Here is a 144,179-nt window from a genome sequence, read left to right as displayed (position 1 = left end):
TTTTAGAAGCTTCTGGAGACCTCCCCACAGGTTATATTTGTCCAAGACACAGCTAATGGGAAATGCAGTCACTCATCCCAACTGCCCTGCATGTTGAAAGCTCCTCAGATACACTGGGTAAACCTTCACTCAAATGTGGAGTCAGTGTATCTAGTACCTCTTCCTCCTTCTTCTGACAAGTTTGCCAGAAGGTAAAACGAGGTTTGTCCCATGATTTGCTACTTATGGGCCCGTGTTGGTACCCAAAGGGTACTTTTTCCATATTAAGTGTTCTATAAGACAATTTATTCTGGAATGTTCCCTGGAAACAATGCCAAGTTTGATTTTTCTACTGTTGGGAGTGATTTGAACACCCACTGCTTTTCTGTGCCCAATAAACTGCCCTTCTTGGGGTCAATGGCTGCTGTTGCTGTGCAGATGGCCATTAATACATGTATTTTCTCAATAAGGAGATTGAGGCTGATGAAGCCTCTGACTCAACTGGTTGCAACCATGTGCCACGGTCATCATATTTTTACAGCAGTCACAGATCCACCTGTTGTTATCTCTGAGACTTTTTTTTTTAACAAGAAAGCTAATATATTAGAATAAAAACAAATTTTCAAAATTGTGCCACTAGTAGTTATATCAATGTGTAGACTACCATTTCCTTCAGATTTTGGTTACCATAGAGATAGTTAAAACATACAAAATAGTCTCCTAAATATTGCTACTTTCCACAACACTCTCTAAATGTTTGCTGTTTGTGACTCTTTTGAAAGTTTTAGTCTACAGTTCTCCAGCTGAAGAAACTCAGATGCTTTCACATTGAGTACTTATTTGTTTATAAGCTTGACATTCATGGCAGCTAATACATTTCAACTTACGATGCCCTTTAATGCCTGCTGACAATACATTTAAAACTTCTCATCTAAGTTGGATGTCCCCAAAACCTTGACAACAAAACCAATAAAAGTAGCCTTGCATCCTGTGTACTAGTTCTTTGGAGAATAAAAGGAATGCAAAGTAAGTCAATGAGAAACCATGGGCAAAATATTTTAATGGGTCATCATCAAAGAGAATATAAATTCCTCTGTTCTTCAAATACATATTACTGGGTTTTTTTTTTCCCCCTCTCATTTCTTTATATCTGTAATCTTGCTGCAATCAGTAACTGGAGAACTGGTATGGCCATTTTTTGCAGGCTTTTACTATTCAGACAAATGTGACAGTCCTCAAAGAAATTTGAGAACAGAATTTACCCCAGATAGTTTTTTTAACCTTCAATACATCATCAAAGAGCTACATGTTAAAAAAAATTCCATTGACCATCCACTTGTTCATTTCCTCCACTCCTCCTCCTCCTCTCTTGCCTTCTTTTCAAACTTGAATGGGTACAGACACTAGGGGGTTGAGGGTATGTGCTGGGGGGGGGGGTGGCGTTGGTCCGGGGGAGGTCAATGGGAGGAAAAGTAGACCTATGTAATACTATATGTAATACTTTAAACAATAAAATAAAACTTAAAAAAAGGAAAGTCAGTTATCTATGTTAACCCAAACTTAAAAAGCTGAAATGAGAGGCAACAGTATTTATTTGGGATCAAAAATTGTAATTTGGGGAGAACGAATTCAGGCAGAAGCCCGAATAGTGTTTCTCCCCCCTTCTACATAATTGGGACTGAGAGTTTTTATGGAGAAAAAGGGAGGAAGATGAGCTGTATTTAAGAAAATCTTATTGGTGCTGGATGAAGTAAGGTTAAATTGTACTTTGTGGATTCACTTGAGATTTGGTCATCAGGCAAAAGGCTAGATTTGCACTTCATTGATTGGTTAGCAATGTGGTGACTGGCAAAGTTCAACATTCTTACACACAGCATATTCTTGTTCCTACTAAGGTTTTGAAATATTGGCTGTCTGGTCCAGTTCAAAAGACAAAAATAAAAACAAGGTGTTCAGGGCTGCTTCTCTGAAGTGGCTACCCCACCTCTATTATCACATGGTTCCACTCCTGCCATCTCTCACAGTTTACATCCGAATCACCTGGAGGACCTATTAAAAAACGGCTTCCTGGGTCTGACCCAGTGCGTCTGGGATGTGAGCTGATAATTTACATTTCTAACAAGTTCTCAGCTGATGCTGCTACTGGTCCAAGGACCACCCCTTGAGAACAGGGTTCTACTCCTTACTAAAACTTTGACCCATGGACCAGAAGCATCATCAGTGTTACCCGGGGCATGCTAGAAATTCAGAATCTCAGCAGCCTTCATCCCAGGACTATTTCATTAGAATGTGCATTTTAACTAGATGATTTAACAGGTGCATTCTCCCAATGATTCATATGCTTATTGGAGTTTTTAAAAATCAAGGTTCTAAAAAGTAGGATGGAGCAGGGTTGGATGATTTCCCTAAGGCTGGATAAAGTAGCACATTGCCAGGTGTAGAGAAATCCAAATGGTGAGAAGCCTTACATTATGTATAAATTTATATGTTTGTGGTCTGTGAAAATATCCTTTAAAAAGAGATAGTTGGTTGCAGATTGAGGAGCTTCAGACTCAGTGACTGCACAACTAGCAACCCAGGTGACAAGCAAAACAGAAGCAAGGCAGAGTTTCCAGGGTAGTAGCGGTCAAAGCAACACCCGCATACCGGAGCCTAGAAGTTGTCGAAAAGGAGAAGCCTTCAGGCAAATGTCCACCTACCGTCTCTGGCATTTTCGCCCTTGGGGGATAGAATGACTTTTGCATGGACTGTGTCCATGTTCCAAGTTCTTAACTTAAAGAATAATGGCAGGCCTGAAGGTGATGTTAATAAGTAATTCTGAAAAATCGGAACTCGGGCTAGGGTGCAGAAATGGCCAATAAAAGGTAAATACAGGCAGAAAATTTCTATCCCCTTAATTTTTCTTTGTCCAGTATCAAAATCTCATTTATAGAAGGAATTAAGAAAGGCTTACTTATCTATAAAGTAAATATATCTATGTTATCCCCTACTGATCATGATACTAAATGTTTTCAAAATTATGTTGTTTCATGTTTAATATTTAAAAATAAAATTCAGTATTAAAATGATAATGGAATGCAATCTGTGACAAGTCTTTGCAATGTTCCTTAGGGAATATGTTTTATCAGAACAAAGAAGTATGTACTAAAGATGGTGGGTAATTACTATGCAGTCAAATATTTTCTAATACAGGTCAGAAAATAGAGCATCTATAAAATGATATGGGCTAGTACTTTAACAATATATTGGTAATCTAGTTTATGTAGGAGGCTTTAAAAGGATAGTAGTGTAAACATTTCTTAAACATATCTATTTAAACTTTTATGCTACTGAAATGTCCTGTCCATTTTTATTTCAATCTTGCATAAGGAAATATATTTTGTTGTTATATTAAATTCTCCAGTTCACATTGCTAAATGTGACCTTTCTTATCTTTTATTAGAAATGTTTTATTTGATTTAGAAATTGTAATGCAGATTGAAAGAAGCTACAGCTTTTTATAGTTATATAGAGACATCTAAAGTTATTTTATAACCTAATAACTATAACAGATTTTATAGTGTTTTAAACTGCCTTTTATGGGTCTAATTCAGATAATAATTTACTAAATTTACTAAACATGTAAGCATTTCAATGTAGTATTTCTCATTAGGCTTTACTTATTTTTTTCTGGAAAAGAATAAAAAATAGCACAAAAATGCATTGACTAAAAGAGAAATCCAATTTTCAGAAATGAAGCACGTTTTGAACAATTTGAAAATGACTCATTCCTCTTTGTTCACTTGCTGCCATGAATGTGATGGTCTAAGGAGGGCAAACCTGCAGAAGAAAGAAGTGAACATCAACATTGACCTGGTTCTTTTATTTAACTTTTTCTGTCCTCTCCCAGCCAATATTTCTATGATTTCTTCAAAAGGATCACGCATTCGCCTAAAGATAAAATGAATACTGTTTTATCCAGCAATCATTGGCAGCTGAAATAACACACATAAAAGAATTGCATATGATTATTCTTTTTTTTTTTTTAAGTTAATGCTGGAATGACCACTGAGCCTGCCTGCAATTAGCAATTTTCTGCTACATTTAGCCAAATCCTGGGTATATGGTTACACAAATAGCTTTTCTTCTGAGAAGCTATGCTTCATTTGAACTACCTAAGAGTTCTGTCTGCTGATGAATGTTTCTCCGGCAGACCCCAGTGTGGATTTTATGACTAGGAGGGATGTATTTCTGGTTTCTAATAAAGTGCTTAACCTCTGTCTAGTCAATAGATACAATTATAGCCATACTTCACGTGTGGGAAAATTGGATTTTCCATGTAGATCTGCAAATAAAGAAAACACCATTTCCAAGGACGTCCTAACATTCTTCTCACCCAGGAAATCACACACATGTCAGCCCACACAGCTGCATAGAAACCAGCATTTTTCCTGCCTAGCTTCATGGTCTTCCTTCCTCCTCCTCATCCTCTCTGGATGTCCCACTCTTTGGCTTTTGGCTTCTGCTCTGTCAAACTTCAACGTTCCTTTGAACAGTTCAAGCACCCACCAAGGAAAGGGCATGTGAGCACACAGCAAGAAGGCGGCCGCCTACAAGTGAGAAAGTGAGTCTCACAGAACACAGCCAGCCGGGCACCTGGTCTCCGACTTCAGCCTCCAAAACTGAAGGAAAATAACCCCTGTTTATACCTCCCAGTTTGTGGTATTTTGTTATGGCAGCCTGAGTTGATTAAGTCACTGTCTAGTCAAAACTCTCTTATCAAATTTGAAGTTCAGCGAAGATGTCCAAACCCAAACATTTTCTTTTGAAGTTCAATGAAGATGTCTAATCCCAAACAATTTTTTTAACTTCATCTGAAGCTTGAAGGATCAGTTCCTCTCTATAACCTAACAGAGATATTAAATGTCAAATAAACAATCCATTTCTAGGCAAAGAAAAATCTTTTATAGGAATTTTGAAATTTATATTTCTTCCCATATTACAATATGTCTAATTAATCTTTGAAAGGAGGCACCTGGATTTTAATGAAATTTATTTGAGGACCACAGACAACCAACACAATTTATTAATCCCCGTGTATTTTGACAAGAAAGAAGGAAAGTGTTAAATACGTGGTGATTTCTGGGGCTTTCCATGACTGCAATGTGGGATTTTAGATAGTGTCTCCCATAATACCCTGCTCCTCTCTATTGTGGGTTAAAATATGCTTAATGGACATTGTGTTTTAACTGAGGTCTCAGGCATTGTTTGTTCTATTCCTGGGTGATGAATCTTCAAAAAATAGTATGGCCCAGCTGACTTGGCTCAGTGGTTGAGCATCAACCCAGGAACCAAGAGGGCACTTGTTCAATTCCAGGTCACGGCACATGCCTGGGTTTCAGGCTCAATCCCAGTTGGGGCCGTGCAGGAGGCAGCCAATTGATGATGTTCCTCTCCGATGTTTCCATCTCTCTATTCCTCTCTCTCTAGAAATCAAATAAAACATATTTTAAAAAATGGTATGGACAGGCAAGTGTCTGTGTTTAACAGCCCTGCTGTTTTGAGGCTCTAATACCATAGCATTTTTTGAGATTCTTCTCTAAGGAGAATAGCTGATCTGAGCTGAATGCTTAGGGGACAGATGAGAATTGCTAAGAGACTAAAAGCAAATCTAATTTCAGTTGGCAATGTCTTTTCCCACATCCCCTGTGTCCTCTCTCCCATTCTCAACCCAGCCATCACCTTCCTCAGAGGCGTTGTTTATTCAGTTCCTCTACAGAGCAGCATTATCTATCAGAGGATTGCTATAAGTGCCTCCCACAGAGAGGAAACTGTTCCCCCAGTGTCTGGAGGTTCCTTGTGGCAAATATTATCCCACTTTTTATCAGGGGGTTCTCTTGTAGCTCTCAAACCTTCTTAGTCACAGAGAGGGTTTTCCCTCCACAGACCAGCCCACCTCGCCTTCCACAACTCTTATAACCTCGTTGTTGTTTTAATTCCTGTCTCTCTCTTGGTATGTATCAAGTTCCCTGCCACCAATTTGCCAATTTTCTTGCTATTTGCAGACCCTGCGCCATCTTATTTACTAAAAACTACAGGACGACAAAATGGATAGGTCATTTTGCTTCATCGCCTCATGAATTCTAGGTTTAATAAGGAATAATAGCTGAGTTTGAGTATCCTACCTAATAAAAGGGCAATATGCAAATTAACCATCACTCCATCACAAAAGATGGCAGCGCCCATAGCCACAAGATGGCAGTGCCCAGTCCTCTCAGCCCTGCCGGAATCCCCCAGTCCCAGGGGGGTGGCCACTGAGAGCGGGCAGTGTGAGTGGCCTGGTGGAATGCTTCCTTCGTCGCCACGGCAAGGTCAAGTCCGGGCGGCCAGAGGGTGGAGGGGGTGGAGGATAGTGTGACAGGAGGGGCTGGTGGTGGAGGCACAGGGGTGAAAGCCGGCCGAGAAAAAGGAAGGAAGCACTTTATCAGAGTTCCTGAGAACAGGGAGGGAGGTTGTTTGCATTTTCCAGCTGCAGATGGGCCTCTGGGCTGCAGAGAGTCTCTGGGCAGCGGGCGCCGAGCAGCCAGGCCCCGCAGAGAGCTACTGGCACATGGATTCGTGCACAGGGCTACTCGTTCCTACAATAAAATCTGTGATGTTCCTTTAACACACAAGTATGATTTCTTCAGTAAACATGCTATCGACAACCATAAGCATGATTGAATTCTTCTTTAAACTGTCCCTCTCATTCCCCACAACTATGCTGTTTAGAGCCAGGCTTTAGAGCACTAAAGAGCATAGTAAAACTTTATCCCTGAGAAGTTTAGAAACACAAGCATCAGGCTCGTGGAAGGGTTTAATGGACAGAGAGATTGATTTTTCTATCCTCACTAAATGCCTCTCTTTGCAGCAATCTGGGAGTCTATGACTGTTTTGTGGCCCATCAGGAATAATTGTAGTTATAATTTTATTAGTAGCTGGAGGATATAGTTATATTTCCTCCCATTTTCATTTTCAGGCAACTTTGCTGTGGACTTGTCTGCATCTGAATTAGGACATGAGCTCAGAGCGCACCCTTGCCATTCTGCACCTAGGAGGGCATACCTGTCTGCTAGGCGTTATTTACAAAGCACGCTTCATATTGCCTCCATGCTTCTAGCCTCTTCCCTAACAGGCCTTTGTGTGCCATACCCTTCAATGCAAATATTTACATTTCTTCACTTTGTTATTGCCCTCACGGAGGGAACATCATCTGGAAAGACAGAAATGTTCTTACTTAAGATGAACACTGGCATAACTGTGCATTTTAAATTTGTGATTTGGTCAAATATGTCTTTATTGCTGTTAACTTCTGCTTGTTCTTTTTTTCTCACCTGTGAGTTTTCCTCCTTCATTCTGGGCCTCTCCCGGTGAGATTCCGAACATGTGAATGACGTATCTTAGACATCTCTCAAGCACTGGAATTTTTAAAAGACACCCAACCCTCATGTGGGAATGTGAGTAAATTTTAGGGGGGGAAAGTTATTTCCCGATAGAGCAGAAGCAAAGTATGTCTTTTCTGCAACATGTAAATATACCCCTGTGTTTACTATCAGGACAACCGGACTGTGAAGCTGTATTGAAACCAAACTAGCTGTATATTAGAAGAATGAGAAATGCTAGAGTTAGATGCCCCTAAAAGTAAGCCATGGCCTAAGTCTAACTTGTTACTAACATTAGTATTTTGGAAAAACATACTTGTTAAAAACAAGACAACAGGCCAAAAATAGAGTTGTTTATGCTAAACCCCACATCACCAAACTGGGACTCTATTACAGTTTTGGCTCTCCCAGAAAAGGAGCTCAGGAAACAGTCATAAAAAAGCCGACACTCTTGCTCCTGCCACCGCTTTAAGTGATACACTGTCTTTCATCTCTGACCTGGATGCCCATGTCATCTTCCACCAACTACGAAACTATTGCAAGCGAACTTACTAGCTTGCAGGTAAGGTGAAATTTCAGACCCTTCACAATGTTTGACAGTTCTGGCAGTGAGGGTGGGATGCTGACCAAGACATGCCTTCCTAGAAGAACGAGGACCTCATGGGCTGATTATCCCGACTGGATGGGAGTCTGTGGGGATTGGTAATGAACATGTAGACCAAATGGTCCTTACCATTGTCCACTCATGAAGAAACGTGGTCACAAGCTGATAGTACCAGGAAGCAGGTTGAAAAACAGCTGCCTCAGTGGTATGCCCTTGTTGTTAACTCTCCTGGAGGCAGAGGAACTGCATTGTAGCAACACGGGCTGAGATGCATCCACGGCAGGCAAACGTCTCCTGGCCCTTTCAGACAACAGCTACCGGGGTGGGGGGTGGCGGGGTGGGAGGGTGTACACAGTGAGTGTGAAGGGAGGGAAATCTGGGACTATTCTTTGGAGAAACTAAGCTAATTCTCAAGGTGTGGCTGGTTCCTTGGGATGGTGGGGGTGGGGCTTGTGAAGGAAGACTGTCCTCAGCTGCCCCTCTTGCAGCTTAATCCCCTGCAGCCCATGAAGACAGCGGTAGATACATTTGAAGACAATTGTATAAGGACTCAAGGTCTACTTTTTGGTTGTTTTTACTTTTAGTTTTCAGTGGAGCCTGCCTGTGGTAAGAAAGTGTTAGTCCTCTCAGCCAGATTCTCTGAGACAGTAAGATTCTTGGGAAAATCATAGATGAGACATTGACTAGCATTTTCAATCTTCCTGCCCTGGATTGGATGTACAATGTGGATAAAGGAGTCCCCACTGGAGGATGAGAAACTGACCTGAAGCAATTGAGGTACAATCTTGTGGTCAGCCCCACCACCAGGGGGAAGTTCCCTCGCCCTTACGCTGAAATGAGGCAAGGGGTTAAGAGAAGTTAGCGGAGCAGCAGGGCCACAGGTGTTCCCTGTTAAAGTGGATTCCTTTAAAGGGTTCCTGCTGCTGGATCCAAACTGGAGTCGGTCGGGGTGTGAGTCAGTGGGAGGGTGCAAACCTAGCGGTCCCTGCAGGAAGCAGTGTGACTGTGCCGTTGAGTCAAGGGGCCCCCCAGACAAGGAAGAGGGTCTTATCACCCGATACAGGGTGCTGGGTGGGTGAAGACATTCAAAATTCATTTTCCTGAAGCAGAACTGCTGCCACACTGCTCCAACGTGAAGGTAAGCGAAGACTTGTTTAATGGCGTAGAGTTCCTCCCTGTCTCTTTCTGTGTGTCTTTCTGTGTCTCTGTCTCTCTTCCTATGTGTCTCTGTCTTTGCGTTTCTCTTCATGTCTCTGTCTCTCTGTGTCTCTTTCTATGTATCTCTCTTTCTGTGTCTCTGTCTTTGTGTCTCTGTCTCTCTTCTGCCTCTCTCTGTGTCTCTCTCTTCCTGTTTCTCTCTCCGTGTCTCTGTGTATCTCTGTTTGTCTCTGTATCTTGCTCTGTGTCTGTCTCTTACTTTCTCTTTCTGTGTCTCTGTGTGTGTGTCTGTCTGTCTCTGTGTCTCGCTCTGTGTCTCTCTGTGTGTGTGTCTCACTTTCTCTTCTTTCTGTATCTGTGTGTGTCTGTCTGTCTCTCTTGTCTGTATCTCTCTCTGGGTCTCTCCCTTTCTTTCCTTCCACCCCTTATCCTCCACTCTTCCTCCTCAGCTACTTTAAGTAGAAAAAAATGGTTAGAGCTAGAATTAAGGTCTCCCTGTCCCCAAAAGGGGATCAAAGACTATGGGTATGCTTGGGAACTTTGAAAGGGGAGGAATTAAAACTCTTGCGGCTTTTTGGGTATAGGGCGCCACGGGCGATAACTTACACAAAACCCTGAAAGGAAAGGTGCCGAGATTCAGCTCATTGGGTTTGGAAAGAGTTCGCAGTGGGGAAGGGGAGCTAATGTGACCTTGTGTGCCTAGTCTAGTCCTGTTGATGACTCTACATCTAAGTGCTTATTGTAAAGTGAGGTGTGGCCATTTTCCTGCCTTGTCACATGGTGCCAGGGGCAATTCTCTTGGCTGGGAAGGGCCACATATTGAGAACGGCTAGCGGGACATGAAGATTGCTCCCCACCCCCACCACGCATCCCTGGCTGGTCTAACAGAAATAGTACAGCATCTCAGGAAGAGAAAGGAAAGTTGCAGGCTTGATTAAGGGTGGTGAGAGATGCAATAGCTCAACACAACAGCCTTGCAGAGTCAGCAGAGAAAGCTAACGGGAGCTGGAGGTTTGCAGCAGATTATTGCCGATTGAATTCAGTTGTTCCTGCCACAGTCTCAGCTGAGCTGTGGCCAACATCGCCAGAGGAGCTGAATCCGTTCCCCAGATTGATTGCCCTTGTGTGTCTTGCCCCCTCGGTGTCCCGGCCTGGTTCACCGATGCTTTGGCTGAGCTGAGACCCACTAGCATCACTGGCCTGCTGGGGCTGTCTTATCTCAGCTGCAGTTGGCAGAAAATAGTGTGGTTCACTCCAGTCAGTGGCCATAACTCAAGGCCATTCTTACAGTTCTGGCCCCAACAACTGGGGGAGAACTTGGTTATATTTTTACCGACTCTTAGGCTGTTCCCAATAGCACAGCTGTTTTTGGTATGCCACTTGGAAAACTATGTAGTGGGGAAATAATTCACGGCTGCTAACAAAATTGTCTGGGTCACTCATGCAGATACACAGTGGAGCCTGCTCCCTGAGACCAAACTGCAATTAAGCACCAGATTGTTACCGCTGTTCCGGATCCCTCATGGAGCCGGGCATCGTAACACATCTACCAATATAGACCGGGTACGGGGCAAAGGACTGCAGAGGCAATGGATACGACATGATTATGACTCCTCTAAAAGGGAATAGTTTGTGTCAAGGTGAGGGAAGTCGCATTGTTTGGAGTGTTGGTCCAATCTACTCCTGGCAGACTGATGGCATTGAACTTTTGATCCCCTCTCAGGATTGGTGGTGCTTCAGTACTGTTGACCCATTTTAGGGTTGCATTGTTGCTGTTCTGGTCTGTTCTTCTGATTCCGGGGCATTCTGTGGGGTAGACAAATGGCCATTGGTCTAGTGGTATGAGCCTAAAGAACAGGCTGGGCCCACTGACTTCAAGCAATCCCTCCAAAACAGGGATGGATCCCATTCTTCAAACTGAACTGAATACAGCTTTCACCAGCCAGCTGGGAAGCCATGTTGGGGACCCCGGCACCCTTTGCATAAAAACTTGGGGCACTCTAAGCCACACTCTCTTTCCAGAGGCACCAGGTCCTCCCTACTCTGTGTTTCTGTGTGAAGACAAACATTTCTCACATCCCTCCTGAAGACATGGTGACGGGTGTCCTAGAGGTAGACATGCCAGCTCTCACAGGACCTCAGCTCTCTCTGAAATTATGCTGTTGTGTGTTAATCAAGGAGCTTTCTGGAGGAATAACAAACACATTATTTACTTTCAAACCACGGGCAGTTGTGTATACATTGAGAATCCTCCAGTGAGAAAAGGTAGAATTTGTCCCAGACTTTAGCTGAAGTGATGAGTGATGCCAACTTGTCCCTGGAAGACCATCAGCTCAGTTTCAGCTCACCGGCCAAGGGTTTTGTAAACGAGACTTGCCCTCTACTTGAGCTTGCAAGCCAAAGCAGTCTGCAAATGTTTATCCATCCTGTTGTACTTGGATTAATGCTTTGGGCCTGGTTTTTTTTAAAAAAAAAAAAAAAAGGTCAATACAAAAAATTTAAGGAGAAAGCCATATGGTAAAGGTAATTCTTAATAAAATATTTCACTGAGAAATGGTGGATTTTTTTTTCCCTCTACAATAAAATCTCTATTCTTTCTATCCTCGGTTCCATTTCCCATCACCATTTGTGTGCCTTGAATATTGCAACTTCCTCTACGCCTGCCCCAATTCAACCTGGTCAGAGTGCTGTTTCTGTAAAAGTACATGCATGCGAACCACTCCCCTGCTGCAATCCTTCCAGCGGCTTCTGATGGCCTCCGGGCCAAGTCCTCAGAAGGCTCTCAGGCTCTTTCATGAGATGAACCCCACAGAGGGTCCTGTCACAGCTCTGGCCCCGCCACTTCTCACACATGACATCTTAGCCCTGTGGAACTAACCTCATGTCTTCAAATGTACCTTGATTGTCCTCAGGTGTGGGTTTCTGCCAGAAGTTCTCTCCTTGTGCATTTGCCTGGGAGATGCCTACCCTCTTTCAGGCGTCACAGGTGGTTCCCAACTGGTGGCCCTGTCCGTCTGGAGGTTGGTGTCCTTCCCATGTGCTCACACTGGCCCACAGTTTTCTTCCTCGTTGCCATCTGCTTTTTCCTCTCTCGTCCTGTGGAAGCTCATTAAGAGCAGGGGCTGGTTTTGTCTTGCTCTCTTTTGTAGCCCGCATGGATGTCATATTGCTAGACTGGTGGCAAAAGTTCCATGCGTCTTTGCTGAATACATACGTTTTTCCTCATTATAGTAGATGTGGAATTGATTGTGTTTTAATTGTGTATCTGCATATACGAGATAGAATTGATACCTACGCAGGTGATCTTCATTTTGGGTTTTGTTAGGATGATTTAAACTTGCAGAATGCTTTTAATTCCTAAAACTGCATGGCCTCATTATGGTAATGGCCTACATTAGGCATCTGTATGGGATCCTCTGTCAATACACTTGTGAGCCGTCTCGAGATTGCACGATACATCAACAGGGCCTGCGATTAAAAGGCAAACACGATGTTGACAGGGCGGCCTGGGTTGACACAACAGGATGCACTGCTTTTGGAAATGGTGGTTTTCTGTGAGCTCTTTGGGCGGGTACTTGAGGCTTGGCTGTCCTTGTCATGTGGTGACAGAGGGTATCAGACGCATCTGACAGTGAGCTGAACACCGCAGACTCCGCTGAGAGGCTCGCCCTGGCTGCCCCTGAGCCGGCGGCAGCAGGTGCCTCAGCGGCCCCCATCCTGGCAGGTGTGCGTGACGCAGGGAATGCAGGGAGGCGCCCGCCTTCCACCCCGGGAAAACGTGGGTGCTGCCCTCTGTTCCTCGGTCTGGGTGTGCCTGAGCGGCGGCGCCGGCTCTGTTTCCGTGCAATGGCAGGTGCTTCGTTAGACAAGCATGTGGGAAGCCGAGCCCGAGGGCAGGCATGCCTGGCAGCTCGGGGACGGAGGCGGAGTGGCTTGCCAACTCCATCTGCTTCATTTTCCTAATAATCGGCCACCTGCCAAGGAGACGCATCTTGCATCTCAGAATGGCTGAGAGTTAACAGAGGCACCGTGAGTTCTTTCAAGCGCCTGGCTCGGGCGAGGGGGAGCCTGGCCCCCAGCTCCCCTCTTGGCTCCGAGGCGGTGAGGATGCTGGTGTCTCTCAGCGACACCCCCGCTGCCAGGAGGCCTGCGTCCTGCGTGCCTCCCGCGTCACGGCCGGCGCTGAAATAAGAGGCTGGTGAACTCGTGGGCATCGGAGACAGACAAAGCCTTCACCCAACTGTGCTATTGACCAATGTTTCCACCAGGCAGGGCGCCTGGATAAAGACCTCATTTTCTTTACATTTTAGTCGTTAGATAAGCACCTGCCTCCCCCAAAGAAGAAACAAACACCCGTTTTCTAATGTGCAGTTATCCTGATTCCGTTTAGTTGGTGTCCAGTCTAGTTTATTTAGATTTGGTTTTGTTAGTTTCGACCGAGTTCTTTCAAACGAGAATTTTCTCCCAAATGCTAGTATCCGTGGCTGGTTTTCCAAGGTCCGTACAGCCGTGGTTTGTTGAAGCCCTGGTCTCCCCGTGAAGGTGAGACATGTAGAGGGAGAGGGGGTCAGGCTGACAGTACAGGGGAGGTTGAAAGTGTTCTCCTGAGAATTACATACCTGCCCTGAATCCTTTTTTTTTTAATAAAAGGAGCATCTGAGAAATAAAAATTTACCTGTTGTGACTAAATAACTCCATTCATCTCTCCAAATAACAAATGGTGACTTTCCTTAAATGCTGGGCCTTATGAGTCAAGTTCAACCGGGCGAGCATTCATTCTTGTGAGGACTCATTCTTTGAAGAATGAGAAGGATTTGTATGATCTGTGCTGTTACTATTAACCTTGGGAAGTAGATTCCATTTTCAACGATACCCTCACTGTAGGCTAAAGGAGAATGAGCAGTCTTGCAACAGACATCAGCTGGTCACATTGACTTTGGCTGTGTGTTAAGATCCGAACAGAAAACAGCTCTTAGGAGATGCAAGCATTGGTTTTAATCTGTTATTAGCCAGTGCATTGCTATTTTTATTATCCTATGACTAATGTATATGATGCTGATAGCTTGCTTACTTTACTTTCTTTTGAAGCCAGGTTGAAAAACAATCTCAGCATTTAATACTCTCTGTACTAAAACACTATTTAATTTTAGGGTAATACATGTTTCTGAAAAATTGATAGCCTAATTATGGCCACAAAAATTTATAAAGTGATAGAAAAATGAAATAAATGTATAATTATATATCAGAAATATCTGGAGAATGCCAAAGTTCTCAATTCTTGAAGTGTAGTATGGTGGGGTGAATGAATAAAAAGAAGACAAAAAAATAAGAATATAGCAAATAACAATATTGACTAAAAGCCATTAAGTTTCATGATTTCCCCTACCACCTTCTTCTCATCTTATATCATGTTGTTCTTCCCTACTCTCACCTCTAACTAGTTTTTAGTATGTTTTGTGTGTATTTGTGTGTGTGTCTTGATCAACAAAGGCTACTGAGGGATGGGGAGCAATAAGCAGAGGAAAGTTGACTCCCCGCTCTCAGTTCCTCTGCTTTGACTGGACTTTATGTGAAAAGGTAATACTTCTGCAAAGAGAAAGATAGCTAGCTAGGTAAATAACTAAAAATTATTTTCCTGGAAAAAATCTCAGCCAATAGAGAAGTAGATTCCGCTAAACATTAACAACCAGTGGGCGTACACCATCCCAGACCTTTGAAAAATACATTCATGTGTAATATTTCAGTTGTTACTCTAGATTTCTAGAATTTGGCAAAAACACATTGAAACAATAGATAATGGTCTAAAAAATGTTGTCTCCTACTCTCCTTCCCTAGCAAAGCTCCACCCTGTGTCCCAAGTGCTATTTCCGTAGGCAAATACGTCACTCGTTGTTGTTGGCTTAGTTTTTGATTGTCATCTTGTTTCTAAATGAGTTTTTAAAATTTTCTATTTCTTGATGGCCAACTTGAACTAATCGGCAGAGTAACCTCTCCCTCCTTCCAACTCTCTGCTCGTTAGTCTGCTAATAAGATCCCAATGACTTTCTGTTGAAATTAATTTTTAAAAATTCTCCGCTGTTGATGACATAATCTGTGGTTATAAAGCCTGTATCAGACTTATTTATTTTTGTGTGTAATGAAGTTTCAGTAGTTTCTTGAGAGGTGTGGAAAACACACGTGTTTAGTCCACCGTCTTGGTACTCACAGCTTTCTACCTCGACTGCCATTTATTTATTTTTTTTCTCTGAGTTGTCTCACCAGTGCCATCTCTTTTTAATCCTATGCCCCCTTTCATCTTCTTTTACACAGCTCTGGGCCTGATGATTTTTGTTTTTGTTCAGGTCTAAATGCCACAGCTCAGGACTGGAACAGAGGATTAAAAAAGAATTCTTATTTGTTTTTACTAATCTTTCCTAAATGTATTTATAGCTCACATTTATTTCAATGTTTAGTATTAGAAGCATTTTGGGTCTTTACTAGAAGTTTGCTGAAGTTTCTGTGACCAGAAGTATGTCATAGGAACTTAACTCTTGCTTATATCTATTAGCTGATGGTAAAAATCAGTGTCTTTTTTGCTTAATTTAGCAGTTTCCAAGAAGCTATGGATGACATTAAGTGAGGACTTAACTACACAGAATCACAATTCTATTAATAAATCAATGACTTTTTGATTGACATGGGGGATATCTGTGCAGACCTTTGGACACATTCCTTGAGTTTGTCAAGAGTCTTGCTAGTGTCATAGAACAACCTCAAGAGCACCCTAAGGACTTGATTTCCACTCTAACTTCCAGAAGACCCACCAGCATGTCACTGAAATAATGGATTCCTTGTCTAAGAATGAGCATCACAACTTCCATTCTTTAAACCCCTGACCTCTCTGTTTCACAATCTCTCTAGGGGAGGCTGAGATTCCAGGTTCAGAGGCGCTGATACTCATTGGTGTAGGAGAAGTCCGGGCCTGATGGAAACATATGGAAGCTACAGGTACTTCTTGTATTTCATTCAACTTTTCCAGAAAGTTTCCCATGCAACACCTGAGACAAACTCTTGGACCTATAGAGGTAATGAATTTCAAAGCAAAGGTGGTATTCCCTAAATGCTTGGATTCAGGTGTGTATAGGGATAGGCGATAAAAGAAGCCAGAGCATTCAACAAATTATTTTTTAAAAGCTAGAAAGCAAACTTTACTAAGGAAAATTAAGATTATATATATTATGTGGATAAGGAAAGACTGTAGGGAATTTAATAATTAGAAATAATGTTTTCTTTCTTGCCATTGAAACCAAGGATAAAAGAAATTGGCTTAGAGAATGAAACATTTTGTTTAAATGCTATAACATCCTTTTTGATGTATGGCTTTTGTTACAGCTCTTAAGCATATAGTGACTCTCCTCCGAATATCTTTAAAAATAGATGATAGTTATTTTTGGCCTTGTGTTTGGCATCTAAAGGTCAATTAAGAACACCTTATGTAAACGACTATTCCCAGTGTTCCAATGTCTTTTTACTTTTTTTATGTGATAACTACACTATATAACGGCTGGTTTTTCTTTGCAAATTTGGTGTAATTGTGTATGTGTGTGTGTATAACAGAAGCTATTCATAGGCTCTGTGATATTTCTTCTCTTTATTAAATTACTGTTCACTAAATAATATAAATCAGGGTTCTTTATGGACAGTGCATGTTCTAATGTCAGGGTTTGCTAGGATTGCTACCCAATTTTTCTCCATCCTTAGCCTCTATTCAAGGACCTGGATTCTCATGTTGGGTTTCCCGTGACCCCATGCATCACAGCACTTCTGGATAACCTCAAACTGTGTACTGTTTCTCTTTTGTGAGAAGTATTGTAAAAAAAGATAATGCTAAGGGTGAACTACTCCTGGTACTTTTCCAGGGTGTATTTGAAAATAAGTGAAACAATATTTCAGCTCCAGCCCTAACACTGAAGTATTTTATTAAAGCACTTTTGATGTTTCTCTTGAAATTATCATGTTTTCTTTGATTACAAAATCTGCCATTATTAACTGGTACACCTAGCAGAGATGATATTATAGTGAATTAAAGAGTGTTTGAGGTTTAATAACTTTCAAATAGAAGTTTGTTCAAATAGAATTAATGTAAACCCAGAAAGACAGAACAAATTTAAATGACTTTGTTCTGTACTCCTTATTCTATGTCTTATTCTATACTCCTTATTCTATGTCTAACAACTCAAGGCAGGATGATTTGCATAAAGTTTCTTCCTGTAACTTTCATTCCCAGATAATCGAGCTAGACTACTGGTGGGCAGTTTATAGTCCCCGTTCTATCAGGAAGGGTACATTTTGGGAAAAGTATATTTGGAAGTTTACACTTCCCTTATTTGGTATAAAATCTAGGTAAATGATGATTTTAGATGAATGGCATAAGGAACCTTTTATACTGTGCTCTGCCTGGTGACAAATGTGCAACAGGAAGAAAGAGGAAAGATGCTTGCATTTATGAAATCTTTGTCAGTAATTTTCTTCTTTGAGTCGGGCTTGAATTTAGTCCCTTGGCATAATGGATGCTGGTTAGTCAACAACATCTGATGTTGGAGCACAAAGATCTCTGCCTTGTCTTCTTGTCTACATTATTCCCAGGACCCTAAAAAGACGACATTGTTGGGGAAATGGTTTCTGCTACTAATAACACTTGATCACTTTAGGTTGTTGCCTTAATGCTAATTATAGTTTCCAGAGTAAAAGTAATACATCCGGTCCTTGGGGAGATCAGGTGGGAGAAGCAACTCCTAGTTCCATAGCTGGGAGCCAGGGTGGAGTTAGCTGGTTTCTCCACCTGGCAGTCTGGGCTCCGAGTCTCTGATGGGAGAGCACGTTGGCATTGGTAGGGGCCGTGGGAGGGAAAGGAAGATGTTCTCTAATGCTCTTTGTTTCAAAGATCTAGACGTAGATCATTGGATCTTTTCTAATCTGGTCCATCTGTACTACAGTTATGCTAATTCCTTCAAGAGACTGACAGAACTGGTTATTGATAGCCTTGATTTTTTAAAAATATTTTTTTATTGATTTCAGAGAGGAAGGGAGAGGAAGAGAGATAGAAACACCAATGATGAGAGAATCATTGATCAGTTGCCTCCTGCAAACCCCCCAATGGGGCCTGAGCCTGCAACCTGAGCATGTGCCCCAACCAGGAATAGAACCTGGGACGCTTCAATCTGCAGGCCGACGCTCTAACCACCGAGCAAGACCAGCTAGGGCATAGCTTTAATTTTTAAGAACTATGCATTTATACCTTTTGTGTGTGTTTCTGTGTATGTGATATTTTAAAAGGGTATTTCAAAGAGAAGCAGAGAGGATGAATCGGTAACAGCTAACGGGCACCCACAGTGCATTAATCTTTGAGCTTTTCTCTTTCCCTCTCTGTGCCTTAGACATCTACAAAATTTATAGTTACACTTGCCTTATCAACTATACAAAACTGTAAGGATGGAATGAGATAACTTACGTATCAACATTTAAAGTAGAGGTGCCATGTAAAAAGGAAATGAACTCTGGGACTGTTTTTCCTCTTTGTCCCCATTAATGACTAGCAGAACGCAAAACTGAATTATATTTTCAATTTATATTTAAGTAACGTATGTTAAGATGTGTATCTTCTACCCCTTAACCTTTGTGCCCTGACAGCAGCATATGATAAAATGAAATCTCCCTTTGTGGGTAATGAGGGCTGAGGTCCAGGACTTGTGGACTACAGGAGAGTCAAAGGCAACTTATGCCTTGTTTCTTCATCTTTGGAACAACTGGGTAACAACTCTTACCCCACAAAAAGCAGGTGAAAGTAATCATGCTAGTCTGCATTTTCTGGGGTGTTGGTACACTTTCTCCTAGTTGTTACACTTTTAGGGCTGGAGGTTGGAGATTTTAAGCAAGACAGGGCCAGAAAAAGTCTCTACTTTGGTGCCTTCTTTCTTCTAAGACTTGAGCTAGAAAAACTTTGTGAGACTTTAAGCAAATGTGGAAAATATTAGTATATTTTATGGACTTCATGACCGGCTGGTGGTACACACAGTGGCACCACATTATTGTAAAGGCAGGTATAGTGACACCCAGAAGTTAAATTGTATAATGAACATAAAAGAATAACTAAAACTAATAACTAAAATTTCAGCCTCATTTTTTCCCATGGTACTCTGCTCTTTTCACGTAGTAGTAGAAGGTTTAATCATATAGAGATTTACTCAGTTTTATTAGAAACTAGAGGCCCTGTGCACAAATTCGTGCACCAGCGGGGTTCCTTGGCCTGGCCTGTGGGATTGGGCCGAAACCGGCTCTCCAACATCCCCCAAGGGGTTTTATATTGTGAGAGGGCACAAGCCGGGCCAAGGGACCCCACTGGTGCACAATCGGGGCCAGGGAGAGACAAGAGAGGTTGGCCAGCTGGGGAGGGACTGTGGGAGGGCTCCAGGATGTGTCTGACCTGTCTCGCTCAGTCCTGATTGGCCGGACCCCAGCAGCAAGCTAACCTACTGGTCGGAGTGTCTGCCCCCTGGTGTTCGGTGCACATCAAAGTGAGTGTTTGAGTGGCCTTAGCATATCATTAGCATATTGCACTTTGATTGGTTGAGCAGATGACTGGATACTTAGCATATTAGGCTTTATATAGATACCACTATGATTATAATATTCAAAGAAGGCTGTAACATTTATTTTGCAATGGTAGAATGAAAAATGAATTATGAAGAAATATTTAAATGGTAATATAGCTTACTGACAAATTTAGACAATAGAGATGAGACAAAAATAGTACTAAAAATCTCTCAATGGTAAAAATTGATTTGATTGCCTAGTGCAGTGATACTACATTCTAATACTTCTTAAACACTAAATAATGATAATACAGAGAAAGTTAAAAAAGAAGTTAACTAGGTTGAAACAAATATAAATAACTATGCATGGGCAAATACGAAATCTAAATCATGTATTTTGAGATACAATTGGATTGAACTTTGAAAAGAGCATATTGATGAATCAAGTATTGCAAAGATACTTCAAAAAATAGTATTCCCTAATTTTCAAGCAGCATTAAGTACATTCACAATGTTGTGCAACAATCAATACTACCTAGTTCCAGAATATTTTTGTCTCTCCCAAAGGAATGGGAGGCCATGTGCTCACATTTTTAGGATATCCGTTTTTTCATAATGGACACTAAAAATATGCTAAAGATCAAAATGCCTTCTTCCCTGAGGGGTCGTAGAAAGAAAGTGTAGCTACATCATCAGAGGTAAAAATTTGGCACCATAAATTTTTTTAAAGGCGGGGAAAAAAGCTTTAAAATGAGAGTAAATCTTGCTTCACTATCAGCAAAAAAGCTGCTGACATCAAAGCCATCACAAGTGAAGATGTTCTTCAAGGCTACTGCCCTTTGCATGGTGATAAGCTGAAAGCGCTTCACTGTTCAGAAACCACTGTGCTTTGGAAAGGGAATTGGATGAGCACATCTTTTCTATATCTAAAAACTATACTCTAAAATTTAATAATTTGAAGACCATTAATTAACCTCAACTCTTATCATATTAATTTGTCTCCCTTTCTCTGCATTGGCTTATTTTCTTTTCTGTCTATTTTCTCTTGCTTTCCACACAAATTATTTCCTTTACTCTTACACAAAGGCATAATCTATAATAATAAAAGGGTAATATGCTAATTAGACCAGACATCATTCCAGATGTCCTTAGGCACAAAAACCGGGGCGGGCGGGAAGCCGATGCCAGCAGCCGGGGGAAGGAAGGCCTCCTCTTGCATGAATTTCATGCATCGGGCCTCTAGTACAACCATAAAAAGGCACATTCAGGATTCATGCCCCCCTTCTTCAAAAGAATTAAATGTTGCCTTTTCACCATTAAAGATATTTATGTGTACATTTGTATGTACATATCTGTAAATCTACATATTCATCATTATGTACCTAATTTAAACTCTAGTGGTTTAGATGAGAGGACCATGTTTTATTGAATAACATTGGTTATAGGGAGCCAAATATTTTTAAATAGCTATATACATAATTTCTTGGTGGTGGTAATAAATATAAAATGTATCATTTAAACCACTTTATTCAAAAATAATTCAGCAGCATTGAGAACATTCAGTGTTGTGCAAGAATTAATACTATCTAGTTTCAGAATATTTTCGTCACCCCAAAGAAAACCCTGAACCTATTTAGTCAGTTCTCCTCCTCCTGCCCTCAGGCTCTGACAACCACTAATCTGCTTTAAGATCAGTATGGATTGCCCTATTCTAGGCGTTTTATATAAATGAAATCATATAATATTAGGCTTTTTGTCTACCTCCTTTCACTTAGCACAATGTTTTCCAGGTTCAGACATGTTGTAGCATCTACCAGCAATTTATTCCTTGTTGATTCCATTCATCAGCTGGTGGTCATTTGGGTTATTCCACATGTTGGCGATTATACACAGCGCTGCTACGTACATTCAAGTATATGCTCTTCGTTTGACCGCCTGCCTTCAGTTCTTTGGGGCATACACCTAGGAGTGGAATTGCTGGGTCATATGGTAGTTTACATGTTTAATTCGTTGAGAAACAAACTGTTTCCAAAGCAGTTTATTTATTTGATATTCCCACCAGCAATAAGAGCTCCCTTTCCCCCCGTATTCTGGTCAATACTTACCTTCCTTTTTAAATTATGTCCATTCTGGGGGTATGAAGTGGTATCTGGTGATTTTTGATGAGCATTTTCCTAATAACTAGTGATATTGAGCATCTTGATGGCCATTTGTGTATCTTTGGCCTAATATCAACTCAAGTCCTGTGCCCACTGTATTAGTTTCCTAGTGATGCTATAACAAAGTACTACAAACTGGATGACATAAGACGGAAATTCATGGTCACATTTTGGAGGTTAGAAGTCCAAGACCAAGGTGTTGGCAGGGCCATGCTCCCTCTGAAATCTTCATGGGAATTCTTCCTGGTCTTTTCCTAGATTCCGGTGTTCTGCTGGCAACCTTTGGTGTTCCTTAGCTTGTAGACATATCATGCCAATCCTCTTTTCATATGGGCTCTTCCTGAGTCTGCTTCACACAGCTGCATTTATATAAGGACTCTGCTCATATTAGGTTTGGGCCCACCCTACTCCAGTATGACCTCATCTCACTAATTACATCTGCAACAACTCTATTTCAAATAAGCCGTTCTGAGGTACTGGTATTAGAACTTCAACATACCTCCTTTAGGGGAAGAAATACAATCAAGCCATTAACATCCAATTTTTTAAAATTGGGACTTTGCCTTTTTTGTTGTTGATTTGTATAACGTATTTTATATTCTGGATACAAAGTTTCCAGGCTACAAAGTTTCAATTGTAGAAGGAAAATAAATTCCAGATACCAGGGCCTCCGCTTGGGTTGCCAGGGGATGTGGCTGGCCTGCAAACCACCACAGGCCCCTCGCTCAGGCCACCCACACCCCAAGGGAACCCCTGCCTGATCCGGGATGCCCTTCAGGGCAAACCAGTTGGCCCCCACCCCTGTACCAGGCCTCTATCCTATCTAATAAAAGAGTAATATGCAGATTGATCATCACTGCAACACACAATATAGCTGCCCCCATGTGGTCAAAGATCCTGCCCCCATGTGGACACAAGATGGCCACCACAAGATGGCCAGCAGGAGAGGGCAGTTGGGAGGCACCTGGCCTGCAAGGGAGGGCAGTTGAGAGGGATCAAGCGTGCAAGGGAGGGCAGTTGGAGGTGATCAACCCTGCAGGAGAGGGCAGTTAGGGGTGACCAGGCCGGCAGAGGAGGGAAGTTGGGGGCAAACAGGCTGGCAGAAGAGTGGTTAGGGGGTGATCAGGCTGGCAGGCAGAAGTGGTTAGGGGCAATCAGGAAGGCAGGCAGGCAAGCAGTTGGGAGCCAGCAGTCCTGGATTGTGGATCGGGCCTAAACGGGCAGTCGGACATCCCTTGAGGGTTCCCATATTGGAGAGGGTACAGGCTGGGCTGAGGGACAACCCCCCTCCGTGCACGAATTTCGTGCACCGGGCCTCTAGTTTTCTCAATAATTTCTTCTGATTTTAGTTTTTAATTTTGATAAAGCCCAATTTACTTTATTTCATTGCTTGTGGTTTTGGTGTCATATCTAAGAAACCATTACCAAATCAAGATTATGAAGAATTATGCATGTTTCCTTCCATTAAATTACACATTTATCCTTATGTTAGTCTATTTGGTGCCTTGTAGTTGTCATTACTGATATTTCTATTACTGTAGCATTGTAGTAAGTTTTAAAATTGGGATGCTTGAGTCTTCCAAGTTCCTTTTTTTTTCAACGTTTTTATGTCAATGCTATATGGCTTAGTTTATTGTAGTTTTGTAATATAAATTAAAATTAGAGTGTATGCTTCCAGCTTTATTTTTCTTGTTCAAAATTGTTTTGAGTATTTCGGACATTATGTACTTCACACAAGTTTTAAGATTGTTTTTCCCATGTCTGTGATAAACGCCATTGGGATTTTAATAGGGTATGCATTATATTTGTAGATTGCTTTGGGTAATATGGTCTTTTTAATAACATAAATTCTTACAATTCATGAATAGTTTCTTTCAATTTTAGGTTCAACAGTGTTTTGAACCCTTTTTTTCTATTGGAGAATGATGGTAAAAACTCCTATTCCACCATTTTGTTGGCATCATTTCCTTTATTTCTTCACGTGGCTTTGAGTTCTTGTCTATTCTCCTTTCATTTCATCATGAATAACTTTTTTAGCATCTACTGTAGGTAAGTTTAGTAGCAACTGAGCCACACCGGCCAGGCTGGACTGTACCATTTCAATTAACCTAGCTTCAAGTTCACTGGTTCTTTCTTTTGCCTGTTCTACTCTTGAATTCCTTTAGTGAAGTTTTCATTTCTATGGTGTTGTCCAACATCAGAATTTGTATGACTCCGTTATTTATTAATATTCTTTATTTGGAGAGACATTGTCCATGTGATTCCTTTCATTCTTTGTCTATGGTTTCCTTTAGCTCTTTGAGTACATTAAGTACAGTTACAGTATTGATTTAGCAAGTCCATTGTCTGTGCTTCCTCAAGAACAGTTTCTGTTCATTTCTCTTTCCTGTGAATGGACAATGCTTTCTTGTTTGAATTCCTCTTTGTATGTTGCCCCCTTTTCTTGGCAAACTGGCCATTCTGAATATTGTGGCAGCTCTGGAAATTGGATTCTGCTCCCTCTCCAGAGTTAGCTTTTGTTGCTTGTTGTGGGTTAGGTTGCTGAGTGACTTTCCTAAACTGCTTGTAAAAACTATAGTCATATGTGATCTATAGTTTCCACATCGTTAGTTTAGTGGTCACCTCGTGGTTTGACAGAGCTGTCCTGACAAGCTTGGAAACAAAAAGAAAAAAGGAAAACAAAAGAAAATCTTCTCCTGGTCTTTGCAGATTGGCTCTGTGTGGGGCACCCCTTCAACACTTACCCATGGTGTTTACAACTCAGCTTTAGCCTTCACTTCTGCTTGGACTGGGGGTATAGATCAGCAAGGGGTAAAAGCTTAGGGTCTTCTCTGAGCCTGCATCCTCTCCTGGATATGGGCATGTCCTTCTAGATTCCTCTTAGACTATGTGGGCACTTTCTAAAGCCCTTATTGCCTGAAGCATTTCACTCCCCAGCTTTCCCTCCCCGACCAACCTTCGACCTTCGACCTTCGCTGCCTATTTGTCCCAACTGTTACCTTTTGCCCCAGGCAGCAGCATGTTCAATTACCTTAATGTTTTAGGCAAATACTCTCTCTGCACAGCTACTTTTCCATCCTCCTGAGTTAGGTGAAATAAAGGCAAGCCCCTTGCATCAGAACTAGAGAATCGCTGAAGAGGTCACAACAAATACCATTCCATGGGAAGAAGGTCCATTCTGTTCCCTGTAGAACTAGACACCCATGCTAGTAATACAGGCTGCCATTTTTCAAGACCACCGCTGACCAGGGAGGAAGGGGTGAAAAGAAAAAAGATAAAATGCCATTAAGCTATACTACTGGGTTTCAGTCATCTTTTTATTTCTGAAGTATTCACTACATTGCTGTATACACCTTGCACTATTTTCTGGACTTTCCACATTGATTCTGACATTTTTTTTTTTTTTTTGCTAATTCTGCCCCCCCCCACCCCGTGTTTTATATGGAGGGGGGTGGGTCCCCAGAGTTCCTCACTCTACCATTTTCATTGACACATATGCATAATTTTTTATTTTTATATTTTTGTTGATTTCAGAGAGGAAGGAAGAGGGAGAGATAGAAATATCAATGATGAGAATCAGAGTGGCTGCCACCTGCACACCCCCCACTGGGGATGGAGCCCACAACCCAGCCATGTGCCCTTGACCAGAATCGAACCTGGGACCCTTCAGTCCGCAGGCTGACGCCCTATCCACTGAGCAAAACCGGCTAGGGCCATATGCATAATTTTTAATGTAAGTAAATACATACACCAACATTTAGGTGAAAATGACATTTTCCTATTATAAAGTTGTGATATTTTATTAGCTGTAAATAAGGACTCTAGTTACATGATATAGACATTTGTATATATTTCAGGCATTTAAGATTAACAAAAGGAATATGCAAAATTCACATATGTTAGGTGCTCGTGAATTAAATAAGAGAATTTAGGGGCTAATATGCACATAATAGTATCATTTAAGTGTAACTAGCTACTATGCTGACTCTTTCCTACTACTAGAAAAATATATTATTAGCTATATTATTGGCCTGACCCAATATAGCTTCTTGCTGGAAGATGAAAAACATCTTGTTTTCATATTTAAACTTAATGAGCTCTGTGGACTCTGAGGAACATTAAACCTCAAAGAGTTCATTGAAATGTTTTGTCCCTAGATGCTCTAGCTAATGTGTTTGCCCCTATCAAGATGTTAAAACACAATGTTTAATGTCACTGACCTCAAGACAGTATGTCATGCCTTATTTAGAATAACCATTCCCTTCATGTTCTTAGGATGGTTCTCATAATAGCAAGAAAGGAAATACTTGTCAATCTCTGTAGTTACAAAATTTAATCTCCCCAAATCACCATGCTTGCTGACAAGGAATATTACTTTATTTGCAAAAGAAAATTACAGTAAACATACAACAGTATTGGGCTTACTCATGTGAATACCTAATGCAAGGAACAGTGTGCTGAGAAAAATGCAACATGTTGTTGATTATGTTATTATAAAATGAAACTCTTTTTGATGGAATTTTATATTAGGATTTTTCTCTAAAACGTAGTAGAAGAGAAATATTTTTAACCCTATCTGGCGATTGTTAAACATATATTTTTAAGGGAATCTTTAATACAGTGCATCTGGTTGAAAAGTGACTTTAGAGAATATAATATACCACACACAAATTAATTTTTCAGTTTAAATTGTTTGGCAAAGGTAATGATGTCATACATCATAGATGTGACTTTGCACATTACATTCTGAAAGCAAACTACATTTGAGCCAATATTTGGTTTTTGGAATTTTGCCCATAGAACTTAATAATGACTAGTCTCAAGACAGTTTATTTCCCTCTAGAATCACTCCCCTCAAGTAACTATTGCCTACAGAGAATCAATAGCTTTTTAAATGATAGAATTCTGAAAACCAACCAACCATCCAACAAACAAAAACCCACTGTTTATGGTGGCAGGTATTTAATGTTCAGAGGAGATTATATAATTTAGGCTAGAAAACGTTTGCTAATATGGGACAGGGAGGTTCTTTTCACCTGGATCACAGTATCTGAGAACTGACTTTGCTCATGATTAAACACTATTAAGCTTTATGGAGAGAACAAATATGTGTTAATATCATTTAGTCGATTGCACAGTAACTGGAAAAATTTAGAGCTTTAAAAGGACAAATACACGTAATTATACTTAATAAATAAGTGTTTATAACATTTAGCAAACTCCAACTATAATGTCTGTTCTACACAACTTTAGGATGTGAAAATGCTCAATGGACTGAGATTCACAAGTCAAGTGCTACCTAGTAATAGGCATTAAACCAGTGATTGTGTTCCCTTTTTGCTCTTCCATAAATGCTGTTCCAATACTAAATGTATCAATCTTTGAACAGGAACTAGGGGAATTAATATGGTTTTTAATAATAGATTTGGAGATAAGTTTAGCATAGTTCTGAATTACATAACTTTTCACTATTGAATATCATGTTTTGAAGAGAGGTTTCATACTGCTAGCACAGATATTGCCCAGGGATTGAACTTAATATGCTCCTGTATGCTTTTATATTTTCCATTCTTTATTGAATTTCATACGTACAAAATAAGTAAATTCTGTGGATGTACACCGGTTCCTATTTGAGAATATAGCTAACAAAGTTGTCGTGGTCTATTATTTGGATCTAAATAAAAATTAGGTAACAAAGCCTAATGAGGACAAATAAAGAGTTTATTGGGCTGTTTCCAATTCCTTCTTTGGGTAGCACCACAGAAGTAAAAATTCAGGTTTGAGGTTTAAAAGTCTAGCTATAAGCTCTGGTTTTTATTCTTTTTGGCTTTCAGCTTGTAATATTTCTATAAGTCAGACAAAATTTACATTTCCTGTCTAATTTACAGAATTGCTGTGAAGGAAAAAACACCGTAACATATGAGAAGGTGCTGTATAAACAATCAGAAACAGGATATGCAAACATAATGTTGGACTCCTATATTTGGTTTTCAAAACAGCTTCACCGAGTCACTCACTCATATCAGGATAATTCAGGGAATGAGGTTTTGATGGCAACACGGGGGAAATGGAGGGTTAGTTCTGTGATTCTAAGTCTGGATTCCTAGATGACACCTCTGAAGTTGGAGAGGAACGAATTCTTAGTTCAGGTGCCGCTTCTATTGCCGATGCCTTTGAGGCATGTTGATTTGGCCACGTTTGCTTTAGATTTATAAATGCAAAGAACCTACCTTTCCCAGGTTAGGCATCCAAGTTGTAGGTACTAGTCACCCAGCTCCCTGTCCTGCACACCTTCCTCTAGTTAGGACTAATTAGAACAAAACACTATGTAACCATACATATCCTTTAACTTGAAACGGAAATAAATGTAATTTTTCAGAACATGACATATTCTCATGCATATATCTTATCTCTGTACAGCCCTAGGAATTTATTGACACACACTTCTTAGTTTCCCCTTAGTAACGCTGTGGTTTTCCTTACTAATAAGTGAACATTTAAGCATGAATTGACACATTGTCTTTTATTTCAGTCCTGGAGCACACATTGAATATGATGATATGCTTGAAAAACACAACAGTGTTTCCTTTGTTCTTTCCAGTGCTAATATTAACTTTAACCACACATTTCTATAAATTAAATTCACTGGGAAATCTCACATTTATAAAATTACACAAGAATAAGCTACATTATCACAATCAACATGGAAATGTACTGAAGAATTCAAAGTAGAGTGTCAGGATCACTTTATCTTCATGGTAAACTTTCACTTTATGGAAATCCCACTTGGCTTCATTTAATTAAAAAGCTGAAAAAGAAAAATTATGGTGAGTGGAAGTAAGGAAAACAATAGCTGTTTATCCCATTCTAAATTAGTACATATAAATATAACAAAAAATGTCATAATTACATTAATTCACCTCATTTTGATAGTTATATGAGGATAATTGTGCTGAATTAGTTCCTGGAATGGGGTCAGGCTGGGACTAAATATAGGTGAGTGGTGGGTGAAGATGCTGATAAGAACTTAAACTTGTGTGGTGAAGTTTGGGTAAAACACGCTATTTCTGTGGGCCACTCTCATTGTTGGCTAGACCAGTGGTCGGCAAACTGTGGCTCGTGAGCCACATGCGGCTCTTTGGCCCCTTGAGTGTGGCTCTTCCACAAAATACCACGGCCTGGGCGAGTCTATTTTGAAGAAGTGGCATTAGAAGAAGTTTAAGTTTAAAAAATTTGGCTCTCAAAAGAAATTTCAATCGTTGTACTGTTGATATTTGGCTCTGTTGACTAATGAGTTTGCCGACCACTGCGCTAGAACAATGGTTAATCACTCAGACTGGCAATACAGGGGAAATAAAGGAATGGACTGAAATAAATATTTAAAGTGGGTAATTTCAATGCCCTAAATATTTTTATCATTCAATTTACAATTCACTTACATAATATAAACAATTGATGATTTTTATGAAATGTATAATTTCATTATATTGAACCAGAAAGAAAGTATAATAAAAGCATCATCAGATTCTGATGAAATGGTGCAAATAACTCCAAGTCCCAATGTTAGTAAAGAGAGGTTCTTAGATTCAAGCCCAGATTTGTGTGACTTCAGAATCAGAGCTCTTAACTAATATACAAAATTATATATTGAACTTGAACTGATCTTCTGATTCTAAATACTATTTTCCATGAGTCTTAAAAACAGGAAGCAAAGTGATAGAATTAAGAGGATGCTTCTTGTTACTTTCCTACTTGAGACTTGATGTGTCATAAATATTTTTACAGAAACATTTTGAAGAAAACTTCACCGTGAGTGAAAACGTCAGTGGAAAATATTGGGAAAGTAATTACCCATAAATGAACACTATCATGTATTGCTATTAGCATTTTGCTCTTCTTAGTAAATAGGACAAACCCTTAAGTTAATCTTTATTTAATACCCAAAATAAATTCAGTGCTACCACTGCAATAAATTTTTTTTAAACTATGGCTCAGATGGTAATTAGATCAAATTCTTAATATTGATGTTTCCCTGGTAGTTTCAAGAGACTCAGGAGTCCAATTAAATTCATCAAAAGGTTCAGGGAAAATCTGTTCTTCACTCAACTCAATCATGCAAACAAGTTACTTAATCTTCAGTGTAAAGAAAAATCCTGGTTAGAAAAAGGTAGATTAAATATAAATGAGTTTACAATATTTACATCAGAATTAATTATGATAATAGTTAGTTTCAAACATTTATTGAGTAATTAATACTATGTGCCACTGAGTAATTAATACTATGTAATGACAACGTGCCATTGATTTTACCTGCGTTCTCTCATGCAATCCTTACACTAAGCAAAATAAATATGTAACATTTTTCTGTTTACAAATGAGAAAACCAAGGTTTAAGTTAGGTAACTTGTCAAAGGACACAGCTAGTAACAAGCAGATCAGGGATTTAAGTCAGGAAGTTTAAAAACTAAAAGACAATCTGGGAGAACTGAGTGATGGTATGAAACATTGATACTGTAGGAAAAAAACCTTGAAGACTAAAAATGTGGGGAAGATTTATGGGCATAGGATAACATTTACAGTAGACTTTTATCCTCTTCAGCATATAGACTGGCAAAAAAATAGCAGTATGAAGTACTGAGAAAATGTGAAAGGTATAAATGTTTAAGGTTTTGTGAGGTTTAAGAGAAAATAAAAATGAAATAAAAAGATCACTCTATATAGAGAAGAAACTAAAGACTGTAGATTAAACAGAATCCAAAATTGTGAGGAAAGTGAAAAATTAGTTTACAAATAATGATGGTCGTGGTTCTATGAATCGGGTATTTCTTGGCACAGGAAATGCCAGGGCTTGGAGAAGCGGCTGCAGTGCCAGGATCTGCCTCCACTTCCCCAGCTTCTCTGCTAGGCTGTCCGATTCTGTTTCTTGGCAGCTCCTCAGGGTTTCATCTGAATCAGGTCAAATTGCATATCCACAACCACTCCTGGGCATGGCTTCCATCTCTGACTTCTCACAGGAGATGTCATTTGCATTTCCAGCCCCAGGTGGCCCGCTGAGGGCAGGCCTGTCCCTTGCTTAACTGGTGGGGACTTGACAAGGGAGTGGGACTGGTCACATAGTAAGGAAGTTCAATGCCACACTTAGGTAGACATAACATTAGCAAGCGTGGGCTGCGGGTCAGAAATGCTCACTCTGTATACCTAGGGGGAGGCCTGGAATATGTATTTGAAAACTTCCTGAGGATTTATGTCCTCTCCTGGTGAAGAAATAGAGGACGGGAGAGAATTCTATTAAATGACGACTACTCCTTGGGACAAAGTACTGACTTGAGGAAAAGTCTTCACAGCCTAACAAAATCAGTGCCGTCAAATGTAATACTGTGCAATGAAACTAGGAAAAACTTAATTTTCTCTATTTTCCCTACTCATTACTCTGCTACGTCAGAGAACAATGTAGATGGGGCATAAAGTAGGTAGCGGGAACACAAGGAAAGCTAGAATTTGCTCCTCACTTTCCCCATTTCCTGACTGTCAACTAAATAGGGTTTAAAGAATCTCCTAACACCACCCCTTTCTGTCCTTTACCTTTAATAAAAAGAGACGCCTTTGCTTTGGCATATTGTAAGTGCTGTAGATTGAAATGAGTTAATTTTTTTCAGTGTTTTTGGCATCCTAGATAAAAAACATAATTAAAGGGAATACAAATACTCATTTACAAACTAAGACTCAAATTATAAAGAACCATGATTCTCAATCTTAGGGTAGGGGAAAGAGAAAAATGTAGCTTTATCTTTCTTGGGCATACTTAACCTTAGATTTGATTATCCTGATCATTTCACATTTTCAAAACCAAAACTGGCTGGCTATCTAATGTCAGGAACAAAATAAAGAAACTGGAGACTTTACTTGCTCTTTTTATTACTCTAGTTGTCCTGGGAGCTAATGTGCTTGACAACATTTACACTGCAGACAGGATTTAAGGCAGATGATCCCACAGCTCAGACATGTTACATTTCTCCACTCCTTGAGTACATTTATCTTTACGTGTGTGGGAAGGAGAGAGCTAGAATCGAGCCTCTGCCGTGTGAGAAGGAAGGTGGGGTTGAAGAGGCTTACTCCTCCACTAAAGCACCACAGGCAGATCTCCCCGTTACGGGATTAGTTTTGTCCCCCAGATAAAGCCATGAACTGTTGCCGTCATACACATAAAACCATCTTAAGATAACTGCATAGTTCACATGAGGAAGAGATATAAGGTCTGATGAGATTTTACTTTCTATCGATGTATCACTAGTTGCACTAAGCAGTTTTAACACTGAAAAATGAAATATAGGCTCTTTACTCCCTAATTAAGAGAAGGATGGATTAAGCTATTAGAAGGACCCCACAGAGAAAGGAAAACATTTATTCTCCTAAGAGAAGCTGAAGAAGGAATATGCTCAAGAAATAAATTCGTGCCTAGTTCATGAAATGACCAAGTATTATCTTGCTCACCAATTGTATTAGGTTTTAGTAAAAGTCTAAAGTTTGGTTATAATGAGGTGATTTGAGAATGAATTTTCAACAACTGCCTACCTCCAGTCATGACAGTATGTTGCTGGAAATTGTATTAGATATTCATGATGATAACTCTAGTGACCAGAGATTATTTTAGCATTTAATTTTCCTTTCAAGTTGGCTTTTCTTATTTGAAAAAGCTAAAACTTTGCAGAATTCAAAAGATGATGCAAAGTTTAGTAAAAAAAAAAAAACCAGTAGATTATATGAGGAAAAAACTGAAAATGCAGTCAAAGCCATGATAGATTGATAATCTAAAAGAAAAAGAAATTTTGATGAATTCAACAAAGCTTAAGACCCATTTTGTTATGTGGATATGCACATATACATATATATGAACATCTCTCTAAAATAAATTATACTCTGCTTGGGAGCAGGGACCATGTCTTCTATCTCCTTTGTATAATCTATGCTGAACACATAGCAGGGGCTCACACTTGCTTAACTGAGTTTAAAATCTCTGGGAAAATGTTAGTTATGTACATCAATCCTTGAATATAAATTAACCATTGAAATTCTGTTTATTAAGAAGGAATACAGTCGCGTTAGTATAACATTACCTATAAGGATAGCCGTGGTACTTGGAACGAAATATCGAAAGCAGAAAGCTGAAGAAGAAGACCACCAGGCCCAATCCCACCAGGCAAATGACTAGAGAGACAGAAAATACCATCAGTGCCTAGACACACGCAACCCAAACGTCTACATTTTAAAACGCGTTCAACAATCACAGCGTACTTACATCAGTAGTGCATGGCACACACAGGTCCGACAAATCAGATAATCCCAAATACAATGGGTTCACTATTTCCCACATTCTTCCCAATGAGCAGGTTTGTTTTGGGTATGAAAACAACCAAAGTGACTGATCTAAGTCTTCTGATAGTTTTCCTCTCTTAACAGAATTCCTACAAGTACTAAAATGCCCCAGGTGATAAAAACAAACAAAATATGTGATAAACCACAAGTGAAATTATTCCCTGTATTACAAAGCATTAGCTCTATTAGAGACATCTGCATTATTGGAATGCTAAATATAATTTTATTCTCAGGGCCATGCAGTATTTATGAAAAATAACTTTAGATTATTGCATCAGTAAAAACCTGTTACTTACAAATAATTCATTATAATGTATAGAAAGCTAAGAATAAAAGTTTGGAGAGTAAAAGGGAGTACATATGGCATGGTATTCTCAAAATAATGGCCTAGAAATCTGTTAGTCAGTTTTCATTCAACTCTGTAGGGATATTATTCTCTCTGATTTGAGTACAAATTAAGTCATCAGCGCTTAATAGCATTCAATTGTAGTCTCTGAGACATTTCATTTCAGACAAGGCCATATAGGTGAACTTCCAAGGAAGAAAAAAAGGTGCTCAATATCACAAAATGAAAAATACTTTAAAAAATATTGTAGAATATCCAATATGCTAGACACCAGGCACTAGATGGAGCATGTAACAACATAGCTAACAACATAGCTTTCAGCAGTCTTACTAAACCCAGACTTAATTGCATGGTGCTTTACTTTATACCTTCCTACATTTAGTACTTTGATCAAACACTTCTTTTCCTTTTTCTTTATTTTAAAAAGCTTTTCAGAAGCTGAATAAAACTTTTCAATCCCTTTGCCACTCTTAGTAGCCTCATTTGGATATGCGCAGTGGGGAATGAGGCTCAAAGTATGTGAACACATAAAAATATTTACTTGATTTTCTGTAGTGGAACAAAATAATGCAACCAAATACTTGTATATGGATAAGGGAGAGGAATTAAATGGTTGGTGAGGAGTTAGTAATTACTAAATGAATCACTGCAGCCCATCCCAGATAACATACTTGTAAGAAGCAAATGCTATGACACAGAAGCATTCTGACCTGGTCAATAATAATGACAGTGGTTGTATTATATCAATCCTACCAGAATAAAGAAATAATTTAAAAATATAATCTCTCTCTCTCTCACACACACACACACACACACACACACAATTTGGCAGTGGGGGTTGGAGAATCCTATATAATAAGAGCCTAATATGCAAATTGTTCCCTAGACAGGGAGTCCGAGAGGGAGTTCGACCAGGGGGCGGGGCTGGCCAGCCAACCGCCCGTGGCCCCTCCCCCCAGCCGGCAGCGGTGGCAGGCAGCCATGGAGGGAGGCCCCGGCCGCGGGCTGCGGTAGCAGCTAGGGACCCTACCTGTGCAGGAATTTTGTGCACTGGGCCTCTAGTTATATATAGAAATATCGACCAAGAGAGAAGAAGTTGGAAGTAATGGTTTCATAGACATTGTGTGATTAAAATATTAATACACATTTATTACTACTACTTAAGCCCGATATGTATAGCATCACATAAGAATTTGCCTCATAAATGTTATTTATCAATCCTAAGAGCATCACATTGTTTATTCAAAAGATATATCATGAAGTGGTATATCTGAACAATGCTTAGCTAAACAAAGTAACATGTTTATTTCTTCTATATTTCTTCAAAATGGTGTATAGAGGACATAATGGAAAATGGTAAACTAAACTGTATATTTCACCCAATACATTTCAACACTTATGATACCTAAGTGTTCAGAAATCACTATGATGTACTAACAATCATTACCCTACCTACAATCCCATAAAGGAAATAAGTCTTTTATTTTAAACTAGAGGCTCGATGCACAAAATTCACGCATGGGTAGGGTCCCTAGGCCTGGCCAGCAATCAGGGCTGATCTGTGGGGTAACTGGCAGGGTGATCAGGGGGCCCCCACTGGCACCCACCTTGGCTGGCCTGGGGCCTGCGGGCTGGGGGCAGGTCCTGTGTTGAGCGTCTGCCCCCTGGTGGTCAGTGTGCGTCAGGTTGAATAGTTGTTCCACTGGTCATTCCATTGTTCAGTCGATTTGCATATTAGGCTTTCATTATATAGGATAAATTATTCGTCTTTAAACTTCTTAATGAATTGTTAGCCTTTCTCAGGTACCTGTGCTCCTCATACATAAATTCTGGGTTTTAAAAAGGGCTCAGAAATGCACACCTGATTCCCGTGGCATCCAGGACCCACCATCTGACAATACATCTCTCAGGCTCCCCCACCGCATCCCCACCTCTCCCTGCAGGGTGCATGGCAATCCAGGGCCTAGAGCCTCCATGGAGCTGGGCAGAGCACCCCTGATGAGGGTGGAGAGAATTTCTCCTTTCTCTGCAGTTCCACAGAAAGTCATCCAATCCCATTCGGAAGGAATATATTTTTAATTATTTGCACACATCTAAGAATAGAAGAGTAAAAAACACTGCAACCTTCCTCAACCAGAACATTTCTTTAGGAGTTTGTTTACAAAGGACTTTTATATTCCCCATTTGATTTAAATGAATCTTAAGTCTAAAACAAAATTACAAAAGAAACAGCAGAGAATTACTTCGTCTTTTTCCAACATCTCCTTTGGATGTTGCCGCTTCATTTAGAAGAACCATCCCCATGGTGATAGCAGCATCTACAGTAATTGTCAAGGAAGAAGGGGCAATGGATGCAAATAAAACAAATTAATTATTTTGGATCTAAACACAATGTTTTCTGTAGTGGAATACTTAAATTACAAATGCACACAGAGGTAAATACAACTTATTCTATTCAGATAAAATAAATAAAATTATCATTCTTTGTGTATTTAAATCTACCTTGATTTTTTTAAAAAAATACATTTTTATTAATTTCAGAGAAGAAGGGAGAGTTAGAAACATCAACGATGAAAGAGAATCATTGTTTGGCTGCCTCCTGCACACCCCCTACTAGGGATCGAGCCTGCAACCCGGGCATTTGCCCTTGACTGGAATCAAATTCGGGACCCTTCAGTCCGCAGGCTGACACTCTATCCACTGAGCCAAACCAGCTAGGGCTAACTTGATTTTTAAAATATATAACCTAAAACCTTGTGAGAATTTGCAAATAATTGAAATGCTCTTAAATTCCAGGACCCTCACAGCATGTATACTTTATGTGGACTCTCAAAACCAATAATGACATTTCACATTATACATAAAGATAGTATAGAAACACAATGACACATTGCATTAGCAGTCACAGAAAATTAAAATATATTCAGCATAAAACCAACCAATTTTGGTCAGAAGTCTAAAGTAACAAGAGAAAAAGCCGCTATCAGCCCTGTGCAATAGCATCACCTCCCAACCCTCCCCTGGCCTCCCCACCCAATACATGTATATACATCACATACTACCACTAAACTTTTGGGGGTCCATTATACCCAGTTTGAAAACCAATGAAATTCAGATAATTACTAAATTCCTTGGATTTCAATCATGCAGTGATAGCCTGAAAGAATCATGCAAGAGAAGGAATGTTTCATGCTACCAGTATGATAAATCTGTGGAGTTTAAGCGCTCATTATTCTTAAGGTGTTTTGGACAGTCTACTGATATAAATTTCCTTGAGTTCATAGTCACAGGGCATTGCTAGTAATGAGAGGAAATATTAAAAGCTTGTATCATTCAACTTGTTCCTATGTGGGTAATTTCTACTGCTTAGTGCTTTGGAGCAGACGGATATGACTATGTAAGTCCTTATTAAGGAGTCAAGTTAGGATTCTCCTTTTATCTTTCTCTGGAAACACCCTTTTTATTCATGTATAAATTTTAATCTATACATATGATTATACAGTTACTCTGACATATTTACAAATATATGAAATATAAATGTTTTAAAATGACCTTATGTAGGTATTATAAAGTAATCATTTCATGATTTCATCTGCTAAGAAGTTGCTGAAATCTATACTAATAAAAGGGTAATATGCTAATTAGACTGGACATCTTCCGGGCGACCTTCTGGACATCCTTCCAGACAAAGCTATGGTGGCGGGGCTGAGGCAGAGGCAGTTAGGGGCAATCAGGCTGGCAGGGGAGAACAGTTAGGGGGATCAGGCTGGCAGGGGAGAGCAGTTAGGTGGATCGGGCCAGCAGTTAGGGGGGTCAGGCCAGCAGGGGAGAGCAGTTAGGGGGACCAGGCAGTTAGGGGAGAGCAGTTAGGGGGATCAGCAGGCAGGGGAGAGCAGTTAGGGGAATCAGACAGGTAGGCAGGCAGAGGCTGTTAGGGGAGATCAGGCAGGCAGGGGAGCAGTTAGGGGTATCAGGCAGGCAGCGTGGTGAGCAGTTAGGAGCCAGCAGTCCAGGATTGCGAGAGGGATGTCCGACTGTGGGTTTAGGCCTGATCCCGCAGGCATCAGGCCTAAACCGGCAGTCGGACATCCCCTGAGGGGTCCTGGATTGGAGAGGTTGCAGGCCGGGCTGAAGGACACACTCCCCGCCCCGTGCACAAATTTTGTACACCAGGTCTCTAGTTTCATTAATACAATCATGGGGGAAATGGCATAATTTCTATTCCTGGGGAAAATATGATTTATAAAATTAAATGGATCGAAGACTTAACCATAGATCTGATACTATAAAACTGCTAGAAGAAAACATAGGGAAGAAGCAACTGTATGCAGGCAATTGGGATGAACACCACACAGGGATTCCTCTCATTAAGCCCCATAACAATGCTGTGAGGTGGGTACTGTTTTATTCTTGTTTGTAAATTGTGATGACGCAACTTACAGAAAAGTTAAATAACTAGAACAAGGTGTTAATAGTGCTGGAGCCAGAATTCAAGGCAGGCCACCTGAGCACAAAGCCCATTTGCTCTTTTCTTTTCTTCTTCCTTTTTTAATGGTTTGAATGTTTTTATGTTAACACAAATTTAGTTTAAAAAAACCCACATACACACACACAAAAACAAATATTACTCACAGATTCAGGAAGCTTAGCAAATCCAAAGTAAAATAAATTCAAAGAAGCCCCATCTAGGCACACCACAGTCAAATTATGGGAAACCAAAGATAAAGATTTAATATTGAAAGCAGTAGAGAAATAAAAGGCATTACATATAGAGAAATTGATATGTTTTGGCCAACTTCTCACCCAAATCAATGGAAACAACACTACAAAAGAAATTACATGTTTAAAGTGCTAAAAAAAAATTGTGAACCCAGAATTCAATTATCTAATGAAAATATTCTTCCAAATGAGGGTGAAATAAAACCATTTTAATATAAACAAAAACTGAGAGAATATCTCAGCTACAATGGTAAAGAAGGTTTTTATGTCTGAGGAAATTATACCAGATAGGAACACAGATCTATTGAAAAAATGAATAGCATTAGGGTAAATTTGAAATATATAATTTTTCTCTCATCGCATCATAGTGGCCAGTTGTTCAGTCAACTGGATGTAACGGTCACTTTGACTTTTATATCCATAATAATAAAAGCCTAATATGCTAATTAGACCGGATATCCTTCCAGACGACCTTCAAGACAAAGCTGGGGGTGCGAGGGAAGCCCGGGTCCCGGGTGCCAGAGGAAGGAAAGCCTACCCTTGCACAAATGTCGTGCATCGGGCCTCTAGTATAGATATAAAAGCCTAAGCGACCATTATGATGGGACAACCAGCCAGTAGCTACGATGTGCACTGACCACCAGGGGGCAGGTGCTCAATGCAGGAGCTGCCCCCTGGTGGTCAGTGCGCTCCCACAGCCAACCTCCAATGGTCCCCCCCCACACACACCCCATCCCCCACCCCCAGCCAGCCACAATTGCTGGCCAGGCCAAGGGACCCCACCCATGCATGAATTTGTGCACCAGGCCTCTAGTATAGATATAAAACACATTAACAATAGTACAAAGGGTGGTGAGTATACGAAACTTTAACTTTCAAGGTGTTTATTTTTTATATGACTGAGTATAATATTTACTGTAAACATGTGATAAGATTAGGGGAAATCTTTTAATTAGAAGTTATTGTTTACTCTACATTCCATGTAATATTGATGCACTAGGTTTCAACTGATAATCTTTCTAGTAGTTATATATTTTTTGTTTCTGTGTTCCTCCTTTATTATTTCCATTTGTTTAGCTATGAAACAATTTATTATTTATAATCCCAATAAATATCAACGGCAAGTGCACCAAAATCTAGACATTAAGAAAAATATTGATTAGTTCAAAATTGACATACCTCTTGAAAATTATTTGTATTTATGTGAAGTTGAACTGCTCAATACTCACTTGAGAATGTGATAATGATCCCTGGTGCTTTTGTTTTGTTTTATTTTACTTTATTTATTTTTAAATGATTTTAAATAATGTTACATGCAATAAACATTAACATTTCAAGAAAAACAATCTTCTTAAATATAATGTTATATGCAAAAAACTATCTCAAGCAAAATGATTTTAAATGTTACATGAAATAAATGCCAATTATTCAAGAAAAATGATCTTAAATAATATTACATGCAATAAACATTAGTATTTCAAGAATAAAAGGGTTTTAAGTATAATAATATTACCAAAAACTTACTAACATAGTATGATATCACAAAAGTTGTAGGAAATATTAAAAATCTTGGCAAATAACAGGATTACTTCTATTCTAAAATATTTTTCCTCTGGCTCTATTTTTGTTCATCAGTTTATGCTGTTCATTATATTCCACAAATGAGATCATGTGATATTTATCTTTTTCCAACTGGTTTATTTCACTTAGCATGATGGCTCTCCAGTTCCATCCTTGCTGTTGTGAATGTTGAGTTCTTTCTTTTTTCTATCGGTTGAGTATTGCATTGTGTAGATGTACCACCGTGTTTTGTTTTGTTTTTTAAAATATTTTTATTGATTTCAGAGAAGGGAGAGGGAGATAGAGATAGAAACAGCAATGATGGAGAGAATCATTGATCGGCTGCCTCCTGCACACCCCTCACTGGGGGTCAAGCCTGCAACCCAAGCATGTGCCCTTGACTGGAATCAAACCCGGGATCCTCCAGTCTGCAGGCCGATGCTCTATCCACTGAGCCAAACTAGCTAGGGCTGTACCACTGTTTTTTAATCCACTCATCTGCTGATGGGCACTTAGGCTGTTTCCAAATGTTAGCTATGTGTAAATTGTGTTGCTATGAACATAGGGGTGCATATATCTTTTCTGATTGGTGTTTCAGTTTTTTGGGGATATATTCCCAGAAGTGGGATTGCTGAGTCAAATGGGAGTTCCATTTTTAACTTTTTGAGGAAATTCCATACTGTTTATCTCAGAGATTAAGAATTATAAATTTGTCAAATATTAATTGAGCATAGTGGTTTGGGTCGATTTCTGGGTTCTCTATTCTATTCCAATGGTCTATATGTCTGTTCTTGTGCCAGTACCAGGCAGTTTTGAGAACAATGTCTTTGTAATATAGCTTGATATCTGGTATTGTGATCCCTCCAACTTTCTTTCTCAGTATTGCTGCAGCTATTCAGGGTCTATGAATTTTTGGAGAGTTTGTTCTAGGTCTGTGAAATATTCCGTTGGTATCTTAATGGGGGATTGCATTGAATCTATACATTGCTTTGGGTAGTATGGACATTTTAATGATGTTGATTCTACCAATCTATGAACACGTTATATTCTTTCATTTGTTTATGTCTTCCTCTATATCTTTTTTCAATATCCTGTAGTTTTCTGAGTATAGGTCTTTTACCTCCTTAGTTAAGTTTATTCCAAGGTATCTTAATTTTTTTGTTGCAATGGTAAATGGGATTATGCTTTTAGTTTCTCTTTCTGTGAGTTTGTTGTTGTGTATAAAAAGGCCATAGATTTCTGGGTGTTAATTTTGTATCCTGCTACATTGCCAAATTCATTTATTTAAGTCTAGTAGTTTTTTGATGCAGTCTTTGGGATTTTCTATGTACAATATCATGTCATCTGCGTAATGAAAGTTTTACTTCTTTTCCAATTTTATTTCTTCTTAACTATTATGCAATAGAAGCCCTCTCTCTATCTTTTCTTTTAAAATACTAAATATATTTGACATATAACGTATAAATTTAAGGCAAATATGTTAATTTGATACATTTGTATATTGTAATATAATTGCCATTTAGTGACAATTAGTACCTCTATCATGTTATATAATTATCTTTAAGGTTAGAATAATTAAGTTTGATACTCTTAGCAAGTATAATATTGTCTATATTCGATGTACTATGCATTAGATCCTTAATTAAAGTACCTGTTTGTAAGTTTGTGTCTTTAAACAATAGTTGTCTTAACCTCCATTGCCTCCACCCCCTGGTAACCAGCATTTTATTGTTTTAACACATTTAGTTTTCTTAGATGTCACATGTAAGTGGTATCATGAAGTACTTGTCTTTCTGTGTGTCTGACTTTTCCCATTGCACATACTGGTTACCTGCGGGTTTCTCATATATGGCCTTTATTTTGCTAAAGTTTGTTCTGAGTAAAGTTAGTCAGCTGAGGCTTTTTATCATGAAAGGATGCTGTTGTATTATTTTCTGCACCTACTGATAGGAGCATACAATTTTTTCTTTCATTTTAGTAATATTATATATTACACTTATTGATTTTCATATGTTGAGCCATGCTTGCATCCCAGGGACAAATCTTACTTGGTGGGTGGTGTACAATCCTTTGTATGTGTTCTTGAATTTGGTTTGCTAGTATTTTGTTGAGAACTTTTGCATCTATATACATCCGGGATATTGGTCTACTAGTATAATTTTCTTGTGGTGCCCTATATGGTTTTGGTAGCAGGGTAATGCTGGCCTCCTAGAATGAGTTTGGAAGTGTTCCTTACTCCTCAGCTTTGGAAGAATTTGAGAAAGATTGGTGTTAATTCTTCTTTAAAGGTTTGGTAGAATTCTCCAGTGAAGCTATCTGGTCCTGGAAATCTGTGTTGGGAGATTTTTAATTATAGATTCGGTATCTTGACTCATTATCGGTCTGTTCAGATTTTTCTATTTCTTCCTGATTTGGTCTTGGTAGGGTGTGTGTTTCTAGCAATGTATCCACTTCTAGGTTATGTGGCATATAATTGTTCATAGATTGTCTTATGATCCTCCTTATATCTGCAGTATCAGTTGATCTTCTGTGTTAGTCTAGCTAAAGGTTTGGCAATTTTGTTTATTTTCTTAAAGAACTTTAAGTTTCTTTGATCTTTTCAATTGTTTTCCTGGTTTATATTTCATTTATTCCTGCTCTGATCTCTATGAACCCCTTCAGAAAGGAAAGTTCATATCCATAAATACTATATAAAGAAATGCAAAATTTGGTAAACCTTTGTACATATAACCCTAAAATAGGAATTTTAAAGCGAAGAGATGCCTAGGTATAGGCTGTGCACACCCCCCAAGTAAAATATCTTATTAGAAAGCAGTACGGTCAGAAAATAAGTATGATCTCATCCTCAGAATGTTTCCTGCAAAAGTACTGAGAAATGAGCTGTGAACCTACTTTAAACTTGATGGTTAAAATTAAGATATAAGAATTAAACTAAAATGGCTTTAAACTCACCAACCCTCCCTCTTTTATTTGAAAATACTTTTTAAACTTAAGATCTTTGATTATTGAGAATCATTGGGCTTAAGTTCCATAGTATCAAAGGAAATAAAAGTTTTGCATTAAAAAAAAAGAGTCTACGTAATACTTATCATTTGAGAAAAATAATTCACATTTGTGACAAACATTGGTAGATGAAGGATTAATATTTAAACAGAGGAAAAAGCTAGATGCTCATCTGTCAGAGTTGATGTGTAGAACTCCCTTCATTGGGTGGAAGGTTGAATAATTAAGGAATGCCCCTAGAAATCTGGGAGATTCTATGTCTAACTCTTGGATAACAGATGCTTTTCTGCCATTAAAATTATGGCTGGAGCCAAATTGGCACATTAAAAGAGTATATGAGATGTCAGTATATAGTGGATAAACCGTAATGTTTCTGAGACTTGTTCTATTGTTCTGAGATTAATGCCTACACACACACACAGTCTAGTCCATGTATTATTCTGCACATTTGTATTAATATTGTAGCAATATATAAGGTACTTCAACCACTTGTAGACTGCACAGTTTCTCTGCTGAGCCTGCCAATCATTATCTTATTGCTTAAAAAGTCAAAACACTGACATCCCACATAAACTAGAAGGTGCTATTTGTGTAAATTATATATAATAACCAAAGGCACTGGGCATCCTGCTGAACTAATAACAAATGCATTTGTACTGCATTATAATTCATTCTCAATTGCACATGATGTTAGGTTCACTGTTGCTCCTAGGAAGAGAATCACCATTGCCAATTTAAAGATGAATGAGAACAGATGTTGAAAAATATATTAGCACATTACAGAAGACTTAAAGGGATCTAAATCTAAAATTATCTTCAACTTGCATCCATCATTAATTTTTTCCTATGTTTTTTGTCTTCAATATAACACATTAAAATAAAAGAAACATTTTTATCTATCACAGATTGAAAATAAATGCAGAATCAAAGACTCTTTCATGATAAATGGAAAACAAATGTTTTCTCAAATGAAAAGCAAATGTGATCTTTATAATTATATATATATATATAAATATATATATATATATATATATACATTGCTAGTATAGCCTTTGCCGTTCATATTAACACTTTTACTTCCAACTGATATTATCTATGCCATCTTCTTCAGATCTCAGACTTAAAGGACATGGGGAATCATGGGACAGGTCAGAGTTTGTCTAGTTGGTAGTAAAGCCAATACAACACCTCATGTGTCCTGTACCCAATGGCACACAGACTATAGCTTGGTGAATTCAGGTAAGGTTCAAGTTTCTTAGCAAGGCATGTGTACATTTTCATTACCCAGCCAAATCTCCTCTTCACAATCTGTGAATATTCTCTCTCATGTTATGTTTCTTTACCTGTTGTGCCTCTTACTAGAATATTCTCCCTCACTTATTCTCCGACAGGGAAACTTCTTTGGCTACTGCAGCAAAATGGACCCAACAGTCAGTTGAAGTACCTGGACATCCAGGTGCTCTCTGCTTTCTTGCTACACCTGAGCACTGAGTTTAGCACTGGCCACTGCAGGATAATTCTTTTTCTATCTGTATACTTTCTTGTAAATAGCAAATATCTTATTTGCATCAGGTACTGAAACATAACTAAATGAAAAATAAAGAAAAATAAATTTTTACTGGGAAAACATAAAGGATTATATAAATTCTTCTTGGTTCACATATCTGTATTAAAATGCCATAATATTTCTTATACTTTTTATATAGTTTTCTTTCATAGACTACTTAGGATTATTCTTTTTTCTTCCCTAAATAAGAAACAGAGAAAATAAAACACTACTAATAGGGAGAAAAACATTATTTGTAGTAAATATAAGTGTATAACCTATGACATCAAACAACTCCATCTGTTCTTCCTTAGGTTTTTTCCAACAAACTTTTGTATATAGCCATTGCATCTAATCATCTGGCTTACTAACTTAGGAGGAAAAAAACAAAAGGCAGAAATGGTCTCTACAGATTTTTTTTTCCCATAAGGGAAAAAATACACACATAAATTGCAAGAGAAAAATATATAGTGTTAAAAAATTAGCAGACTACCAAATAAAAGTAAAATCACAAATTATTACATAATGGCTTCTTTAACTTTTACTGATAATTTTAGTGAGTCTACCATTTTAAAAGAAATGTTCTTTTTCATAAATATCTATGAAATAAAGTAATAAATAATTACTGGTAACATAAAGAGAACAGGGACTTCGAAGTCTTTTAGGTATTCCTGTTAAACTCTATATGGAAGACTTCACACTGCTTATGAAATTTCTTTGCATCCTAAACTCAGCTTCATGTCAATGAGCCATGAAATGAAACCTTGGAGAATTCCTGCATATAATGGAGCTTTCATTTCTTTTGTGAAGTACTCCTGGTGTGTTTAATAGACTAGCTGCTTTGAATAAAGCATGCTGCTAAAATGCTACATCAAGGATTGAAACAGGGCAGAAAAAAATTATATATATAAATAAATCAGAGCTAAAAAGTGACCTGCAACAAATATTTTTTCTTACCATTGTACTTGAACACAAAGGTATTCTGCTTCATAAACATACAATTAAGAGACGAAGTAAGAGTAAATATGGCCTTGCCCACATTTTTAGATATGGAGATGTTCCTATAAACATGTTTGCACATATTTCATTTTCTCACTAAAAGCCTTTCTGATATGCAGAAAGGATTAATATCTTACCATATTAACGTTGGAACACAGAAAACTGTAGTTACTGATGAAAATCACAAAATTTGAGAATGTTTACTAAAATGTAGGTATTTTCAAGTCCAGTCTAAGAGGCAAAGTACAACACGCATAAAAATACTCATCTTAGTCATTTCTTAAATTTGAAGCCATAAAAGATAGGGGTAATTAAATAAATGCAAACAAGAAATGAACGACAGATATGCACAATTCCTTGTATGCGCCAAGGATGTGTGGTCACGTGTGGGAGGAATAAAAAGGTCGAGAACTGGTACGAGGAAGAAGAGGGTCAGGGCTGCTCAGTGAGCGTTAGGAAGACACTGGAACACAAAATGAAGTCATAGTCTCTCTCCTCCAGCTTCATTTCCAAAGTCAAAACACCACACGACTCACACAAACCTCAGTGTTACCCCAAAATACAGCTGTTTGCCTAAAAGGTAACTCCCCACTCAGAATTTTCAGTTTGTCTTAAATACTTGAACTTCCTTCCTCCGTATGCTGCTATCTTCTTCTTGACCCTTCTCCCTCCAAATCCCAAGCTGGGCAGAATTACCTGATTCAAAACAACGGGTCTGGTATGTTCCAAAAAGAGATTCTAACTGTCCTACATCTCCCTCTTCTGACTGATCATAATATTTAAGGGGACCAGTACTAAAATAATGTTTTTCATCTTGCTTTTTACAGTATTGGATGCTCCTCCCCCCACCATTAAGATCCTATGGGAAAAACCATACAAGTTTCACAAATAACTTCTAGCCAGAGATAACCAAGGCAGAGCAAAAGCTCTACTTTAACATCCATTACTCAGTAAAAAAGAGAAAATTAGCGTCTGTTAATGATTCAGAATAAAAGCCAAAATTATAATAGGAAACAATTAGCATAGAAATCAGAAAATTACACATAGCAAATTTAAAATATAATGTCTCTTACAAGTCTTGGTATTTATTATCGGGAGAGAATTAATTTGACAGCACATGGTTTTGTCTTTTTCAGTCATCAGTACTTTAAAGGATACTCAGTACCAGAATGATGTGGGACTCGGCCACGAACTGGGCCTGGCTGCTTCCATGAATGTAGCTCTAGAAAAACAAGACAAAGAAGCAAATGTTACAATCTGTGGAATTAGGGATTTTTTTGTATGTTGTAGTTTTATACCATGATGATAATGGAAAAATCTATTAACTAAGCTCCATTTGGAGTTTTTTTTTACTGAAATGATTATTTGTTAACTAGAAATAATAGATGGAAGTGTTGGTGGCTGATATTACTGTAAACTATAGGCAGCAACTTAATATCAATGTGAACTTATATCTTGTTCAAAGGTTTACCACAAACATACACACAATGTAATAGCGAAAGTTATAAATTAGAGCAAGTTAAGTTTACTAAGTTTACTGAGTCTATTAAAATAAGTCAATAATAATCTATCAAATATTAAGTCACTCTTTTCCACATTATCAAAATAAGGGAGCTTTATAAATGCATTCATTTCATTAGAACATTTTAATTGATTTTAAAAATATTAAAACTGTTTTAGCTCATTGAGAAATGTATAGTTTTCCATACTTAGTAAGAACTGTATTAGTTGATATCGGTAGATTACAGAAAATCTGACAAAAATCATTTAGAATATTTTGCTTCTAAAAAATCTGACTTCTGCATTATTTCAGCTGTTAATTTCTCATGAAAACTGGTTGCTTGGCAGTTATTTTAAATAAAAATACTTGTCTAGGTTTTCTGTTCATAAAAAATATTCGAGAGAAAAAAACCTCACGATATAAAATTAATATCCTCAATTTTACATCATATATGAAGAGTAATTGTATCATTCGAGAAGAATCACTTTAGTCCTCTCAAAATTTTCCTTTGTTTTTATTTTGACAATACTTGTGGATGAAAGCATTATGTTTTACTGGAGAGAGTATTTCTGGAAGTATGGAACAGAGTACAGAATTTCAGAGGGAGGGTGGGGAAAAGTGAGTGGGTGGGAGGTAATCAACCAGTGACCATGTATGCATACTAGTATATGCAACCCATGGACAGGCTGAAGGCCTGGGGCTAGGGAGGGGATCAATGGGGGAAAAAGGGAGACACATGTAATACTTTCAACAATAAAGAATTATTTAAAAAGAGAGAAAAAGAAAACAGTGAATAAAGCAGACTATTTTAGGCTAAAAAAAAAAAAAAAAGAGAAATTATTCCTTCTTGGCCTTAACCCTAAACACATCACCAAATGTCTCAGATATTCAATAGCCCCTCATTTATAGAATTAGGAACAAAATTAGATGATTCCTACTATCTCTTTGAAGTATATAAAGTCTTTTTTTTTTTTTTTAATTCTGTCTTGGTATTTTCATGTAAAGGCTGTTCTTTATACTCTGATCTAAACTACCTTTGCTTCCATCACAAATTTCTCAATAATTTCATAGTGCAACTGCCTCATCCAAAGGGATATTTAGATGTATAAGCACAGCTTCAAGCAAACTGGCTAAAAGACAGTCATTCCTTGGCCATCCACATTATAATTTCAGAGGAATCCTATCGTGTTTTCTTCTGACTCTATATAGGATGCCACTCTATATGGAGATAAGCACAGTTTTGAAAGTCATAAACTAGCTAATCATTTAAGACTTTTAACATTAGTAATGAATGACATTAATGTATCAAAACAAATACTGTAAGCTATGTTGGACAGCAATTTATTTCTGGTTGGAAGCTAAGACCCTCAAAACTAAGAAACAAATGTTTTATTCTAATAATTGTAACAGCAAGAATAATGGTAAGTAGTATTGTACCAAGTACTACTAATAGTAATATCTACCAGTTATCCAGCACTCATTTTATGTAAGACACTTAAAAGTTTTCATCTATATCTCATTTAATTCTACTAATCCTACAAGGTAGGCATTTTTATTACAGCCATGTTATATATAGATAAGGTAACTGAGGTTTAAGAGAAACTTGTCCAAGTTTTCACATCTAGTGTGTGTAAATGCTGGAATTAGATAGGTCTCTGATTTCAGATTCTGAGATTTTATTAATTATGCTACCTTGTTATTTACTGGATGCTTCATATATGTTATCCCATTTTATCTTCATAACCAGAGAGGCCCAGTGAACGAATTTGTGCACCAGTGGGGTCCCTCGGCCTGGCCTGCAGGATAGGGCCGAAACTGGCTCTCCGACATCCCCCAACGGGTCCCAGATTACAGGAGGGCACAGGCCAGGCCGAGGAACCGCACTGGTGCACAATTGGGGCCGGGGAGGAACGTGGGAGGTTGGCCATCTGGGGAGGGATTGCAGGAGGGCTCCAGGGCATGTCTGGTCTGTCTTGCTCAGTCCCAATATGCCGGACTCCAGCAGCAAGCTAACCTATCGGTTGGAGTGCCTGCCCCCTGGTGATCACATCATAGCGACTGGTCGACCAGTTGACTGTCTGCCCCCTGGTGGTCAGTGCACTTCATAGCGAGCAGCTGAGCAGCCTTAGCATATCATTAGCATATTACACTTTGATTGGTTGAACGGTCAACCAGACACTTAGCATACTAGGCTTTTATTATATAGGATAACCATATAAAATAAATATCAACATGTCATCTTCCAAATAAGGAAACTGGGATTTAGAAAAATTAACTTGCTTAAGATTGCATGACTAGTAATTGGTGGAATTTGGACTGAAACCTGTGTTTAATTCCAAAGTTCATACCTTTTCCACCATAAATTAATGACATCAAAAGACAAGAAGGCAATCAAGTGAAACATTTTATAAAAGCTTTATCTGGCAATCACATAATTAAACAAGGATCATTAAAGTAAATAAAGTCAACATTTGTATGACTGAAATATTTAAACATAACAATACTGGATATTATACCTAGATTTATATAATGACTAGAAGGTAGTTTGCCTATATTAGAATCACCAATTTATAGAAGAACTTGAGATATTTTCTAGGTGAGGGATTTCAAAACGTTTTTAAGTAATAGAATCTTCTCTGGTCGAAGTCATCAACAGACGTCCACTTCCAAATTCTATGGTCGTACCTCATTCCGACTGGACTTGATCTGATAAATCTGCTGCATGGGGTCCCTCTCCTTTTTTGTAATACTTCCTTCCCTTGACTCCTAGGATGCCACTTTAGATTCTCCTACTTTACTGGCTCCCCTCCCCCAGGCACTTCGGCTGTTCCCTTTCGTCATCCTCACTCTAACTTCTGGAGTAACTAAGAGCTGCAGAGACGTAAGCCATTTCTCTATATCCAGCCTTCCCAGGTGTTCTCCTTTAGCTCCATGACTTTACTGATTGTTTCTACAGTGATGATTCCTCCATTTCTATCCCCAGCCGGGTCCTTTAGACTTGCAGATGGTCTGATACATATTCAGCTCTGCTTGGTAATCTAATAGTCATTAATAGATTCTACTTTGAAGTGTAAAGCTAAAATGGTCAAAACAAACTTTTGATATGTCCACCCAACTTTCAATCCCAGAAATATCAACTTGCTTTTTCCAGTTATTTAGGCCAAAACTTTGAATTGTTCTTGTCTGTTCTCTCCTCTCTCCCTTTACATATTGCCAATCATTGAGGAAAAAATGTTAATTCTATGTTCAAATTCCATTCCAAATCCAGCCACCTGTTACTACTTCCAGGAAGCACTGGCAGAGGAGCCTGAGGGTTAGACCAGCCTCACCATCTGGCCCGAGCAGTCTTCTCTTCCTTACATCATTGCAGTAACCTCCTTTATTCTTTCTGCCTCTACCCTACAGGCTAATTGTTAGATGAATCCTGTTAGCACTAATCAGGTTCTATTATTACTATCATTACCCTATCAGAACCCTTCAATTCTTTCCCAAATGTGTGAGAAAAACATATCATTAAATATATATTTTTTTGCTTTGAGACACAATGCTAGAGAACCTACATATTTCTAGCTAATTTAAAAATACAGCTAGATTAAAAAATTCACACTTGGTCCTTAAAGACCTATTTCATGCTAACAAATCTACAACAATTGTGGCTTATTTCTTGTATACATGCGGCAGTACAGAGTAAAGGCTTGCACAGAATCCTGAGTCTACTACCTGCTAGCTGTGTAATCATGAACAAGTTTCTTAGTATCAATGATCTCATCCTTAATAGGAAGATATTCCAAAAAATATTATCATAAAAATCAAGACAAAGTCATGTTAAGTAATCAGCACAGTACCTGTTACATTTTGTTTTTTTTTTCTATAGTGAGTAATGAAAAATAACCAAGGATAAATCATTTTAAAGTCTATTCCAAACAAGCTATTTCTATTTTCTAAACATTAGATGAGGATGCTTAAATGCCATTCAGAAATTAATTTTAACTGGTGAATATAGTGTGTTAAACTGGTATTTTGTAAAGATGATACTCAGGAACCTTTACTAATATTTGACTGTTGTTCATCATCTTCAGTTATCAAAATCATATTAAGACCAGATACTTAAAAGACTTCAGGCTTAAATAAAGTAGAATTCATTTAATACATTTCTATTGGACAATTATTACATCTCAGCACTGATTTAGCAATGGAGATCCAGCATAACAAAAAACTCCAAAATACTATATTCTCACAAGTTTATACATCCAAACCGTGAGAACACATTTTATCTATCAAAGTGAAACAGAGATTATTGGGACATTCTAAAAGCCATGAGCAAATACAAGAATAAAAGGGCAATAAACATTCCAGAGGCCTTAAGTATTGACCTTAAGAAGTTACCTTTCCTTCAGGGCCGCCTACTGCAATGGCTTAATCTAATTAAGATTTAACTGAGGTCTACAATTTTAAGCTGCTCTTAAAAATTTGTATTTAACTGATGCATGCAGTTTGAAGTAATATGTAAAGCAATGAAATCCCTTTACAGCTTGAGCATGATGTTTACTTATATTCTTTCTCCCTCTGATTTTTACTAATTCAGATAAGGGGGATATTGGTAAAATGGTAATTTAATCCTAAATACATACATATTTAACTTGATCTTATAACCACAGTGCATTTGCAGATCAAATGGCTTGTCAAGAAGAAAATTTGCATGTCCTTTGATATTGGATGCATATCTATTTTTCCATGGAGATAAATGGCTTGACAAACCATTAATATAAATGTTCTTTACTTGTTCTGTCCATTGAACACTTCATAGAGCATACAGATAAAAATCAAATAAAAGAATGACTAATAAATACTACTTTATCAGTAAGTTCATTACCACAACTTACTTAAAAGCCAGTTTTATACAGAAGAAATATTAGATGACTTGAAGTTTGCAGAGTTAACATAAATAATATATATGAAAAATACTCTTAATTTCAAGTGACCTCCTTGAAAATGAATTAGTATATTTTGTTTACTACAATGGTCCTAACACCTTTTACATAACGGTATCAGAAAAGGAAATGGAAATTAACCAAAATGTAGTACATGTCAGAAGATAAAAAGAAACCTCATTCCTTTTATTCCTCAATTCTTGGAAGGTAAAATCATTATGTTCTGCTTTTTCAATATTAAGTGTGTGGGCAGTGAGTCATCAGTAAGGAGTCCTCTTATGCACTGGATGTTCTAAAATGTGAATGGCCAGCGCCGCCCACTGGGCTGCTGTCTGGGAAGGCGGTCGCTGTGATGAAGAGCACACTGAGCTTGAAAGGCAGGAGTCCTGGTTTCTAGCGCGGATGCTATGCATTCAATTTGAGAAACTAGTTGTTAATCTTGGTCCGTTCAATCATTGGAGCCTAAGTCTCCTAATGTGTGAAATAAGAACTTGAGATTGATTTTACCAAGAAAACAGAGTCATATAGCAGTTTATAAAATGGATTTTAATCAAAATGTCTGCCTATCCTGGATCTGCCACAAGTATGACCTGGAACAAGATTACTCTAAGCCTCAAACTGTTCAACCAAATAGCGGAATAAACAAAATGTGAAAAGTGATTTAGATAATACAGGTAAAAAACTTTGTATCAGGCTAAAAACCCAAAAACAGTCAGTCAGTCTGTTATCTATTATTAGTCACTTGACTCACAGACAAGCATAATGTCCTCTGGTTTATGACTATCGTTAATCAAGAATAGTAGATATGCCTGGGTTAAATTCTCCTGCCAGTGAATAATTGTTTTTAAACTTCTTATTCAAGTCTCTTACATACCAAGCTAATATTAACATTATCATCTATGGAGCAAAAGCAAGATATAAACAACCAATCCGTTTGATAAACCCTAATAAAGACTTTTAGTTAAATGGGCTTTCAAGTAAAATCAAATAGTACCAGAAGCAGAGTACAAAATGCTATTTAGTGATACATATATTAGTATATAAGCCAGGAAATAACACTTTTGAAGACAATGATATATAGGACTCAAATTAGTTATTTCTTCCTTTTTCACTGACAAAATATATATTGGCATCTATTTGCTTTGGTATAAGTTTCTTAAAAAGTGTGCTTAGCCAATCCTAGAGAGATGTAAGTGATCTTGATCATTTTAAAAGCTGTAAAGTATTTTAAAATTATTTCTGACACCAAGAAAATGGCAAACGGATAAAACAAGGATTAGATATTGTGGGTGTTACGTAAATGACAATTTGTCTAAGTCCAAAATCAAATCCACAAAAGTGGATTTTTAGGTCCTTTTTTCATTTTAAAATACATGATTATAAAATGAACCAAGAACTGGTCAATATACATTTTCTTTCTTTGTTCTTACATACATCATAAAAAATTACCTGTGTAAACTCTTTTAGAAACTTACTTTCATCACTAGCCAGTTGTCACATTTAAGTTAAAATTAATTCCTCCAATTCCTCAGGACCTTAGCCTCCAGATTTCTAAACAAAGAGCACTAGATTTAGAATACAGCTTTACAGCATTATATGAAAAGTAACCTGTCTATATACAGGTAGGCTTGTATATTCACCATTGTGGTGAATCTAAATGTTAATGAACATGGACACCTCAGTAGATAAAAAAGAGAAGCAGGAATGCAAAGTTAAATGTGCACAGTCAGTATCTTCCCATCACTTACACCCAGGGTATTACAAATTTTTGTGTGTGACAGAATCTACCATGTCATTCTAACTGAATAAGATGGTATTTCAAAATATGAAAGTGAGTAGGAAATGAATAATGCCACTCTAGTTCCGAGTCTGCTTTGTGCACTAAGGTACCCAGAACACTAAAATAAAATAATCTCTATTCTCTCCTTTTCAGTTTCTTTCTGGGAATATTACTGTCCAGGAAAGGATTTGTTTGAATTGTGTTTTTAATAAAGACCCAATTGATTGGTTCCATCTTAAGCAGGATTAAAGCATCATATAGTGGGAAGATCCTAGGATGCCTTTAAGTATTTCTATTAATTTTAACACTAAGTAAGATAGCATATCTCAACAGTTCAAACAAATCCTTTCCTGAGCATTATATCCCACATATGAGTGAGATCATGTGATATTTATCTTTCTCTGACTGGCTTATTTTCCTTAGCATAATACTCTCCAGGTCCTGCCATGTTGTCTCAAAGGGTAGTTCTTTTTTTGAGAGAGGACACAAAAATAGCATTATGATAGCTTTTTAAACAACATAAACTGATGAACAAAAATAGATCCAGAGACGTAGAAACATGGAACAGACCATCCAACCTCAGAGGGAAGGCAGGTGGGGTGGTGGTAAGAGATCAACCAAAGGGCTTGTATGCATGCATATTAGCATAACCAATGGACAGGGATACTGGGGCGGTGGGGGCTTGTCCTGGGGGTCCGGAGTGGCGGCGGGGGGAGGGGGCGGTCAATCGAGGAAAAAGGAGACGTATGTAATACTTTAAACAATAACAACAACAACAACAACAAAAAACTAGAATAAAAACATATCAGAGCCAACTGAAAGAGCTCCAAAGAATCAAAGTTGGATTAGATTTAAGCCAAAAACTAAAGTAGTATGGATTATAATTTCAAGTATGAAATATATATTAAAAAAAAACAAACAAAATAAAACAACAAAACAGTGTGGAGAAGGCAGGCAGGTAGGCTTCTGTTGAGCTGATGGCAAAAGGAGGTATCCTGGGTCACAATGCTCCTGAACAAAACAAGTGGAAATACCAAGGTATCTGTCACTCTGACATTCTAATAAAAGATTCCTCTCTTTCTGGTTAGTCATACATTTCCAGCCCTTTCCTTACGGGTCTTTTCATTCATCAGCCTGCATCAACTCCTCAGAGTCAGCACTAGTCCTTGCTAGGCTTCTACACCAGTGGCAGATGTGACAGAGATCAGACAATAGCTGGGCCAAGCCTTCTGGGTTTGCCTGAAAGAAGAGAGATAAATAGGTAATACCTACATCCACGTGGCAAAGATTGCCACTGTGTTTGATTTCCCCAGAGGCTATATGTACCTCATGCTTGAAATTCCTAAGTACTTCATTAAATATTTGGCTTGAACTAGAAAATGATTACAGTACAAATGAAACAGGTCTTCGTGAAAACACTGATAAATCGGATTGCTTGCCACTCAGGATATTTTGTCTGTCAGCTGTCAGCAATAAGACACTGAAATGTGGAGTGAGGTACCCTTACCTACCCCAGCCAGACTCTTCCATTTTACTTATCCCACTGGAGCGTTAAAAGGTTGACCACTCAACAATGGGGTGTTTGTTTTAAAAAAACACACAACAGATTCTTAGACTCCATCTATGCAGATTCTCATACAGTAGATCTGTGGCAGGACCAGAAATTTACCCTGTTCAGAGCCAAATTCTGTAAAAGCTCAGAAAGGCTACATACCTCAGAAAGGCTACTATCTTACTAGTAAGAAGTGTTTTTAACAATAAGAGAATTGTTCCATATTCAGAGAAAGCATCTTACTAGTAAAACTTTTTTTAAAAACAACAATGACTTCCTATTTCAGTTGTAGTAGCTTAGAGCTCCATGGCCACACGCCTATGAAGATTGCTGCCTCCAAATTGGGCTCAAACCGTAGAAGAAAGTACAAGATGCTTATCAGCAGGTACAAGAGACAGCATCACAGCATATGTTTACAATTCCATTTTCAACCATCCTGTCTAGTACTGAGCGGTGACGTTACAGAGGCAGATGCTGAGCTATTGGAAATGGGAGAACCACACGGCTGGGAGCTCCTGCCCAGGGACATGGAGCAGTGGGCCGTGTTTGGACAGCTTGGCTCCAGCCTAGGTAGGGTATGCTTGGTCTATTCAAGCCCTTCTTCGCAAAATGTTGTCAGTCCTGATAATAAAGGAGAGAAATCTCCTATGAGCTTTACCTGAATTACAGTGTTGGTAATCCATGTATTTTAAGAAGGGGGGTAGTAACAACAAAATAGACAATATCAAAAACCACCACAAAAACCTCCAATCAGTGCTAGGGAAATCTTAAGCAGAATATGCTGAAATAGTTCCATACAGTTGTCCCTACCTACGAGGCCAGTGAGAACAGAGTGCAGGCTGGAACACTTGTAGGGAACCATAAAACAACCCCAAGGCCCAGACACTAGTCATACAGTTATCATTTGAAGAAGCACAAAAGTGGTAATATGGCGAATGAGAGAGAGCTTCTCATACCGACCATATACCTTCAAAATTCTAAGAATAAAAATATGACAACATAATAAGACTAAGTTTCTTCCAAGTCTACAGCAAACATTTAAAAAGTTCCATGCTTCACCTTCTAGGTAATTTAGTAATTAATATTTTGTTGACAACAGATTTCTAGACTTATTATCAATTTGTTTTATTCAGTAACAAAAGAAAACTTGAAACATGTTGTATAATTGCTCTCAACAGAATTTTCTTTTGTAACTAAAGTAATAGTATCAAAATGAAAAGCTGTTTGTTATATTCTACAACATTTTAACATCCAACTGAATAGGTTTTAATGTGAGAGATACTGAATATGTAAATCTATAATGCTTTAAAAGCTTTGCTAGCTGTCATATAAAAAGGATAATATAATCACACTGAGGTTTTTTTTCCCTCTTTTAATCTCCAGAAAGAAAAAAAAAACATCAAGGAAGATTAATATTCTCATGTCATTATTATAAATGTAAATCCAAAATGGAAGAACAACGACAACAACAAAAAAATTAATGCAGCTTAAAAGTTACATCATTCTGTTACAAATAAAATCACTCATTTCATATCACCCAATTTTTGCATCTATCATTTGTCTAGAAATGTATTAAGAACATAATTTCTCTGTGCCCTAATCCAGCTTTGCCAATATTTGAATTATTTCCCCTGGAAAGCCATTTACCTCTGTAATTCATGTGCCTGGTACAGATAGCTTTTGTTATTTATAGGACTATTAGGTGATAAAAAGATGTTATCAGGCAAACTCCATGAAATGCATTGACACAAAAAATAAACAAGAACCACTCTGTTTCTTTCGAAGCTCAGTCTCGAACATTTTTTTTTCCTGTTTTTGCTGTATCTATAAAAATGGAAGTCCACATTGCCAATTCTCAGTAAACACTTTGGTAATTCTGTATATGTCAGCATATTCACATAGATGACAAATACCCTGTGTGGCCAGGCCATTATTTCTTCATAATAAACCTTTTAGCATATGCTAGATCATCTTCTGATCATTATTTGTACTTTGTACTTATTCAAATCACTGACTCATTGATTGCAAGTTGAGCACAATATTGCTGAGTCTGAGTCCCATTGCACCACACTGGACTGTCTGCTACGACAGTGTTTCCAGTCCACTTCTTCAGACAGCTTTAGTTTACATCCTTAACACTTCTCTCACATTGTGCTAAAAATGACACTTTCTCTAAAGTTCGCCTAATGCCACTGCTTTGCAAGCCCAGAATCATGCACTTCCCCCACATGTCCAGGACCAATGCATCCTGAAGAGCAGTGTGGAAAATCACTGCCTCTAAGTCTCTGACATCTGATCAGAGACTTCATCCTGACATCGGATGTGAAATGTAGTGCAATGGTACGATAAATGAAACCTGTCCCAGAAATAAAAATGACACTGATTAGGATTCAGATATTAGACCCATATAGCATAGCTGACAGTACCATGGCTTTGCAGGCCTTGAGAATGGGTTTAACTAATGATGGATGTTACTGGCTGAACCTGCTAATCTTCCAAATATGACATGAAGTTCTTGGGGTAATTTTCTATTTCTTTCAGCTTACTATTTCAAGGCTACAAATGAACAACATTCATCATTATATTTCATCAGTATACCACCCATGTGAATCCAGGTATATGAGAACTATTTTATATGTAATAGGCTGATACACAACTTCTGGTTCTACTATAACAGCTTTATAACCCAAACACAGCAGTCATCTTCAACAGAAGCATCGCACTCTAATGGTCGAGGACTCTGGCTCCAAGTCAGGCCTCTAGGGTTGAATTCTAGCTGTGTGGAAGTGGGCACATCACTTAACCAACCGATGGTTCAGTTTCCTCATCTGTGAGATCAGGCTGCTATAATAATACAAAGCTTTTAGAAAGGCATGCCATGAAGTAAGCCTTCAGTAAGTGTTAGCTTTATAGGTGTTCTTATATTTATTTATTCCACAAATATTTATTCAACATCTAATGTGAGAGGTTATCTTTATAATCCCTTGAAATAAAATAGTGAACAGAGCAAGTATCTCTGGTTTACGTGTGTGTGTGTGTGTGTGTGTGTGTGTGTGTGGAGGTGAGGGCAGGGAGCAGGGGGGAGAGAGACAAAAACAAGATAAATGATGAATATATGAATATATAATATATGTACATATACATAATGTAAAATAAATTGTACACTAAGGACATTAGATATACACACTGATTTTGTGGGGAGTACAGACAAGGCAGCGGGAATAAGGACCAACACAAAGTCCTTAAGGTAGAAATGTGTTCAACGAACAGTAAGGCCAATTAGTTGGTGAGGACTTATATTTCACTGAGTCACATGAGAAACCATAATAGGAAGGTTTTGAGCAGAAGAGTAGCATGATCTATGTTGAGACTAGATTATGGTGGAGCAAGGATAGAAGCAAAGAGGTTACTACAATAATCCAGACAGACGGTGTTGGTGAAGTATGTTAATGGCAGGTGGCAAGAAATTATTGAATCCTGGATATATTGTGAAGGAAGAACAGTATTTTTTGTTTCCTGTGTGTTTTATGCAAAAGGAGAGAAACTTTATAGGTAACAGAATGTGTAATAAAAATTTAGTTAAGGTCCAAATTCGCAGTAAATATATATTGCAGTATTTATACTACTACGAATCTAGAACATTTACTAGTACATGCAATTGGGGATACATGAGTTTAAATAGAATCTGCATAATCAGTTACATGTAGGTTTATTAAAGAAAAGAGGTCACCATAATGGTAGCATATACTTTAATTATAAAGAAAATATCTTACATCATTTGTTTGTGAAAGTTCTATTCTCTCTTTACATTTTCTCCTTTGGAAGATTCATACTCAACAGCTCTTCTGTAGCAAAGACCTATTCCCAACCAGGGGTATGTTTTCACATCTTACTGGGTAACTACTACTTGCATATTTCTACTGAAATATCCCACATGAGTGGCACTAACACTATAAAATCAAATTCTTTTAAATGTCAATATTCTCCGTAACAACTAACTTATCTTTGCCAGCTTCCATGCTTCTGTCAATAACACAACCATTCTTCTAATGACCTAAGTTTCCACTTGGATATCCCTGCCTATTCTAGCTAAATCTTCTAAAAGCTCTCATCAGTCTGCTGCTCACAAACCTTTGAAAATTTAAAATTGCCTCTAGGCCACTCAAATCCCTTGGCAATATCCGTCAAATGCCTTTGAATCAATCAGTCCAACAACCAATAAATAAATCCAACAAATATCTACTTGGTACTTAAGAATAGGAGATACTGCACTCCATACAATGAGAAAAACAAATAATTACAAAACATGGTGTTTCTGCTCAATAGGAAACAGCATATGTGCATGGAAAGCTATCTGATCACAAAGGCCAGGTACAAGGAGGCCACTATGGTGAATGCTCCAGATGTAGCAGACCAAGATTTGAGTCTGTGCTGGAGTCTGTGCCTCCTTTGTAAATGGGAATACTACTACTATCCTTTTTATTGCGAAGTGCTATAGAATTAAACATTATAATTAATAGGTACTAAATTGCATGATACTTAGTAAAGACTATAATGTTGGCTATGAATTTAGCTATGTGTTCGAGGGAAATATAAAAGATGAAATTATTGTAGGCTGAAATAGAAGGAAGAGACTCCAAAGATGGTTAACTGTAAACAGGATACTTCAATGTGGATTTTGTAGTGCCCTGCTGATGTACTTGAACCTTGATTGTTTTGGGCATGTCAGTGGGTGGAACTGACCATCAGGCTGACTGGCTGTGAGGGCTGGGTGTGTCTATAGTGGAAAAGCTGTTATGTGGGGGCTAACCCCACTGGAGTTACTTTAGCAGGGCTCTGGTGGCAGGTGAGTTCACCCTTTGGGTGTATTATTTGTGGAGTTGGTTGAGTGGTGCTCTGGTATGGTCTGAAGCCAGCCAACAAGTGTGTTGGTTCTGGAGACTTTTGGGAGGGGTTCCAGTGCAGGCTGTCAATTGTGCCCAGCTAGGGGCCACCTACTGGGAACTACAAAGTGATGGGCTGTTGGTTGCCACTTGTGCTGGCCTTGGAGGTGCTTGGGAGAGACTATGCTCCCACTTGATACCCTTAGTGCAAACATGTCAAACTCGCGGCCACAAGGCCTTATGCCTAAATAAGGTATGTGGCCCGCCGGCTGGGCTGCAAGTTTGACATGCTTGCTTTAGTGGGACCCACATTGTTAATAGAGGCCAACTGCTTCTTGAGCCATGTTTGTGATTGTTTATTTGAAGTTATGTCTCAGCTAACACTGGACACAGCTTAGGTCAGATGGCCACCTGATGGGAATTACAATGCAAACTGAGACTGGTTGCCTCTTGTGCTGGGCTTAGGGCCACTTAGCAAGATGCACAGGGCCCACTGAAGCCAACCCCTGACAGTCTGAGGTTTGTGGACCTATAAGGTATTATAGAAAAGTCCACAGCATGAGCTGAGGCAGGGGGGTCCTGGGAAACGCTCAGGCCAGGCCCGCTGGTTGGGTGGGGTGGATTCTCGGAATCACCAGGGTTGGGTGAACACTGTTAGCTAGGTTAATGGAGAGCTCAGATTTGATGCCCATCTGCACCTGAGGGCTGGGTGAGATAAGGGCTCAACAAAAAAGCAATGGTGCTTATGCCCGGAGAGAGCCATCCCCGACCCCTGCTCCTTCCAGCTTTCACCCCGAAGCCAGTAAATTTAGTTCCTTCCTGTATGTCCCTGGTGATATTCAAGCTGCTGTTCCCTCCCTGGAGCCCAGGGTGAGTGAGTGAGTATGTGAACGAGTCTGGCTTGGCCCCTCAAGAGAAATGCTTGGGAATCCAGTAGTTCTTGTCTCACTCGGATGCAATCTCCGCTGGTTTTCACAGCCTGCTGTTATGGGGACTCTTCTTCCCCACTAGTGCCTGGGGATGGGTAGCTGGGGATGTGGTTAGGGCTCCTGGCTCCATAGGTGGGACCCCCACTGCCCAGATATCTCTCCAGATTCTTAATTGCCACACGTGGGTGTGGGGCCAGCCTGTTCCCATCTCTGCCCCTCCTACCAGTCTTGTGACTTTTTTTTATATCCCTGGTTTATAAGACTTCTCTTCAGCTAGACTCCATGATGGTTGTTCCATAATTTGGTTGAAATTTTGATGTGGTTGTGGGAGGAGGCAAGCACAGCATTTACTTCACTATCTTGACTGGAAGTCTGCATAATTATTATTTGATTATCAAGTAATGAAATATTTATCTTTGTATTAGTATCTATCTTGTATTACAGACCACATTTTATTATAAGTTGGCTATACTATAAAAACACTGATAATAGTGTTATCTTTTCTCCACTCTTGCAAACATAATTTTAGGATAAAGGTTTCTTCTATTGACATTTCAAATGCTTTTTAAGTATTCACATTATGACTTTAACATCTGTTTGATAAGTGCAAAATCACAAGGAAAGTTTGAACTGAAGGGCACTTTCTTAATTAGCTTAAGAATTACTATTTTAATATCTAATTGAATGACTTTGTTAGATTATACATTATAGAAAATCTTTGTTCTATTTCCTGGGAAAGCCTTCAAACAGAATGTTGTTAAGAGAGATAGTATTTTCTTCTTTTTCGTTGCTTCCTATTAATAAAAATGAATACAAAGAGCCCTGGCCAGTGTGGCTGTTGGGTGAACATTGTCCCATGCACCAGGAGTTGCTGATTCCCAGTCAAGGGCACAGGCCCTGGTTGTGGGCTTGATCCTGGCAGGTGGTGGACAGGAGGCGGCCAATCAATGCTGTGCTCTTACATCAATGTTTCTCTCTCTAAAAAACCAATAAACTATTTTTAAATAAATACAAAGAACAGTTCTACTAGGCTAAAAATGAAAATAAGCACCAGATATCTTACCTAATAACAGAGAAACATGTAAGTTGACCATACCTCCACTACACCCACAGCCAATCAGAGTGAGTATGCAAATTAACCCAACAAATATGGCAGTTAATTTGCATACATACCTGGATCCCGGGAACCTCCTCGGCACCCAGGTCACTCCCAGCCGGCCATCAGGAGGGGTGGGGGGGCCCCTTCCATAGCCTAAAGCCTGGGGCGCAGGCTTTAGGCTTGGGAAGGGGCCCAGCCTGTGATTGGAGGTGCCGGGGGTCCCCCTTCCCAAGCCTAAAGCCTGAGGTGGAGGCTTTAGGCTTGGGCAGGAGCTGAGCCTGGGATCAGAGGGAAGGGGAAAAAAAATCAATGGAAACATATCCTCAGGTGAGGATAAAAAGAAAAATAAAGAAATGTCATATCCTATGAAAGACACATCTTGAAAATGCCTAAAGAAAGTTGTCATTTTTTCATGGTGAAGGGACTGGAGTTCATGTTGATGAAAATACCTTGGCGGCTGCGGTGACTGGCAGTGGCTGCAGCAGTGGGGTGATGGGGCTGCCACCTTCCCCTGATCAGCCCAGTCGCCTCCCGCAAAGGGAGGCCAGACTGGGGCTTAGGTCAGCTCCCACCAGGGTGCGGGCCTAAGCCATCAGTAGGACATCCCCTGAGGGCTTCCAGTATGTGAGAGGGGGCAGGCTGGGCTGAGGGACCCCTCTCCAGTGCACAAATTTCATGCACTGGGCCCCTAGTATATATCCTATCTAGTAAAGAGGGAATATGCTAATTGACCCTCACACCATCACAAATATGGCAGCGCCCACATCCAATAAGGAGGGAATATGCTAACTGACTGCCATGTCCTCAAAGATGGTGGAGCCCACAGCCAATAAGGAGGGAATATGCTAATTGACTTCCACGCCCTCAAAGATGGCAGCGCCCACAGCCACAAGATGGCGGCGCCCAGTACCCTCAGCCCCACCGGGGTGGCAGGCACTCGGCAAGGCCGGACCCGCCCCCAGGCAGGCCCGGCCTTGCTGCGCACCTGCCTCTAGAGTCCCCCAGTCCCCTCAGCCCCCCAGGGCCGGCCCGAGGCACAGGCAAGCCTCAGATGGCGGCTGCCCAGTCAACGCCCGAGGCGCAGGCAAGCCTCGGATGGTGGCTTCCCAACTGCCCAGGGCCGGTCCGAGGTGCAGTCAAGCCTCAGATGGCAGCTGCCCAGCCATCCATGGCCACCTGAGGCTCAGGTAACCAAGGCCGGCCGAGGCTTGTGCTGCTGGCATTGGCAGCAGCAGAGGTGTGATGGGGCATTGCCTTCCCCTGATCGCTGGGTCGCCTCCTGCCCCTAAGGGCTCCCAGACTGTGAGAGGGGGCAGGCCGGGCTGAGGGACCCCTCCTCCAGTGCATGAATTTTCATGCACCGGGCCTCTAGTATATATATAAAAAGATAGCATAAATATATACCTTAATAGCCATTCGTTATTCAAAGGAGCACTATGCTAGATTAGAGTATTGGGACAATAAAACGTTCAGTGCCTGTTTCTAGATTACAATCTAGTTCAATTAGGTACAAAACAAAACTGTTTCTCTTAGATTCTGTTGAAATCTAAGAAGAGATTCAACCAGGCACAATATGAGTATCTTAAAAAACTGTATTTAACTGGCATCTAAAAATCTGAATTTACAACATATAAGAAAACAAGTAGTAGAAAATGGATGCCTTGAATTTGATCTCTGTTGAGTCATAGCACAGAGATTCAAGCTTTATAAGCAGGAAAGGGAATATGGAGTTTTACCTGATTATAAATAAGGCTTGGAGCGTGAGGCAGTGGATGACGGCATAAAACTAATTCTGTGTCTAAAAATGTGCTAACTGAACAGCCCTACCTGCCATCCCCGCTGGAGGGAGCAGTCCTGAGGAGATGCAGGAGGCCCCTCTTCTTCTCATCCATAACATAGGGTCACGCTCAGGGACAGAATGCAGTCCGCTGAGAAAGTTCTATCAGAACAAGCTGTCAATGCTTAAGCAAGAGTCATTTTAAAAGTAGTTTGGTAGCTCTATACTATTATAAAAACTGGTTACATAAAGATTTTATTCAATGTGTATGTTAATTAACATATATGGCATTATTGTTAGGTAATCAAATCCTATTTAACAAACATGTTCATCCGGATTTCTAAAACTGGGGTATCAACAGGCAAGAATCTCAGCAGGTCTTCCCTGGCCCAGGGTCTAAATTAAACAGTAACAAGATGGCCTCTTTGTGGCCTCCTTTGCGTAGCTGTTTCAGCTTCTAGAAAGGACTTGTAGAGCCAAGTGTCCTGAACCTCTCCCTGCCTAAGCGCTAACTACCCAAGGACACGGGCTTATTTAAGAAAATAGGAAACCCAAAAGCTCTCTGTTATCTGAGTTTCTGCCGGCAATAGTTTTCTAATCTTTTTTTGGAAACCACTAACTCTTTGAGGAGGGATTACTTCAGAAATACCACTAGCTTTTCTGTGTTAACTTGAAGTATGGTTTTTACTTGCACAGACTCATGACAAATACTTTCTTCCCCCATTCACTTCCAGACAGTACAGCTATGAAGCAAAGAGCAGGTGTTCATTTCTAAGTTACAACACAATGACAATCCTTGGACAATACAGTTCCAAGAATTTTGCACATAATTCTGGTGGTTTTAACTCCCCTCTCTGGACCACAGTTGTCTGTCATTTTCAAGTGTGTCTAGTAATGCTGAAACCTAATGAACCTCAGGTTTAACAGTCTGATGCAGCTACTGGAAAAGCTAAGAGAAAGTTAGCTTTGTTTGTATTACTGTTGTTTATTTGAGCAATATAAATTACCTAGAAATAAAGGTCATACTTCTGCCCCTCCCTGTTCAGAACACATCTGGAGTGAGCATGCAAACTTGAGCACCTGCAGTTACGCAGGGGAAAACTGACTCAACTGCAGAGCAGGATCGAGAACAGTGACCAGGCTGGGGAGTTACAGATCTGCCTGTGACATCAGGTGAAGGAACTGGAAATTGGTTGCCTAGAAAAGAGTCCAGAATGATAACCCACCTCCAATGTTTGTGCAGCTGACCTGTGGATCTTAGAAGGCATCACTCTAGGAGACTGGGGGGTGGGGGTGGGGAGGCGGTATTACTAGCATTATGCATTTCAAAGGAACAGTTTTCAACTCAATACAAGAAACATCTTCCCAACAAATAAAGCTAAAACTAGCTGGCTCATGAGGAAAAACAATTATCATCTAAATTGTTTAATAAGAGGCTCAACAACTATTATTTACTGTAGATGTTGTAAAAGGGTTTCTAACTCAACTAGAGGATTCTGGCTTTGATAACTTCTAGAGTATCCTCCAACTGGAAGATCTATGAAAAGTCCCTAAAAAATAAATGCCAAAGTTCAAAAATGAGTCCCATCCAGGCCTGAAAACAGAATCTCTTTATTTTCACTCCACACACAGTATTGGTTCCTTATATAATGGTTCTTTCATTCTCATCCCATTGCTATTACCTCGGTTGCAGCCTTAATAACTTGAAATTCATCAACAACCTTTTAACTTATCTCTGAGAACTGAGACCATCTGTGTCAACATGACTTAATAGTTTCTTCAAAGAAATCTTCGCTTGGTAAAGATAAGATTGTAAAGCCAAAAAAATAAAAATAAAATAACCTCACTGCTTGCTTCCGGAAATTCTTACAGATCAATTTATCAGAGACAGTCCACACACCTGCAATAAACAGCTTAGTTTAAGATTCTTGCCTCACCATGTCCAGAAAACCTAGGCTATTCTGATATATATGTATATAATATGCCTGTATTGAAAAGCCCACCTTTAAACCATTTGAGTCCACATCCCAAGATCCTATAAATACCCACCTCCTTTTTTTTCCTACTTCTGAGAAACTGCAAAGCCTTTCCTCCTGTAGTAAATTCTAGGGCATTTAGCTTTGTTTGACTAACAGGTTGTCTGGTGACACTGGGGAGTTCAGAGTCTCCACGCACCAACATCTACACTGAACCACTCTCTATCCCCTCCACCCCCCAAACACCTACTTACCTACTGCAACATTAACTTCCTTCCTTTACAAATCATCTTCAATCTCAAAAACACTGTTAAGTAAAGGTATCCAGACACATACTATCATTCCTTTTCAAACAGGAAAATTAATCTATGGTGACAGAAATCAGAACAGTGGCTGCCTTGAGGGAGAGGAATGTAAATGGAAAAGGGCCTGAAGAAACCCCTGGGGGGATACAAATATTACACTGTTTGTACATTTTACTTCCATATTTTTTATTTAAATTTTTTATTGTTGACACTATTGCAGATGTCCACCCAGACCCCCCACCCCTTAGTTAGAGGTCAATTTAAGACTTCTGACTCTGAACAGATGTTAAGCACTGCCCAAACCCTGGATGTTACACATAAAACAAACATAAGAAGGTTCTGTAAGGTAGAGAGAAAGCACACAGGTTGGGCATCTTAGGAACCAAGGAACAATGAGTTCTCTGCATTTTTTTTGCACTTCTTATGTCCTAGACTGGATGATATTGGAGAAACCAGTATGTCACAAACATCAATGGGCACAGAGTTTTAAAAAAAAACTCAAACAAAAGCCTGCTCTTTCTGGCCAAAGGACCATTACAAGGAAAAACAAACAAACAAAAAACAAACAAACACTTTTAGGCAAACATTCTCTCAGGTCACTCTTTTTCATATATGACCCCACGATTTCCTACTGCTCATATGATTGAGAAAAAATTCCGAAAGGGCTTCAAGGCCCTTCATAATCCAGCACCAAGTTTTCTTCAGAGCCTCAATTCAACACCCATAAGCACGTTAACGGACCTTCTGTCCAATCTGTCCTCTCTATCTTGAATGTACTTTCCACTTGTCCTTTAAGTGGTGGACTATTAGTTTTCCTACAAACTCATGCTGAGAAAAACAGTATTTCATTCCTCCTTACTCTGTACTCACATACTTGGTTTTTATAATGATTACAGCTCTTGTTATGCTGATAAGAAGTGAACTGTATATTTACATCTCTAACTAAAGTATGAAATTTATGAATATAAGAATTAAGCCCAGAATATTGGTATAATGCCAGCGCAACATAGAGTGAAAGGTGCACAACAGTTATTCACTGAATTGGACAGAATTGATTTGAAATGTAAATACTGTTGGTGGTGTAGCATGAACTTCATTTTTTCTCAGTCAGTGCCTCTGATTTCGTGTGTCAGATTATTTGGATTTGGGTGGATTTGGATACCTGTAATATCATCGGTGAGGCTGACTGCTGTTTAGGACAAGGTATATGCAATCTCTACAACTAATAATAGCTTATATTCAAATATATGCAGTAAGTAGATTGCAATTTCAAAATATCCTTAATGTTGACCCAAATCCTGCTTATGAAGAATGAGCGAGCAAGATGTTTTATATGGGTTTTTGTTGTTTGTGTAACTTTATTTTTTAAAACACAGAATGTCTTTCCATTTATTTACATCTTTCACAATTTTTTTTAAATCAGTGTTTACAATTTTTAGTGTACAGATCTTTCACCTTCTTGGTGAAAGTAAAAATTTAGAGATCTGTGAATGGGAAAGTTAAAAAAATATAGCTATCCTAATATCATGTTTTACAAAGAACTGTGGGTGGGATTGCTAGCACAATGTGCTGACTGGAATCAAGTAAGTACAACATCCTCAAAGTTTTCAGAGAATTTTATTGTCATTAAGAATCACCACTCTGGACTGAAAAAAAAAAAAAACAAAAACTTCCATTGATCTAGGCTTACATCAATCCTTGAACTGTCAATCAGCTGCAGACAGAAAGTGGACTTAGGAAGCTGCTCAGGCCTGAAAGACAGCATATACTTCTATACCAATTTTTCAGGTGCGCTCACAAACAATCATGAGAAAATGAAGAATCTCCCAATGGGCCACAGAGAACTCTGGACAAGGGGGCTACTGTCAGGTATCAGAACCAGGCCTTTGCGAGTAATGCTCTCTAACACTAAGGGAGACTGCCTTCACAATTAGGGTTCTATGGGGTAACAGAATTGCTCTGGGCCAGACCAGCATTGGCTGTAGGCTGTATGTCTTTACTATCCCCTTGCTTCTATGACATTTGTTGTAAGGACAACCATTTGGTCAAAAATATTTTTAAAGTTCTATTACAACTCTAAGTGCTTTGTACTTAACATTAGATTTTTCCAGTGCCTTCATTATGACCTAATAGAAAGGCTGTTTTCTTTGTGACCTGCACTAACTCTAATAAACCACAAAGCATTTCAGTGGCTTGTCCCTCTTGTCCAAACTTATGGGAGGAAAAACGTCATGCCAATATCAAGATCTAAAATTCATTAGGAAATCCAACCATAATTAACAAAGCAGTAAGCTTTATTCTGCATTTAAGCTATTTTCTGGAGTAAGTACTTAATAAAGTGTTTCTCTGTGTATTTTTCTAGCTTTACTGAGATACTAGTGGCCCGGTGCACAATTCATGCACATTGGAAGGAGGCCGTACTCCCTCCTCTCTGGTTTCGGGGTGCATAACCTGAGAACCACCACTGCCAAGTCATCTCAGCTTAGCAGTAAACTAGTTCAGGACTGACAGTGCCCCAGCAACAACATAACCCATGTAACCCATGGCCCGACTGAAGGTGGAATCGCGCGGCCCCAGGAGGAATCAGGCTCCCTCCTCTCTGGTTCCAGGGTATGTCAATCGAGAACTTCCGCTGCCACTGCAACTCAGCAGCTCCTGTGTTCAGCGTCCGCCCCCTGGTGTTCAGTGCATGCCATATGTACCAGCCGGTCGAAATGTCGGATGGTCACTTAGCCTTTTATATATAGAGATATATATAGAGATGACTGACATATAATATTGTATAAGTGTAATACGTACAACCTGTTGATTTGATAAACATATATTGCAAATTGAGTAACACTATAGTCCAGTGTTAATTACCACCATCCAGTCACATAATTACCAGTTCTTTTTTTGCAGTAAATACATTTAAGATCTACTCTTTTAAACTTTCAAGCATATAATAACTTATAGATCTTTTATCTGGAAGTCATTACCCTTTGACCAACATCTTCCCATTTTTCCTACCCACAACTTCTGATAACCATCACTCTACTCTCCGTTTCTGTAAGTTTGTTCCTTTTTAATTCGACATATATGTTATAGCATGCTATCATACTGTATTTGTCTTTATCTGTCTGGCTTACTTAACTAACCATAATGCCCTCAAGTTTCATTTAAGTTTCCAAAATGGCAGGATTTCCTTCTTTCCATGGATTAGCAATACTGATATATATATCCATATATAAAACCACTTATTCATTGAGAGGCAGGTAGTTTGTTTCTATTTCTAGGCTATTGTGAATAATACTGCAATGAACATGGGTGGTGGGGAGATCCTGTTTTCATTTCCTTTGGACATAGACCCAGAATTAGGATATTTGCATCATATAGTTCTATCTTGAATCTTTTCAGGAACCTCCATATTGTTTTCCATAGTGGCTGTACTTCTCTACAGACTCAGCTACTTATTAAGGAGTCTTTCTCTCTCTCCCATTTCAAAGGACAACTCTGGTGGTAAAGTAGCTTTGTTGGGCATTTCTTTTTTTTCTGCACTTGAATATATCCTCCCTCTTTCTTGGCCTGCAAGGTCTTTGCTGACAAATTTGCTGATGGCTTTCCAGGGATTACCTTGTATGAGACTTTTTTTTTCTTGTTGCTTTTAAATTCCTCTGTCTTTCATTTTAGACATTTTATTATTACATGTCTTAAAAATGATCTTTCTTATTGAAATTCTGTGGTTACCTACTAGCTTCAGAAACTTGATATCCAAATCTCTCCCATATCTAGGAATTTTTCAGTACTTTCTTATATAAACTTTCTACCCCCTCTACTCCTCTTCTCCTTCTGGGACTCCAATGATCCATACATTATTTCTTTTGATGGTGTTCCATAGGTTTTGCAAGATTTCTTCCTTCCTTTTTATTCTATTTTTATGTTGTTCCTCTGATTGGGTAATTTCATTTAATCTGTTCGTAGCTCACTGATTTTTCTGTTTAGTCAAGTCTGCTGTGAAAGTTCTCTATTCGATTCTTTAGTTCAGCGTATCTTATTCTGCAGCTCTGAATTCTTTTCAACACAATAAATAGTTCTGTTGTGGGGCAATACCTGGTTCTCCACTCCCTTGGGGCCAGTTGCTGCAGGTTTCCCGAATTCCTTTGGTGGTGTCTGTTTCTGACTCTTTGTGATTGCTGCAGAGATGTGTAGTGTGTAAGCATTTTAAGAGCAGTCACGTCTTCCAGCTTTCATGGGCTGACTTTGCTAAGGAAAGCCTTTCACCTGCGGGCGGGTGCACATGGAGTCTGCTGTCACTGGAGTCTAGTGGTCCAGGCACCAGGTGTGGGATGTGTGGTACCACTAGGTGGGAGGGAGGGGAATGATGTGTCTTCAGTCAGGCTACAGGGTGTCCAGACTTGCACCGTGCACTGCAGAGCCCCAAACTGGCTGCCAGAATTGCTCCTGGGCCCCTCTGAGGGTGGGACGGACTTAGTTGGTGTCTGACCTGTGTGCAGCAGCAGAGGCCAGGGATGGCTGCAGGTGCAGTCCCAGGCTTGGGAGGAGGGGGAGGAACTCGGGCAGCTGGCATCAGCTAATGCAAATACCTGTGGGGTGAAAGCTGGCAAAACATGCAAGGGGTCCATGGATCCCTGTGCTGGCTGTTGGCTTCCACAGTGATGAAACCGGATGTGTTTTCCCCAGAGCTGGTCTCTGTAAAAAGCAATCACTCCCACTGTGTGTCTAGTAACAGCCCCTACTTTTCTTTCTTGATAGTGGCTGGCTCCAGACAGCTTAGCTCTGTTGATCTCGGTGGAGTGAAATTGAAGCACCTGTCACAAGGTTCCTCAAAATGCTGGACAGGAGAATTCTTTCTAGCTGGGAGCTCTCCCAGGCTGGGCAATACCCACACGCGATGGGATAACGCAGGCAAAATGAAGCCATTTTCCTTCTATTTTTGTGCAATTACTCTCAGGTTTGGTTTTTGTTCCACTGTGTTGCTAAAACTTCCTAAGTGGACTCGGTAGGTCTCCCAGAGCTGTTTATATCTGTGGATAGCTATCTATCCAATCGCTGATCTTGTGGGGGCCAGGGAGGCTGCGTTCTCTCATGTCACCATTTTTTTTGCAAGTATAGCAATTTTAAAAGTCACATTAGTTATCTCAGACCATTCTACCCTTATTAATACCAGATTTTAATTACTGATAGCTGAACACTTTGTTGACTAGAGTTTACTAGCATTAATAAAATAGGAGAAAGAGAGGCATAAAGATTTGAAAGTTTCTAGAATGAAGAAATACTAGGAGAAAAATGCAAAGTATAAAACTTTCTGTAAAATGAGAATACCTTCAGTGATATCTTAATCAGTAATGAAGTCTAAATCACAACCTAATATTACAGGTAAATGACTGCTACTTATATTTACAGTATATTTTAATAAACTGGGTAGTTTAAAATATGTTGAAGATGATCCATGTTTTCAGGACTTAATATATTAACCAATAATCAAACTGGAGAAAAATAATGCTTTCTAGTGATCAAAACCTAAAATATAAACAATACAAGAACACTGTGAAGACATTTCAATGAAAGGTATGGAAAACACTTCACTTTTACAGAAAAATGAGGAATGGTACGGGAGAAATACCTTTATTATCAAAATATACAGTCAGATACTATAATCACCTAACAGCACATACTATTTTGAAACATGATATTTCTTCCTTACATCTAAGGCTTAAGAGAGTTTGTATGACCGTAACAGCCGTAGGGCTCCTGAAAGACAATAGAGAGTGGTGTAGCTCTGTCTATCCCACTCTTTCACATTCCAGACACTGTTAAGCTCTTTAAAGCATGTACCATCTCTGGTCCCATGTAATTGAGCATATGAGAATAAGTTGTAGGTATTAGTGTGCATATTCAATTAAACTGACCCAGACAGATAGGTACAATGGTGTGATTTGACCTCATAGAATGGGCAAAGCGTTCCTGAAGATTTATAGTTTACATTTGGAACCTGAACCTGTAACTTAATAAGTACATACACTGCAAATCAAGTTTCAAACACAATATTATTCCTTTATTATTAAAATATTATTTTCATCCTTTCAGTGAAAGAAAACTATAATGTTACCTAACTTTCAGGGCTTTTGACTGATTCCTGCAAAATCTGATGTAGGACACAATAATTTTATTTCTTGGCAGAAATAAATGGTTGCTTTTCATAAGTAATTGCTTCTTTGGGAGATAATTACAGCTTTTTTGCATTATTAATAGCAGCTCTGCTAGTACATCTATTATAAAATTAATTTTAAGAATGAGGCTTATTTTAGAATATTATAAATTTCAACAGTTTTTTAAAAAAACTTTTTATACTCGGATAAAAGAGTGTAAGTTATAGTAGATGCATATAGTATTTAAAAATTGTTTCAGAACAGTCCATGGTATATATTAACTCTGTATTTCAACACATAGTTTGGGGTAAATCCAAATGAAGTACCTTCTGAATAAGTGCAAATCCTTTTAAATATATTAAACTTTAGGCCTGGCCAGTGATGCTCAGTGGTTAAGTGTCAACCCATAAACCAAAAGGTCACAGGTTTGATTCCCAGTCAGGGGACATGCCCAAGTTGTGGGCTCGATACCCAGTAGGGGGTCTGCAAGAGGCAGCCAATTGATGATGTTCCCCTTTCATCAGTGTTTCTATCTCCCTATCCCTTTCCCTTCCTCTCTTTCTAAAAATCAATAAAAATATATGAAAAAACTTTAGTACATGTACTTGGAAGTCTATATAGTCTTTTTTATTTCATCTAAATTTTTTATCATAAATTTTCTTTTTTATTTTTCTTTATTGATTAAGGTATTACATTTGTGTCCGTATCCACGTCTACATAGTCTTATAAAGAAGCTATAATAATGAAGCTATAAAGCTGAGGAATATTCTGATTCTGTGGTCAAGATAATTTCATTTTATTAGTGGACATGATTATGCAAAAAGATGATGTAAAATTGAAAGGAATAAGCAAAGAATTACCACGGCCATTCAAAGAACTTCATGTTCACCCAAGGTCATAAAGAAACTACTTCACCAAAATAGTGACATTTTAACTAGGAAGAGAGGTTTTAAGTGTACAGAAAGGAGGAATGTCATTTCAAGATTACTTATTATAAAAGAAAATGTATTATGTGTTCACTGAGAAGCCAAATTAACAGAGAATAAAATAATCTGACTCATTATTTTACCTGCATACCATTCTAATATATGCTTCAGGCCATTAGCTAAAACGACCTCAAAAGTTGAAAATATTTGGGGAAAGGGAGGAAATAGGGGAGAGAGAAATAAAGAAAAGGCGGATGTCAATAGACAGATATAGATCTGTTATTTTAAAATAGTTAGCCTGATTTATGCAAAATAATGAGAAATTTCTCCAAGGCATATATATCATTTCTTTCCTTTAGGGTTATTAATTATTCTGAAATTTTAGAAGTCATTAATAACTAAAGCATAATTTGGTCTACAACATGACAAAACTATACTGTGGGATTTTTTTAATAGAAGAAACAATACATTTTCCTTCTGTTTTGATAAATATATGTGACATGAAGATATGATTTGTTTAAGACTTTATGGGGTAAAAAACTTCCTTAAACTTATAGAAACACTAAAACAGAAACATGTTTTATTAAATGACATTTAATTTAATCTTTTTTAAAAATTAAATTTATTGGGGTGACAGACATCCTATATAATCCTATATAATAAAAGGATAAAAGGGTAATATGCAAATTGACCCTAAAGGCAGAACGCCTGGTCCCTATGACATGCGCTGACCACCAGGGGGCAGATGCTCAATGCAGAGGCTGCCCCCTGGTGGTCAGTGCGCTTCCACAGGGGGAGCGCTGCTCAGCCAGAACCTGGCTCATAGCTGGCCAGCGCAGCGGTGGTGGTAGGAGCCTCTCCCACCGCTGCGTCAGTGCTAAGGATGTCCGACTAACGGCCATTAGTCGGACATCCCCTGAGGGCTCTGGGCTGCCAAAGGAATGACTGGCAGGTGGACATCCCCGAGGGGTCCCCAACTGGACAGGGTGCAGGCTGGGCCAAGGGAATCGCCTGCCGTACGAATTTCGTACACCGGGCCTCTAGTTTTAATATAACATAATCTTTAAGTTTTATACAAATTTTCTCAAAGCTCCTAATCTTTTAATATGAAGGTGATGCAAATAATATGAATACTGATGTCATAGTTTTAATGCTAATTCCATCCAAGTTTATGAATATTATATTTAAATCATAGATTATCATTACAGACTTGAAATATGATGCTTGAACAAAGTGCATTGAACAAGAAATATTGAGTCAGTAAACTTTTCATGGTCTTATTTTAAAGTTGCAGAAAATATAACTTTAAAATGCTTTTTTAAAAACTAGACTGAATATGCTTATTATGTTCATATAATTAAATTAATTTTGATAGGATGAGAATAATTTCCTTGGTTTTTAAGGACCACTGGGGTCTATGTAGTACATTACTCTTTCCAATGTACTAAATAATTTTCCAAAATTGGAAAAAGTTTGAACAACATAAACAAGTTAACAAGTAATTTATCCCTTTCTCTGCAGGAGAGTCAATCCTTCTTCTCTTTGTTTTCCTTTTTTTTTTCCCTCTGGATTCTCAGAGTAAGTGTGACATATTAAACACATTCTCATTTTGTAGTTGTATAATCCCTCTGTGTATGTGCTTTCAAAATTTTAATTACAAAGTACAAACAAACCTTAGGAGGGAAAAACAGTATTTCCCCTGATATACTTAACATTTTTGAAATGCTGAAAATATAACTTGAATTCCTATTTGCAAAGAATATTTATTCATCTATTCAGCTATTATTTATTTAATGTATGTCCTGTGTGAAATGCTTTGCTATAAAGTTGAATACAAATCCTGTGGTCTATCCTAGGTGACAACAGTTGAAAGGAAGTATAGTAACAGTTTGGGTTGGCTACAAAAACTGGTAATCAAGATCAGTCAGAGGTCAGAATCAAGAGTGCATAAAGCTAACTGTGAAGATGGAAGTCAAACTAGGTGGACAGAAAGGCAAGGAGTTTTACCAAAGGCCAACTAGGCAGACAAAAACTATGAAAATCAAAAGACTAAAAAAGCAAAAGAAGTAAAATGCAGAGTCATAAAAACAAAGTGATCATGGTACTGAACAAAATTCTAAAACAATTCCAGCTTCTAGTACCAGCAATGCAGTAAGAAGCAAGGAAGGCTTTAATGACTGGGATGTGGGCAAATCCATATACAGTATTTGTGAGCTCCATGATGTATCTGCACTATGAGGGAAAACATAGTGCCTGGAATTCTTTTTAACCATATTTTTATTGATTTCAGAGAGGAAGGGAGAGAGAGAGAAAAACATCAATGATGAGAGAGAATCATTGATCATCTGCCTCCTGCACGTCCCCAACTGGGGATCGAACTCTGACCTCTTGGTTGATAGGTCAGATGCTGAACCATTGAGCAACACTGGCTGGGCTAGTGCCTGGAATTTAATGGGCTATCAACAAATATTGATTGGATAGAAAAAAATGAACAAATCAAAGGGCAGAATATCAATTATGAAATCTATTATAAAGTTTCTGCATATCTTTAGTATATTAATATTGTGTTTCTAATATTTTGTATAAAAATTTTCTTCATATATTGACCTTCTCTTTTCTGGTGGTATGAAGAGTACAACAAAAGTAGTAAACTTCCCTGTAAATATATTTATACAAAAATAATTATAGTTAGCTTGAATAAGCATATATACCGTAATTTTCAACTTGTTACTAAAATATGTCCCTCAAAGAGCAAGCTTATGCAAATCCCTGAGGCATGAAAGTATAAGGCTGTTAGGCTGCCTGAAACAGAAAGTGTGCTTCCTTAATGATAAATTCTAGCGTATGCTACATGCCATTTTGCAATAAAATGCTTTTGCAGTGCACGTAGAACACAGCTCTTAGTTCTATTAACAACTGAACTGCAATGCAGCGGAAACTTCTGGATTGTATTTGGTAAACCACCAGCAATCTTTAGGCAGCAGATAAAGGCCAAATCTTAAAAAATGCATTTATTTATGTTGGGAGTTATAACCTAAGTATAAGCTTTATCTCAATGAATGCATTTCATTTAAAATGATTGTTTTTTAACAACAAAAAATGTCTTTATGCCCCAGGTAACTATCCAGTTGTATAGGTTCCCTTTAGTTACCCAGTAATGGCTGCTTCTGTGATGACTTTTATGCTGTTAAGTGGACCATTAGTACTTGTGTCATTTCGTAGCATCTTAATAGGAACAAACAAATAGGCTTGCAATCAGCACAGCACCATACTGCCGGCACTATTCCTTTTCTTTCTCTGTATTAATTTAGATTTTAAGTTCAATACAGTGAAACTTATTCTGGTAGCATTTTTAGATTCATCTAGACATGTTTTATTCCACAATTAGCATATGAATATGTTTAATATTTTTAAAACAAATAGCTAAATGAAGACCCAACAACATCCCCCTGTCTTATCCACCCTGCCTGATCTAGTTAGTTCAGTCTAGTTAGAAAACATAACTAGTCAAGCTAGAATCACTAGTCCAGAGAAGACATAGGTTCATTATGCATCGATTCAGTTCATGACCAAAAACTCTTACCCATTCTGGCCAACGTGTCCCTGAGAGTATACTGCTGGTTCTGAGGCGAGTGGGCAGTAGGGGCGACTAGCTCAGAGGACTGTCATACATACCACTTCTCGAAAATGCAATGCAAAACACAGGCCCTGTTGCCGGAGCATCAATAACAAACCTACTATAAGGAAACACATAATCTCTTCATCTGCATAAGAATTGTTACAATGTGTACTAAGAATAATATCATTTCTGATGGATACTCTTTAACTATATGTACACTTTTTTACATTTGCAGGATTGTTTACAAGACATATGACATTGGCTTAAAAAATTACCCACGATTGGTGAGACATTTTGAGTACTACTTGTTGCTATTTCTTGCAGAGCATGGTATCTTAACACCACCAATTCAGAAGTATAGTTCTTCTCAACGTCTTTCCTTTGCTTTGGAATCAACTAGAAAAGAATAAAGCTAGCACATCACTGGGCGTTGCAGTGTACACTGCCTGTGTGTGCCCTGTGTGTTCTCTGGCCCCTACACCTTCAGCCTGGCCCCCACCACCAGCATGGCATTGGCTGCTGGATTTCTTCCATGGCTGACGGCCACCAGTGGGGGGCAGTAATGCCGTCCCAGGGAAAGGGCGCTCAGCAAGTGGCTGAGGAGAGGCGGCATAGAAATACCCAGCTGCCCTCGCCACTTGTTCGACACTGGCTCCCGGAGATCCCCAGCACTAACGGATACTTTTTTGACTGCTTTCCCTTTCTGGACTCAGTTTTCCCCTTCTACCCCATGTTTCCTTCTCCTCTGATATAAACTATCATCCCCTGAATCACTGTCTTTGAGAAGAACCCTCACGAAGACTTTTAGAAGTGCTAATACACGTAATATCATATTTTATCTCACAGACAACTGCAAGGTAAGACGAGCTGTATTAGACTTGTTTTATAGAAGAACAGACAGACTAAGTAACTTCCCCCAAATAGTATAACTGGAAGAGGCAGAGCTTGGGACGAACTCAACCTTGTTTTCTTTCCCTGTTTATTCTGAAGTATTCAGGCAAAGAGAAAGGCAAAGAGTTTGCTCTTAACATAAACCTTTTATAAGTGTGTAAAATGGCACAGATTAAATCATGTTTATTAAGGTATGTTAAAGAACACTATTATACCCAAACTACTTACATCAGTCATATTTACTGATGACATTCAATGTCTACAATCATTCTAAACATTAAACCATATATATATGGAAGTAACCAGTGCTTAGGATCACAGTGATATATATATATACACCTGTATTTTCCGGCGTATAAGACGACTTTTTAACCCAGGAAAATATTCTATACTCCCAGTCGCCTTATACGCCGGAAAATACGGGTATATATATCACTGTGATCCTAAGATGGAATATAAAACAATATCACTGTTTTATATATTCCATATAAAACACTTTTATAAAGTCATCCTTGGGGTATATCTGCTAGATGAGATGATATCCTTGGCTGCAAAATAGTATGACAAATTTTACTAAGGTTCTCTAGCCCTACACCAAGGTCTCTCCTTTTTAACACTTACGTTTTGTGCCTGATGACCCTTTGTTGGGGGCTGCCCTTCGCACGGCAGGGCGTTTGGCAGCACCCCTCGCCCTACCACTAGCTCCCTTAGTGGGTACTTGTCCCACAGCTGTGACACCCTGGGAAGGAGGGAGGGTGCATCCTTGGTTGCATAACATGAGTTTTACAGCCCAAACATACCTTCACTTCTTCCTGAAAGACAGCCAATCTATGAAGGCAGTGATGTTTAATGTGGCCTTGGAACATAAACTATATCTACTTTATAAACTATATCTACTTTGATATTTTACAAATGAAGAAATGTTGCACCTAAATGCTACCGGGTTCCATAGTTAAACATGTGGAAGAAATAGCAGTGGCTGTGAATCTTACGTTTCTACAACATGACTTAATGGTGTTCCACAGAAAAAGCCCTGGTTTTGCATGCTTTAGCCCAACAGTGGACTCTCTGATCACTCCGTGTTCCCCACTAGTAGCTCGATAGAGCCATCAAGGCATGAGTCAGAACACAAAAGGCTCTGGTAAGAAAGGGGACAAGGAGAGATGCCATGCCTTGTTAAATGCAGAGAGGGATTCATCAAAATGCAAAACAGACAACAACATTACCAAGTGCAGCTATTAAACCTAAATGCCAAAGCACAGAACTCCCATTACCATCCGGATCAATGGAAATGGACACTGGCACACAATTTTTGTGCTTATGAACTTTGAAGTTCATTTTAGGTTTTCACCAATTTGTCTACATCTATTCCTATTTCCTCTTGTGACCATCAATACTGCTGTGGCAATAATATATAAGTAGAAAAACAGCTTATGCATATAAATTTGATGTAGGTACATTGGCTGATTTTTAAATCAAAATTAAAGCAGTCCTGACACTAAAAAAAGGGAAACCCAATATATATTCTATATTATGTTTAACATGGCAGAGGTAGCAAATGAGGAAAGAACTCAGATTCACATATACAACCCTTACTTCCTAAACACTAAACCTACTTCCTGGTTCCTAAATGAACAGAATTGCAGTTCAGAGTATGGATGCTTAGGAAGTGCACCTACCACTTGTCCATTGTGCGGGTTCTTGTGAGCATAGGGAGGTCCACGGATATGATTCCACATCTGACCAGAAGTCATAGCAAAGACTATACACTGAAAGACAGGGTGCGATGTGTTTCCATTATAGTCACAATCTGGCTCATTCTGTTAACATTATACAACTTACACTGTTTTACAAAATATAGGGGGGAAAGTACAATGTGATAACATACCAGAGATACCATGGCCCAACCAGTCTTGTTATAGATGAACTCCAAGTTGTTCCTTCTTAAATAGAGCAAACCACCAACAAGTGACACTAACAGGGCCAAAGCAATGGTGCCAGAGTAGTTGGGTGGTCTGAAGACTCGAATCTGCAAAAATGCAATGAAAACTTTAAGTGAAAGAAAAATACCAACTTTTTCTCCTGACCACATTCTAAGTCCTTCTAATCTTCACTACAGATAATTTAGAAAGGGGACACCTTACTTTCAGACCTTGCACTAACATACTTTTTACTCCTTGTAAGTAAAAAATATCTACCTTGAAACATCATGGCAATGTAAAAGGTCTTGCTCTTCATTGTAGGTGATTACAGTTAAACATGTGAAACTACTTTTGCATATTCCACCCAGAGCTGTTGTGATTAATCCAGGGAACATGGGATCATATGGCAAAGAGTAAAGGTGAGATGGGAGCATAATTCTGTATTATTTCAAATTGGGACCTTTGTAAAAAGGCTTCTTAAAAACAGTTTTATTGATAAATAATCCACATAGCATACAATTTACTACTCAAACTGTACAATTCAGTTTAGCATATTTATTGATATATGCAACCAGAAGTCAGAATCAGAAAATTACAATCATTTCAATAGGAAGCCCCATACCCTTTAGCATTTATTCCTTTTACCCTCCCTCTAGCCCTAAGCAACCACTAGTATACTTTCTGTTGCTATAGATTTACCCTATTCTGGACTTTCATATAATATGTGGTCTTTTGTTACTGGTTTCTTTCCCTTAGCATAATGTTTTCAAGGTTTACCCTTGTTGTAGCATAGGTCCATACTTCATTATTTTTAAGGGTGAATACTCCATTGTATGCGTATACCACATTTTATTTATATATATGCATATATGATGACAGAAGGATACAAGATTTTGGGTGGTGTGCACACAATGCAATATACAAGTGATGTATTATAAAACTGTATGCCTGTAACTTATACAGTGATTTCCTCTTTTAAAAAAGAGTTTTATGGCTAAGTAATTGATTAGTGATCATCAACTCATGGTCCAAGGACCACTGGTGGTCCACGAGGTCTGAAAGGTTGGCGACTGCTGGTTTAAATCATCCTTGATTATTTCCTTAAGTTAAATGACATGAAATAAAGATATGACACAGAATAGTTATACCACTTTGCAGTGCCAAGAACAGTTTAAGTGTAGCATTTTCTTACATGGCTCATGAAAAGAAGATGTTATCACATTTGTATCTGCCCAAATAATAGATAAAAATTATACATTTAGCTTTCTAATTAGAAATTGATTATTAATACCACTGAGTAACATTCAGTATATTTTTTAGCCTCTGAAATTACTTTGCGCCTCACATACAATTTAATAATTCTTAAATGATTTTTAGAATAATGATATTTTAAATTCACCTAATTTATAGCTTACTAGTGGCCTGGTGCACGAAATTCATGCACATTAAATGGGAATTGATTAGAGGAAATATTTTAATATTGCTATTTACCCTTTCTCTATAATAGAAGTGTCAGAGATGAAAGAAAATTAGTAAAATGGATATGAAAACCTTCCTCCTGTCAGAGTCTGGGGCACACCGTGGGACCCAGAGTCAAGTCTCCACCCACCCACATGCACCTCAAAATCCCATGAGACCCAGACCTGGCCGGCACCACCCCCGTCAAGTCCCGCCTCCACTGTGGGCACAGCCATCTTGTGATGGTGTGAGGGTCAATTTGCATATTATCTCTTTATTATATAGGATAGCTATGAGACAGTTTTCTCTAAGTAAGGGAAAATGCTGCAGAGAGAAATTTTAAAAATCCTGTCGCCTTATTACAATGCTCTAACAAACCAAGCTAATTAGCCTATTATTTAAAACTGTGGGGGAGAAATACATACATGAACATCCGTTCTGTCAGCAATCCACTTTGCAAGCTGTTCAGCTGCAAATCCAATTCTTTGAAGGTCAAAAGTATCAGCTCTCTTGGGTCTGCCTTTTGGAGGGAAATGCATGAATGTAGGAGCAGAGTTCATGTTGAGCTATAAAACAGAAAAGCATAACGCTAAATATAATATCTTCATATAGTGTCCATCTAACAGCTCATGTATTTTTCTCCATGAATTTTGGAAAGATAGCATTTATTCGAGAAAACCCAGTGGCTTTCCAGAACTTAATTACTGTTTTACTCACCTTAAGGCACTACTGAGTAAAAAGAACTTATAAATTAGGCTGTGTGCTGAACCTCCACATTCAACGGACATCATTCATATTCTATCAGCTATTTCATTCTTTTTCTACCTTAAATTCCATAATTAGAGTAAAATATGAAGTAATTCAAAGTGCAAAACAGAAATATTGCAATTTGTCAGTGCATGGACTATTCTACTTCTTGAGAAAAAGTACTGGCATTTGATGAATATAAATATACTCTAGGCCCGGTGCACAGAATGTCCTGTGGGGATCGGGCCAAAACCAACTATCCGACATCTCCCAAGGGATCCTGGATTGCGAGAGGGCAGTTCTCAGGTGACGCACCCTGGAATCGGGCTCCCTCTTCTCTGGTTCCAGGTGCTTCCCCAGAGAACCACAGCTCAGCAGCTCCTGCCCCCTCGTGGTCATTGCCCATTATAGATACTGGTCGGATGGACACTTAGGCTTTTATATATATAGATTATGAATTAATTTCAAACAAATTATAAGTAGATTGACCTCTCTTTAAACTTTAAAAATTCTGATGACTGTTACAGAAGCCAACATTTTTGCTCTAAACAATCTGAATTTACCAGACTGAAGCAGAAATCCACAATGATAGTCTTTTTCTGTTTAACTTCTCTATTAATTCAACTGTCTTAAAAATGGTTATATCTCATTATTATTTTCTAAATGCAATTTCTATTCGAAAAGTGTACTGAGTAAAATATTAGTATAGTATAAATGGTGCTTATTAATAATAAAATATCTGAAAACAAATATTAGATGAATTTGCATTGAGGAGAAAACTGCAAAAATATATACAGATTAAATTATTGCTGCCCAGGAATTACGACAAATGTCACAAATTAAAAGCCAAGGGATTTTCGGCCATGACTTGAACTATAGATCAGCATTTCCCATAAAAGCACGGTTCACATCGAGGTAAAGATCCAGCAGTGGGATGCATGTTGTGGACATTTAATTAATGTTTGTTAAGTGGAACAAAACACAGTCACAGGTTCCTTTCTTCCCCGTTTTCTCCCACTCCTGACTGTGTTCATGTGTGTTTCCCTGACAGATGCACAAGGGATAGCTACAGCCAACATGGAAATAGAAGATTTCAAGGAAGGAAGTCTCTGCAGTGGAACAATCACAAAACCCAACTAAGGCTTAACATCCTAGAATTTTAAAGCTAAAAAAGTCATATAATTCAAAGTTTTCATCTTAATTAAAAGGTACAAATTCCCCAAGGCTACAGTAAAGCAGGGTACAGTGCAGGCCTGCTTTCTAGTCCAGAGCTCCTCCTCACACACCATGTTCATTAACTCCTTGGCCTGTTGTCAGGCACTTAGCCTCAGCCACTGCACAGGAATCACATGGAATTGAAGTTACTTGCCCAGCAAGTCCCCGGCGAGCAAAGAATCGCCAAATTTCTGCACTTGTTATTAATATTGTATTCCAACACCACAATATTGCTGACAGTGCTTTAAAGCATCAGTTTAGAGAGAGTACTTTAACAAAATGTGATTAAATAATTGATGAGAAGAAAACATTAAGCATTAAAAATCTCTAAGTGGTTCTCATGTCAAACAAAATATATAATTCTGTTTTTGTGTGGATTATAATTACCCATAAAAATCATTAACTGCTATAACTTTTATACTTTTCTGCATTTAAACATGAAAACTCATTGCTAAGCCAGGGGCTAGGTTTTGGAAAAGACAAAGCGGTTCTATATTCGTAATTCTGCTGAATCAAAATTAGCCTGAGGAAATTTTTCAATTTAAAACAGTCTTGACTTCAGCTCTCATATCTATGCCAAACTTAAAGTTTAAAGCATATAATATAAAAGATTTCAATGATTATCTCTAACCATACAGCCATCTGGTTATATATTGGCAGCCTAAAGTCACTGCCAGCACAAAATAGGCTTACTTGGTCTCACAGTTTTGTTTAATTTGAATTAGCTGCCAATATTTTAAAGATAGAGAAATTGTATTTGGATCTCTTCTTGAAAACCACATCTAGATGGGGCTTGCATTTCTTCAGTTTTGGAGCTGGGCTGTGGCTCCTCAATTTGCTGCAGTCCCCACCCACACCATACTATTTCCTCAACAGTGAGCCAAGGATCAGCTGCATGGCGTGTAGCTGATTTTATTTCTTACAGTAGTTAGGAGAACAGCAAAATATATGGCTCCATTGAAGATCTATTTTTTTTAAAAGACAAAGAAAGACTTTGTTGTAATAAGTAGAGAGAGCATATTTTCTCATGCAAGTGAATAACTAATGTGTTAAATAGGCTAAGTATGTACATAAACAAAGATATACCATAACAAAATGACACCAATCCAACCTACTCTCTTTGCTTAGTTTAATGTCTGTCCAGGACAGACATTTGAGCTTGAAGCTTTTGCTCTAGCAGTCAGATTGGGCCTGGATGACTATTGCCTATATATGGTAGAGAGGAGTCACATATATAACGAAGAGCACTTCTTCCATCTGATGACCTCTAAGAACAATTATGAGATTCTATAGAAACCTATAAATTATAGGAAGGAATATGTGGTTCTTATAGTACTGTAATTTTCCTTTATAAGGAAGTTCATTGCTCAATATTTGATTGAATATATGAACAAAAATAAATATTCCCAAAATGCAAAATAAACTTATGGAGAAAGAAACAAGCATACTAAAAGAAAGACCAAGGGTAAAGGGTACTGAAGGCAAAAGAGGGAATTTATCTTATTCAATTAGAAACTGGCAAAGATGAATAAATAATCTGGGAGCAAATAAGCAAAAAACTCACTAAGGACCCTTTCCAGTTAGTGAGCTAAACTCCTGACAAAACTAAATGCTTCTCCATAACCTGGCAAAGCATTATGCCAGAGTGTCCTATGTGAGAAAAATAAAATAGACCAAGATACTCAAACTAATCAATGCCTGGCACTGCAATAAGTTTTACATTTGAAAGGCACCTATCAAGCAGATAAACATTAATAACTGCAGGGTACGAGCTAGAACTCTGGGAACCAGAGTGCTGAACTTAAATTCTAGCTCCACATTGCACTAGCTTTATAACCTCCCACAAGGACTTCACCTTGCCATACCTTAATTTCCTGATCTGTGAAATACAGATAACAATACCTTTCTCAGTGGGTCATTGGGAAGTTAAATGAAAGAATATACATGAAGCACTAAAAAGAGTCCTTGGAACATAACTCCTTGCTGTTAGCAATGACAATGACACAAATTGATGACAACTAGCATCCTTATACCACAATTCTGTACCTTGCTCTATGGAGAAGACTAGATGACAACCTATTAGTCTGCTCAGCTGCTGTAACACAATACCAGAGATGGGGTGGCTTAAATGACAGAAGCTTATTTCCTCACAGTTCTGGAGGCTGAAAGTCTAAGACCGAGGCTTCAGGAAGATTTGTTGCTAGTCAGACCTGTCTTCCTGGTTGGAAAGTGGCCATCTTCTTTGTGTCCTCACATGGCTTTATGTCTGTGCACATATACTCCTCGTGTCTCTTCCTCACAACCAGATCTAGGAAGTGGTGTCCTCCGCAGACACCAGTTTAAGGAGGTAATTAGGGTTAAATGAGGACCTACTGGAATAGAGTCCCATCCTTATGACCTCATTTTATGTTAATTACCTCCTTAAGGTCCAATCTCCAAAAAATGGTCACATGGGGTTAGGGCTTCAACATATGAATTTGGGAGGGACACTATTAGGTCTATAAAAGAAAATAGACTTTGCAAAAAATATTTAATATTTTGTATATGAAGTTATATCTGCCATAAGGAAAGAAGATTAAAACACTAAATTTTAAATAAAATTTCATACATTTATGTACAATACTACCTTAAACCACATTCAATTAAATATCAAAATAAGGTTAATGCATGTAAACCACCATTGCATGATGACAAAACACATTTCCTCCACAATCCAAAAGTTAAAATGTGTTTACCGTACTTGCTAATGGCAAACACTATTCAATGATAAAAATAACATTAGCTGTATTTTAATCGCAACAAACAATTTATTATAACTGCTACTGTATTTATTAACTTAATAAATGGTATGTGTATCAGGCAAACAAAACATATCAGCCATAACCAACTCTATTAAACATATTAGCAAAAGAAAATACAACTTTTACCTGTTGAAAAACATCTGTCCCCTCATCATAGTCCACCATACTGAAGAAGAGTTTGTTACAGAAAGCAGATGAATAGCGCCAGGAGTTAGCCAGGATTTGATATTCTTCATTAGCTTGTCTGATAAGAACAATGGAGCAGAGTAGAAACATCAGTATTTAAGCACTAACAAAGCTGTTAATAAAACAGGCAATTCTAGGGAAAGAAGTGGCCAGTTTTTATATGAAAAGCAAGCTAAGAATATATTTTATATTTTTAATTGGTCGTAGAAAATAAAAAGGTGAAATATTCCATGATGTGAAAATTACATAAAATTCAAATTTTATTGTTCATTAATAAAGGTTTACTGCTATAGAGCCACATGAATCATGGACATATTTATGACATCACATGCTCATTCTTTAAGCATTAAATCCTTTGTTTGGAATGCCCTCACTTCTTTCAAAAGCTGCCTCTCCTTCAGAAGTCAATTTTATTTAATGCCTGTTCTCTACCGGGTCCCAGCCAGAAGTCATTCCCATCTCTACCCCTACCATACTTGTTCAGGTAACTGTCTGAAATGAAAATTCTGTTACTGTGTAGTGCTACTTATTTTAAGTATGTATCTGTATCGTATTATGCATATTATGTTTACACATTGATTGTTCAATGGCTGGGACCCAGTAGAGAACAGGCATTAAATAAAGTTGGTGATGGTGAATAATATACTTTTCTAAATAGACAATATATCACTTATACCCTAAAGCTAATGAATCACTAGAAACTCTGAACTCTGGAGAGTCTACTGACGTCCACTTAGTCAGATTTAAGTCCCAAGATAATGTCTCTTGTAAGTCTAATTTGCTTTATTGGTGGTCTTAGGGAGAAAAAAATAAACACTTTAAATCTATGTACCATCATAATTAAAATGCTCTTTGTCAAGAACAGTGGTCATGACTTAAAAGGTTGTAATGACTAAATTATCTATCAATCATGTTCTTAATGTCAATTTCATATGCAAATACAGAATCTAGATCTTAATTATTAATGCTATTTATTCAGCATTTTAATATATGCTGCAATAATAAATAAGTATATCTCAGGTCCCCACCTGTAAGAAGCTTGTTAGAGAAAGAAATAGACACATACTAATACATAAATAAGATAAATATGTATTTTAAAAGGTTGCAAGTCATAGTGCTATGTGAAATATAGAGGAAGACGAGATCACAGTGGACTTGGGCAGTTGGACAAGGTGAATATAAAATGTAAAACTACTCAGAAAAGAATGGAGGAACTAAAATTATAAGAAAGAACAGAAAGAATATTAAGATAACAGAATTAGTGTAAACAAAGACTACCACGTCTGAAATATGTATTATGTGTTCACTGTTAGAAAATAAGACTGGAAGCTCTCTTCTGGTGGAGAGATAAATAGGACCTTGACTTTATTCTGTAAACAGTGAACAATGAGGAGTGTTTTGAAGGAAGGGAATTATGCAAAATGCTAATTAAGAAAGCTGTATCTGGCAACAGTGTGTATAATATGTTAGAGGAAGAGAAAATAAATGTTTGGAAACCACTCAGAATCCTATATAATAAAAGGCTAATATGCAAATTGTCCTCTCTACCTGGAGTTCAACCAAGAGTTTGACCAGGGGGCGGGGCTGGCCCACCAAACCCCCACGGCCCCTCCCCCTGGCCAGCCGCGTGGGCCAGACACCACCTGTGCACGAATTTGTGCACCGGGCCTCTAGTGTTATTATAATGGTCTAATTGGGAAAACATATGAAGCTATTTAAATAGACTACAAATGAAGATATGACCTATTTCTTACATATTTTCCTTTAGAAACTAGAGCACCAAAGTAACCAGCAAAATTTTCTACACTTAGGAATAGATCTACCTCAAATAGAGAATTTAGGGGAGCCAAGCAAATTACATTTTTCAACACAAATAAAATACTTAGAGAAAACTAAATACTGACAAGGAAAATGGGGGCTTTCCTTTGTTGGGTGTAATTTACTAGCAGTAGGGTCACTGAACAGATTTGTTATTAAAAATAATTCAATGAGCCTGAGAAATATGAATTTCATGTTGATGAAATCTATTCAGAGTATAAAAGACTGATTAGAAAGAATGTGCCCCAATAACATAAACTCTATTTTCTAAACTTAACTCTATTACACTTATCCCCTCAGTCCAACGTCTTACTGATTAGTAGGGGACAGAAGAATCCTAACTAATGACAAATAAGAAATTCACTGGATTCTTGCACATGTTGGTGTCAGGTTGGACATTATAACAAGCAAAGTAAGGCATCAATAGTGCTTATTAGCACACTTCAAACTTCACTGCCATCTAAATTGAAATCTGAAAATCACAAATGCTCCCAATGTTTCAGTCAAGTAAGTATTTTTCCAACATTGTTAATTAAAACAAATATTTTCCGTTTTGGGAGTTCACAGGATTATTAGGCCTAATTTTATTACTTCAGTAAATTGTTCTAACCTGAAGAGGGCAGTCAAGTTGCACTGAAACATTAGGGAAGGTTTAAGCAATGTCTGCAGGGCACAGTTCTGATCAATCTGTTCTAAAAAATCTTCTCCATTTTTATTATGGAAAGAAGGAAAAAAATCATTTAATCCAAATGCTATAACTTTTTATATTATAATCATTTTTAAAGGTTATGTAAAACTAAAAAGAATTAACTCATCTGTAGCTGTATATATTTAATATATTCCCCATGACATTAATTTTTAGCTTTAATGCCCTATAAAATAACAGATTTATATCAAAATCCCAAGGTATCCTTTTTATACTCATATTTCATAATGAAGTATATATGTATATAAATACATATTGCATGGTGATTCCAAAGTATGTCATCATGAAACCCCACATTAATCAATTTCTATAGACAGTGATAGATATAAAGAGAGATCTAGTGTGAGCAGAACAACCTATTAATTATGGTCCTGAAGAAAAAAACAAACTGGCTGGCAAAGAGCACCCTACAGAAAGATTTTAACAGAGTGGTTTCTTTCTGGTTGTGCTACACATGCCCAGGATCTTACTGAATACAATGGAATATATTACTAGTAAATAGACCCAATGCCTCTGAAGAGCTGAGAAATCAACAGTTCCCTACCATACTGTAATAGACTCTGCTTAATTCACTACTTGGTAAGATAAATTCAACAGTTCTCATGTATTAGTTCATTATACTCTGTAGTTCCTATACATCTATATTTTCCTTTATCTGACCTAAGTAGTTACCTTTCCATAGGAAACAACTCTAACATGTTCAAAGTGATGAATAGAAAGGACCTACAACCAAGATTACTCTACCCTGCAAATTTAGAATCGAAAGACAGATAAAGACCTTCCCAGACAAGAAAAAGCTAAAAGTATTTACATCACAACCAAACCAGTATCATATGAAATGTTAAATGGTCTTATTTAAGAAGAAAAGATCAAAACTATAAACAATAGTATAAACCTGGCAATCTATACTAATAATAGAGGAATATGCAAATTGTCTGGGACACCATCCCATAATGATCAATCAGGATGGGGACGGGGCCCGTGGTAGAGAGCTCTCAGCACGCCTGCACCAGGGGTACGAAGGGCGCAGAGAGGAAGGGAGAGCAGATAGGCAGTTAGGGGGATCAGGCCAGGAGGGGAGAGCAGATAGGCAGTTAGGGGAATCAGGCCAGGAGGGGAGAGCAGATAGGCAGTTAGGGGTATCAGGCCAGGAGAGGAGGGCAGTTAGGGGGATCAGGCCAGCAGGGAGGGGCAGTTAGGGCAATCAGGCCAGGAGGGGAGAGCCCTTAGGGGGATTGGGCCAGCAGGGGAGCAATTAGGGACATCAGGCAGGCAGGTAGGTCAGCGGTTAGGAGCCAGTGGTTCCAGATTGCGAGAGGGATCCCGGATTGGAGAGGGTGCAGGCTGGGCTGAGGGACTCCTCCCCTCCCCCTGTGCACGAATTTCGTGCATCGGGCCTCTAGTGTATACGTATCTATCAATACATATCTACAAACAATGAACAAGCAGAATAGAAACAGTTATAGACACAGATCACCACCATTGCTACCTGACTTCACTACTGTAATTACCACTGCAAGGCACCCACCTGGAACTGAGTACAATTTCAAGCAGAAGATGCAATACAAACTGGACTTGGGACTCTTACCAGAACTTGGCCTGTTTACTTTGTGGAGGAGACCATATTAGTCAGGGATTGTCCCCATCCATTTCTAGCAAACTGACTACATTACCCTACGACCTCCTCTCAGGGCTACTACTGGCATCTACTACTGTCAACACCATTCCCAACTAAGATGTCACTGTTGCAGATAAACAATAAAGTAGGCTTAGAATATCTGGTTAAGCCAGAAAGCAAAGACTAATAGAGAAACATCATGCAGGTCAAATTTAGGGTAACTTGAATAATGAAGAAAAATAACTATAGTAATGAATTAGTGAATAAAATAATAACCTTTGAAATACTATTCCTATAAAGGAGAGCTTTACCTACACCTCTCTTTCCTCTTTTGAGCAGCTCAGGGAATTAATATAGAAGGACTGACAGAATTTAAAAAAAAAAATCACTTCACAATCACCAGTAGCAAATTTAGGCAAAGATTATCAATGGATGCTACAATCACTGGGTGAAATGTTACTGAGAAACAGGATAATTACAAGATCTCAAAGTATCCCCCTCCCCCCAGTACTTATTACACAGGAAAAAGGACATGTTTAAACAATACAAAATGTGGAGATCATCACCCTAATGAGGCGATAGATTTCATCACTGGCATTTGAAGAACTTAACATTATGTGCCTCCTGAGACGATGCAATAAGTACACAAATAACTGCAATAGGACTCCTGCAAAATGTAATAACTGCATTTAATCACAAGGAAACATACAACAGACAGATCCAGAGCATGGGACACCACACAAGGCAACTGGCCTGGATTCTTTTTTAAAACAAGAATTTTAAAAGTGAAAAGAAACTAAAGAAATCTAACATTCAAGTGTACTTTATGAACTTTGACAACATCCCAAATAGGAGGAAAAGGCTATAAAAAACATTTGGAGACAAATATAAAATTTAAATATGGACAGTACAGCAATACTTTATTGAAATCAGTCAGTTCACTTAAAAATAATAATGGCAAGGTAAGAATTCCCTTTTCTTAAAAGATGCATACTTCAGTATGTGGCAGTTATATTTCATGACGTCCAACAATTATATGTACATTTGCTGATATGTGAGTCATGTTTGATGTATGCTTAGAAGAGCAAAATCAAATGTGTCAAAATGTTAATAATTCGTAAATCTTGGTAAAAGGTAGACTGTGTCCTTGCACTACTGTTTCAATTTTCTATAGTTTGAAATTAAGATAGGGGACTAATGTTGGACTTAATATACAAATAATATACAAAACAGAAAGAGCTCGAGACTGCTAAAAAGGAACACGGACAATTGAAAGGTTGCTGGAAAGAGTTGGGGTTATCCACTCTCAGCAAGAAACACCAAGGAAGAAATTTAATATGGTTAAGTTATATCATATGCCTTAACTTAAAAAATAATAAACTAGATTGAGCTCAGCAATAACCCTAGAAAATCCTTTATATTAAACTGGTCCTGGATTCAACCAAACTAGGCAAAGAATGTGTGAATGCCATGAGGGTTTGCCAGTCTTTCATAAAGAAGTGAAACCTTTTGTTCTTGTAGCCAGGCATATTAGGGTGACAATAATTAAGGCCATAGAGAAATATTATCTAAGGAACAGAGGAAATGATAAGGGCTATAGTTCCAAAACCATTTACCAAGCACTTACAAGAGCATTAAGTGATGTACAAGGGTAATTTTATCTATACACAATTTTCACCTTCTGTGCTCACTTTAAAAATCTAATCTCATAAGAGACATGACCTCGCTTTAATGAAACAAAAGGCTGATAGCTCTTTCTGCGTAGTTTTGGCCAGCTATCTCCAACGTGCCAGTTCCTGTTATGAGATGTTACCCTGAATAAAAGCTTTTCATGATCTAATGAGTTTAATAAATGCTGGCGATGGATTCCTGCCCTTAAAAATTAATAATCTTAATTGGAAACACAAAAGCAAAATGCAAATTACAGTTCACAGGATAAAGGCAATGATGAATGTGTACACTTTAAAAAAGCGTTAAACTCTATTAGCTCCAGAGCCACAAATCCCAACCCTGACAGGTATTAGCTGTGTGACTGGGTTAATCATATCTCTCAGCTTTGAGGTTCTCATCTATAAAATGAATTTTTTCAGACCTAACCTCCTTTATAGTAGTAAGAATATATATGTCCTATATCAGTGGTGAGCAAACTCATTAGTCAACAGAGCCAAATATCAACAGTACAACGATTGAAATTTCTTTTGAGAGCCAAATTTTTTAAACTTAAACTTCTTCTAATGCCACTTCTTCAAAATAGACTCGCCCAGGCTATGGTATTTTGTGGAAGAGCCACACTCAAGGGGCCAAAGAGCCACATGTGGCTCGTGGACCGCAGTTTGCTGACCACGGTCCTATATAATAAAAGGCTAATATGCAAATCGACCGAATGGCGGACAGACCGGTCGCTATGATGTGCTCTATCAGGGGGGCAGACACTCAATGCTGGAGCTGCCCCCTGGTGATCAGTGTGCTACCACAGGCAGAGCACCGCTCAGCCAGAAGCCGGGCTCACGCCTCCATGGCAGTGCTAATGATGTCCAGAGGGAGCAGGCCTAAGCTGGCAGTTGGACATCCCCTGAGGGCTCCCAGACTGCTGTGAGAGGGTGCAGGCTGGGATGAGGAACCTTCCCTGAGTGCAAGAATTTCATGCAATGGGCCTCCAGTCTTTTTATATATATATATACACACACACACACACACACACACACACACATACATATACATATATATATATATATACACACACATATATATATACACACAACTCACTTATAAAATACCTTTTTAATATATATGTATCCAACCGACCTGCAGGTACATATGACACGCACTGGCAATTTAAAAATAAACATTGACTCACACATGCACGATACATATAAAGCTCTCGCTGGCGCCAATCGCGTGTGTGTTTCCATATGTCATTGTCAATTGTGAATTTGGTTGACACTTCTATTATAGAGAAAGGGCGAATAGCGGTATGAAAATATTTCTTCTAATTAATTTCCTTTCAATGTGCACGGATCCATGCACCAGGCCATTAGTATCCTATCTAATAAAAGAGTAATGTGCAAATTAAACATCACTCCACTACACTCACAAGCCACGCCTACCAGCCAATCAGGAGCGAGTATGCAAATTAATCCAACCAAGATGGCTGCGGCCACAGAGCGAACAGGAGGCTTGGGTTGCCCCCGGCGATGGAGGAAGCCAAGTTTCCACACACCCTGGCTGGCCAAAGCCTCCACTCAAGGCTATAAAGTTTCAATTATAGAAGATAAATAAATCTCAACAAAAATGGCTGCGGCCACAGAGCAAGCAGGAGTCTTGGCTCCACTCAAGGCTACAAAGTTTTAATTATAGAAGATAAATAAATACTAGATACCAGGGCCTCCGCTTGGGTCGCCAGGGGGGCATGGCCAGCCTGGAAACCACCACAGGCCCCTTGCCCAGGCCGCCCCATGCCCTAAAGGAACCCTCACCCTGATCTGGACACCCTTCAGGGCAAACCAGCTGGCCCCACCCGTGCACCAAGCCTCTATCCTATCTAATAAAAGAGTAATATGCAAATTGACCATCACTCCAACACACAAGATGGCTGCTCCCATGTGGACACAAAATGGCCGCCACAAGATGGCCAGCAGGGGAGGGCAGTTGGGAGGGACCAGGCCTGCAAGGGAGGGCAGTTGTGAGTGACCAGGCCAGCAGGGCAGTTGGGAGGGACCAGGCCTGCAAGGGAAGGCAGTTGGGGGTGATCAAGCATGCAGGGGAGGATAGTTACGGGTGACCAGGTCAGCAGAGGAGGGAAGTTGGGGGCGACTGGGCCTGCAGGGAAGGGCAGTTGGGGGGACCCAGGCCTGCAGAGGAGAGCAGTTGGGGGGGACCAGGTCTGCAGGGGAGGGCAGTTAGGGGTGACCAGGCCTGTAGGGGAGGGCAGTTAAGGGCAAACAGGCTGGCAGGGGAGCAGTTAGGCATCAATCAAACTGGCAGGAGAGTGGTTAGGGGGTGATCAGGCTGGCAGGCAGAAGCGGTTAGGGGCAATCAGGAAGGCAGGCAGGCGAGCAGTTGGGAGCCAGCAGTCCTGGATTGTGAGAGGGATGTCCGACTAAACAGGCAGTCAGACATCCCTCGAGGGGTCCCAGATTGGAGAAGGTGCAGGCTGGGCTGAGGGACACCCCCTGCCATGCACGAATTTCATGTACCAGGTCTCTAGTATATATGTATATAGTCATATATATCACATATTTATATATATGACAACATAGAACTCTAATAGTTTACACATAGTAAACAATTTTATTTTATCAGATGAGATGGATGTTAGCTACTTAACATTTAATATGTTAATGTAACAATTTACTCAACTCACTTATAAAATACCTTTTTAATCACTAAAATTTTCATTTATTTTGAGTCTAATAGCATATCAATCTCCAAGACATCACAAAACATTGGTTATACATGCATCCTGCATGACTCTACAAGTACTTTTTTATTTTCCTTCACCTGGACGTTTTCTTCTTATAGTTATTGATCCACAGTAATAACCTTAGAAGAGGATATTTTGTTCTCAGAATTTTTTGTGACTTCTGGAAGAGATGAGTAACTTTGTGGTAGAGTACATCTAAAAGATTTAGCAATTATGGGTAATATTCCCTTTAATACAATTTGATAAAGGAAGTTGGAGTTAACACTTATGGGAGGGAGGTAAGAATTGTATTGAGTCGTCTTAATTAACAACTTTATTTGGCCCAGGAGTTTGATGTTAGCACTGAAGAAGGTGAGAATTGAATTCTGAAATTTGTGAATAAACTGACTGTGTGAAGGAAGAGCAGCATGATTTGCTCAAGGAGCTCACAAGGAAGCCAACAACTCATTCACCAGCCTAAAGCAACTGGAGAATCTAAGTGTGCGTTAACTGTAGAAGAAAATATCTTAAAGAAAAAACAGGAAGTCTCACAAATGAAAGCACAAAGATTTTAAAATTATAACTATAAATTTTTACAAATATTCTACAGAATTATAAAAATTATAGCAGTTTTATTTTAAAAAAAATGGCCCAAAATTTCATTGACACTTAAGAACCTAGAATTTAATTCATGTTAAAAAAAAAAAAAAAAAAAGATGGCTACTTATGATAGGGTATCTCTTTCAATGAATCCACAACTCCGTTTGAGGCTAAATTCAGAATATATAAGAATATAATTGAATAATTTTTCTCAACACTTTACCTTTTCTTAGTTGAGATCTCTTTGATCTACTCTGCCAACTATCCTATGGGTCACAGTACTCTCTTGGCTCCATAACAGTAAATCTCAGAACAATGCTCATCCACAAATCTTCCTTTGACATTTCTATTACTCTATAATATAAATGTATCATCCTCATCTAACAAACTCCAAGGCATCCCTCTATCAGCTCAGTTAATTTTCTTCCTCTCCAACTCCATTATCACCCTGAACAATTTCAGTACACATGATTTAATCTAGACATTACCACAGCCCTATAAGTTTCTCTACAACATCAACAATCACCTATATTATACTTCAGTAAATTACTTATAAATTATTTATTAAGTAAACCCTGTATGACATCTTCTTAATTTTCAACCCCATCCTATTTTTACACAAAATCTGTTCTTCACTCTCATTAAAATAGAACTTAATTATTTCACATCTACTTTATCAGCTGTTCCCTGGCTTCCTTTGATCCCCCATCCAACTTTGAACCCATAACCACACATTTCAAATAGTAATACTGTATCACTAGCACTCTCAAAGCACTTTCCTAACCCCCTTTACACCATAAGCCAAACATGCTAACCCCTAAGGAAGGTTTTCTTGTTCTTAAATTGCTGAGTATTGGGGCAGAAAATGGTTTAACTCTAGATTCCTCACTAAGAAGCTGGGTATTCTGGTTTCAAAAGGGATCCTCAATACTATATGGGCATCCAACTAGTCTTCCCAATCCCATTGCTCCTCAAGAAAAACAAATAAAAACTATGAATCATGAACTTGCTTCTTATCTTCCCTTTCTCTCTACTGGTTACATACTGGAATTACAGAGATCATGTCTGTGTAAATGTCATTGCCTTGGGGCCATCCCAAAGCAATTAAATCAGAATGTCTGGGTATGAGAATCATATATTGACTCTACATTTTTTATTCCTTTTCAAGGCTTCCCCTGTTCTTTCTCCCTTCTCTAACAACCTACCACCACACTGATTTGCAAATTATTTTAACTTTTTATAATTATTTCAAATGTTTTCTCTCATAAATCTAAATTACTCTAAAATATGAAATTGCATTAGAAAACTAGAGGCCCAGTGCACAAAATTCGTAGGGGTGGACATCCCTCTCGCAGTCCGGGACCCCTTGCTCCTTACTGCCAGCCTACTCACTGTTCCTTAGCGCTGCCCCGGAGGTGGGAGAGGCTCCTGCTGCTGCTGCACTCGCCAGCCGTGAGCCCGACTTCTGGCTGAGCGGTGCTCCCCTGTGGGAGTGCACTGACCACCACGGGGCAGCTCCTGCATTGAGCGTCTGCTCCCTGGTGGTCAGTGTGCATCACAGCGACCGGTTGTTCTGGTTGTTCCGCCATAATGGTTGCTTAGGCTTTTATTATATAGAATTATATAGATAGCTTACAATAAGCAAACAAATAAATAAAGGTTATTTTGAGCTCTGTTATTTAAAAAAATTAAGGGTCCAACCCTGGCCAGTGTGGCTCGGTTGGTTGGGTGTCATCCCATACATACACCAAAAACATACCCAGGTTTCAGGTTCAATCCTCAGTCAGGGTGCATGTGGGAGGCAACCAAATGATGTTTCTTTCTCTCTCCCTACCTCCCTTCCTCACTTTAGGATCAATAAACAAACAAACAAAATTAAGGGTCCATATTTGAAAATTCATTTAACAACATAATATGTTAAGTAAAATCATTTAACAGTATAATACGGTTAATGTTATCTAAATATTTATAAGTATATGTAACTGTGAAATAAATACTTTGATAATAAGGTATTTTTAGATTATACCTGCCAGAAATACAATCATCAAATAAATGTATTTCTTCACACAGTAGTGAATATAGAAATTCAATTAATTCAATATTTAGGTGCAAGGAAATGATTTTCCTAAAACATATTTGGTATTATAGCATGGCAAAAGACATGTTGTAGTTTTAGGGGAAACAACTCTTACACAAAAATGTCAATTAAGGTGGTATTTTTCCTGCCTAGGGCTTCACAGCATCCCTTAAGATATATATACACACACACACACATATATATACACACACACACACACACACACACACACACACACACACACACACATATATATATATATATATATATATATATATATATATAGATATATATATATATACCTTCCCTATCCATACATGCTAGCCCAATTCTGACAGCAGTATTAATGCTCACTTGAGTCCTGGTCCTCAAATTTGCTAGGAGAGGAACTCGGAATCATCTGAAGTGCTGTTTTTCAAAATACTTTTGTTCACTATCCTCTCTACCCACTGTGAGCCATGTCCTATTATGTATACTCACTATTAGGTTGTGATGAGATCCTCCTTGAAAATTTCAGAACACTGAAATTCTCTTTCTGTAAACTCCTATGAACAGAACTGTTTTGCATTTCTCATTGACTATGTCACTAATAACTTCCATTTCCACTAGAGCTAACAATGATTCAGACATTTTTACAAAGTCTACAGATGAATATACAATGTGCAGAGTTTGGGTGTGGAGTTACCACACAAAAAGCAATTGTTTTTCGGAAAACAGTGGTCAAGTGGTCAGCTAAGAAGAAACAGACAATGGTTAAGGAAAAAAAAAATCTCTAGGCCTGAATGGTTTTGCTGAAGAATTCTATCAAACATTTAAAAAAGTAGTAACATAATCTTCTAAAATTGTGTAAGTTTTCACAATCTCTTCCAGAATAATAAACGGGGAGATAACATTTCCCGATTCACTTTATGAGGCCAATATTACCCTGGTACCAAAACTAGACAAAACAACATTAAAATGATATAAAAAGTAACCCAGATCAATATCTATCATAAAGTTAGATGTGAAAATGTTCAACAAAATATTAGCAAACAGAATCCGGCAATGCATAAAAAGAATAATATTCCACAATTAAGTGGGATTTATTCCAAATTTTAAGACTGTTCCAACATTGGAAAATAAGTCAAAGTAATTCACCATACCAACAAAATCATATCAATTCACATCAATAAAAACTTAACAAAATCCAACACCCATTCAGGATAAAAACGCTCAGTAAACTACAAATAAAGAACTTCCTCAACTTGATAAAGGACATCTATAAAAATCCTATTGCTATATCATACTTAATGATGAAAGACTGAATGCTTTCTAAGATCATACCAAAATTTAAAACTAAATTCTTAGAAAAAAACATAGGGAAAAATTTGGGGATCTAGGGCTAAGCAAAGAGTTCTTCAATTTTATAAGGAAAGTAAGAAATGTAAAAGGAGAAAGTTATAAATTGGACCTCGCCAAAATTAAAATCTTCAAAGGATTCCATTATAAGCATGAAAAGAAAGCCATGGACTAGAAGAAAATATTTGAAAATCACATATCTGATAAAGAACTAGCATCTATAATACATAAAAAACTCTGACAACTCCAATTAGAAATGGGCAAAAAAACATACATATTTCACTGAAGATATATGGATGATAAATAAGCATGCAAAACCATATTCAACAAGCGAAATAAGCATATAAAAAGATGTTCAATACCATTAGCCATTAGAGAAATGCAAAGTAAAACCACAAGGAGACAGCACTCCATCTCCATCTGAGTGAGAACAGCAATGCTGGTGAGGAGATGGAAAACCACCTCACTTACACACCGCTGGTGGGTGTGTAGACTGACACAGCCACTCTGGAAACATTCAGAAAGTTAAAGTTTCTTGTAAAGCAGAACAGGCAGCCACCATACAACCCGAGCACTGTATTGTCTGGTGTTTATCCCAGAGAAACAAAAACTTAAGTTCACACAAAAACCTGTATAAGAAGTTTCATAGCAGTTGTACATGTCATGGCCAAAAACTAGAAACAACACTGATGTCCTTTAACATATGGGTGGTTAAAGTGTGGTATTTCCATATCATAAAATATTACTCAGTAAAAAAAGATTAAACTATTGATAAACACAACAACTTGGATGGATTTTAAGGGAATTACAGTAAGTGAATGAAAAGCAAACCAAAAAGGTCATACACTGTATGATTCCATTTACATAACAGTCTTGACAAAATACAGAAATAGGGAACAAAGTTTGGAGGTCGGGAGTGGAATGGATGTGGGGGTGGCAATAAAGGACAACAAGAGGAATTCTTATGGGGATGGACCTGTTCTGTATCTTGACTGTATCCATACCAACACCCTGCCGGTGAGAGTGTGTATAGTTCTGCAAGATGTTACCACTGTGGGACAACAGGTAAAAAGTATATGATTGGTTTGCATTTTCTTTTTTTTACAATGGCACATGAACCTACAACTATCTCAAACTAAAAAGTTTCATTAAAAAACAGCATTTGCTACATATATACTTGTACTTGTCCAAAATTTTCTTTAGGATATTTCTACTGAAAAATATTTCATGCATTTCAAATTGTTTACTTCTATTTCACAGGAAGCAAGTTCTAGTCATTAGAGAGATTGAAAACTAAATGGACTTCCCTAGTAAGTGTGTCCTCTCTATAAAACTGTTATAATAGATTAGTCTAAAGGGACTACTTCACTGTCTACAAGATATAATTAGGTGAACTACAACGCAATATTCAAACCAAATTCTATCACATTCTTACCTTTAGATAGGACATACTGATAACTATTTTTCATGATTATATATGAAAATGGTCAATAAATATGTTATATAATAAAAGAACATTGGCCTATCAATGTCATTTCCTAGAATACAATGATTTTAGCTTACTTTTAAATGCTCATAGTTATATATGACTAAAACATTGAACAACTGTTTTATTCTGTTATGTACATTTATCTTACATATAATAAAGTAAATATATAAGCATGCAATAGTAGTTTTTAAAAATTTTAAATGCTTGATTACCTGCACACAGAACACTGCCGCTGAGGCTGAAGAGCCGTGAACATAACAATCATAGAATAGTTTCGAGGTGGTGCCTTTATAAATTTTCGGAATTTGTCGCCATTCATTCGGAAGATTGAGCGCCTGGAACTCCATTCCATCAACTGTTCTACTTTTTCAGCTAATAGATTCTGCAATTAAATATAGGAATTTAAATTTACACAAGGTTAACGTCCTTCAGTTTGTATTTCATATAAGCAGAATTACATGAGATTATATTTTAGCGAATGTTATTTTCTGTTAAAAGTCCTTGTTTTGGTGAACAATACCAGATGTAGTAAGACACATCAACATCACGTATTCCCTGAGATCCACAGATAAGAGCACATCACTTCCATGGTATTCTTAGCAAAAAGGTAAACCTCAATCTAATCATGAGAAAACATTACACTGACACAGTTTAGTAACAAGTCTATAAAATAACTAACCAGTGCTCTTCAAAGGTGTCAAGTTCATGAAAGACCAGGAAAGGCTGAGGAACAGTAACACGGAGAAGAGGGAGAAATGACAACTAAGTGCAATATGGAACTTCTCGCAATCTGGGACCCCTCGGGGGATGTCGGACTGCCGGTTTCTGCCCGATCCCTGCAGGCCAGGCTGAGGGACCCCACCAGTGCACAAATCCATGCACGGGGCTTCTGATATGCATATAAGATCTTTGGTTAATCTCTTCACACCCTCCCCCCTTCCCTCTGAGATTCATCAGTCTGTTCCATGTTTCCATGCCTGTGCGTCGAGCATCTGCCCCGTGGTGGTCAGTGCACATCATAGCTACGGGTCAAACAGTCGCTTAGGTTTTTATATATAGAGACTAGCTTTCCCATTGCAGGAAAAATCCTGCAATAGGATTTCCTGCTGCACTCTACCCCGCCTCCTTTCCTCCCTTGTTCGCCCGCCTCACCTTCTCCTCCAGCCCGCCCGCGTTTCCCTTCGCCCCCGGCCCTGCCTCCGCTCCACCTTTATCACCCGCCTCGCCTTCTCCTCCAGCCCGCCCGAGTTTCCCTTCACCCCCGGCCCCGCCTCCGCCCCGCCCGCCTCATCTTCTCCTCCAGCCCGCCCAAGTTTCCCTTCACCCCGGCCCCGCCTCCGCCCCGCCCGCACAGCCTTCTCCTCCAGCCTGCCCAAGTTTCCCTTCACCCCCGTCCCCGCCCCGCCTTCTCCTCCAGCCCGCCCGCGTTTCCCTTCACCCCCGGCCCCGCCTCCGCCCCGCCCTTGTCGCCCGCCCCGCCTTCTCCTCCAGCCCGCCCGCGTTTCCCTTCACCCCCGGCCCCGCCTCCGCCCCGCCCTTCTCCTCCCCCCTGGCCCCGCCCTTCTCCTCCCCCCCCCCCGCGCTTGCTTGCTTCTTCGAAGCTTTACTCCCTTCTGCAGCTGTTGGCTTCTTTGGACGCTGTCTTGATATGCAAATTAGCCGCCATCTTTGTTGGGGCAATTTGCATACTCATCCTGATTGGTTGGTGGGCGTGGCTTGGCTGGTGGGCGTGGTTTAGGAGTAGCGAAGGTGCGGTCAATTTGCATATTTGTCTATTATTAGATTAGATACATGTTATTATTTATAAACTTCTAAAATAAAAATTAATCAAGAAAGTACAAGATCTCTATTTTTTTTTTTTTGGAGTATTCACACAAGGTTGTTAACTTTTGTTCCACTTTCCACCCACAAGGAGCAGTGTGTTCAGTTTTTATATCTCTTGCCTCAAGCAACTTTCCCATTTTAAAGTCAATAATCCAAGAGCAAGAAGCACCTGAAACTGCTATAAGATGTATGGCTTTGATCATCGTTTCAGAGCACTCTCTGATCATTTGTCACTGATAAAGAGCCAATGACACTTAGCTACACTCATTTCAGAAATCACAAAAAACTGAGTTTATTTTTTAAATGTAGCATTATCATTCATACTTTAATATAAGGCTTACAACAAACAAAAATACATGTTTAATGAGTACTTCCAATGTGTCAGTTACCATACTAGGCATACAACATGTCAGGTGCCAACCAACATCCCTATTCCACAGAGACAAAATTCAGGTTCAGAGAACCTAAATTACCTACTCAAGATCAAATTTCTAAGTGGTTAAGCCTGAATTCAAAGTTGGTTTTTCTACTGCTAATTCCTAGGCTGTTTATCCATGTAATAGTGGTGTGTGTGTGTGTGTGTGTGTGTGTGTGTGTGTGTGTGTGTGTTAAATGTTCATGTGTGATATCTCTATACACACAGATAGTCTTTAAAAAAAAATATGGGGAATCATTTAAACAAAAGTAGACTTTTCTACATAGTGCGACAGTTTATTATGAAAGTTCCTCTAATTTAATTCCCTGATTAGGTTTAGAAAATAATTCTTTGTAAGCATGCATTCTTTATGGTAAAAAGTAGGCCAGGTAAATAAGTTAACATGTAGTTTCCAGATGCTTAAATGTTTTATGATAATACAGAAAGATGTATTTTTAAAGTACTAATACACTTGAAGAAAATAATAGCAAAAACATTGAGCAATAAATATGGATTTAGAACACATAATTAAAGAGAGCTGAGTTCCAGATTCTCTATTTAGGAAGCAGTGTGGAGAAGTGAGCGATTTGATTAGCTGTCTCCTTTGTACTGAAAAAAAGGTCTGGGAAGGGAAGGGCATCATGGTTGACTCACACTTTCAAGAGCATCCTATATAATAAAAAGCTAATATGCAAATTGACTGAATAGCGGAATGACCGGTCGCTATGATGTGCACTGACCACCAGGGGGGGCAGACGCTCAGTGCACTCCCACAGGGGGAGCTCTGCTCAGCCAGAAGCCGGGCTCACGGCTGACGAGCGCAGCAGTGGTGGCAGGAGCCTCTCCCACCTCCACAGCAGCGCTAAGGATGTCCGCCTGCCAGCGTAGGCCTGCTCCCCATGGAGAGCGGGCCTAAGCCATCAGTCGGACATTCCCTGAGGGTTCCCGGACTGCAAGAGGGCACAGGCTGGGCTGAGGGACTCCGAGTGCACAAATTTTCGTGCACTGGGCCTCCAGTCTATTATAAAGAAGGTTGAGATAATTCTCCAAAGACAGTATTGTAAGCTGATACAGTAGAAACATTCAGTAAGGAATAGAAAATTGTTCAATGTGAATTCAATGACCTAAGAAAGAATCACAGGTTGAGCTACAGTCTCCAAACAGGGTTTGCTCCACTGCTGCATTTCTCCGGGATGGGACTGTAGCCCTATTTAAGGGCCAGGTTAGGTGCATTTGTCCCTTCGACGTATGTATTTCCATTTCAGGGCCATTTGTGCTCCTCTCTGTTGGAATTTTTTCCTTTTGCTACCATTTCATTTCTGCAGAACTGCTTTCAGACTTCACCACCTTCTGTTTGGGTGTCCCTTTTGGTCTCTTAAAGAGAGTAATACTCAGGAAACTTGATTCCCTATTCCCAAGGGGAACAAGTAAAAAAAATATAATTTCTGGGGGAACTTTGTGTGGTACATGTTGAAGGTATCTCTTGATGACACATCCATAAGATGGAATATAATGTAACCTTTTAAAACTGAGAAAGCACCATATGTCTATTTTTAAATTAGAAAAGAATTCGATGGCTCAAGTCAAATGATGGTTCCGTATTTATGCAATGTGACCTTACCAAATTATTTCTCTGGATCTCAGTTTCTTTATCTCTAAAACAAATAATACCTGACAACAATGTTGGTAAAATTAAATGACTTAATGTATGGAAAACTCATATCAAGCATCCTGCAAAGGACAGGCACTCCAATTTTGTTCCCTTCTCTTCAGGTTAATTCCTATCAGCAACACTGAGAGGAACAGTGGCTCCTGAAGGAACATCGAAGTGGAAAATTTTTTAAAAAATAATCTCATTAATATCTTAAATCTCAGAGCTATCTAAAGTTTTCCCAGTACTTAGTATATGACAAGCACTGAGCTAAATTTATAAATGAACATTGTGGATTACTGATTACATGACAAGCATTGTGTTAAATTTATGGAAAATGAAAGAGGAAGGAGTACAGCAGGTCCTCCTCTCAAGGCCTTATGGCAAAGAAGCTCTAGCAGTAAAAATAATGCCTATATTGGCATTACGGTTATAGCTTTGGTGTTAAATGCCTTAGTGCCATCAGGACAAGACGGCATATAAGATCTCATGTCTGTGAACACTAACTGGTTGGTAATGGCTAATTTAAATTTAGCACAGAGGAAAATTCTGAAACCTTGACAGGGGCTATGTAAAGAGTGTGTGATCAATTAGATTTTGTTGGCCAAGGCCAGGATATAGGAACAGGGGTGTCATAAATCTACCAGATCAGAAAAGACAAAAGAAATCTAATATTTAGAATCTTAAAAGAAGAAACCCTGTCCTTGTTTGTTACATTGAAAAAAGCAAGAGCTAGCAGGTCCCACACATTAATAAAGTTAAGGTAATCAGTCATATTAACTATAGGTGCCCAGCCTATATTTTTATTTTAACCCTTTGCACTTGCTTGCTTTTTTCTCGATTCCTGCTACCGATGCTAACCGTGTCGAGTCACACTCAACATCCGAGTGCAAAAGGTTAATATTTTTTATTAAAACTGAATTTTAAGGCAAGTCACTATAATAAACAAACTATAATCTATATGCCAATCCTCAACATGATATTACTCAAACTGTTCTCAATTCATGTTTCTACAAACCAATTCCTAACAAAAATACAAATAAATAAATGATACATTTCACTAAGCATCATGGAATAAAATTGTTCATTCTAAAGTAAAACTTACATATGGAAAAAAAAATCTCACTAATCTAATACTTTTATATTCATACTAGAGGCCCAGTGCATGAAATTTGTGCACAGAGGGGTGGGGGTGGGGGGGCGCAGTCCAGCCTGTACCCTCTCACAATCCAGGAACCCTTGGGGGATGTCTGACTGCTGGTTTAGGCCCAGTCCTGCAGTGATCCCTGTGGGATCGGGCCTAAACTGGCAGTCGGACATCCCTCTCGCAATCCAGGACTGCTGGCTCCTAACTGCTCACCTGCCTGCCTGCCTGCCTGATTGCTCCTAACCACTCTGCTTGCCTGCCTGATTGCCCCTAATCACCTCTGCCTGTCTGCCTGATCACCCCTAACTGCCTCTGCCTGACTGCCTGATCACCCCTAACTGCCTCTGCCTGACTGCCTGATCACCCCTAACCACCTCTGCCTGCCTGCCTGATGGCCCCTAACCACTCGCCTACCTGCCTGATCACCCCTAACCACTCTGCCTGCCTGATCATCCCTAACTGCTCACCTGCCTGCCTGATTGCCCCTAACCACTCTGCTTGCCTGCCTGATCGCCCCTAACTGCTCGCCTGCCTGCCTGATCACTCCTAACTGCCTCTGCCTTGGCCCCAACCACCGCGGATTCGTTCAGAAGGACGTCCGGAAGGTCATTCAGCTGTCTGGTCTAATTAGCATATTATGATTTTATTATTATAGATGTCATTTCCAGCATTTTATCCCTAGGTACATTTTAATGATGACCAGATGCACCAAAACAAAGATATACATGTGGTCTCATGTCTTAAGAGACATCTATCAGAGGAATAGCCATTCATGTGCCTGTGTACCAGTCACCTACACAGTATTTACTCAGGTACTTGTTATCATCAAAATAGCCACAATATAATTTGCTTACAGTAATTCACAGGATATAGATTTGGAGTGAGAATAAGAAGTACATGTTGAAGGTATCTCTTGATGACACATAGAAACCATGACCCCTTCTGTCTCCCTGTATTTTGGGGGAGTCTTACTTTTCAAGACTTTAGTATCTAAGAGGTTCACTCAAAGCCCACTGACAAATCAAACAGAAGTAGCCAGATGCGTGTTGTTTTGCATTTGGGAAAAAAACTTATCTTCAATTCCTGAAAGTATCTGTTCCTACAAATCCTTATTCATTTTCCTTAATATTATACAATTCCTCTCAGGTTTGAATACAATATAAAGGGCAATTAATACTTCCAGAAACCAAAATACCAGAGACCAGGCACTCCGTCACCCATGTACATTACAAACTGACCACTAAAGACCACCAGGAGCCTTAAGGGCACTCAGAAGACCACACAATAAATAAGAAAATAGACTATTTTGATTTAAAAATATATTAAATGCAAATAATACATATGCCCGGAGAGGGCAAGGATTCAAACAGGCAGTTTAATCAATTAAGAACTCAGCAAATTATGGTATTTCTGCAGGAAATTAACACTCTGTTGGAAAACTCAACTATCACTACTTCAAAGCTACAAAAGTAAGAGATTCAAAAGACCTTAAATAAATCATCCTAAAAGTTTTTTGATGTATTTAATATCAAACTCTTTAAAATTACAGAGGAATAGTGGAAATCCTCAGACAATTCCTCCTCAGAGAAGACACTAAAGATGACCTGGTCCATGAGAAGTACATCAAAGGGAATCGGCATTTGTGACAGGGACAGGGGTATCTACAGTGGGAATAGCCTTACACACGTGTCCTAAGACCAACATGTCAAAAATAGTAGTACCTAATTCAACTCACATCTGAATAAAAAACGTAGAAATAAAGTTATTTGATAAAACATTTATTCAAATATTCATGCCTCCTTTAGAAAAGAGAAACCTTGCAACACTGCAATATTTCGTTAAGTGAAGTATTTCTAGAGAGGCGGTAAAAATATTTTTAGTAACACTCATGTAATTAGTGGCTTTACCAGAATTGGGAGTTATTCTGTTTTATTTTTTTACTACAAAGTTAAGACAGTTATTTTGTTTGGGGTTTTTATTTAATTCATGTGGTATTTTGTTGTTTTGGGTTTTTATTTAATTCATGTGGGCTGTCGACGTGACAATTTTTCACTGTAAATTGCTTTAATACAATACTCTCCTGTCAAGAGATAGCATCATTAGAATTTTGACCCCTGAAGGATCAAAATATGAAGTCATTTTAATAAGGGACAGTCATGAAGGGGGCTAAGTGAGCATCTGTTTTTATTCCATTGCATTAGTTTCAGTCACCATCTTTATTGAACTCCGTATCTTTCTGTTAAATAAATATCCCATTTTAAAAACAGGCACCAGTGACAAAGACTCACAGCAGCTGCAAGAGGAGAGAAGAAACCCTTCATACAGCTGTACACAGCCATCTGGCCTTACTCTCCTGGGGGCCCGGATCCAGGCAAGGTGGCCATTACCAGTGTTAACGAATATAGCAGAAATCCTATTATAATCATACAATACAACACAAAATAACATATTTTAGAAGCCAGGTTTGTATATAACTCTTCACTAGTAATAGCAACATATAATGTGTTATAGCTAAAGAAAATGTTTTCTACAAGAATATGTGAAAACAAAAACATCAACTATTAATTGCAAAACTGAGAGATGATTTTTCTTAGCAAGTTTATTCTTAAGTCACACAAACTGATCAGTGAAGTCTGTGATGGTTAAATTATTAAAACCAAGAAAACCTAAATAGAATCCAACAGCAAACAAGCCAAGAGCAAAGCTTTAAATGTTTTCCAATGCCTTTCATCAACCAAAATAAGATCTGGTCTACTGAATTACTTCCAAATGGCAGGAGAAGTAAAATATTTGGGGTAGAGCAAAAGATTTCCTTTAGTTATTTTGTATAAAAGGTATTAAAATTATCACAGCTACCTACTAACTTAAATCTGTATTACCGGCAGAGGCCCAAAGATTTGTGGCCCCAAGTCTCCAAAGAAACTTCTCATGTGGGGTTTCATGTAGAAATCATCCTGTATACTAAAAGGGTAATATGCAAATTAACCCTAATGGCAAAACAACGCACTGACCACCAGAGGGCAGACGCTCAATGCAGGAGCTACCCCCTGGTGGTCAGCGCGCTTCCATAGGGGGACCTCTGCTCAGCCACAAGCCAGGCTGACGGCTGCAAGCGCAGTGGCGGTGGCGGAGCCTCTCCCACCTAGCCGCCTTGGCAGCACTAAGGATGTCCGAATGCAGCTTAGGGCCGCTCCCTGCTGGCAGGTGGACATCACCCAAGGGCTCCTGGGCTGCCACAGGGATGTCTGACTGCCAGCTTAGGCCCTATCCCCCAGGGAGCAGGCCTAAGCTGGCAGGTGGACATCCCCCGAGGATTCCTGGGCTGCCAGAGGATGTCTGACTGCCAGCTTAGGGATCGGGCCTATGCCAGCAGGTGGACATCCCCCGAGGGGTTCCAGACTGTGAGAGGGTGCAGGCCGGGCTGAGGGACCCCCTCCCCTCTGAGTGTACGAATTTTTGTGCACCAGGTCTCTAGTTGCATAATATTAGAGAAAATATCCTAAGTTCACACCCGGCCCGAGAACAGAATGAGATGTCCCTGCCACTGTTCCATTTATCCCTACAATATCAAGAATGGATCATAATTGAAATGTATTATTTATTAAAAGCACAACAGTAATGTAAGGTAGCAAAGCAAGCAAAAAAATGAATTCAGTACCGAGTAGACCCTCTTAGCAGGGTCCAGGGCTACTTGAGGATGAACTCAAGAGATAAATAAAAATAAAGAAATCAGGAAGAGAGAATCTATGGGTAAAATTCCATTTCATTGCAAATTCATAAACAGATTTACCAAAACACTCTCATTGCTGACATAGGTCTTGGTCCAGACCCCGTTCCCCACCCACTGTGGCAGAATTACTCAAAGCATTTGCTATTATGATCAGAGAGAGCGGTCCAGGGCAAAAGTGTATCATTAAAACGTGGAAGTAGTCTGTACATCTGGCCCCATGTTTAATGTGAATATTCATTTGCTAAAAATATTATATAAATATCTTGTTTAATTTAACACATAAAAGTAATATGCTATATTAAAAATACCAATGTAAAATGTTAAGCGATAATATGTTATACATTGGTAAATCTTTCAAAGTCACCCTAAAAAGACATATAAAATTTTAATGCATGTACCCTTTAGTACAGCAATAACATTTCTAACAATGTATCCTCAAGAAATCATCAGTTAAGGCACATGTGCTTATATATAAGGATATTCACTGCAGTATTGTTTATAATTGCAAATGTTTGTTAATCTTATGTGTGCCTATAAAAAGAAGATCGCTTAGATCATAATATGGCATGGAATAGAACAGGATCAGAGTCAATAACAAGATGAGACAGACTTACCTAAAAGGATAGTCACATTTACCTTTAAGTAATTCAAAAGGATTACTTTTCAGTAAAGTACTAATTCATATTTCAAAATAGATGTATGTGATTATTTGTTGAACTTATTTTATGTACATGCTAAATATCTGAAAGGACATACAGCAAACTGATAATGGTTTATCTCTAGAGAAGGTTACTTTATAAATTTCCATGTTGTTTTAAATTTTTACCTACATTACTCTGTAAACAACAGAACAACAGTTATTGCCCCTGGACAAAGACAGTGGAAAATATTGAAAAAACAGTAGCTAAAGATAAGATATTGTGATTCCTCCTGGAAGAAATGTTTAACGCAGCCAGGGGTGCATCAGTTACCCTATGCTTCCTTGCTCTTCCCATCTATTGATTGATTCTACGGGTATTCTGAAATCTACACCCACTTCACTTCAATATAATCCTTACTTTTGGTCAGGTTGGTATTTGAGAAAATGAGACTGTTTCATTATATTCTAACGTGCAGTTACTACCACATTAATCTTTAGTAATGAACATCTTAGATCATTTCAGAAAAAGGACCTGGAGTATGTATAAAAAAATCTTTCAGTAACCAGGGTTTTATGTATCTCTTTACTAAGAAACTGAAGAAAGCAATCCCAGAAATTTCAAGTCTAATTTAGTGGACCAATAATGTAAAGGGATAGAAGAAATCAATATAAGCCCAAAAAATAAAACTATTTTCCTGGCTCTAGCAAAATAAAGTTTTGAGTTTTTCTGGTGATAAACATGCCAGAAATGGACAGATTAAATTATTGCAGAGTAACACAGTTCTAACCACATTAATGGAGTTTCCATTCTGCCACCATAAACATCAACCACTATTCAAAGGCTTACTTTTACAATCTAAATAGAAAAGCAAAAAGAAACAAATCCTAGTCTAATGTCCTACTCCAATATCATATTGAAACTTTTATATAATTTTGTTTTAAAAACCTATGCATTTATTTCCATTGCTGTAGAGAACCCCTTCATATTATTTTTTATTTCTCTTAACAACGGTCATACAGGTTTTTCTCATTTATTTTTTTTAATTTTTATTTTATTGTTTAAAGTATTAGAAATAGTAGTACATATGTCTCCTTTTTTTCCCCATTGACCTTCCCCTGGCCTCCCCGAACCGCCAGCACATGCCCTCACCCCCACCCCCCAGTGTCTTGCGTCCATTGATTATGCTTATATGCATGCATACAAGTCCTTCAGTTGATCTCTTACCTCCCCCCTCCTCTCCCTCCCCAGTCTTCCCGCTGTAGTTTGACAGTCTGTTCAATGCTTCTCTGCCTCTGTATTTATCATTTTGTTCATCAGGTTATAATGTTCTTTATTATCCATAAATGAGTGAGATCATGTGGTATTTTTCTTTCACTCACTGGCTTATTTCACTTAGCATAATGCTCTCCAGTTCCATCCATGCTGTTGCAAATGGTAAGAATTCCTTCTTTTTATAGCAGCATAGTATTCCATTGTGTAGATGTACCACAGTTTTCTAATACACTCATCTGCTGATGGGCACTTAGGCTGTTTCCAAATCTTAGCTATTGTAAATTGTGCTGCTATGAACATATTTTTTAAAATTTATCTTTATTGTTGAAAGTAGTACATATGCCCCCCTCATTTTAAAAATTCTACTGTTATCTTTCTAAGTGCAGATATGCAGTGATTCACATATCTGTATATTATACTTCAATGTCTGCACATCTCCTACAATATAAATTTCAAATGCTTTGAATAGCATTTCAGACCCTTCAAGCCTTGGCTTCCATTTATACCTGTCCAGCCTCGCCTCATGTTAATCCCAACAGAATCCTGCAAATGCAAAAGGACCCACTACTTGACAGTCCCTGAACGCATTATATTTTCAGATGGTTGTACTACCTGGGGTTCTCCATTTGTCTCCCTTCCCCACCACCACCATCACCACCACCCCACACACACACACACACACACACACACACACACACCATCACACACCCACACACACACACACACTCTCTCCATATTCCAGAACACAGCCTTCATCAACATGTCTAACTCCTCCTCATTAGTCAAGACTCAATTCAGTCAATTACCTAACTCTGAAACCTTTCCAGTTCTTACCATACAGAGGCATGGACATATCCTTATAGATCATAAAGTGAACCTACCTATACTTATCTTATTTTTGTTAGTTTTTATATATGTCTCCATCACTAAACAGAGTCTCTGAATAGGATATGCTTCAAATTTCCCCTAAAACTGTAAACACCTGCAAGAGTGCTAGTACAAATTTGATAAAATTATCAATAAATAATCAAAACAGATAAAATACTATTAAAATTTCTTATATGCAAGTTGAATTTTTCCCCACTTTAAAATACAAAGAGAAAGAAAACAAGACATCCCTGTCCTCCTTGATCCGTCTGCCTTTAAGTCAATGCTTTGCTGAGGTGAACAATCTTACACCTAGTCACTGACACATCAATACATTGGCCTCTACCTAATTACTCAAATTAACTATGTCTATGAGGTTCAAAATGTAGAATGTTCAAGAAATATTAAATAAGTTTAACATCGACTAAGATCTAAATATTTTTAATTTCCATAAAAACATTAAGCAGTTATACTACTGTGTTTGATCACACTTCCCATAAATAGCTTTTTTAAAAAATATATTTTATTGATTTTTACAGAGAGGAAGGGAGAGGGATAGAGAGTTAGAAACACCAATACGAGAGAAACATCGATCAGCTGCCTCCTGCACACTACTCCCTACTGGGGATGTGCCCACAACCAAGGTACATACCCTTGACTGGAATCGAACCTGGGACCCTTCAGTCTGCAGGCTGATGCTCTATCCACTGAGCCAAACAGTTAGAGCAAGTAGCTGTTTTTAACATTTTCTTGCAAAATATGGCCCCGTTAGTAGAGGGCAATCTACTTATACCATCTGTCTTCAGCTCTGATTCAGCACATCTGCTTACTAAGGTGATGTTCCCCTTCCTTCTTCTTCCCTTTCCTGGTTTTTCATCCTAAAACTATATCCTCATTGAAGAGAGTCTCTTCTTAAATAAGAGGGATTTTTTTTGTTGTTGAGAATAGATAAATGGTTCATGCTTCTTATAAATGTACTCTTTTAGGAGTTGTCCAAGAAAGAAAAAAAAAATCCTTTTTTTAAAAAAATCCATTACCATTCCCTTCCCTAAAGAATATAATTGGAGTTGGAGTGGATGTAATTTAATTAAATCTCCCACACAATATGGCGTGTACAATATCCTGACAGTTGGTGACCAAAGGTGAACACTTCTAGTAAAAATTAGTTTGCTATCTCACCAGGTGGCCAATTTCATTTCTAAACTGTGATAATATTTTACATTTCTTCCTTTTAGTGGGTACATGTTTACACATGTAACACCCATCTACTGGAACTACTTTTGCCCTCTGGAGCAAAAGTATTAACCATAAAAGATACATTTAAAAATTCAGAGGGAACAACGACTAGCCTTTATCTTTCCAAGCTAAACCTGTCAAATTAGTACTTCCAACATCCCCCATGTGACACTGCTTTCACACTCTACCGTCCCTGTCGATCTCTGTCCATCTCTGCATTGGCTCTTGCTTTCAAACCTAAAGTGAATTGTATCCGCTCTTTATTTTATTACAAAGTGACCATGAATTTACAACACACTTTAGAAAATAATCCAAAATAGTACTGAATCCTATAATTATTGTGATTAAATACTAAATGTTTAATGCCCTACAATGAGCTTGAAGGGTCTGAAATGCTATTCACAACACTAAGTTTATATCTGCAAAGTGCTGAAAACAGCATCTTTCACATAGTAGTGGTAAACAAGTGTTTGACAAATAACATTAACTGATTCATTGTTTGTTATATTTATATTGATACATTTGTTTGTATGGAAAATAATACAATAATTAATAAATAAAATAATGCAAGAATAAAGTTTTGCATACTCACAACTGTAAACCTACTTTTGTCCCACCCTATGTAGGAAATGTGTATGATCACATGTAAGAATAGTTAACCTATTCAATACTCAAGTTTTTAAAAACATTTTTACTTTCTTCAATATCAAATTGCAAAAATTGAAATCTAAAAACCTGCAAAAAATTAGAGCACTATTACCAATCTGAAGTTAGAACCCAAATTAGGATCACTAAACCATTAGAAACAAGAGAAGAAATTCTAAAGCATCTTCAGAAAAAAAAAAAAAATTATCCTATTTTCCCAGCATGGGATGGAATGTAGTGCATGTGGCAGGGAAAGAGAAACCTCATCAGCAGTGACTACTCCTCCTACCAGAAATGTTCAAAGCCATTGACTTATTCAATTGACATTTCTAAATGCTCCCTGGCTAGAAGTCATAAGATTTTGGGAATGTGAGGGAGTACATGTATCTTAGGATGTATCTTAATGCAGTATCATTGCCACCTTTTGTTTCATTCATAATTTTTTGCAACTGGTGTTTAAAATGACCTTGGGGGGATAATTCTTTAAAATTTTAGTTTAGTTTAGTAAGAACTTAACATAAGATCTACCCTCTTAATGAAATTTTAAGTCACCTGAAATATTGTTGACTATAGCTGCAATGTGGAGTAGCACATTTCTAGAACTCATTCAACTTGCTTAACTGAAACTTCACAGCTGCTGATTAGCAGTAACTCCCCAATTCCCCACCTCAGTGCCCAGCAACTACCATTTCACTCTTTGATTCAATGAACTTAACTATTTTCCATACCTCATATAAATGGAATCATGCCGTATTTTCTTTTCGTGACTGGCATTTCACTTAGCATAGTATTCTCAAGGTTTATTCATGTTGTCACATTTTCTTTCCTTTCTATGGCTGACTGTGCCATAGAAAGGAAATTTTCTTTGTCCAGTCATCAATTGATGGACACACACTGTTTCTGCATATTGGCTATTGGGAATAGTGCTGCAATGAACATGGGGGTGCAGTTATCTCCTCAAAATGTTTATTTTAATTGTTTTTTGATAAATACCCAGAAGTGGAATCACTGGGTTATAAGGCAGTTCCATTTTTAATTTTTTTGAGGAACCTCCACACTGTTTCCCATAGTGGCTGCACCATATTGCATTCACATCAGCAGTATGCATTTCAACACATTAACAAGAAACCTTGTGGAAAAAAATTTAAAAAACAATCCCATTTACAACAGCACCAAAAATAACAAAATACTTACAAAAAAAAAAAAAAAAAAACAACAAAAAACCCCCCAGCAACTAAGGAGGTGAAAGATTTGCATAATGAAAACTACAAAACATTGAAGAAATAACTTAAAGAAGACACAAACAAATGGAAAAAATCTTGTGTTCATGGACTGGAAGACTTAGTATTGTTAAATTGTCCATACTACCTAAAGTGATCTACAGAATCACTGAAATCCCTATCAAAACCCCAATGGCATTCTTTTATAGAAATAGAAAAAAAACAACTCGCACAAAACTCTACAATTAATACAGAAGCACAGAAACCACAGTCAAATCAATCCTGAGAAGGTAAAGTAATATTGCTTGTCTTTCAAACATTATTACATTTAATTTCAAGAACCAATAAAAACCTTAACTACAGCCTGTCAACTGTGTATGCCTTAAACCTATGAAGTAATATGTAAAAAAAGAGCAACTGTGAGAGGGTGGGTACACATTAGTTGTTACTTCTCTTATTTTAAATCAGTATAAATATTTATGTCATTTATTAAACAAATAACTTTAATTAATAGGCGCTACCAATTTTAGTGGGGCAGCACAACCACCATATGTGCATATTCTTCACAAAGAACTGACCTCCCCTACCTGGGAGGAAATTCACCTAGGAGCTACAGACACAATGAACAATCAGGGAGGAGGGCTCACCAATCCAGGCTCTCACCCAGATCAACCCTGGTTTCAGTGGAGAGAACGATTTCACAGCCATGTCAACCACATCCCAGCTAGTTTGGTCTCAAAACATGTCATACTATCTCAAAATTAAATTTTTATACTAAGTTAATAACAGTTTAGAAGCCACTGGAATTGTAGAATGTGTGGAATCTAAAGTTAGGAAGAAAGATAAAAAAGGGTCAGGTTCTTCACCAAATAGTTCATAGTATTATTAAGTCTCCCATGTATTAATTTCATCATCTGTCAGGTGCATCAAGTTTCGCTAAGATGCTTTCTGGAGTCAGATTTCCAAAACGGCCTTGAGAGGAGCTGGGCAGCCCCTCTTCCTCAGCAAAACAGGAGGAGACTGGTGAAAATTATCAAGAACAATCCTTCTCACTCTCTGGAACGTAAGGGCATGCAAAACTTGAGAAGCCTTTATTCAAGAGAATCCAAGGAATCTTGGTAAGAACAGCAGGAATCCATGGCATTTAAGCCAGAAAGGCTTTTTTTTTTTTTTTTTGCAGACTTTCTATTCTGGGCAAAGCATCTAAGAAGGAAGAGGAGACTCCTTCCCCTCACCCAGCCCCTGTTCATAGGCAGAAGGTGGGGGTTCCACTCTTGGAGGGGCAAGCTGAGAAGACTAGGGGCTACCACTTCCTCTAACTCCCACTCCTAGAGGGGAGATGTTGCTCAGGGAGAGACAGGCCACCATCTATCTCCACCACCCCCAGCTCTAAGACAGTTCAGCAAAGGCCGTCAGGAAGAGAAGCAAGGCAGGAGGAGAACAGCAGCTCCACAGCACTGCCTGAGGTATTATGCAAAACAGGAGAGAGCATAATGGCAAACAACTGGAGAAAACAATAGACACTAGAAACAGCAAGAAAAACAATGTACTCAGCATACATCTAACTGAGGGATTCAGGGAAAGAAAAGGGCAAAAAGAGCCCTGCACAGATGACACGCACCCCTCGCAGTCTGGAACACTGCACCTGCTCAGGAACAACTAGGAAAAGTGCCTGCCAGCTGCTACTCCCTGGCTAAATGCAGGGCAGATAGGAAAACTCCCAGATTCGAAGACATCCCTCAAACCTCACACAGATCACTGGCAAGCATGGAAGACTGAGTGGGTCTGGGCTCTTAATCACAACCTCTAACCAAAACCTGGCGATTCCTAGGGAGCCAGGCTTGAAAATAAAAACAAGGAGGAAAAAAACCTAAGCCTTAAAATCAGAGGTTGATCCCTGCAGGAAAAACAGATCACTGCAGAATTAATCCAGGCAAGCCACTATGCAAATAAAAAATTTAAAAGAAAAATTAAAAAGACAACTTTTGTGCTCATTAACAGCAAATAAATAAAAATCCAAAGTATAATTAATTTTAAGTTTCAACAAGAAAAGAATACTAAGATCAGTCTCAAAATCTGAAACTGGTAATCATTTTCAGTTGCTATTATATTCATTTTTATACTAGAGGCCTGGTGCACAAAATTTGTGCACTGGGGGGGGGGGGAGCCTCAGACCGGCCCTCTCGCAGTACAGAAGCCCTCGGGGGATGTACGAATGATGGCTTAGGCCCGCTCCCCTCGGAGAGCGGCTCAGGGCTTCTGGCTGAGCAGCACTCCCTCTGTGGGAGTGCACTAACCACCAGAGGGCAGCCCCTGTGTTGAGCATCTGCCCCCTGGTGGTCAGTGCACGTCATAGCGACCAGTCATTTTGCGTTCGGTCGATTTGCATATTAGCCTTTTATTATATAGGATTATATTAGATATAAATCATAAATTTCTGATTCACTTTTATAACCCTTTCCTAGATTTAAAATTCACATTAATCTAGGGTTTAAAGGTATCTTTTAAAAGTCTAAAATATGTATAATTTCTACCAAAAATATCTTCTATATATAAAACCCTAATATGCAAATAGACCGAACCGTGGAACAACCGAACAACCAGTCACTATGATGTGCGCTAATCACCAGGGGGCGCGCGGAACATGGCGGGCGTTGGCAGCAGGTGGCAGAGCACGGAACATGACAGGTGTCGGCCACGGTGGGATGGTGGAGCAGGTGAGCGGGGGCACCAGACCAAGGCAGGGCGCCGGTCACTGTCATCGGGCTGAGCCTCTGGTGATTACTGAAAATCCTTTGCTCCCGTGCACCGTGGTCCCGCCCGGTGCTCATACCTGCTGCTGGCTCCGTTCGCACCCGCTGCTGGCACTGGAGCTGCCACTTGCACTCACTGCCGGCACTCGGCGCTGGCCCTGATCGCTTGGCACCATCAGCAGGTGCGAGCAGCAGCTGCTGGGCCCCATTGCCCCTCAGGGGCTGCCGGCCCCACTTGCATCCACTGCTGGCGCCAGCCCCAACAGCTCCACGCCGTCAGCAGGTGCAAGCGGGGCCAGCACCATCAGCACGTGTGAGCAGTGGCGGTGGGAGTAGGGCTGCCGGCAGACAGAGGACCGGGGGCGCAGAGGATGGGCAGAGACCTGCCCCTGTACCCACCACAGCCTCGCGGGCCACAGTTCCTTTCAAGGTGCACGGATTCGTGCACTGGGCCCCTTGTAAATTATATATTTGTAAAAGAAGTATGCCTCCAAGAAATTTATATATATATATATATATATATATATATATATATATATTATTCTCATAATTAATGAAACAATATATGTATATGCATACATAATATATTTAACTTCTTAATATTTAAATTAGTTTCCACGAAGAGATTCCATTTCACTGAAAAAAAATGACAATTTTAAATAATCACTGCAAAATGAAATCAAATTATTACAGCTCAGTAAACTTTTAATAACATACTGGCCACTTTACAAGGGAGCCTCTGTCATCTTTAAAACTAAGTGTTAAAAATCAAACACATTGCTTCTCGGCCTTTTGGCTAAGATCAGGTGAAGTATCAAACACACAAAAAATGAACTTTACCAAACTCCTATTGTTTCCCAATACAGAATATATTTATATACAAAAATATGTATACATATGCAGAAATTATTCAGTTGATTGAATATGTCCCATAAAATGTATCCTTTAGATGACAGCATAGTATGTTTTTAAAAATGCTCATTGCTTTTGATGACTAAGCCTATAGTAAGTATAAAATTTTTCAAAACAACAAATCAAGGAAAATTTAAATAAGAACTAAATGCTCAGTAGGAAAAAAATCCCAAAAGTTAAACTACCTTTTCTCCTTCAAAAAAATCTTAACACATAATAACACCAGGATAGTTAGTTCCACAGCTGGAGACATCCCTTACAACTGTAAGTATGAGGTTAGACATGCTTATTAGCTTCTAATTGGCTGATCCCTCTAAATGTTTCCTAGTGATTTACACCTACATGAAAACCCATTTGAACACCAAGTGTAACATCTAGCTTAAAATAAAGTTTTACTGACCTACTTCTCTAAGGTGGTTGCAGTAGACTGAATATTTGTGTCACCCCCAAATTCGCATGTTGAAATCCTAACTCCCAATGTGATGGTACTGAGAGGTAGGCCTTTGGGAGGTGATTAGGTCATGAGGGTGAACTGGATTAATGCCTTATGAAAAGAACCCCAGAGTTCGCTTGCCCTTTATGCGCCCTGTAGGTTTAAATGAGAAATCAGCCATCTGCAACCTGGTAGAGGGTCCTCCAGAACCCGACTCTGCTGGCACCCTGATTGGACCTCCAGCCTCCAGAAATGCGAAAAATACGTTTCTGTTGCTTATAAGTCACCCAGGCCATGGTGCTTTGTTGCAGCAGCCCAAACTGACTGAGACAAAGATGTAAACCCTCCCAAATTATCAAGAGGATTGAGACAATGTTAGTTACAACATGAGCTCTAGCTCTTAGAGAAACAACTGTGAGTCAAAATCCTGAAGCAAGTTTTGAGAGGCAGTTTCCAGAAAAAATAATGAACGCAGAAATTATTCTCCTGGAGTTAAGAGGCAGCTGAATGGTTTATAAGCCACATCTATTTTCCAGGCCCACCTTACCCTACGTGCTCAACGAGGAAAAGAAGCTCCGGTTTTAAGAAAGGGCCTGAGCAGCCCTGGCCGGTTTGGCTCAGCAGACAGAGTCTTGGCCTGCAGACTGAAGGGTCCCGGGTTCCTTCCTGGTCAAGGGCACATGCCAGGGTTGCGGGCTCCATCCCCAGTGAGGGGTGTGCAGGAGGCACCTGATGAATGATTCTCTCTCATCATTGATGTTTCTATCTCTCTCTCCCTCTCCCTTCCTCTCAGAAATCAATAAAAAAAAAAAAAAAAAGAGGGGAGGGGGGAGAAAGAAAAGAAAGGACCTGAGCAAAAGAGACCACCTGATGACCTCTAAATGCCTGAGGGAATAGATGAGAGCAGGGCAGGGACAACTAGGCAAAGAAAAAAAGAAGTTGACCACCAGAGAAAGAATGATGCCTCCTATGCAATTTCCCCATTCTCATGAAGTATATTTATACTTATAATCATAGTTGTACCATTTTAGTAACAATAATGAGAAATGCAGCAGGTTAATCTCAAAAGATCTTGAGGGTTGTGGTGGAGGATGGAAGGATGGATGGAGGAAGCTATCAAGTGGCAAAAACTAACAAAAATTAGTAAGTAACTAAGAAGTGGATTAAGGATTTGAATGCCAGTTAGGCTCCCTTAACAGGAAAATGCTTAATTCCCCTTACTGTGTCTACCTAAGCCTGATAAAGGATTAAAAAAAAAGACAGGAAAACTTCCAGGAACAAAATATCACCCCAAAGTGGCAATGGAAAAAGCTAAAATTACCTAAGGAAAGGATTAGCTTAGCCAGCTTCTTCCTTCTGTACCTGTACTATGAAGATAAGTGTGTATCTCACCAATTTGAATTTATTTATATATATTAAATTCTGTATTACCTTCTTAATCAAAGCTGAAAAAGTGATAAATGGATTTCATATTTATCAAAACTCCTTTAATTAAAAATGACATAAGCCTGGTTCAATCTAGCATGGTTGAAAAGGAACTGTATATGAACATACAACAGGGAAGGAAGGAGGGAGACCTGGTTTCAGGGATGACTGGATCCAAGAGCTTGATTTATTTTCTGAATCAGTGGCACCTAGAACAAAGACTGACATAGAGTCAGTACTCAAATATTTACTGAAAACCTCTTTGTTTATCTGCTTAGCTTCTGTACATCAGAGTTTTTCATGCCAGAAGTGATAGGCAACCTAAAATCACATCCTTCCAATTTCATGCGCCAATTAGCAGTAAGATAACCTTGCTGCTGGTTCCACTTAGAAAAATCCCAATGAATGACTCAGTCACTTGCCCAACCGTGTACCAAATGTGACAAGTGGGATACGCAGTTCGAGTAGCCTGGCCTGGTAACAGACTTACCTGTGTGGTCATAAAGGAGGAGCTGTTAAGAAAAAAACGAAGAGGGAAAGGAGGGAAGGCCTACAGAGAACACAGATGGTAAGTACTCCTGCACCTCTATTTAATGTGACCTTCCTTACCAGCAACCGAACACAAACAAGCCACTCAACTGGGCAATTTCATCAAAGGTTTCAGCCACAGTAGATCCTCCTTATCTAAGTATTCAATATGTGCCCAGCAAAAATACAAAGATGCATAGAGAGGCAAAAGCTATTTATGTTATATTCACTACTGTCCAACCACTTATGAAAGTAATACCTATGCAGACATCCATTCTTATTTCACCCAAGCATCTATCCCTACACACCATGTCACACTATTTTTTGGTCATTCTTACCTTTAACTGCAACCTCATAAATAGCAAAGGTTTTAAATAATTTTATTTTTTTAAACTGATACAGGAGAACTACTCAAATTATATGCCAAACCAAAGACAAATGAGGACCTGTAAGAATTATTACAATTAATATATGAAAAGAGAAAGACAAAATGGCATTAGGTACTTCAAAAAAGAATGATATAAATCTGCAAGAACTAAAAGATGCCCACTGAAAAAACTGGTAAACCTAAGAATATTTTTGTGAAAATGACCTCCAGAATTATGCTCTAAAGGTCAAGTATTAAAATACTGAAGATGTCCATCATGCTATAATATGGTTTTATTGACACAAATCACAACAAAAACATCACTTATTCATTCATTATTCTTTCTAACAGATTATGACTACTTGCAACTAAAAGTTAAATTTTAGCATATGAGCAACTGACTGAATTTTTATCATTTTGACTTAATTTTATATAAATGACCTCAAAGCTTTTTTTCATTTCTGTGAAATACTGTTCATCATTTTAACTAGATTCATACACTGGCCTCTTTCAAGTACTATTTATTTGAGTTAAAGGGGGGGGTGTTTGAGCTTGTACACTTCAGAAATGTTTGCTACTACTCTAAGTATTAAAAAAAATACTTAAGTATCTAATCTGAGCAATACACTGGACTAAGTTCTAAGGGAGATTTGAAGATGAATAATATAAAGGACATTATGCTAATATTTGAGAGGATAAAAAATGTGCTATGAAGACATCCAGAGAGTGATTGATGGTGAATAATTAAAAGAAAACAACAGTAAGAGAATATTTTTAATTAAAAATTTTAACTTTTGTGCTCCTTTGAAAATAAAGCTCTTCCTCCTGCCACAGTGTTTTCCACTCTTCCCTTAAAATGAATGATAAGGCGTGAAAATTGAAAGCCATCTTTGATCTAGCTCAGCTCTGATTTCTTTTAGCTAACAAAGTATTGTGACAGAAAGATGGAATGGCGTGGCTTAACCAAGAGGACAGAGTCAAAAGATAAAGCAGCTATGACTAGAACCTTTGTTGTGGATCCCCAATTGGCCGCACCAAGAGCAGATTCATTAATGCCTCTGCTGGTAGCCATTACTAACTGAAGACCAAAAGAGGACACGATCCAAATTAAAACAAACTATGATGCATGCTACAATTTTCAGGAAAATGTATCTCTTGTGAGGCAAGGTAAACAAGTACCTATGCCTACACTGAGGCAAACCTGATGGGAAAAGCGGCCAATGTTTGAGGCACAGCTCTGTCCCTTACCAACTGTGCCACCTTGAACTTTGTGGGGTTCTCTCATCTTGAAGAGATAATAATACCACTTATTCAAAATAATTCTATGAAAAAGAAATTAGATGATGCTGTGGTTTTAAAGTTATGTTCCTCGAGACACCAGCCACTGAGATTTGCTTCTGAGCTCTAGAAACATTTTAAATCTGGTGGAAATATGCCAGTAATCAAACTGCTGCATCCCATAAGAGAAAGGGTATACTATCAAAGAATAGCTACTGAATTCCACGCAAGTCTAGACCTTGCAAAACGTATATTACATGAGCACACTGTTCTAAATATGCAAACAGCAGCAACATCTGATAATGTAGAGGGAAGCAAATGAGGATGCATATCAATGAGTTAGTTCAGAGGATGAGGTAGTGATTTCTTAATAAGAGATGTTAGGAATCGGTTTTCTTTGTATACTATATTCATAAACATAAATACAAGGAACACATACTGCTCTAAATCAAGTGTGTAAATACACAGAAAGAGACGAGACTTGTTTTAGTATTTAGTTTTAGCATTTCTAATTATGAAGAGTAAACCAGACTATAGTACTGCAGCAAAAAAAAAAAAAATAGGGGCAGCTTAGAACATCACTGGGGAGACAGGAAAAACAAAGGTAAGGAAAGCAGCGACCCACAATCTCAGCATGCATCACCAAAGCAGGTGATTCTCAAGAGCTCACCTGGACCTCTTACAGTTCTTAAAGACTTCCACCAAGTATCTTGGTCTACAACTGCTGGGTAGTTGTGATAGGCTAAACAATGTCCCACCCCACCCCACATATTTTTTAATATATATTTTATTGATTTTTTACAGAGAGGAAGGGAGAGGGATAGAGAGTTAGAAACATCGATGAGAGAGAAACATCGATCAGCTGCCTCCTGCACACCCCCTACTGGGGATGTGCCTGCAACCAAGGTACATGCCCTTGACCTGAATCAAACCTGGGACCCTTGAGTCCTCAGGCTGACACTCTATCCATTGAGCCAAATCAGTCAGGGCCCACCCCACATATTAACATCCTAATCCCCAGAAACTTGGAGCATATTACAGTACATGCAAAAAGAAACTGTGTACATGTGACTAAAGATCTTGAAATAAGATTAGCCTACATTAGCCAAGTGGGGTTTCAGAGAGGGAGGATCAGTCAATAGTAGATGTGAGGATGCAGCAAGAGGCTGGAGTGATGCAGGTGAGGAATCAGGAAGAACGGAGACAGCCTCTCGAAGTTGAAAAAGACAAGGAACTTCCACAAGGAACCAGCCTTGCAGACCCCTTGACTTTAGCCCAGTGAGGCTGATTTTAGACTTTTGATCTCTAAAGGGAGGATAAATGTGCAGTTTTAAGCCAGTACATCTGTGATAACTTGTTACAGCAACCACAGAAAACTAATACCGTGACCTCCTGAATCTACCTCTCCTATTTCTGAAGAGCCGTGGCTTTCTCCTCCTTTCCTACCTCAGGGGCACCTGGCCCAGACCCTCACAGGGAAGCTGGTGATGAGTCGATGCAGAAGAGTCCTCTAAGCAGGTGGCAGTAGACCAGGCAAATCTTTATGGACCAGGCTAGAGATGCCTCGAACCCCTTCCAGTCACATGCCATTGCCCAGAACTCGGTCCCAGGGCCCTACATGAATGTGGAGGAAGCTGGGAGTGCAGTCTAGCTTGTGCCTATGAAGAAGAAAAAACTGATGTAGTAAACAACTGTGGCACACCATCAAAGAATGTAGAAAAAATATAATAAAGTCTGATAAAAAATATTAAAGCCACAGCCAGAAAACAACAGAAGTAGCTCTCTAGAAGCTGCTGACAAATATGTCCAGAGTCACTGTGAATGCACTAACAGAAGTGGCTATTAAAAAGATGTATGCGTCTTTCAAACCACTATAGAATAATGCCATATAAAGTGTCAATTTTATTATGGCATTATCTTTAAATCTTACACTATTCAGACTTAGTAATGAGAATGTAGACAATGGATTTCATAATTTACTTTTTATACTATCAGTCTGTTGGCAGGAGAATGAAGAAGGTAAGGTGCTACAAAGAATATTTTAAATGAGACAAGAAATCACTTATTTTTATTTTTATTTTAGCTGATAGAGAAATGTCAACTCAAAAACAATATAGTGGTCTCAACTTAGGTATGCTCCTAATGTTCTCTATAATTTGGAAATGTAGAGTTCACTGCTGTGAGGCTTACAAAGATCCATAAAAATGAAAAAACATCTGAACTTACTATTCAGAATAAATAATTTTGCTATTTTGAAACTGCAAGTAAATATCTGATAAAAGAACGGTAGTGGTTTATGCTATAATGGGTGGGAGGAGAGAGCATTTCTATAAAATTCTTAATTCCTTTTTAATGTATAATTGCTAGTTTCCCCTGTGAAAAAGAAAATATATATTACTACCCCAAACTTCTTTATCAGTTTAATTGGTATCCTGAGAAAAGCTGGTTCATGGGTTGATGCTCAATCACTGAGCCACACTGGCCAGGCACATGCCTGGGTTGTGGGCTCAATCCCCAGTAGGAGGCATGCAGGAGGCCGCCAATGGATGATTCTCTCTCATCATTGATGTTTCTCTCTCTCTCTCCCGCTCCTTTCCTCTGTCTGAAATCAATAAAAACATATTTCAAAATAATAAAATAATTATTATCATTTCTAACTACTTATTTTGTGAATAATTATTTCTCAGTACTATGCAATTTCAGAATGATGAGCTTTATACACTATCATACCTGTTTATGTTGAACTCTGTAAACCACCATTTAAATATATATAAAAATCTCAAAAATGTGAGCTTACCCACTTTAGGAGTTAGAATTCTAAAATAATCCCCAATGTCCCTTAAATAATTCCCTCTCGGTGAGCATGGACAAGATTGTGAATGTGTCAGAATTACACTCCCATAATTATGTTACCTTATATGCCAAAGATCTGCAGATGTCAAGTCCCTAATCAGTTGAGCTATTCAAAAGGGGAATTATATTGGGTGGACCTAACCTAATCAGGTGGGCCTAACCTAATGGGCATTTTCAAAGCAATTAAAAATGTCAGAGAGGCGATCCTGCTGGCCGGGAAGGAAGCAAATAACCATGTTTTAAACTGCCTATGGAGGGTGGCTCAAGAGCCTAGAGAGCATAGCCAGCAAGAAAATAAGAAACCTGGTCCTATGACTGCCAGAAACTAAATTCTGCCACAACCCGAATGAACTGTAATGTGGACCTAGAGGTCCAAATGAGAATCAGCCTAGCCACACCTTACTTTCAGCCTGTGAGGCCCTGAATGGATAACCGAGCTAGGCCATGCTTCTGACCTATAGAAATTAGGAGATTTTAAAAAAAGAGGGGGGTGGTGGTGTTATTGGAGTTAAGTCACTACATTTGCAGTAATTTGTTATGCATTGATAGAAAACTAACATACAGACCATCTTTGCATTTATATCCCATTTCTTAAATGCTCATATGGATTATTCATCTTAAAAGGAGCATATAAGAGTGATGGAAAGATCAATTGCTAAGCAGTTCTATTACTAGCTATATATACCACACTCTCTAAGAGATGAGATTATTTTAGACCAGGACATTTTATGTACAATCTACAAATAACATCTCAGAAGAAATCCATGAGACTACAGTGGTTGGTAAAATCGCCGCAGTTCTTAACTTCAGGCAGTAATTCTGTAATGACACCTTGATTATAAGAAAATGCTTGGAAGAGTTTTTCTCTTCAAAAATCTCTGAAGCCAGAGACTCCTGCCTCATTGTTAACTCTGTTGTTTTTCCAGTTGCTTCTTAGGCAGGAAAGCTTACAGAAAAGTTTATTATTACCTCTATTTGTTAATGGTTTTGATCATTTATATGCCAGAATCATACAGTATTAATATATTTTTAATCAGAGAACTATGAATTATTTAAATTGATACTGGCTTATATCTTATAAAATGATCCACAGCTGAAACATTCTATAAGCATAGCTAATGCTGATACTGCTAAACAAAAGGGTGCAATTTGTAAAATATCATGTTACCAAATTTCTACCAGATCCTTTAAACAGAAGCAATATTCCATACATCTATGAAATACTGCAAAGGCAAAAAGTTGATCTGATTCATAAAAATGTCGTAACATCAGAAAATTGGTTTGGGACCTTGAAAGTAAGGTATAAAAAAATGAAGGTTACCATTAACTGCCTACCAATTTCTCATTTTAAACTGCAATACTGTCATCATATCAAAGGGGAAAACTTACGTAAAACTTTCAGAATCACAACTAATTCCTTATGTATTACATATCTGTGATGAGTGTTCACTCCCTTAATCTCTTCCTCAGACCCCAGAGCTCCTAAAATGGAAACCATTCTCCTTAACTTTCAGTCGGGGATGAGGGTAGAGTTAGCGCCCTCTTACTTCTGTGTCCTCCCATAAAAACTCCTGCTCCTTTAGGAGTCACACCTTAAAATCATAACATTGTCTAACCTTGTTTAGACACTGTCATTAACGAACTCTTGGTCACGACCCTTCACCCTCCCATTATTCTGAGTATTGAATAAAGTCCACATAAACCATCTTACTTACACCTACCCTTTCAGCTCCATGTCCCCATCAGTTCCAACAGTAACGTCAACACCACCTCAGCCACCCACTCCCAGGGTCTCATCTGTACTAACAATGGACGCAAATTCACATCAGTGCTCTAGAGAAAGAAGCACAGAGATCCAGCCATGTGAGCACTGAGGAGGAATCCCCATCCGAAACAGGAGGAAGGGGTAACCTGTCTGAGTTGACGTTGGAGGGAAGCGTGTATGAGTGGTGAGATATGAAACAGGAGAGTTACACTAAGGCTCACTCAGGAAAAGCACTTAAAAAGCAAGCAAAGAACTTGGATTGCACCCTATAGGCAGTTCAACCATATTTAAACAGTACTCCTCAAAGACAGCACTGGTCAGAGAAGTCGCAGGGGGTATCCTTAACTGAGGTGGGGGAACAGGTGGTGCAAAAAAAGTCACGAGGAGTAAAGGCTTAAGACTAAGTGAAATGTGCCCACATTGTTGGCTTTGGCAAACAGATGCATAAAAATGCTTTAGCTAGTGTTAGTAACTGAAGGAGGCACAATTTGGGAGGGTAAAGATGAAACAGAAACTTACTTTAATACTTTCTTAATCTGTGTAACTGATCATTTTCTTAAAGAAAGGATAAATTATTATAATAGCTGCTTTTGATGATGGCAAAGTCAGTAAGTCCACTGGAAATAATTACAGAATTTGAGCTCTTTTTATATTATCAGAAGTGGCCATTACAGATTAAAACAATTCTAGATGAAGTTGATTAGGTGATAAGTGTTAATGACATAAGAAATAGAAACACCATCAAAATAAAGAAACTCCATGACATACCAGAAGAGCAAATGACATACCACTAAGAGGCTAGTCTCCCACAGTCTTATGACAACATGAGTAAGGACTCAAAAATTAGTTTCTAATGACTGTATTCAACATAATTAAGGAAAGTGACTATAAAAATCTCTAGTCAATTATCTTTGCCTGTTCACTTATTTCTCTTGACTATATTCTTAGAGAATATACCAAAACTAATTATTTTTTAATGAATGTAAACATCTCCATCAAGAAACACACACACACACACACACACACACACACACACACACAAATCCATACATGCCACCAATTCTTTCATGATGCAAAGTGTCCTACTGGGAAGTTCTCAAACAATGCAAAAGCTTGGAATTCTCACTGTTTTATAATAAAACTAGAGGCCCGGTGCACAAAATTCATGCACTGCAGGTGGTCCCTCAGCCCGTCCTGCGCCCTCTCGCAGTCTGGGACCCCTCGCTCCTTACTGCCCACCTGCAGCAGAGGTGGGAGAGGCTCCTGCCACCGCTGCTGCGCTCGCCAGCCGTGAGCCCAGCTTCTGGCTGAGTTGCACTCCCCCTGTGGGAGTGCACTGTCCACCACAGGGCAGCCATTGGGGGATGTCTGACTGATGGCTTAGGCCCGCTCCTTGAGAGGCTCCACCACCACCACTACACTCGCCAGCAGTGAGCCTGGCTTCTGGCTGAGCAGCGCTCCCCCTGTGGGAGCTCACTGACCACCAGGGGGCAGCTCCCGCGTTGAGCATCTGTCCCCTGGTGGTCAGTACACGTCATAGCGACCAGTCGTTCCATCGTTCAGTCGATTTGCATATTAGGGTTTTATTATATAGGATACTAGACAATTTATTCCAGTAACTAAATAATTTATAATTATTATATAGTCAGTGTATTTAGCAAAATAATTAATTTTTAAGAGTATTATCACATTTTAGGACCTCATCATGTATAATGCTTTCATTTAAATGTGGAACATATAATAATAGCTACCAATTATTAATCATCATGTTCTACACATTGCACTAAGCACTTTAGATAGTCTTATATCTGTATTTTAAAGCGGAGAATCTAAAAATCAAGAAAGTAAGGTGGTTTGTCTCATGTCATACAATTAGACAGGAGCTGATCTAACTGAACCATCTGTTTGACTCAACAACCTATGGTGATAACTGTTACTGTCATAACTATTTCTTCCTTAAAAGTGACTAAGGTCCGCCTTGCTCAGTGGTTGAGTGTTGACCTATGAACCAGGAGGTCATGGTTCGATTGCCAATCAGGGCACATGGCTGGGTTGTGGGCTCAATCCCCCTCCCCGCGATGTGGGGCATGCAGGAGGCAGCCGATTGATGATTCTCTCTCATTATTGATGTTTCTATCTCTCTGAAATCAATAAAAATATATTAAATAAATAAATGTGACTAAGGTCCATTCTTGATTCCAGGTTCAACTTCAGACTTCAATTTGGCTTCCCCAGAACAAAGGAATACATCATTCATAAGTCAGTAATACATAATGTAGTAAATTAAATTCTAACTGCCTTACTTTCTGGTTCAATGGTGTCAAACCTCACACTGGCATGCGGTTCTGAACTCAGCAGAGACAGACATATGGTCAAAAAAGTACCATATCGGTAACCAACCATTTCCCAACATTTCCAATAAAGAATGTTTTTCTTCCTCTATTGGAAGAGATCAGTTTTCTAACCGAGTACCAGATAGAGAACTGAACAAGATTTCAGAGATATGGGTGCTCATTGAGAATTACAACATCAACTATTTAAGTTATTTTGCTCTTCTTTACCCTTAAATAAAACAGGTGCATTCTGCAACACCTGCATATAATACAGGCATACCTCAGAGATATTGATGGTTTGGTTCCGGATTACTGCAACAAAGCACATCCTAAACTTTTTGCTGGTGGAGGGTCTTGCCCTCAATTTGTAAAAAATGCAACATCTGTGAAGTGCAATAAAATGAGGTATGCCTGTATTAGACTCTCCTGCCTAAAAGAAATAAAAGCAGTTTTGGAAGACAACTTTTTTAAATCCTCAACAATTTTCTCCCTAATTTTTCATTTAAAAATATTTTAATTGAGATGTTATTGTAATGTATAACTATGATAGATTAACAAAGTTTTTCACATAAGTACGCATAATTGAAGATGCTAAGATGTTTTGCGGATGTGCACTTTTTTAGGCCTCTTTTAAAGGTTTTCTTTCAACTGAAAATTACTGTGATCACAGTGTTCTTTCTAGGAGATAAAACAGAATTTCCTCATCGTTTAATTGTTGTCTGCTGTGGTAATCGCCCCCCCCCCCAAAAAAAAAAAAAATACTACTTTCTTAAGACAGACTATGAAATCTAAAACTCTTGGACCATGGTATATAAATACAAAATGCTAGGAGTCATATCTTTAATTTATATGTAAGTACAGTTTTAATTTAACAATAGTTCTTTTCTAAACCTCTCACCAGAACTCCACCAAGAATTTTATATGGCCCACTTCCATGTTAAAATAAAAAAGTTAAAGGGAATAAAGAGGAACAACTGTAATAATCTGAATAAATAGCAACTTGAATTTTTTTTTAAAAAAAAAAGTTAACAGGAAGAAGTTAAGATTGAGTTCAGAGTTGTTTCAGGCAAGGAGAAAGAGAATCAGAATTATTTTCTGTGTGTGGCTTTTTGTTTGTCTGTTTTTCACTCTCTCTACCCAGCTATCAAGGAAGGTGTGTAATATTTGAAACCCGAATTATCTTTTGAGCCACGTGTGTCAAACTTCACCAGGAAAAACCATCTTGAATTATACAAAGAAGATACTCTTACTACAATGACGTACAATTAAGAGGCCTTACTCGCATTTCCAAAATAAATATTTGTCTGATCCTGCTAGATCCCAGGGCAAGACGGATTCCTGAAATTTGCAAATAACTCCACTATAAGTAAAATCAGTAACTTCAACCCTGGCCCTCATCCAAGTTAGTAGAGGCCTAAGACTGAAATCAGGTGATCCGACCTTTACAAATATATCTGCGTAACTTAATGTGAGGTCACTCTCACAATTACAAATTGAGTTCAACATACAAAAAAATAATAATAAATTAACAGACCGCTGTAAAAATGTATAACGAAGACTGCAGAAGAGCATACACTCTCCACAGGCTCTGTGGCCTCCGGAAAGGGGAAAGGAAGGGAGCGGGGACAGAGGCACAGATTCTCCCAAAGGGTGTTTCACATCCCAAACACTCAGGTGCGTGACTCCAGGGCCTCAAGGTCCTGGTCCAATTTAGGGTCAAACGCGCCCGGCGTCTGAAAGGAGCGAGATGCTGAGGGTCCACGGAGGCTTCCTCTTCCTAGAAAGCCCAGGGCTCACCCCACCTAGGACACCGGGGGACCCCAAGGCCTCGCCCCCAGGGCTTCCCGCCCCCTCGGCCCGCCCCAAGGCCAACATCACCCAGGCCTGGCGGCTGGGTTGCCTAGCAACGCGCCCGCCCCCCCCCCCACCCCGCCGGCGGAGGAAGGCGCCCGGGGAGTCCGTTCTACCTCTTTCTTCTTCTGTCCGCCCCCGAGCTGGATGCACAGGAGCAGCAGGAGGAGGAGGAAGGGGAAGCTCCCGGTGGGCAGGTGCCACAGCCGCCGCCCCGCCGGCCTGCGGCGTGAAGGAGCGCCCCTGGCACCCATCGCCGCGGGGTGCCTCCTCCACGCTCGGTAACCGTGCGCGCCCAGCTCCGCCCGGCGCCCGACACCGGCCACGCTAGCCGCCGCCGCGAGCCTCCCGCCCGTGCCCTCGTGGGTGCCTGCGGCGTCGCCGGGGACCCGTGCGGCGGCCGGGGACGCGGAGGAGGAGGGAACTGACAGAGCATCCGGTTCGCGGGGAGAGGGGCCTGGGAAGCCGGGGATGGGGCAGGAAGTGGGCGTGGCGAGGGAGCGGGAGCCCGCGCCCCGTGCTGCGCCGCGCGCCCCGCGGTTGCCGTGGAGACCCGCGCGGCGGGGCGGCGTGCATCTCTCGCTCCCCGCCCGGAGCCGCAGGCCGTCCTGCCGCTGAGGCCAACACTGGTCCGAGGAAGACGCCGGGGCCCGTGCGCCCAGCACTACCTGGATCCACATCAGACCTGGCTCATGGGATGGAGTGGAAGAGCTTTGAGGAATTGGGCAGGACCTGGCCACCCTAGTCAAAGGCGTAGTCCAGGCTCCTGCTGAACCGCCTCTGACATAATCCCCAGCACCTGGAGGCACAGTAGCCGCCCACAACCTCACAGCCCTTCCTTGCACCTGCAAATGAGGAGCCAATCTGCACACCTTTCTGTAGTTCTTTCATTAAGCATTCATGGAGCACCCAACTGCAGGTACTAGGCACTTGGAATGCAAAAATGAATAGGACGCAATTCAGTTCCTGCTCCCTGACACTCCAGGAACAGCAGCAGCAGGCTGTTCAGTGAACATGTGAGATGAGCCAGGTGCTGTGGTCATGCTCCCTCTGTAGCCTTCATTCCTCCTCTCCTCTAGCTCAAGAGTTTTTTTTTTATTTGGATCAGGACCACATTTTGATAGTCTGAGGAAGCCGACTGACCCGGTCTTAAAATAGCACTTGTCAATGCATGAATTAAATACAGAGGATTCCAAGGGAATCAATTACAATTAAATGCCATTATCAAAATTGAAACAATTCTTCCAACGGGTAGTCAACCAACATTTGTATTTTGGAAATCCTGGAAAGCAATGTGGATGTGAGAACCAATGTGTAAACATTCCAAGTTCACGTTGTCATTAAGATATGTAATCTAGCAGCATACCTAGCCGCAATTTTAATATAAACTAATTTTGAAGTAGTGATGATAATATTTTGAAATATCTGCTACCATTGTACTGTAACATGAAAATATCTGTCATTTCTACAAGAAACAAAGCCATATGCACTTCTAATACTACCATGTTTTACTAGTATTGCCTGACTTCATGATTGAAGAAAAGATTTTCATCAAAGATTAATATAAAAAAGACTTTTTAAATTCAAGGTTCACAGATACTCTGAAATTCCATGAACTCCAGATTAGCAACTCCTGCTCCACAACTAAGTCTTATCAGAGCAATTTTCAGATAAAGAAATCAAGGTCAGAAGATGTAACTCGAAGTCATGTAACTAGAAAAGAGTAGAGAAGGAATTTGAATGTTGGCAGCCTAGCGCCATAGCCTTCTTACATACTGTGCTATGCCACCTTCGTAAAAGGAGTTGACAAATACAGTCCAACTTCGTTTCTCCAACGTCTCCCGTCTCAAACAATTCCGTTCTCCACCAAGTTGTTCACAGAAAAAATATCTCCGCTGTGGAACCAAACTTGGTTTCGAACTGACAACCCTGTCCAGCTGATACCTCAGCATGACAAAAAGCATCTCTGAGGCAAAAAAGGAGAGAATGCTTTTGTAGCATAATTTTAAAACATAAAGAAGCCATCGATGGTGCTAATGTTGCTAAGGGTGTGAAAGAAACAGTGATCACAGACAACTGAAGAGGTAGAAAAGCTTGATTTGGATCAAGGAAAAGCAGTCAGTGACAGCCATTTCAGAAGCAGTGACATATAAACAAGCAAAGATGTTGCATGCGGACCTGAAAGACATTGTGGACGGAATGCTTAAAATAGACTTAAGGGTAGTAGGGGTGGTTCAATAAATTTAAGAAAAGAAGTGTTTATTTATAGATTAAACAGTACATTGGACATGTACTGTATAGAAGAACTTTTAAAATGGCATCTTTGGGCATCTGGAACAGATTAATTCAATTTACATTATTTCAATGGATAAAAATGACTTGGTTTTCAAACAAATCACTTCTCCAACAGCCTTCCAGAATGAATTAAGTTCGAGAACTGAGGTTCCACTGTAAATCTCTCTTCTCTATCTCCCAGGCTTTTAATTTCCCACTCTTCAGTGAGCATTTTTTGTCCATAGTAATTTTCCCTCCCCAAAGAATAGCTTCTTGCTTTTTTCCTTGGGACTTGTGAAAGTGACCTCACATTTTCTCTATTTGAAGACAACAGTACATGTATGATCTATATCAGCTAAACATCTTCATTGATACATACTTACCATAATCAAAATTTACCATTAGCCCCTTTCTCTCCCAAACTGGTCTTAATTTCTTTATTGTAATTAATGGTACCCCCATCCCCTTAACCACCAATTTTCAGAGTTTCCATTTTCCCCACTCTCCAATATTTGGTTCCGAAGTTACTCCGACTCCAGTGTCTTAGGAATATGACTTCCTCTACTCACTTTGTAACTCTACCATCCATGAGAAAGACATCAGACATCATTAGTAGTCTGTCTGCCTTCCCTAGTTTATAATCTTACCCTTCTCTACCAGCCTAGTCCAAGACTTCTTAATCCTGCTTCTTTACCTTCTATTCTTGGTAGAGCAGCTAGAAAGATACTTTTAATATATAAATCAGTGCAAAGTATTTTCTCTGTCCTTCAGCATAAAAAGCAAAGTCTTTTCCATGCCCTCAGGACCCGACATTACTTTGCCCCTGGCTCCCTTTCCAACTTCATTTCCTACTTTTCTTGCACATTCTAACTGCTCCAGCCAGGCTGGCTTTCTTGTTTTCCTCAAATATGTCAAGTATATTCTGCCTCTGGCCTGTTCTAATTGGTGAAACTCTTTACCTAGATTTCCCATGGCATACTTGATCATTTGATTCAAGTCCAGGCCCAGATATCCTAAAATGTTATCTCCTCATTCCTCTTTCTAAAAAACTCTTTACCCTTTCTAAAAAATAAAATAAAATAAAAAATACACATACCCCTTTAACTTTTTTATATGACTTATCACTACCTGAAATTATGCTGTTGCTTTCATTATTTCTAGTCTCCCTCATTAGGATTTACACTCCATGAGACAGGGGCTGTGAATGCACACTGCCAGAATCATCCCTGTTTTTCATTTTTTATTGTTTCCAACACTCACTGACATTATGCTTTTGTATTCATTTTCCTGTCCTTTCCCATTAGGATGTAAACTACAGGAAGGCAGGGGCTTTATTTTCTTCATTTTTGAATCCACACTACACAGAATGGTGCATTTGTTGAATGATTGGGCGAGTTTATTCCCTTAAGTACAGCACTGATTGAGTCACTATTTTTAGTCCACAGACTTTCAGTCCGTCTTCACTAGGTTCAAAAGGAGCTCCAAACTATCGATCCTGGCTCATAGCCAAATCCAGCCCTTTATTCCTGCTCTAACACAGCAGCCTTCAAACTGGAGTGTGCACCAGGAGCTTTATAGACAATTGGTTTTAGGAGAATTAATTTCCAAAAATCTCAACTATCATGTGTACTTTCCTGAAATTGATGGACTTAGGAAAGTGCCTGAGGCAAAGGCTATGAATTGTTCTCTTTGCCCACACCTTTCTTAGGACAATTGCCTTTTCTCTCTTTTCTCCATCCAGCCTGAGTGGTGAGCTGAGGTGTGCTGCCCCGACTAGTGATAAAAGTAATAATACCAATCGAGGGCAGCAGACAAAAGGACAGTCTATGTGTTTGCATAGATATTGAAAAAGTGAGTGATTCTAGTGACTTAGCAAAAAACTTTTTACTAATCAGAGGTTTCCAATTTTTTGCCTCCAACTGGAGGACATAATCCAGTGGTCCTATAGACAATTTAAAAATCATTTGGGGGATAAAATGCTATGTAATTTTTGGCACGTTACTCAAAAGGAATTCAAAGGATTGAGTGATAGTTTGATAATAGACTTCTATTCCTGTCTACTCATTGTGAATAGTTTCTTAGCATATAAGAAAAATAAAAAATGATAATAAAGTGATGCTGAATATTATCTCACTTGAGCAATAAATAATATTGATCCATAGATATATAAACTGATTGTTAAAAACCTAAATCATGTCTAAAAGTAATGTCATAATAAAATTTAGCTCATTAATATTTTCTCAAATTCTTAATATGTTACTTTTATCAGTTGGGTAGTACTAATAAATAACCAATGATAAATCAGTGCAAAAGACATTTTAATATAACCTTATGATCACAGTAGTTTGTTTAAATCAATTTACACACCTTTTGCCAGGGAAAAATTGTTTTCAAGCATTAAAAAAATCAATACATGACTTTCAAGCATAGAAATATATAAATATTACATTAAGATAAAATTGTATCAAACTATACTGCTGGTGGGAGGGTAACTGAGTTCAACCACCTTGAAAAACTGTTTGGCAGTATTTACTAAAGCCGAATATATCTACCTATGACCTAGCAGTTCCATATGGACATATGCTGTATTCACCAAATGACATGTACACATTTGTATAGCAGCTTACTTTCTAAAAATCCAAAGCCGGAATGAGATCAAACAGCCATTACTAGTAAAACAAATAATTTGTGATACAGTAATATTATATATTAATGAAAATAAACCAGTGACATCTATACATAATATGGATGAATTTTACCACATGAGGACCCAGCCACAAAACCAGTGTATTTTGGCTGATGGAAATAAATGAAGACCAAACAAGAACAGGCAAAGGCTAATTATTCAGAGCTTGCTTATAGCAAGGGAGTTAGCCACCATCACCTGAGTTTTGGCAGAGACAAGAGCAGGCAGAGGAGTAGAGAGGATTAATAGTAGAAAAAGGAAGGGCTTCAGGCGTGCCCTGGTTGGCGGCCATTGGCATGGGGAAGCGGCGAGCAGGCTAACAAGAAAGATGTCTTCTGTGATTGGTTAGTGGTGCATATTTGGCTTTCTCTAATTGGTCCTAAGTTGGAAACAAGGACAAACATTTGGAAAGCTGTCAGTGATTAATCAAGTCCTGGTCATTTGGGGCTAATTGTAACAGGACCCCCGCCTGAGGTTTCCAGCTGGTTTTCAGAACCAACCATGCTATTAGGCCTTTGGAACTTTCCACTCCACTCCCTGACCTCCAGGGAGGTAAGAGGGACGGCAGGTCGAATCAATTGCCGAGGGTCAATAATTTAACAGTCATGGCTATGTCATGAAGCCTCCATAAAAGCTTTAAAAGAATGGGTTCAGAGCGTTTAGGGGTAGGTGAACACTTGGAGAAAGTATAGAAGCTCTGTACCCCTTTCCCTTGACCCGTGCATTATTTCCATCTGGCAGTTCCTGAGTTATATCCTTTTATAATAAATTGGCAATCTATTAAGTAAAATACTTCTTCCAATTCTGTGAGCCACTCTAGCAAATCAATTGAACCCAAGGAGAGGGTCTTTAGAACTTCCAATCTATAAGCCAGTTGGTTAGAAACACAGGTGCGAGGATTTATATAGAATTTCAATATCATAACCTGGGGCCCAACATTTGGATTTTTGCAACCTGAGTCCTGAAGCTGTTTTGGAAAGCTTAACTTTGCCCTTTGGGGCTCTGAAACCACCTGCAGAGCAAGCAGCCTTCCTGTGCTGATTGTACTGGTTGATAAACTGTACCCACTGTGTGGTTGATAGCAGCACCCCCTGTCCTGGAGCTGCTCAACCAGAAACTAGGACTTTGATAAACGCCTAAGGGTGTTACCCATTGTTCTTACCATTGAAAGTCCATTTGCCTCCACCAATCAGAAAATGAGTAATGTGAGTTTATAACCTTGTTTCCCTAGCAGCCTTTCTCTTTCACGATCATCATCTGCAATTTATTTCTTTTAAAAATTCCTTCCTCCCCTCCCATGACCCCATGTGGAAGCCTGTCCTTGGATCATAGGGAGGGCTACGTCCTCTGATCGGCAAATCATTCACTTTACAAAGTATTCACCCAAATATTTCCAGTATGCACCTGGCACCATACATAGTTATTACAATATAATTGACTATATTCCCTATGCTGCATTTTACATCCCGGTGACTAATTTTTAACTACCAATTTGTAATTCTTACGCCCTTCACCTTTTTCACCCAGCTCTCTATCTCCCTCCTCCCTTCCATCTGGCAACTATCAGTTTCCTCTCTGTAGCTATGATTTTATTTTCTGTTTTGAATGTTAATTTATTTATTGTTTTTTAGTTTTTACATATAAGTGAGTTCATATGATATTTGCCTTCCTCTGTCTGACTTATTTCACGAAGCATAATATCCTCTATGTCAGTGGTCGGCAAACTCATTAGTCAACAGAGCCAAATATCAACAGTACAACAATTGAAATTTCTTTTGAGAGCCAAATTTTTTAAACTTAAACTTCTTCTAACATCACTTCTTCAAAATAGACTCACCCAGGCCATGGTATTTTGTGGAAGAGCCACACTCAAGGGGCCAAAGAGCCGCTTGTGGCTTGCGAGCTGCAGTTTGCCGACCACGGCTCTAGGTCTATCCTTGTTGTTAAGGATGTAAAATTTCATTCTCTTTTATGGCTGAGTAATATTCCACTGCATGTATGTATCATAACTTATTTATCCATATAGGTCACTTCCACATTGTGGCTATTGTAAATAATGTTTCAGTGAATATAATGTTTGTCTACACTAGATATTTCAGGAGTGCACACATACCAACAAAATATTTTTTTCTACTCTGCAAAATTCAAGCACTAGGAAAAGAGAAGGAGAGGAACAGGAATAGAAAAAAATATGAAGTGAGAAGCCAACTTCTGACAAAAATTGAATTATTGTTGTAAAGGGCTTATTAGCTCCTATCTGCAAGAAGAGACAAAGTTTAGATGTAGGAAAACGCATTTTGACATATATACGCACACAGAATTAGAGAGTGTCCTTGACAATTTTATCTAGCCATAAAATTTAAAAGCCAGTGTTTCTGAACCCTGAAGTATAGAAATGAAATTGAAGAGGGGTCTTCTAATGAAATAAAATAATCTCTCTGTAGTAGACAAGACAATCTCTTCATGAGAGTTTCTTCCCATTTTGTTCCAAAGGAGCGATCAAGTAAACATCTTGCTAATGTCAAAAGTTCCCCCAGTAGTCACTGCAATTTCAAATTGTCTCTGGGAAATGTCACCAGTCAGATGGTATGTAAGCATTATATTTACTTTTTTCTCTTTATTGAATGTATTGGGGTGACACTGGTTAAAAAAATTATACAGGTTACAGGTGCACAATTCTATAACATATCATTTGTACACCGTATTGTGTGTTCACCACCCTAAGTCATGTCTCTGTTCATCACCATTTATTCTCCCAATACCCTCCTCTACCTCCCCCACCTCTCCCCTCCCCTGCAGCAATCATTTCATTGCTGTCCATGTCCATGAGGTTTTTTTCTCTCTCTTTTTTTTTTCTCAATCCCTCTACCACCCTCCTCAACACACCTCCCTGAGCTGTCAGCCTGCCCTCTATCTATGAGTCTGTCTCTATTTTGCTTATTAGTTCATTTTGTTCATTAAATTTCACATATGAGTGAAATCATATGGTACTTGTCCTTCTCTGACTGGCTTATAAACCATTAAGGGAACAAGGTTTGGACCTGAAAGAGGTGCAGTTTTAGACTGAGAAGTTCCAGAACTGCAGCAGTCTGTGAGGCTGGTACTTGTGCAAACTTGTGTCTCTGGAATTTGCCTTGATCAGACCCCACACAAACGCCCTGACTCCGGGCAGGTGAAATTAAATAAATCATTTCTCACAAGACTGAAGGAAAACTCATTTGGAAATGGTGACCTAAAGCATTTTTATCCACAGAACACCGTGTGAGGACACCTGAATTCCTCCTTCCTCAGCACTGGCTCAAGGGGGGACTTTCCATGTCTATTTCTGTCCTCTCCTTACAGACTGTTCCTCACATAGACTAGAAAAGAAGATTATGGCCTGGCCTGCAAGGCTCAGTGGTTGAGCATCGACCTGTGAACCAGGAGGTCATGGTTCATTCCTGGTCAGGGCACATGCCTGGGTTACAGGCTCCATCCCCAGTGGGGGGCATGCAGTAGACAGCCAATCAATGATTCTCTCTCCTCATTGATGTTTCTATCTCTCTCTCCCTCTCCCTTCCACTCTGAAATCAATAAAAACATATTAAGAAAAGTAAGAAAAGCAGATCTTGGAAGTAAATACTGCAATTCAAGAAAACAGTTCACCAAGAAGCAAAACATATCTGATCATGGGACTAAAAATGCCAAGATAACTTATTTCTAAGTGAAGAAACAAAACAAAATAACCCAAATGCTGAACAATCACAATGAAATATCAATCAGAGCTCAGTTCAACATAAAATTAACCTCCCATCCATGGCCAGCGTGACACCTTGAACACGTAAACAGATAGAGATTTGAAGGGTCTTCAATGTGCATGTGATTCCTAAGCCTTGTGTCCTGCTCCTACAGTAAGAGTGTCTGCTGAACTTGGTGGAAACTCCATTTCTGTTAATAGCCTCCAGCCAACAAATACACTTGAAGGGAAACCAAGTTGGGTTTGTTGGCTCATTATTATAGGATTTAGGCTTGTGTTTAATCTTTCAAGGAAGTGTGGTTTTGCTCTGGATTGAGAGCCATCACAAGCAGAGAACATTCCATGACAGGGTATCTTTTTTGTTTGTTTGTTTTTAAATATATTTTTATTTATTTCAGAGAGGAAGGGAGAGGGGGAGATAGAAACATCAATGATGAGAGAGAATCATTGATTGGCTGTCTCCTGCATGCCCCCCACTGGGGATCGCGCCCTCAACCCAGGCATGTGCCCTTACTGGAATCGAACTGTGACCTCCTGGTTCATAGGTCAATGCTCAACCACTGAGCCACGCTGGTCAGGCTTCCATGGTAGGGTATCTTAATAATTTTTGTCTAGAAGGTTAAACTTTAACCTTCGCGACCCACAGGTTGAGAACCGCTAGCAGGGTCGCCTAAGACCATCAGAAAACACAGGTATTTACATTACGATTCATAACAGTAGCAAAATTACAGTTATGAAGTAGCAATGAAAATAATTTTATGGTTGGGGGTCACCACAACATGAGGAACTGTATTAAAGGGTCGCGGCATTAGAAAGGTTGAGAACCACTGGGTTAAAGGAACAATATAGAGCTAAAGATAAAATTGATTTTTAAAAAAGGAGCAGTCACTTTATTAGCTGGGAGAGGCAGATGCTTGGTCATATTCATGGTTTGTATGGTGCTATTGTTCTTGTCTTTGCTCTGACAGATGATGGAAGGGAATTATTTTTGTCTTGCTCAGTCACCGTCACGGAGTGGACTTGTTTGATGTTCACGTTCTGTGAAATCTTTTAGCTTCAGCAGAGGAATACTAAGGCCTGTTGTCAGAACCAGATCAGCTCCAAGCTGACTGAAGCCAGGAGCTGATTTGTTCTTTCTCATCTTGAGCAAAATTATCTTAATTTTCTATTTTAAAAAAATCATAGGATTCTCATGAGGATAAAAATAAATAAAACATATAAGGGGATTATTACGAAGTTCAAAATATATACTCTTCATAAATATTTGGTAGTGTTCTGATGATCATTTACTATTGCATTGAAAATATGTTTGTTCCCCTCGTGCCGAGGACACTCTGAGGGCAGGAACTGGGCTTTACTTTACTTTGTATGCTCTGCACCGCTACACAAAGTAAACTGTTTGTGAACATGGGCTCTGGAGTTGGATTCTTTGCTCTACTTCTTAACTATCAGTGTGAGCTTAGGTAGATTACATCACCTCTCTGTGCCTCTGCTTCTTTATTTGTAAAGTAAGGGTCATAATAGTACTATGAAGATGAAAGAGTGAATACATACAGAATATTTAGAACAGTGCCTAAGACATTTTAATGCTATATACTAACTTCCATTGTGGTCAGAGGCACTACATAAATATTTAACTGAATCTATATACTAGGGTAAATACAGGAGTAGGAGCAAGAGACAAAATATATGCATAGTTCTGCCCTAGTCTGTTTGGCTCAGTGAACAGAGTGTCGATCTGCGGGCTAAAGGGTCCCAGGTTCGATTCCGGTCAAGGGCACATGCCCAGGTTGCGGGATCAATCCCCTGTGGGGAGCATGCAGGAGGCAGCCAATCAATGATTCTCTCTCATCATTGATGTTTCTCTCTCTCCCTCTTCCTTCCTCTCTGAAATTAATAATAATAAATAAATAAATAATAATATGCATAGTTCTTATCTAACAAGCACAGATATTGGAATGACATGTCAAAGTATCTCTCCAGCTGCTCTGTGGAGAATAGACCACCAGGAAAAGGATGTGAACAGAGACTTCAGCCCATATCCTACTACTGTATCTGATACAATACACAGGAGCATACAAGTTTTCCCCCCAGAACTATCATACAGAGGCTCATGTTGATTATACAGAACTTGGAAACCAAGGGTTGGAAATATTAGGCATTAGTATTTAATCCTAGCTGCCTTTTCTCATTTCCCTAAACATACTCATTTGTTAGATGATATATCTAAGTTATTTTAGTATTTTCAAATTGGATATTTAAACCAAGTTTTCTGTAAAGAGTGTTTCCTAGAAATATTCCAGAATATGGTCTATTATTTTTAACTGTATCTTAATAAATAACTGAAATATATTTTTAAAAAATATATTTTGATTGATTTCAGAGAGGAACAGAGAGGGAAAGAGAGAGAAACATCAATGATGAGAATCATTGATTGGCTGCCTCCTGCATGCTCCACACTGAGAATCGAGCCCACAACCCACGCATGTGCCTGGACCCAGAATTGAACCATGACCTCCTGGTTCACAGGTAGCTGCTCAAACACTGAGCTATGCCAGCTGGACAATAACTGAAATATTTAAGTACGATGTCTATGTAATCAATAGGAAGTAAACTATTTTTATAAATATTGTTAGACCTCAACCTAAAATCATTTCTCATAACATTAAATTAAAACATGCCTTTTTATTCATATACTTTAGTAGCATTTGTAAAAACCCATTGTATATGTTTTTTTCATTACTGTTTGATTTCTGACCTGGAACTTTTATAAAAGCCAACTTAAATTAATATTTAGAACACAGGATAAAGAACTAGTCTAGAAAAAGATTTAAGAAAAAGAATCATAGTACTAAACAGCATACACCTGTGCAATTACATTTTCAAACTTATGTTTGGGTTGTTTTCAGAGCAACCTTAGTGTCTGATTTGATTATTGACCATTTGGTTATCTCAAACAGCATTTCACTTACTTGTTCAACATATTCCACGTACCTGGAGATGCCAGAGGAACATATATTAGGGTAAAAAAAATCATTTCAAAGAACTGTTCATTGGTTGACTGAGGGGAACCTGGGGGAGGACATTATTTTCTCACATTCTTGTATGTTAGATGCTCTACTCTCGATTCCAATAATTACAGGCTGTTGTTGTTCCTTGCAATTAAGCCCAGGTCAAAGCCCAGAGTCTGGCCACTCTTTGGGAGAATGCAGACAGAGTTTTCTAGATGCATTAAGAACATTCAATTTATCTTAATGAAATTATACAGCAGGAAGGTAGGGATATGGACAAATGATTGAAGCTATTTAATTCAAGCAATCTGTAGCAATTTCTTTAAAAAGGAAAAGAGTCCACGAGGGTCACAGGCATGTGTAGAGAGTGTCTCTGAGCTTCTGCAAGTAATTGAAGAAGTGTTCTCCAGAACCAGGGAAACACTGGAAAGGAAACTATGCGGCCAGGTGAGCAGGAGAGATAACTTCACTATCCTTATTATTCCAAACAAATTGTCTGAGCTTGGGCAGATGTGAGTTTGCTGCAGAATGCCTAACAGTGTTATTTTGATTTGTGGTTCTCATGGCTTAAAAATACTGTGATTTGTTAGGATACAAGTGAATAATTTAACTTATTTTTTACTTCCTTTCAATTATCTTTTTTTTGGAATTATACACACACACACAAGATTACATTAAACTTTTAAAATTAATGAGTAAACTATACACTGAATCTCCAAATACACAACTGCCTTCCTAATTTATTTCCTAAACTCACCAGATAAGGTATCTTATTTGCTTATATTCATGTGTCAATATTTTATTTTACTGAATAAATGTTCAATGTAACCTTGTCATTTTCAAGAAAAGAAATGAAGGGTAGTTGTGTGTGTGTGTTTTTAAACACCACAAATGCTAAGCTGAGAAGTATGAGTTTATTTTCATATTAAAAGTATTACCCTGAATTTATAATCAGTCGTTAAGTTTTATTGGTAGAATATTATAACATATTTAGTTGGTTTCCTGCAAGAGTTCATCATTTATTCCAGGAACTAAATGCGTCAGAGGATATTTCTCTGGGCTAAAAGCTGGGCTTACCAAGAAGCCCTAGAGTTAAGTACCACAATTTATTAGTCAATGGATTTAATCTACAATGATTTTAGTACTAAAAATTCATTTACTCATTAAAACTATATATAAATCAACATAGGATACAGAAAGGGAGATGTATAGTG

The 144,179-nt window shown here is 38.9% G+C and overlaps 1 protein-coding gene and 1 pseudogene across 1 annotated transcript; one reads left to right on the top strand and one right to left on the bottom strand.

Moving 5' to 3' along the window:
• Positions 1-26,230: 26,230 nt before the first annotated feature.
• TUSC3 (tumor suppressor candidate 3) lies at positions 26,231-131,674 on the bottom strand. Its single transcript, XM_008146221.3, has 10 exons — positions 131,375-131,674; positions 100,325-100,494; positions 86,005-86,122; positions 81,541-81,681; positions 79,624-79,764; positions 79,415-79,504; positions 46,576-46,639; positions 35,834-35,908; positions 32,986-33,076; positions 26,231-28,679 (listed from the first exon to the last, which is right to left on the bottom strand). The coding sequence occupies exons 1-10, from the start codon at positions 131,510-131,512 to the stop codon at positions 28,664-28,666; spliced, it is 1,044 nt and encodes a 347-aa protein (XP_008144443.1). The 5' UTR covers positions 131,513-131,674; the 3' UTR covers positions 26,231-28,663.
• On the top strand, positions 118,290-118,446 carry LOC114233295 (U2 spliceosomal RNA; annotated as a pseudogene).
• Positions 131,675-144,179: the final 12,505 nt, after the last annotated feature.

The sequence above is a fragment of the Eptesicus fuscus genome, chromosome 8, assembly GCF_027574615.1.
Source record: "Eptesicus fuscus isolate TK198812 chromosome 8, DD_ASM_mEF_20220401, whole genome shotgun sequence".
Classification (NCBI taxonomy): Eukaryota; Metazoa; Chordata; class Mammalia; order Chiroptera; family Vespertilionidae; genus Eptesicus; species Eptesicus fuscus.
This window is presented reverse-complemented; position numbering and strand designations above follow the sequence as displayed.

Bases quoted from the DNA above. Each gene is read 5' to 3' on its own strand.
- TUSC3 (XM_008146221.3), bottom strand. From the start codon at position 131,512: ATGGGTGCCAGGGGCGCTCCTTCACGCCGCAGGCCGGCGGGGCGGCGG. The intron at 86,123-100,324 runs GTAATCAAGCAT...TGTTCTTATCAG, and splicing joins CGGCAGTGTTCTGTGTGCAG to ACAAGCTAATGAAGAATATC. The intron at 81,682-86,004 runs GTAAAAGTTGTA...TCTGTTTTATAG, and splicing joins GGACAGATGTTTTTCAACAG to CTCAACATGAACTCTGCTCC.